At 42.1% G+C, this 144,179-nt stretch overlaps 1 protein-coding gene across 1 annotated transcript; it reads right to left on the bottom strand.

Moving 5' to 3' along the window:
- Nucleotides 1–43,376: 43,376 nt before the first annotated feature.
- Nucleotides 43,377–143,376, bottom strand: LOC112257997 (homeobox protein PKNOX2-like). The gene is made up of 18 exons (XM_042327855.1): nt 143,308–143,376; nt 115,208–115,296; nt 90,647–90,748; nt 85,387–85,523; nt 67,191–67,362; nt 65,282–65,467; nt 64,748–64,883; nt 62,320–62,417; nt 57,213–57,332; nt 56,649–56,725; nt 56,139–56,314; nt 55,476–55,728; nt 53,607–53,611; nt 51,278–51,469; nt 49,280–49,422; nt 46,750–46,964; nt 45,160–45,908; nt 43,377–44,607 (listed from the first exon to the last, which is right to left on the bottom strand). The coding sequence occupies exons 3-18, from the start codon at nt 90,725–90,727 to the stop codon at nt 44,549–44,551; spliced, it is 2,799 nt and encodes a 932-aa protein (XP_042183789.1). The 5' UTR covers nt 90,728–90,748; nt 115,208–115,296; nt 143,308–143,376; the 3' UTR covers nt 43,377–44,548.
- Nucleotides 143,377–144,179: the final 803 nt, after the last annotated feature.

Genomic DNA, 144,179 nt, shown 5'->3' with positions numbered 1-144,179 from the left:
TCGCTAGCATGCCTCAACTAAACCTATACCCTAATCCTAACAACTCGCTAGCAGGCCTCAACTACACCTATACCCCAATCCTAACAACTCGCTAGCAGGCCTCAACTAAACCTATACCCCAATCCTAACAACTCGCTAGCAGGCCTCAACTACACCTATACCCCAATCCTAACAACTCGCTAGCAGGCCTCAACTACACCTATACCCCAATCCTAACAACTCGCTAGCAGGCCTCAACTAAACCTATACCCCAATCCTAACAACTCGCTAGCATGCCTCAACTACACCTATACCCCAATCCTAACAACTCGCTAGCAGGCCTCAACTAAACCTATACCCCAATCCTAACAACTCGCTCGCATGCCTCAACTAAACCTATACCCCAATCGTAACAACTCGCTAGCAGGCCTCAACTAAACCTATACCCCAATCCTAACAACTCGCTAGCAGGCCTCAACTAAACCTATACCCCAATCCTAACAACTCGCTAGCAGGCCTCAACTAAACCTATACCCCAATCCTAACAACTCGCTAGCTTGCCTCAATTTAATCCGTAGCGTTGATGATCTGCTCTGTAGAGCAATTGAAATTTTCCAATTGATGTTTACTGTAAATGCAGTCTCTGCGAATGCAGGAACACTGACTTTACATTTCTGTCATGCTGTAGCACAGGTCCTCAGCGGTATGTATTGAATTCAGCCTTAATTAACCTCTCTCTGTTGATGAACCTGGCTATATGCATGTACTGACTTGAAACTATGGTTAATAGGCATTTCTTCAGGGTGTTATTTCTTGTTGATTACGCTCATCCAAAATTAATGTGGAGGACTTGTAGAAGTGCAGAGTGGGAGGGGATGTCTAGGAAAAAATAATGACCACTTTTCTTCTCATACTTCAAACTTTCCTTTTCGCCCTGGAAGAACTTCAACTACTTTGCCAATGAATAAATAATGGTCTAGAGAGTTCTGCTAAATATTACAGAGTCATTCATTCTGGCCAAGGGAAAGAAATGCAATCTATTTCTCAAATGATCAATTACCCCATGTAATAGGTTATTGTTTTATGGCTTACTCCCAAAAGCCGGGATATTAATCTAAAACAATAGTCTATCAGTTTGATTTAAATTAATTATTGGTGCCTTTTATTAGCAACCATGCTAATTTCCCCTTCTCTTGGCTGTGATAACTCACGTGGAACAATGGCCTCTGTTCTTAGAGCAAATACTGAGGAACTGCCGTTCGCTCATATTCCATTCATTAACAAACCACTTAGTGTTGACATTTCAACCCAGTTCTTCTAGTCAAATATGTTAATTTAATTTATTGTTATTTTCCATTTCCTGCTTTACAAGAAATGGAAGGCCCCACAAATATGGTGAGACTTTGTGCTGTGCCAAAGTTTCCAGAACTAATAGTACCAGGAGGAGATTATGTAAACAAAGCATAATAAGAAGGGATAATTAAACATATTAATTACTTCGGCAGATAGCTTTTGGAATCTTACCCATCGAGATAAAGCAGTATTTGGTTGCTAAAGTCTGCAGTAGAACAACTGAGTTGTGTCACCAAGAGCAGACTGATAGAGTGAACCAGGAAACAAGTCAAAATACTGGTTCCTCCAACTCAAAAACAATATGATGACAGACAGGCAATATGGTGGCAACTCCACCCAGCCTATATATCTAGCCTTCTGTCAAACTGATTTAACTTGACAAGGGATTTCAGATCAGGTAGTATATACAATATTGAGTTGCTGTGACCAATTAGTACAATTTTGATTCCCTAAAGCATATACTTCTCAGTCAAAACACTTTGCACATATATTATGACAAAATGTTGTTTGTTTTGGTCTTTGGCTCTTCATGCACACAAATCTTTTTGTTGAGGCAAGTCTACGTGCCTTCGTCGGTGATTGGTTCAACAGTACTACTCCTAGCAGGAATGGGTGGATTTGATTATGCTGAGCGGCCAGGCACCGGTCTATGGCCCGTGATGTCAATGGGCAAATGGAATAGCAATCTACGCCGCTCGGTCATGTTTTCAACATGGCATCATCGTCCAGAAACATACAACATCTATTTTCCATAAAATACATTTGAACTTTCAAACTGGTATTCATTGGGAAGGCAGATAAAGTGTTTTTATAAAAATCAAATCACTTTTGCATGTGAAAACACAGAATCCTACTCATTACCAAGTGCTTAATTACGTCAATTTTGTTTTGAGCTGACTTTGCCTTGGGCTTTGAACGGGGCGGGCGGTGCAAAACACACCTACCCAGGCACCCAGTCCAGATGAATCGGAATCCCCTCAGTCGGAACTATGGACGGGATTCTTCAATGTAGTGTTTGTTGTCGTTCAATGAGAGACAACTAGATTTCATGCAATTTTCTTCACTCGAGAAATACTCCAAACATCTTAGATGTAAATTTGCGTGACTAAGACCTCCTTGGCAAAAATGAATGACATGTTTCTTGATCTATTTTTAGGAAGTGTTATGTCTGTTGTTGCTACGGTGGCTCAAGAGGGACAAACCAACAGTAATATTGCCGCTTTTTTCTAGTTTTTCAAGGCAAGGTCTTTAGGACATATGCGAGCACAGACGTTCACTTTGCAAAGCCGAGGTCTGCTATGAACAAACTGAACCTATGTATGCGGACGCTTTTATGTTTCCATATAATCTCATTTTAAGCAGGAAGTACCTAAAGCAAACACAGAACTGTCATATTACCCGAGTGGTAATATGGCAGTGTGACTGTAGAGACTGTCAGATGTGGTACATTAGGCTCTGCAAGGCAGGACATTCCTACAGAACGCTGGCTGAAAAATCTATTAGCAATGCTGATTTATACAGAGGGAACTCCAGCATGTTCAAATAACAACTTTTGTCTCTCACTGTCTTCCCTGCCATTGTACACAGAATGCACGATTATCCAGGCCTCCAACAAATGTGCACAACTGCGAAACCCTTTTTTTGGTATGTTTAATTGGTAGGTACATAATAAAGTTGTATTGATTACGCCTGTCCAGTCACAGAGATTCCTCCTTTCTCTACCCCACTATATGGCCTTATAGGCCTTAGCCCAAATATATTTTTTATGCTTTTCATATCTTTACTATCCTTAAGGATCAAACTTCAGGTTATCCACACAGCCACAGATCTGTCCAAGCAGAGATTCACCAATACTGCTTCATATGTACATGGAAAAGAGTGTGTCAAGTCATCGACACCTACGCAACAATATAAGCTGGCAAGTCGCTTAAAGATACAGTCCCAGTACAGTCTTTATACTGATATTTCGCTTGTTTGATTGTCTTGCGGAGGGAATAACTACACTATTTGTATTCGGCCATATTCCCAGTTACCTTCCCATGGTTAAATGCGGTGGTTTGCACTTTCAGCTTTGCGTGAATGTCACCATCTATCCACGGTTTCTGGTTTCTGGTTCACAGTGCCATCCGTTTTGTCACCAAAGCCCCATATACTACCCACCACTGCGACCTGTATGCTCTTGTTGGCTGGCCCTCGCTTCATATTCGTCGCCAAACCCACTGGCTCCAGGTCATCTACATCTTTGCTAGGTAAATCCCTGCCTTATCTCAGCTCACTGGTCACCATAGCAACACCCACCCGTAGCACGCTCTCCAGCAGGTATATTTCACTGGTCACCCCCAAAGCCAATTCCTCTATTGGCCGCCTTTCCTTCCAGTTATCTGCTGCCAATGACTGGAACGAACTGCAAAAATCACTGAAGCTGGAGACTCATATCTCCCTCACTAGCTTTAAGCACCAGCTGTCAGAGCAGCTCTTAGATCACTGCACCTGTACATAGCCCATCTGTAAATAGCCCATCCAACTACCTCATCCCCATACTGTTACTTGTTTTATTTATTTTGCTCCTTTGCACCCCAGTATCTCTACTTGCACACTCATCTTCTGCACATATATCACTCGAGTGTTTAATTGCTATATTGTAATTATTTTGCCACTATGGACTATTTAATGCCTTACCTCCCTTATCCTTCCTCATTTGCACATACTGTATATAGACTTTTCCTATTGTGTTATTGACTGTATGTTTGTTTATTCCATGTGTAACTCTGTGTTGTTGTTTGTGTCGCACTGCTTTGCTTTATCTTGGCCAGGTCGCAGTTGTAAATGAGAACTTGTTCTCAATTAGCCTACCAGGTTAACTAAATAGTCACAGAAATACATGACAAGCAAACAGTAGATATTGGTTACAAACAATGATTGATACAAAATTCCCTAGTGGGCTAAGCTGATATGACGGCTTGGTAGACAAAAAGGAAAGGGGTGGGGACTGAGACCGGAAAGACAAAATGGATTCACGACACACGGTCTATAATTGTTGTCATTGAAATGCTAATCCTTTGCACATGAATGGCCACTCATTCGAGACTAATTGCAATTTATATAGTTATGCCGTATGCAGTTGTTTTCTTCCCTGTTGGAGTCCTCGATCATCCTGTATGGTTCATCAGAGTCTCTGGTTAACTTTCCCAGACCTTCGTGGTTGTAGGTGGTTGGAATGCATTCGGAATGTTCTCATAGAATAGATGCTTCCGCGGTTGTCTGTATTCTTGTTCTAGACTTACGTAATTTCTAGCTGCAGACTAATAATTATATGTCTAAGATTTGCTATTATTCTGTAGTGATCGATAGTCTCAGAGTTGAACCATTTCCAGCCGTGTAGCCACTGCGCCACGTGGTATGGTCTTGTCCGTTGGTAGAGTTGTAGTCTAACTATTTCAACATGTTAGTATGAAAATCCAGTGATCTCATTTAGAAGGTTAATTTAACACTACATCCTTTCACAAATAGTTTCATGTTTACTCACATATGTTTCACAATATTTAGATATAAACATAACAGCTGGGAAATATACACATTAAGAGATGGAGTTATGTGTGTTTCCTGTCCTTCATGAGCACCAAATGAAACACACTCGTCATAACTGTCCCTTAAGTGTCCAAGGACAAATCCCACATTCTCAAAAGTGGAAATATTGTATAATTATCCCATTTTGGGGATTTAGGGGTTTGGCCAAGTCTCTCTTTGTTCTGGTAGATTCTCTCAATACTGAATAGCAGCTTCTATCAGGTATTTATGACCTGTCATATATGAGAGAGGTCATAAAGCTGGTCCTGGGGCTGAGTTCACAAACCTGTTCTGCTAACACACTAAAGCCTCAGGACCAGAACATCCAATCAATCAGAATAAAACAAATTACAACACAATCAAAACAAAACTACATTACTTAGTGGGAAACACAAGCACAAAGAAAAATACAGTGCTATTTGACCATGGTTACTGATTTAAACCTTAGAAAAACCTTGACAAAGTACTGGCTCAGTGAGCACAGCCTTGCCATTGAGAAGGCTAGACACAGGAAAACCTGGCTCCCAGTAGAGGAAAGGCTGTGCAACCACTGCACAACAGCAGAACCTGAGACAGAGTTGCATTTCCTGACAAAATGTCAAAAATATAAAACAGTTAGCGTCATTTCCCCAAATTTGAATCCTTATTCAAGGTTTCAAAGACCTCTCTGAGGCTACTGTAGGCTACCGTAGAGAGCTGTGGGCTGGCAGAGCACTACATTGCAGCCTGCCATAAGATGAGGGACAGTGTCTGACAGACCAATCAACCTGCACATGTCCTCTACTGTATGCTTATTGTTATTGTTATTGAGTCATGACGCCACCCATACAGTAACACAGGCAACTATAGTACAGCGTTTCTCAACTTTTACTGTACCAGTGACCGGTGAAACATAGTCCAGTTCTTTAAACCAGCTCACGTAAAAGCACCACTAGAGATACAACTCAGTACTATAACTGTGCCTCTGCATCTTGTCTGTGTCTGTCTGTGATTCTCTTTGTGTTCCTCTGTTGTCACTCTGTCTGTCTGTCACTCCTAAGTGGTATTACATATAAAGCCAACAATTGGCAATACATCTGTGTCCCTCTGTTTTCTTCCTACCTCCATTGCACTCACATCTGATCTATCTCTCCTAGCATCCTTTCCCGCAGCACTGGTACCAAAAGATTAGGGGACCACATTGCCTGTGTTGTGAATGAATAAACACATTTATTAGATAAAGAATAAAGGTTACTGAATAAATGGCTAATAGATGACCATTGGATCATAATATCTTAACTATACTGAACAAAAACATAGATGCAACATGTAAGGTGTTGGTCCCATGTTTCATGAGTTTAAATAAAATATCACATTTTGGGCATACATTTGTTTACATCCCTGTTAGTGAGCATTTCTCCTTTGCCAAGATAATCTATCCACCTGACAGGTGTGGCATATCAAGAAGCTTTTTAAACAGCATGATCATGACACAGGTGCTCCTTGTGCTGTGGACAATAAAAGGCCACTGTAAAATGTGCAGTTCTGTCACACAACACAATACCACAGATGTCTTAAGTTTTGAGGGAGTGTGCAATTGGCATGCTGACTGCAGGAATGTCCACCAGAGCTGTTGCCATAGAGTTTAATGTTCATGTCTCTACCATAAGCCGCCTCTAACAAAATTTTCGAGCTCTGTGAAAACAGCTGTGTGAAAATCACTGAGTTAATGCCTTAGATGACCATTGGCTTATATAATACCTGACCACGACTCCATTTTGCTCCTCACTTCCTATAGGCGGAAATTCAAACAGGATGTACCCGAGATAAGGACTATTCAATGCTGGTCAGACAAAAAGCAATCCACGCTTCAAGATTGTTTTGATCACGTGGACTGGGACATGTTCCAGGTAGCCTCAGAGAATAATATAGATGTATACGTTGATTCGGTGAGTGAGTTTATAAGGAAGTGCATAGGAGATGTTGTACCCACTGTGACTATATCTGCTTTTGCAGATCACCAATAATGTTACGTCATTTGGAATGAGATTGAGGTAAGAGTTAATAATCATTAATGGAAGACTAATTGATAAGATATGAAAATATTATAAGAGTCGATTTGAGAAATAGAGACTCTATAAAAAAATCTGTGGTGCCTCACAACTTCCTAGTTAATTCAAGTTTACATAATAGATAATAACTTCATAATAACTATATCTATAGTTTTTGTTGTTGTTGTGTGATTTGGATTCATCCCCTCTACCACACGGAACCCCACTAATCCTACCGACAGAAACGCACGAGGTGGCTAATAACAGACCTCCATCCTATGCTAGATTGCTACCGATGGCCCGGCTAGCTGTCTAAATCGCCGTGACCCCAACCAACCTCTCTACTCACTGGACCCTTTTGATCACTCGACTAAGCATGCCTCTCCTTAATGTCAATATGCCTTGTCCATTGCTGTTCTGGTTAGTGTTTATTGGCTTATTTCACTGTAGAACCTCTAGTCCTGCTCACTATACCTTATCCAACCTATTAGTTCCACCACCCACACATGCGATGACATCTCCTGGTTCCAATGATGTTTCTAGAGACAATATCTCTCTCTTCATCACTCAATACCTAGGTTTACCTCCACTGTATTCACATCCTACCATACATTTGTCTGTACATTATACCTTGAAGCTATTTTATCGCCCCCAGAAACCTCCTTTTACTCTCTGTTCCAGACGTTCTAGACGACCAATTCTTATTGCTTTTAGCCGTACCCTTATCCTACTCCTCCTCTGTTCCTCTGGTGATGTAGAGGTGAATCCAGGCCCTGCAGTGCCTAGCTCCACTCCTATTCCCCAGGCGCTCTCTTTTGTTGACTTCTGTAACCGTAATAGCCTTGGTTTCATGCATGTTAACATTAGAAGCCTCCTCCCTAAATTTGTTCTATTCACTGCTTTAGCACACTCTGCCAACCTGGATGTTCTTGCTGTGTCTGAATCCTGGTTTAGGAAGACCACCAAATATTCTGACATTTTAATCCCAAACTACAACATTTTCAGACAAGATAGAACTGCCAAAGGGGGCGGTGTTGCAATCTACTGCAAAGATAGCCTGCAGAGTTCTGTCCTACTATCCAGGTCTGTACCCAAACAATTTGAACTTCTACTTTTAAAAGTCCACCTCTCTAAAAACAAGTCTCTCACTGTTGCCGCCTGCTATAGACCACCCTCTGGCCCCAGCTGTGCTCTGGACACCATATGTGAACTGTTTGCCCCCCATCTATCTTCAGAGCTCGTGCTGCTAGGCGACCTAAACTGGAACATGCTTAACACCCCAGCCATCCTACAATCTAAGCTTAATGCCCTCAATATCACACAAATTATCAATGAACCTACCAGGTACCTCCCCAAAGCCTTAAACACAGGCACCCTCATAGATATCATCCTAACCCACTTGCCCTCTAAATACACCTCTGCTGTCTTTAACCAAGATCACTGCCTCATTGCCTGCATCCGTAATGGGTCAGTGGTCAAACGACCTCCACTCATCACTGTCAAACGCTCCCTGAAACACTTCAGCGAGCAGGCCTTTCTAATCGACCTGGCCGGGGTATCCTGGAAGGATATTGATATCATCCCGTCAGTAGAGGATGCCTGGATATTTTTTTTAAATGCCTTCCTAACCATCTTAAATAAGCATGCCCCATTCAAGAAATTTAGAACCAGGAACAGATATAGCCCTTGGTTCTCCCCAGACCTGACTGCCCTTAACCAACACAAAAATATCCTATGGTGTTCTGCATTAGCATCGAACAGCCCCCGTGATATGCAGCTGTTCAGGGAAGCTAGAAACCATTATACACAGGCAGTTAGAAAAGAAAAGGCTAGCTTTTTCAAGCAGGAATTTGCTTCCTGCAACACTAACTCAAAAAAGTTCTGGGACACTGTAAAGTCCATGGAGAATAAGAACACCTCCTCCCAGCTGCCCACTGCACTGAAGACACCGTCACCACTGATAAATCCACCATAATTGAGAATTTCAATAAGCATTTTTCTACGGCTGGCCATGCTTTCCACCTGGCTACTCCTACCCCGGTCAACAGCACTGCACCCCCACAAGCAACTTGCCCAAGCCTTCCCCATTTCTCCTTCTCCCAAATCCATTCAGCTGATGTTCTGAAAGAGCTGCAAAATCTGGACCCCTACAAATCAGCCGGGCTAGACAATCTGGACCCTTTCTTTCTAAAATTATCTGCCGAAATTGTTGCCACCCCTATTGCTAGCCTGTTCAACCTCTCTTTCGTGTCGTCTGAGATTCCCAAAGATTGGAAAGCAGCTGCGGTCATCCCCCTCTTCAAGGGGGGGACACTCTTGACCCAACATGCTACAGACCTATATCATGCCTTTCTAAGGTCTTCGAAAGCCAAGTCAACAAACAGATTACCGACCATTTCGAATCTCACCATACCTTCTCTGCTATGCAATCTGGTTTCAGAGCTGGTCATGGGTGCACCTCAGCCACGCTCAAGGTCCTAAACGATATCTTAACCGCCATCGATAAGAAACATTACTGTGCAGCCATATTCATTGATCTGGCCAAGGCTTTCGACTCTGTCAATCACCACATCCTCATCGGCAGACTCGACAGCCTTGGTTTCTCAAATGATTGCCTCGCCTGGTTCACCAACTACTTCTCTGATAGAGTTCAGTGTGTCAAATCGGAGGGTCTGCTGTCCGGACCTCTGGCAGTCTCTTTGAGGGTGCCACAGGGTTCAATTATTGGACTGACTCTCTTCTCTGTATACATCAATGATGTCGCACTTGCTGCTGGTGAGCCTCTGATCCACCTCTATGCAGATGACACCATTCTGTATACTTCTGGCCCTTCTTTGGACACTGTGTTAACAACCCTCCAGGCAAGCTTCAATGCCATACAACTCTCCTTCCGTGGCCTCCAATTGCTCTTAAATACAAGTAAAACTAAATGCATGCTCTTCAACCGATCGCTACCTGCACCTGCCCGCCTGTCCAACATCACTACTCTGGACGGCTCTGACTTAGAATATGTGGACAACAACAAATACTTAGGTGTCTGGTTAGACTGTAAACTCTCCTTCCAGACCCATTTCAAACATCTCCAATCCAAAGTTAAATCTAGAATTGGCTTCCTATTTCGCAACAAAGCATCCTTCACTCATGCTGCCAAACATACCCTTGTAAAACTGACTATCCTACCAATCCTCGACTTCGGCGATGTCATTTACAAAATAGCCTCCAATACCCTACTCAACAAATTGGATGCAGTCTATCACAGTGCAATCCGTTTTGTCACCAAAGCCCCATGTACTACCCACCATTGCGACCTGTACGCACTCGTTGGCTGGCCCTCGCTTCATACTCGTCGCCAAACCCACTGGCTCCATGTCATCTACAAGACCCTGCTAGGTAAAGTCCCCTCTTATCTCAGCTCGCTGGTCACCATAGCATCTCCCACCTGTAGCACACGCTCCAGCAGGTATATCTCTCTAGTCACCCCCAAAACCAATTCTTTCTTTGGCCGCCTCTCCTTCCAGTTCTCTGCTGCCAATGACTGGAACGAACTACAAAAATCTCTGAAACTGGAAACACTTATCTCCCTCACTAGCTTTAAGCACCAACTGTCAGAGCAGCTCACAGATTACTACACCTGTACATAGCCGACCTATAATTTAGCCCAAACAACTACCTCTGTCCCTACTGTATTTAATTAATTCATTTATTTTGCTCCTTTGCACCCCATTATTTTTATTTCTACTTTGCACATTCCTCCACTGCAAATCTACCATTCCAGTGTTTTACTTGCTATATTGTATTTACTTTGCCACCATGGCCTTTTTTTGCCTTTACCTCCCTTATCTCACCTCATTTGCTCACATCGTATATAGACTTGTTTATACTGTATTATTGACTGTATGTTTGTTTTACTCCATGTGTAACTCTGTGTTGTTGTATGCGTCAAACTGCTTTGCTTTATCTTGGCCAGGTTGCAATTGTAAATGAGAACTTGTTCTCAACTTGCCTACCTGGTTAAATAAAGGTGAAATAAATAAATAAAAATATGAATGATTTCCTTCACAATTTGGAAACTTCTACCACTAGTACAGAAAATATAGAGGAAATTGATCAACCTTTGCAGTTAGAGGAGATTATTAATTAGATTACAGCAGTGCAAAGTGGGCATTCCCCTGGCCCAGATGGCTACCCAATCGAATTGTACAAGTTTTCTGCCAAATTGGCAGCCCTCCTGTTTGAAATGTTCGAAAACGACCAGGACCAGGGTGTTTTACCCAAACCCTGACAGAGGCGTTGATCACACTTTTGTTAGAACCCATCAAAGATGGCTCATACAGACCGAACTCACTTTTAAATGAAGATTTAAAAATAGTAGCGAAATTGCTTGCCTCTTGAATAGAATCCACTTTGACAGACATCATATCAACGGATCAGACAGGGTTTATTACGGGTTGCCACTCCTTTTCTAACATTTGACATCTGCTTAATGTCATACACTCTCCTGCATCTTCGGACATTCCTTAAATTCTTGTTAATCTAACTGCACTGTCCAATTTATAGTAGCTATTAAAGTGAAAGAATGGCATGATATTGTTTGAGGAGAGGAGAGTGCAATTTTCAACATGAAAAGTTATTAATAAACAAATTAGGCACATCTGGGCAGTCTTGATACAACATTTTGAACAGAAATGCAATAGTTCATTGGCTCTGTCTAAAACTTTGTACATACACTGATTCCATCCAGTGGCCAAAATCTAAATTGCACCTGGGCTGGAGTAATACATTATGGCCTTTCTCTTGCATTTCAAAAATGATGGTACAAAAAAATGTAAAAGACTGGTTGTTTTTCCTTTGTATTATATTTTACCAGATTTATTGTGTTATATGGTACCAATAATATGTATATCCTTGGTTCTGGGACTGAGCTACAGGCATTTAGATTTGGGTATTTTAGCCGAAAATTTGAATAAAGGGGATAATCCTTAAGAAGTAATTGTCTCTTTAGATGCGGAGAAGGAATTTGACAGGGTAGAATGGGAATATATATTCTCTGTACTGGGAAAATGTGACTTTGGTGCAAACTTCCTTTTCTGGGTCCGACTGTTGTACTCATCACCCAAGGCATCAGTACCTACAAACAAACTTTGTTCACAGTATTTCCCATTATCAAGGGCCACACGCCGAGGATATTTGCCCTGGCGATAGAATCCCTTTCTATTATGCTAAAGGACACACCCTCAATACGTGGTATCTACAGATGGGGACTAGAACACAAAGTTTCCTTGGATGCAGATGATATATCTCAGACCCTAAAGTGTGTGCCCCTAATATAGTGGACCTATTGGGTACGTTTGGTGTGTTTCAGGGTTATGAATTGAATTTCTAAAAAAGTTAATATTTTCCTATTAATTCATTAGCATTATAAATTCCACGGGATACTGTTCCATTTTCTATGTCCAAGACCAGCTTTAAATATTTAGGGATCAATATCACCCATACCTTGTCTTCCCTCCATGACGAGAACTTTATTCCCCTGATTAGCAAACTTAAACTGGACTTTCAGAGATGGAATATTCTCCATTTTACTTTAGCTGGAAAAGTGAATTGTATCAAGATGTGTGTGTGTATACTGTACACACACACATATTTTATTCTACTGTATTTTAGTCAATGCCACTCCGACATTGTTCGTCCTAACATTTATATATTTCTTAATTCCATTATTTTTCTTTTAGATTTGTGTGTATTGTTGTGAATTGTTAGATACTACTGCACTGTTGGAGCTAGGACCACAAGTATTTCACTACACTTGCAATAACATCTGTTAAATATGTGTATGTGACCAATGAAATGTGATTTGATTATGGACTCTCCTCTTGTGCCCCACTCAGTCTTATACAGTTTAAAAGGTACTTCATCGTATCCATTTCAGAAAGGCCAGATTGTCCAAATTCTACCCAAATATTGATGGTACATGTGACAGGTGTAAAAGCTTCTTGGCGGACTTGATTCACATTTTCTGGTCCTGTCCCCAAATCCAGGGCTTAAAAACAAAAGTGTCATCGTAAGCTCATGATTCAAGTTTTTCTTTAAAATCCACAACTTGCATCCCTCCACAGCCTCATAGAGGATCTAGATATTTGACCTACCTCTCTGGATTACAACCAAATTATGATGTGTACTATATTACATGTTGGATCACAAAAAAAGAGTAGTTTACCAATAAAATGATGGTGAAGTGGACATACTCCGTATTCATATCCCAAAATAAAGAAATTATCTCACTACAATACATTTTAATAGAAAGTTTTAAAAAATAGATAAGATCTTGCTACTTTGTTGAAGATTTTTAACACAGGGACACTTGAAGTCAATCTTAAATGAATCATTGTTTATTGTCAGTGCACTGGAGAGTTTCCAACCAACTCAATGCACCATAGTACACATGTCAATCAGGAGATATCCTGGACAGACCCAGCAGTTGTCCTATATACGGCTATACACAGGTAAGTTATATTTGCATGATTTATCATAATTAATTTATCATTACCAACAACTCACGAATCTTCTCCTCTCTAAGCTGAGACCTTGATACTGAGATATTGTTTGCTTGTTCTCAAAACATGGTCTGACTGGACCACTCCAGAAGGTCAGGACTGACTGGGCCACTCCAAAAGGTCGGGACTGACTGGGCCACTCCAAAAGGTCAGGACTGACTGGGCCACTCCAAAAGGTCGGGACTGACTGGGCCACTCCAAAAGGTCGGGACTGACTGGGCCACTCCAAAAGGTCAGGACTGACTGGGCCACTCCAAAAGGTCAGGACTGACTGGGCCACTCCAAAAGGCATATTTTCTTCTGTTCAAGCCATTCTGTTGTTGTTTTACTTCTGTTGGGTTGTTGTCCTGTTGCATCACCTAACTTCTGTTGAGCTTCAATTGGCGGACAGATAGCCTTACATTCTTGATAAACTTGGGAAGGAATTTTTATGTCGATGATAGCAAGCTGTCCAGGCCCTGAGGCAGCAAAGCAGCCCCAACCATGATGCTCCCTCCACCATAGTTAACAGTTGGGACGAGGTTTTGATGTTGGTGTGCTGTGCCTTATTTTCTCCACACATAGTGTTGTGTGTTCCTTCCAAACAACATAACTTTAGTTCAATCTGTCCACAGAATATTTTGCCAGTAATGTTGTGGAACATCCAGGTGCTCTTTTGTGAACTTCAGACGTGCAGCAATGTTTTTTCTTGGACAGCAGTGGCTTCTTCCATAGTGTCCTCCCATGAACATTATTCTTGTTTAGTTTTTTACATATCGTTGTAACGGTTTTCTAGGTGTGAAGGAGAGTCGGACCAAAATGCAGCGTGTAGATTGCGATCCATGTTTAATAAAACAAACGTAACACGAATACACACAAAACACTACAAAACAATAAACGTAACGAAAACCGAAACAGCCTATACTTGTGTCAACTAACACAGCGACAGGAACAAAGACACTAAGGACAATCACCCACGACAAACTCAAAGAATATGGCTGCCTAAATATGGTTCCCAATCAGAGACAACGATAAACACCTGCCTCTGATTGAGAACCACTCCAGACAGCCATAGACCTTGCTAGATAACCCCACTAGCTACAATCCCAATACACACACACCAAAACCCCAAGACAAAACACACCACAATACAAAAACCCCATGCCACACCCTGGCCTGACCCAATACATGAAGAAAAACACAAAATACTTAGACCAGGGCGTGACAATCGTAAACTTGTCAACAGAGATGTTAGTATCTTCCAGAGATTTCTGTAAGTCTTTAGCTGGCACTCTAGGGTTCTTCTTAACCTCTTTGAGCATTCTGCGCTGTGCTCTTCCAGTCGTCTTTGCAGGAAGGGAGAGTAGCAACAGTGCTGAAATCTCTACATTTATAGACAATTTGTCTTACCGTGGACTGTCTTTTAGAGATACTTTTGTAACACTTTCCAGCTTCATGCAAGGCAACAATTCTTAATATTAGGTCAAGGCATGGTTCACATCAGGCAATGCTTCTTGTGAATAACACATTTTGTGAGTGTTTTCTATGGGGCAGGGCAGCTCTAACCAAAATCTCCAATCTCGTCTCATTGATTCGACTCCAGGTTAGTTGACTCCTGACTCCAATCAGCTTTTGGAGAAGTCATTAGCCTAGGGGTTCACATACTTTTCCAAACCTATACTGTGAATGTTTAAATGATGTATTCAATATAGACAAGAAAAATACAATAATTTGTGTGTTATTAGTGTAGGCACACTGTGTTTGTCTATTGTTGTGACTTAGATGAAGATTGTATGTCAAATTTATGCAGAAATCTAAGTAATTCCAAAGGGTTCACATAATTCTTCTTGCCACTATAGTTATAAGAAAAGCACAAACATAAAAATTCCCATTACACTACCATGGAAAGGAAAATACCTGTCTATTTGTGGAAAAATCACCCTGATTAACTCTTTAGTCATATCCCAGTTGACCTATTTGCTTATGGCCCTGCCTACACCTAATGACTTATTTTTTAATGGAGATATCCCTCATTTTCTCCCACGTCTTGGAAACTCTGCGTATTACAACAATAGTTATAGGCTGACCACACCGCTCGCGTCGCATGCGTGAGAGTTGCAAAATAAATGTAGAAATCTATGTTATTCAATTATTGCATCCACACTGGTCGCGTGCGTCAACAAGCTTCTGCGTTGCCATGGGCTAAAATAGAAGTCCTTTCTATTTCTGACGCAGCTCCCGCTGCAAGTCCTGCCTCTCCCATCTCCTCATTGGTTTATAGAAGCAGGTACCCACGTGTTATCTCCTCATTGGTTATACCCACGTGGGTGATTGAAAGATGAACTGTGTTGCCGGTCGGTGTAGTAATACTATGAAAGTTTAGATGCCAATCACCATATAAGTTCAAAGATGAAAAAGACTTGAAGGAGGAAAGATGACTGGAAATGATTTGGTTGACCATTTTATGTGTGGAATAATTGTCGGAGTAGAGGACCTTGTGCATTTCAGGTAAAATAACAACTCAATGTTTATATCCCAGGACAAATTAGCTAGCAAGTGCAAGCTAACTAGCTAAATTGCCATAAATGTTTAATGCTTTTCAACCTGTTCCCAAGTTAATGTAATTGGTTCAGAGTTTGTTTTGATATTTTAACCTGCGTGTCGTGATTGCGTTTGGTATAGGGGGACAAAATAAATGTATGCACGATGGCACACGCACTCAGCCAGTTTGGGTTCTGTGTTATTTTCAAACAACTCTCCCCCTCTCCACCCCCGCCCCCTTTCTCAACAAGCCTACAGTCACTCCCCTTTGCATGCTCTCTCCCTTTCATTCTAAAAGGTGTGGATTTGTTTACATAGACATAGCTAGCCATTCATTCCATACAGCTACAGCAGCAGTCTACTAGCTAACCACTGGACACATATAATGTCGAGTGATGGGGTGAAATATAACGTTCAACTCACCAAAGTATTTGTATTGTAATACCATATGGCAACGTTGTGCAATTTGTCAAGTGTCCATGATGTGTTCTGTCGGTCCCCTTGCTAGCCTTGCTAAAGTTTCATAAACCAAAGCTAGTTTGACACAATCGCAGCTACAGCTAGCAACAGAAACATGGTCTAGTATTATCCAATTTGCAATAAAAAGTAGTGTTTGAATTGGCTTTGAATTAATCGTAGACCTTGACCATACATACTGCATGAGAAATATCACATTCTGCCTTACTGATAATAGGCTATGTGTGCATCTGTTCATTCACAAATTCGTCATCAGAGAGCTGGATGATGCAGACAACAGGGAGGTGGTGAGGCTGATGTTTCAGCCAGAGCCAGGGTTGTTTTTTGATGTCCTAGATATTTACCTGTGACGGAATGGTGAGCCACCACTCGCACATGCAACTTAGTGCACCTGTGGCAACTGCAGGGAGATACCTTCAGACAGAGAGAGGAAGTGTTACGGTCAGGGACCAGACCTCTGTGTAAGCCAGCTGCCACATTTCGCCCATTACTGCCTAGACAATGGATATTTACATTTGCACATGCGGTATAGAGTTGACGCGTTGGCAGTGGTGTGAGTTTGTGATGTAGCAGCATGGTGCCATTGGTGCAGGAAACAGGATTGTCACCCCCGCATGTTGCCCTTGGTGCAGGAAACAGAGCTATCCCCCCCGCATGGTGGCCTTGGTGCAGGAAATAGGATTGTCACCCCCGCATGTTGCCCTTGGTGCAGGAAACAGAGTTGTCATCCACAGGTCCTGTGGTTGGAGAATCAGGGACAAGAGAGAGCGCTTGGGCATGAGGGAGCGTGCATGAGAGAGCTAGACTGCAAACAGCAGAGTAGTCAGCTGCTAGCTATTTGTAGATAAACAGATGCAGTAGCAGGGACAACGTTTTTTTTACATATGTTCTACTGAACAAGCATCATCATCATTAGTATTGGATCTGGATCAACTCGACCCGAAAAGAGAAGTGAGAAAAAGAGGTAAGTGTTGGGGGTCGCAGACGACTTGCTGATTCCAGCCTGAGGAGCTAAGATGCAATGTGAACATGATCAAATTCAGGTTAAACCTTAGCAACCAAGAAAAATGGTCAACTGAGAAATGGCAAAAACAGAAACTCAGAATATAACCAGATCAAAAACATCTATGGTCGAGAACCTTGTCAGTTATCACCTAACAAGAAATAAAAGATGTGTGTGTCAGCCCAGACATAATGTACACCCCTAGAGGCAGGTAGAGCCCCATGAACACAGGGATGGGAGGATTAGAGGAGGGTAAAGAGGCCAACAATATATTTTAATAGAGCTATGGCTGACAGGTGGTCCAGGTAAGATGTAGCAGCATAGGTGGATCAATGGATCTATCTGTGTAAAGACCTCTATAGATTTAATCTGAACTGTTTAAAGGTCCACTGTCATCACATGATCAACCCATTCAAATAACCTCACATGTACACCACTGATCACAATCTAAATCAAAATAAGGTTCAGGTTTGAAGCAAGGGGTTTGAGGAGGGGGATGGTATGCTCTGTGTTGTTTCAATAGGCTAGAATCAGGTTGCCACTCTCTTATTTTGTCTTCTAACCCAATGATTTGTTGCCAAGTTGGGATGTGTGATGTCACTTTTTGTGAAGAGTCTTTTAGGAGGAGCTGCTTGGCAATTTGCACGGGGCAATCATGTGATGATGTTGGGGCTTTAATGAAGTAATGTGCTCTCAAAGTAAGGCCATGTTTACAGAGCAGCCAGGGAGGACTCCCTCTAGTTGGTTGATAGTGGAGTCTTTAGAGGTCCAGCAGCAGGGGTCTTGGTCCATTATGGGCTTTACTGTTAATCTAGAGATGTATTCCAACAGATAAGTCAGAAAAAAATGTCATTCTTACTTTGAGGGGCAAATAATTATGTTGTGCAAAAAGTAAATGAAACCACTTTCAAATTCTGTAATTGTAATGTACTTGGTGTATAACGGTATGTCTGTGGGTCGTTCCCTGGCTTTCTCATAGGGTTGCTGAGCTGGAGGAGGTTTCTGGAGCTCCTGCATAGTCTCAAAGTTCACCCAACGCTAGGGGGTTGGGAAAGAATGAGGAATGTGAATGTTTATTATATCGATACTGTGAAATGAGAAAAAGACAACTATTCATTGACTGCATAGATATCATCTCCTACAGGCTTTGTTTTAACTCACTCTGAGTTCTGATATCTACCTGATATTCCTGCCTTCAGTTTTTTACTTCTCACTTGTGATTGCGCAAGTCCCTCAGTGGTTGGCCGAAGAATAAGGGGTAGGTGTCCAAGTCTTTTAGGGTCTTTGGCCCTCGGGGTTCTTCTCCTTGGCATCTCGCCAACAGATTCCAGCCTCTTCCTCAAAATCTTGCATTGGTGGTCCGGAATGTATCCATATGTCTTCTTAGTCGTTAGTGAGTAGACACTCAAACGTTATGCTATTTTCTATAGCTATAAATCAACAAAATTTGAGAATATGCATTGTGTTCTAAAATAAAAAAATAAAAAATAACTTTCAAGGACATTTAGTAAGGTCACAGATCTTGCAATCTGAGTACAACAGAACTAATACGGTTGTGCATCACCTCCCTCAATGGTTTAGAGAAAGGAGATTGGATGGTTTACAATACACTGCAAATGCACTTAGAGGTTCCTGTTTTATATTCAGTGGCTAAATATTTGTTGCATCCCATGTCCATGCCTACTTGTCAACCGTATGGTAGAAGAAGGTCCAGGGTCACTCCCATCGGACCCTCTTCTCCAATAGGTTTTTCAAAGGAGGCCAGGAGAAGAGGTTGTAAGCAATTCAGGAAATATTCATTTAGAAAGAAAGTTTGGCCAATGTGTGAGTGCGAACGGGTGTGTGGGGCAGACTTGAAAAGTTATGTTGTTCTAAACTTCCTTCTCTAACCTATCGACTTCAAATAGAGTGGGAACTTACATCTTGGTTCCATCTGCGTTCTGCCTGGCTGGTCTGTCCTTGTGAAAGTTGTAGTCTAGTGCTGCCAGCAGTGTTCTGGCCTCAGACTGGTGGTGAAAAGGAAAAACGCTTGCTGGCGTACAGCAGAATATGGCTCTGGTAGGACTCAAGATCAGCTGTTGATCTGTAAAAAAGAAGAAGAAAAAAAAGAAAAAAGAACACAGACAAGTCATAATGAATGCATCATGAAATCAACTAAATTGTAATCTTCCTTTGGCTGTGTGCATGTCAAACATCACCGTAATGCAGGGTTCCCCAACCATCTCCTCTGTGACCAATAGACCAATATTTTTATACATGTCCGGGTGGTCCCTGAGGACAGTACTGCAGTAATGGATAATGGACCATTATCTGTAACCAATTCCTAAACAGGGGGAAGGAGTCTTGAGAAAGTATGTAACCCACCTGAAGTCCAGGTATTTATGAAGATCCTTCAGCCACCTTGTGTTGAGGACAATGTGTGTGAGAGCCTGATGTGCTGGCGAGCCATTTTTGATTCATTCCTTGGTGTAGTTGTCCCCCAGGCAGTCCCAGTGTCCATGTGTGTTCATTCACCACATGGTGAATACCTCTCCACAGATCCTGAAACATACAATCGCAATGGCAATTACAGGTGTAATAGTAAAAATAAATCGAACAGACACAAGTTTACGTCTGCAAAGCTCTGCTGCTTTCTTTATTCTGAAGAATGTATTTGTTTCTCTCTTGTTCAATTGTCTATTTTCTTGTTCACACTTTTAAGACATTCACATCAAACAAGTGCACACTTTAAATAACACAACATAAATCCACTTTACCTAAAGCGCAATTCAAACATGTTTCACAAATAACTGTGTCTTACTGGATGATTTCACATGAAAACCACAATGTATTTCACATTCATACAATAGAAACACATATATGAAGACAAAAATAACTGAATGTTTTTCTATATACGGATACCAATATAGAAAACTGACAACAATATATTCAGCTTCAAGATAGAAGCACCTCCATAAATTGTCTCTCTCTCATGCACCCGCACTGTCTGCACTAAAAGTCCACGCTCCAGACTGAGCATGCTCAGCCAGTTTACCAGCTCATGAGCACAATTTTACACAAAAGTAAGCTACTCAGTAAATATAGTCTCTGCGACTTGAAAAACAAACTCAGAAATCCCTAACAACCGGATTCTTTATAAAATCTCCAAGACAACATCCAGTACAAGTAAGCTACTCAGTAAACATAGTCCCTGTGACTGTGCGAGCATATACTCTCACTCATTGTAAATCACATTCTTCTCTCACTCAGTTCAACACGAAAACAACACAAAACCTTTCCTAATGTGATAAAACCTTGACAAAGTTGTTAAATGGAATGTTATTGGAAGTTCTGTTACAGTAATAGTAAAAAGAATGGACACAAGTTTACGTCTTATTCTGAAAAATGGTGGCCAGAACTTGCTGTTTCTCCTAATACCACAGTGCAACACCGCAATCTATTGGTCTGATGGACTACTAATGCTAAATCATGCAGATTATGCTATCTAGATTCATTAAGACAAAAACATAAACAAATTGGCTTAAAAAAAACTATAATAAAAGGGGTGTCTGTTTTTAGCGACTTTGTTTTCAAACCATTACACTCTCCCCTGCTCTTTTTGATGTCTCCTGGCATCTATTTGTTTGTCTGGCTATAGTCAAGTCAATTTATAGTCAGTGTCTAGCATGTCCAGACAATTGGTGTTCCTTCGTGCCAGTAACCTCCTTGTAACACTAGATAAGTCATCATGTTTCCAGGCATCATGTAAGAATTAAGCACAACTGCATTTGCTCCTTGTCTCCATGACTGGCATGACGGTTGTCCCAGACTCTCATTGCTAAACATTTCTCTGGGCCTTCCAGTGCACGTGGACCTTCTCACAGGTAAGTCTTCCTTTCCATTGACCTCTTGCTGCTGTACTAGAACAACATCTTGCAACTTTGTCGCCCACTTCTCTACGAATGTTTGTTGGGTTCTTGTCACTGTTTCTGGTTCGAGGTTGAACAGTAGGTCGATAGGAAGGCGTGGGGCTCTGCCATACAGGAGGAAGAATTGTGAGTATCCTGTTGCCTTGTGCCTTCTATAGCTCAGTGACATTTCTTCATGGGTCATCACTTTAATGGCAGAGACCATGGTTTCGACAGCTTTTTCTTTTACATTCATTTCATCACTCAGCAGCACACTGAGATTGACACCATCAGTCTGTTCACTGTTTTCTCTGATGAGTTCCTTTAGTGGACAGTCTACACAGCTCTGACTAACTAGCATAGGCACTTGTATGGCCATGTTTATCACGTTCTGACCTTTATTTCCTTTGTTTTGTCATTATTTAGTATGGTCAGGGCGTGAGTTGGGGTGGGCAGTCTATGTTTGTTTTTCTATGATTTGGGGATTTCTATGTTTCGGCCTAGTATGGTTCTCAATCAGAGGCAGGTGTCATTAGTTGTCTCTGATTAAGAATCATACTTAGGTAGCCTGGGTTTCACTGTTTGTTTGTGGGTGTTTGTTTCCGTGTCTGTGTTTTTCACCACACGGTACTGTTTCGGTTTTCGTTCCTGTCACGTTTATTGTTTTTGTATCAGTTGTGTTCATGTTGAGATGTTCTTATTAAAAGAACCATGGACACTTACCACGCCACATATTGGTCCTCCGATCCTTCTCGCCTCTCCTCTTCAGATGAAGAGGAGGAAAACCCTTACAATGTTCCCATCTTTACTACTCAGAAACTCCAGGGACACTTCGATCCATCTTTCAAAGGGGACAGTAGTGCAGTTTGCTGCAGTCACGTGGAGTCGGCCTTCAGCTAACAAAGTCTCAAGGGGTTGGATGTCAACATTTGGCAACGCGTTCTCTACCCAGGCCCTCACTACTGTGTTAACCTGTTGAGTGTGTGTTGATGTTCCTGTGTGTGGACGTGTAGCTGGTTTCTCTGTCTTCACACAGTTGATTTGGAGTAGGGATGTTTCGTTTGCAGCAGTCACTGTCTGTCCCTCGCCATCGACCTGGACCCGTTTCCCAACGTCTGTCTTGTTAGGCAGCCGACAGCTCTATGTCCTTCTTGTCCACAACGTAAGCAGTGAGGGCAGCTTTCAATTCCCTGCTGGACACATATTGATATGTCTTGACATTTACCCTTAGTGTGGGCCCTGTCTGTCGTTGTTGCTCTGGATGGTGGTAAAGAGGCATATCTCGGTGCCTCTCTTGTCGGTGCTCTGGAGGATAGGTGATGGGCATATCCCTGGGCTTCACCTCTTGTGTGACCTCCGGAGGGTGGGGGATGTGTGTACCCCTGGGCCTCACCTGCAGCAGGTTTAATATTTTTCTGCGGGTTTTAAGCCAGTGCATTCACTGTTGCAGTCAGCTCCTGGATGGCTGTGTGATTGGCCTTCACTTCACCATCAACCTGAGTGGGGGAAGACTGGTCACAATGTTCACTGTCCCCTTGTTGCTGAGTTGACATTTACTGGTCTGTGTCTAGCACTGCGACCTAGATGTTTCTGTCGATCTGCTTCCTCACTGCTCGAGGATTAAGTTCGCCGGTCACACTACAATCAGAGGTATATTTCTTGAGGTCATCTCTGATTTTAGTATATTTTTCACTGAGCCCCGGGTAAAGTGTGTGAAGGAACACCCTGTACCAGCTTCTTGTCATAGTCAAACTCATCACCACTCTGCTGTGATGTGAACTGTTCACTCTGTTTGGGCCCCATTAACCTATATGATACATTCTCTACGGGGAAATAGTGTTGCTACATCAGTAACCCTCATCAACCCAGATACCTGTTCTGTAACCAGGGGTGCTGCATGTGCTGACCCATTGCTCACAGTGTCTTTGGTTGTTGATGTTGTTGTCGGTCGGTGTACTGTCATTGTCAACCAACCCAGCATTGTAGTTCTTCACACACTCAAACCGGTGCACCTGGCACCTACTACCATACCCCATTTACAGGCACTTAAATATTTTGTCTTGCCCATTTACCCTCTGAATGGCGCAAATACCCAATCCATGTGTAAATAGTTTTAAAGCTTTTAAATCCTTCTTTGACCTTAACTGAAGTGGATTTAACAGGTGACATCAATAAGGGATCATAGCTTTCATCTGAATCCACCTGGTGATTTTTTAAAATTATATTTTACTTTTCAATGTGAAATTTTCAGTGCAATGTCAATGTATACAAAGTTCTGATGACTATGTTGAAATTCGATTCATGTAACAAACTCTTACCAAGGTTGTCATTGCTTGCTATTTGAGGTTTTAGGCTGGGTTTCTGTATAAGCACTTGGTGACATCTGCTGATGTAAAAAGGGCTTCATAAATAAATTAGATCAGATTTGATTTGAAGTTAAAGTTTGAATCTAATTTCGATATTTGCAACGCTGGTTAAAATGAGATGAAAACAGTACTGGTTGATGACAGTTTGTAAATCCAAATGTGTTTTCCACGTAGATTTCACCTCACAACAGGTTGACAAATGATGTTTAAACAACATGGATTTGTGTTAACAGTGGGATATAACTTCCCTTCCTCAAGGACATGCAGGTGTGTAAATCAAACACACTTCTGGAAGCACAGTGCAGAAAACCCACCACCTGCAATGTGTGAGGTACATTGACTTGTGAAAGTATTCACCTCCTTTGGCATTTTCCTATTTTGTTGCCTTACAAACCTGGAATTAAAATAGATTTGGGGGGGGGTTGTATCATTTGATTTACACAACATCCCAACCACTTTGAAGATGCAAAATATTTTTTCTTGTGAAACAAACAAGAAATGAGACAAATAAAACTGATAACTTCAGCGCGCACAACTATTCACCCTATGCTTAGGGTCATTGCCCTGCTGGAAGATGAACCTCGGTCCCAGTCTCAAATCTCTGGAAGACGGAAACATGTTTCCCTCAGTTATTTCCCTGTATTTAGCACCATCATCATTCCTTAAATTCTGACCAGTTTCCCAGTCCCTGCTGATGAAAAACATCCCCACAGCTAGAATAGGGGATAGAATGGGGATAGAATTCTAGGGGTGATGAGAGGTGTTGGGTTTGCTTCAGACATAGCGTTTTCCTTAATGTTCAAAAACCTCAATTTTAGTCTCATATGACCAGAGTACCTTCCATGTGTTTGGGGAGCCTCTCACATGCCTTTTGGCAAACACCAAACGTGTTTGCTTATTTTTTTTTCTTTTAAAGCAATGTTTTTTATCTGGACACTCTTCTGTAAATCCCAGCTCTGTGGAGTGTACGGCTTAAAGTGGTCCTATGGACAGATACTCCAATCTCCGCTGTGGAGCTTTGCAGCTCCTTCAGGGTTATCTTTGGTCTCTTTGCTGCCTCTCTGATGAATGCCCTCTTTGCCTGGTCCATGAGTTTTGGTTGGCGGCCCTCTCTTGGCAGGTTTGTTGTGGTGTCATATTCTTTCCATTTTCTAATAATGAATTTAATGGTGCTCTGTGGGATGTTCAAGTTTCTGATATTTTTTATAACTCAACCCTGATCTGTACTTCTCCACAACTTTGTCCCTGACCTGTTTGGCGAGCTCCTTGGTCTTTGTGGTACCGCTTGCTTGGTGGTGCTCCTTGCTTAGTGGTGTTGCAGACTTTGGGGCCTGACACTTAGATTGTACACAGGTGGACTTTATTTAACTAATTATGTGACTTCTGAAGGTAATTGGTTGCACCAGATCTTATCTAGGGGCTTCATAGCAAAGGGGATGAATACATATGCACGCACCACTTTTCAGTTTTTTTATTTTTTTAAATAAGTAATTTTTTAAATTTCACTTCACCAATTTGGACTATGTCCATTTTTAAAAAATCCAAATAAAAATCTATTTAAATTACAGGTTGTAATGCAACACAATAGGAAAAACACCAATGGGGATGAAAACTTTTGCAAGGCACTGTAAAGCCTTAGTCTCAGCACAACAAAGTCAGTGTATGGCCAAGGTCCCATTGGGGTGGCATGTCCTTAGTCAATGGTGGCGTAGTAGTATGGCAGTCTGTGCAGAAGTGACCTCTTTTTCCATGTGGAACACCCCTCTCTGGTGGTGAGGAGGAGAAATGCATTTATCATCAAGCGCTGGGTGATATGTCCCACAGTTGTTGTGGAGAGTGAGTCAATATTATAACAAAAAAGTCAAACTGTTTGTAAGACATGTCTGTATCCTAACTTGAGATTGGTGCCCAAATCTTCCATTGACACCAATACAGGATTTATGCAAATATCAAAATTCTGCATGCACATTTCAAGTTAGAATTTAGTCCCATAATGAGCTCATGAAATGCCTATTGCTCTAAATAAAAGAGGACGAGTTCATGATTAAATTGGATACTAAATTATTATGGCTTAACGCAATGACTTCAATAAAGCATTATTGTACATTGGAAACACTCAACATTGACGTTCACATGCATCAAAAAGACTTGCAGCAACAGTAACAGAGGCAAAGTGTTTGCCAACGTGTCTGTCTCCCTTTATCAGCTTGAAAATGCCACCTGTTTGACCCTCTTTAATGTGTGCTTTACTGAGAGCTTGCTTTACACAGGGATTAACTTAAGTCCTGTCCCAAAACTCATAGTAAAATGTATGAATGTCTGATAGATAGCAATGGGGAGTATTTGAAATGGTTGAAAATCCCAATAATGGCAACCTTTCAAATTAATCCTGTCAGGCTAGAATGACCGAATGTGAGCATGCCTCTCAGAGGACAATATCACAACCATTACAGGCATACTTTCCCAAGCCCCTATCAATGTAGAACATTTTTCAAGAAAGCATTACCGTTGGACAGAGGCGAAATCATTTTAGGACAAATATGCTTTTTGTTGAACTAATGTAATTTAGCTTGAAGAGGACAGTCCCTGGCGTCCCTGATCATAGCCTGGCACAACCAATTGATGCTTATGTTAATATATTGGATTCAATGGTAAAATATGAGTGTCACAGGGTTAATGCTTATGCCAATACATTGCAGTCAATGGGAACATTTAGCATATTTCTGACCGGGGGACCATCATGACCTGGGGGCCACATTCGGTCTTCAACATAGTCCGCGGTCAGCACTGATAATTGGTTATATTTCCTTGCCATCAAAATTGGCAATAAATAGTCCTCTATCCATTCTTTACGGATTATTATTATGCTCCCTGACCGTCTAGTGATTGTTAGCTAACTGGACAGTCAAGAAACTGCTTGAATATCCAAAAAGAAGTATTCACACCCCTTAATTTTTCCACATTTTGTTGTGTTAAAGCCTGAATTTAAAATGGATTACGTTTAGATTCATTTTTTTCACTGGCCAACACACAATAGCCCAGAATGTTAATGTGGAATAATATATATATATATTAACAAATTAATAAAAAATAAAAAGCTGAAACGTCTTGAGTCAATAAGTTTCCAACCCCTTTGTTATGGCAAGCTTAAAGTTCAGGAGTAAAAATTTGCATGACAAGTCCCATAAGTTGCATGAACTCTGTGTGCAATAATAGTGTTTAACATGATTTTTGAATGACTACCTCATCTCTGTACCCCACACATACAATTATCTTTAGGTCCCTCAGTTGAGCAGTGAATTTCAAACACAGTTCCAACTACAAAGACCAGGGAGGTGTTCCAATGCCTCACAAAGGGCACTTATTCATACATGTATATATATAAAAAAGCCCTTTGAACTTAGTGAAGTTATTAATTAATTTCACTTTAGATGGTATCAATACACCAAGTCACTACAAAGCGACAGGCGTTCTTCCTAAATCAGTTGCCGGAGAGGAAGGAAACCGCTCAGGGATTTTACCATAAGGACAATGGTGACTTTAAAACAGTTACAGAGTTTAATGGTTGTGACAGGAGAAAACTGAGGATGGATCAATAACATTGTAGTTACTTCACAATACTAACCTAATTGACCGAGTGAAAAGAAGGAAGCCTATACAGAATAAAACTATTCCAAAACATGCATCCTTTTTACAAAATGTCACTAAAGTACTGTAATACTGCAAAAACATATAGCAAAGCAATTAACTTTATGTCCTGAATACAATGTGTTATGTTTGGGGCCAATCCAATACAACACATTACTGAGTACCACTCTCCATGTTTTCAAGCATAGTGGTGGCTGCATCATGTTATGGGTAAGCTTGTCATCGACAAGGACTGGGCAGTTTTTTGGGATAAAAAATGTATGTAATGGAGCTAAGCACAGGCAAAATCCTAGAGGAAAACCTGGTTTAGTCTGCTTTCCACCAGACACTGGGTGTCACGGACCCCTCAAGAACTTTCATTATGCACACCTGGCCCCTATTGATGATTAGTAATTGTATAAGTGTGCCCTTGGTTTACCAGTGTCCTATTGTGACAATATCCATTGGTGTGTGTGAGTATCTGTGCTGTGTGTTTTGGCTTTCGTGCCATTGTGGATTGCACAGATGATTATGGGTCTCGTCCCGTGTGTTAATCATTGTGCGCTTGTGTTATTTATTCGAGGTAATCCTCGCTCTTTTGTTTGGGTTTCAACTGTTATGCCCTGATCTGTTTCACCTTTCCCTATGATTGCCTCCACCCCCTCCAGGTGTCGCTTATTTTCCCCAGTGTATTTATCCCTGTGTTTCCTGTCTGTCTGTGCCAGGTCGTCTTGTATGTTTAGTCAAGTCAACAGGCGTTTCCCCGTACTCCTTTTCTATTTTCTTTTGCCAGTCTTCCCGGTTTTGACCACTGCCTGACTCTGGACAACTTTTCTGCCTGCCTGATCATCCTGCCTGCCCTGACCTTGAATCTGCCTGCCCTTCGGTACCTGTTGGACTCTGAACTGGTTTTGTCCTTTTGCCTGTACACGACCATTCTCTTCCCTACCCATTTTTAGATGAATAAACGTTGTAAGACTCCAACCATCTGCCTCCTGTGTCTGCATCTGGGTCTCACCTTGTGCCTTGATATAAAGGCTGTGTTTTGTATAGTGTTTGTTTGGTCTTCGTTTACATGGTACGCTATAATTTGGGTCCATAAAAACCCCTATTACGCATTCCTGTGCCTGACTCCTGATCCCTTTATACCAATGTGACACGGGGATATAAATTCACCTTTCTGGAGGACAATAACCTAAAACACAAGGCTAAATCTTCATTGGAGTTGCTTACCAAGAAGAGAGTGAATGTTCCTGAGCGGCCTAGTTACAGTTTTGACTTAAACCGTCTTGAAAACCTATGGCAAGACTTGAAAATGGCTGTCTAGCAATGAAAGCAATCAATGTGACAGAGCTTGAAGAATTTAAAAAATAATATTGGGCAAATATTGTACAATCCAAGTGTGCAAAGCTCTTAAAGACTTACCCAAATAGACTCACAGCTGTAATCGCCACCAAAGGTGCTTCTACAAAGTATTGACTGAATACTTATGTAAATTAAGTATTGGCAGTGGTGGAAAAAGTATCCAACTGTCATACTTGAGTAAAAGTAAAGATACCTTAATAGAAAATGCCTCAAGTAAAAGTAACCCAGTACAATTCTACTTGAGTAAAAATCTAAAAATATTTGTTTTAAAATATACTTAAGTATCAAAATTAAAAGTATAAATAATTTCAAAGTCTTTATAATAAGCAAACCAGAAGAAACAATTTTCTTGTTTTTATTTATTCACGGAAGGCAGGGGCATACTCCAAGGCATCACTTACAAACAAAGAATTTGTGTTTAGTGAGTCCGCCAGATCATAGGCAGTAGGGATGACCAGGGATGTTTGGTTGATAAGTGCGTGAATTTGACTATTTTCCTGTCCTGCTAACCATTCAAAAATTACTTTGTGGTGTCAATGAAAATGTATGGAGTAAAAAGTACAATATTTTGTTAAGGAATGTAGTGAAGTAGTCCAAAATATGAATAAAGTACACATATCCCCAAAAACTATTTAAGTAATACTTTACACCACTGGATAGTGACAAGACAAAAGATTGAAGTGCCTTTGAATGGGGTATGGTAGCAGGTGCCAATTGAGTGTGTCAAGAACTGTAACGCTGCTGGGTTTTTCACGCTCAACAGTTTACCATGTGTATCAAGAATGGTCCACCACCCAAAGGACATCCAGCCAACATGACACAACAGTGGGAAGCATTGGAGTCAACATGGGCCAGAATCACTGTGGAATGCCTTCAACCACCTTGTAGAGTCCATGTCCTGACGATTTGAGGCTGTTCTGAGGGCAAAAGGGGGTGCAACTCAATATTAGGAAGGTTCCTAATGTTTTGTACACTCAGTGTATTTCTACTCTATAGGCCTACTGCATTGGAATACCCTGGAGCAGTCTTTTCAAACCTCTCCTTAGGGACCCCCAGAAAAAAAAACTGTGAAAAATAACAGTAGCGAGGCTATATACAGTAGCTAAGCTACACACAGTAGCGAGGCTACATACACACACATACATACAGGCACCGGTTAGTCGGGCTGATTGCGGAAGTATGTACATGTAGGTATGGTTAAAGTGACTATGCATATATGATAAACAGAGAGTAGCAGTAGCATAAAAGTGGGGTTGGCAGGTGGTGGGTGGTGGGACACAATGCAGATAGCCCGGGTAGAAAATGTGCGGGGGCACCGGTTGATCGGGCTAATTGAGGTAGTATGTACATGAATGTATAGTTAAAGTGACTGTGCATATATGATAAATAGAGAGTAGCAGCAGCGTAAAAGAGGCGTTGGGGTGGCACACAATGCAAATAGTCCGGGTAGTCATTTGATTACCTGTTCAGGGGTCTTATGGCTTGGGGGTAAAAACTGTTGAGAAGCCTTTTTGTCCTAGACTTGGCACTCCGGTACCACTTGCCATGCGGTAGTAGAGAGAACAGTCTATGACTGGGGTAGCTGGGGCCTTTTACAATTTTTTGGGCCTTCCTCTGACACGTCTGGTATAGAGGTCCTGGATGGCAGGCAGCTTAGCCCCAGTGATGTACTGGGCCATACACATTACCCTCATGACCCTTTTGAGGATCTGAGGACCAAGGCCAAATCTTTTTAGTTTCCTGATGGGGAATAGGCTTTGTCAAGCCCTCTTCATGACTGTCTTGGTGTGTTTGTACCATTCTAGTTTGTTGGTGATGTGGACACCAAGGAACTTGAAGCTCTCAAACTGCTCCACTACAGCCCTGTCGATGAGAATGGGGGTGTGCTCGGTCCTCCTTTCCTGTAGTCCACAATGATCTCCTTAGTCTAGGTTATGCCTCAGTGTTGCTTGCCTCGAAGCGAGCACAGAAGTGATTTAGCTCGTCTGGTAGGCTTGTGTCACTGGTCAGCTCGCAGCTGTGCTTCCCTTTGTAGTCTGCAATAGTTTGCAAGCCCTGCCACATAAGATGAGCATCGGAGCCGGTGTAGTACGATTTCATCTTAGGCCTGTATTGACGCTTTGCCTGTTTGATGGTTCGTCACAGGGCATAGCAGGATTTATATAACCTTCCGGGTTAGAGTCTCGCACCTTGAAAGTGGCTTTTAGCTCAGTGCGATTGTTGCCTGTAATCAATGGCTTCTGGTTGGGGTATGTGCGTACCATCACTGTGTGGACAACGTCCTCGATGCACTTATTGATAAATCCAGTGACTGATGTGGTGTTCTCCTCAATGCCATCGGAAGAATCCCAGAACATGTTCCAGTCTGTGATCTCAAAACAGTCCTGTAGTTTATCATCTGCTTCATCTGACCACTTTTTTTATAGACCGAGTCACTGGTGCTTCCTGCTTTAATTTTTGCTTGTAAGCGGGAATCAGGAGGACAGAATTGTGGTTGGTTGGATTTACCAAATGGAGGGTGAGAGAGCTTTGTACGCGTCTCTGTGTGTGGAGTACAGGTGATCTAGAATTTTTTTCCCTATGGTTGCACATTTAACATGTTGTTAAAAAATTAGGTAGAAATTAAGTTTCCCTGCATTAACGTCTCCGACCACTAGGAGCGCCACCTCTGGGTGAGCGGTTTCCTGTTTGATTATTTCCTTATACAGCTGACTGAGTGCGGTCTTAGTGCCAGCATCCGTCTGTGGTGGTAAATAAACAGCCACGAAAAGTATAGCTGAAAACTCTAGGAAAATAGTGTGGTCTGCATTTTATCACAAGATACTCTACTTCAGGCGAGCAAAATCCAGAGACTTCCTTAGATTTCTTGATCCAGCGTTTGTTTATAAATATGCACAGACCGCCCATCCTCGTCTTACCGGAGCTCACAGAAAACAAGTGTCCAAACCACATATAAAGTAGATTCCATTATGACTGATTGTTTTACATGTGTTATACTTTCATCAAGAAGAGACTGATGTCACAATTCCAATTTATCACACCTTTTTGCCTCTAAACACTGATAAAGGCATAATATGAAACGGGAGTCGGGCTCATGAATAGACCAGTGTTTCCTAATAAAGCAACTCTGATTGTTACGTGTCGAACTTGCCGAACCCAGGTTTTTTGACATGACCTTAACCGGGTCCTTGCCCTTACATGGCACCTACTTAATTTCCTTTAGAGCTCCTGTTCTGTTGTCAATCAATGGGGGTCAGGCGAATGCTGAAAGAGGGGAGAGGGAAACATTCTCACCTTTCAGGGTCGTGCTAAACAGCTTGTGGTATTTGAGTCACGGTTGTCAACTGTTGACTGACTGCAGGGTCAGATTATTTTCTTACACACTAACCAATAACTGACGTGCTTTGCTTTGACACTTGAAGGTACCTCAGCTGCCGCATGCTAATGCTTGAGTCACAAAGTGTCTGGTGTTCTGGCAGGTGAGGTGAGATCCGGGGTAGCATAGGCCTTAAGATTTGACATTTAGAGGGGAATTTTTACTTTGCCCATTAGGGCCACTGAGTTGTTGGCACATGTACAACAAACTCCTCTCTGATACATTGAAGGGTTAACAAACAACAGTTTTCTGTACTCACTAACTACTGTAGTGCTGAGTTATCATGAAATGTTGTGTGTCTTTGAGTTTGTTTTGTGAGTACCCCAATCACTTCTTTACCTTGGGGATCTGTCTCAATTTAGCAGTTTCCTGGGAACAAGTTGAGCTGTAATGATTTGGTCAGGAGCTGGAGCTGGAGCTGGAGGTCACTCCGGTTTCCCCATCCTCTTTCCCTTCCTCACCCCAACTGTTATAATAACGGATTAAGGAATCATTACAGCGATCTAGCTGTAGCAACAGAAAACAGTGACCGAGTGCATTCGCCATTGGAATCCTCATTCAACATGAAGGCAGCATCCATCATTCCCATATGCTCGTTATTATCCCGCTCTCACTGCCGACCTAAAACATCAATCTTAATTGGATATTAGCGTGACCGCTTGCGACGCTCGCCCCCATAAACCATAGATCATTGCCACACACAAAAGCAACAAACAGACGATGAGAGAAAATAATTGGCCAGCATTATCCCCTCTCAGCGTCGATGGATCGCTTGCTCTGTGTTGAGGGAGGAAGGGTAGGCCAGAGAGATTTGGCCTAACATTAATTGTCTAATGGCACTCATTCAATCAAATGTGTTTCAAGCAAGTGTTTGGTACAATGTGGTTGTGCTGGTATACTGCAAGCTGTAATAGAGTATGTGCCGCTACATCGTCAGAAAATAATCAACTGAACGATAATTTATGTTTGTGCTCAGTGGGATCTGGCTCTATAATATAATGCTTGTAAATGTATTACATTTACACACACACACACACACACACACACACACACACACACACACACACACACACACACACACACACACACACAATAACATGTTGTTCCTCACAAGTTATACTTATTTAGTTTGGATAAATATCAAAACAAGCTTATCCGTGAAGCAAGTTGCAATCCTGGAGCCTTAGAAACCAACTTGCATCATCCTCCCTGTTACACTCAACTCTGCCCCCCCAATGGAATGGTGTCAAACAGCTGATGCCGTAAGTAATACAAAACAGAAATACCCATAATGACAATATCTTTGTCCATTTGGATCAATGAAAAAAAATGCATTTTATAACCCCAGGAAACATCAAGCAGTCTTCTATCTCCTCCTCTGCTGTAGCACACTGAGACTCCCCACCTGGTGTTTCGGAGAAGAAACTCCTAATGATCCATCTTTTATAATTGGACTTTCACAGGTGCACTTGTCCACGGTTGATGTTGCATTAGTTATTCACCCACTTAACTCCAAAAGAGACCCATTCTGTCAAAAAGCCTCCAGGCAACCTGTTTCACTTTTTGTCTTCCATGAAACGAATGATGTTATTTGCTGTGCCGCCCTGACATGTGTTCCGTCATAGCTGTGTGACTGACATCCAATGCTGTGACTGGCATCTGGATGAGCACAGCTTGCTTTGCCGTCCTCGGCGCTGTGTATTGCGATCCATGGTCCGCAGACCCAGTTGGCATGGAAAACGAATTTCATGAATTTCTATATTTGCTCTCTCTCTCTCTTGCTCGATCTACCCCAGCAGTGCACCATGTCAGTCTTTCAGGGGTTGTAATTCTGCATGGTTTTGTTCCTTCCTGAACACTGCAACTGTTGGCCCAGAGAGTGCTCAGACCTGGTTTCCAAAGTCCACCTCAGTCGCTTATTTAAATGTCTAGAGCAAAAACCAGCAAACACCGGCGACTGTCAAGACTGTTTTAGAAATGACCTTTCTTTGTTGTTGTTTTTTATTGACTCTAACCTCCCCGTGATAAAGGGGAGGGACAGTGTGTGTTTGAGAAAGGAATTATAACTGTTACTTTCTTCTTATAGATCAGATTATATTCAGTCCTAGAAAGAAGGAGAATACACAATAAATACATATTTGCACATATGATCTGTGTAGATGTATCAGTAGAAGAAGGGGGGGTATTTTATTTTATTTAACCTTTATTTAACCAGACAAGTCATTTGAGAACCTATTCTCATTTTCAATAACAACCTGGCCACGAGGCATAACTTTGCAAAAGTGAACATGACAAAACAAAATTACACAAAAAAATGAAATAAAATACACTATATAGGCCTACAGAGGAAAGGTACAATTCATCAAATATACAACAATGATTTAATGATCAGCAGGTAGATTGATCAGATAACATGCTCAGTTAATATGTTGTGGTGGGGTGAATGTGTCCCCGGGGCAGAATTAGTTTGACTCCCTTGCCTTAACCTGTCACCATTTGTAAGGTTGTTACATGTGTTGCCCAGAAAAGGGATTGATTTCACTGTAGTTCCAAGTAGATGGTTTGTAGATGTTCAATAACTTTCAACTAACTACTGACCTTAACCCTTATCCTAACCCTAAACTCAGCCCCTATATATATATATATATATATATATATATATATATATATATATATATATATATATACACAGTGTATATACAGTATATACAGTGGGGCAAAAACGTATTTAGTCAGCCACCAATTGTGCAAGTTCTCCCACTTAAAAAGATGAGAGAGGCCTGTAATTTTCATCATAGGTACACTTCAACTATGACGGGCAAAATGAGAAAAAAAATATCCAGAATATCACATTGTAGGATTTTTAATAAATTTATTTGCAAATTATGGTGGAAAATAAGTATTTGGTCACCTACAAACAAGCAAAATTGCTGGCTCTCACAGACCTGTAACTTCTTCTTTAAGAGGCTCCTCTGTCCTCCACTCGTTACCTGTATTAATGGCACCTGTTTGAACTTGTTATCAGTATAAAATACACCTGTCCACAACCTCAAACAGTCACACTCCAAACTCCACTATGGCCAAGACCAAAGAGCTGTCAAAGGACACCAGAAACAAAATGGTAGACCTGCACCAGGCTGGGAAGACTGAATCTGCAATAGGTAAGCAGCTTGGTTTGAAGAAATCAACTGTGGGAGCAATTATTAGGAATTGGAAGACATACAAGACCACTGATAATCTCCCTCGATCTGGGGCTCCACGCAAGATCTCACCCCGTGGGGTCAAAATGATCACAAGAACGGTGAGCAAAAATCCCAGAACCACACGGGGGGACCTAGTGAATGACCTGCAGAGAGCTGGGACCAAGGTAACAAAGCCTACCATCAGTAACACACTACACCGCCAGGGACTCAAATCCTGCCGTTTAAAAGTTTGGGGTCACTTAGAAATGTCCTTGTTTTTTAAAGAAAATACATAGTTAATGTTGTAAATGACTATTGTAGCTGCAAACGGCAGATTTTTCATGGAATATCTACATAGGTGTACAGAGGCCCATTATCAGCAACCGGCCCATTATCAGCAACCATCCCCCCTGTGTTCCAATGCCACATTGTGTTAGCTAATTCAAGTTAATCATTTTAAAATGCAAATTGATCATTAGAAAACCCTTTTGCAATTATGTTAGCACAGCTGAAAACTGTAGTGCTCATTAAAGAAGCAATAAAACTGGCCTTCTTTAGACTAGTTGATTGTCTGCAGCATCTGTCAGGACTTCTAATGAAGTCGATGCCTCTCCTTCGGGCGGTGCTCGGCGGTCGATGTCACCAGTCTTCTAGCCATCATTGATCAATTTTTCATTTTCCATTGGTTTTGTCTTGTCTTCCTACACACCTGGTTTCAATCCATCCATTACCTGTTATGTATTTAACCCTCTGTTTCCCTCATGTCTTTGTCAGGGATTGTTTGTGGTTCAGATTTTGTGTTGTTCGTATTGGTGCGCGACGGGTCCTCGTACCCACTTTGCTTTATATTATTCATAGTTTTGGAGTTATGTTTTGTTTACAGTCATTAAATAACTCCATTTCATTAAGTTTGATTCTCCTGCGCCTGACTTTCCTGCCACCTATACACACTACTCTGACAGCATCAACATTTGTGGGTTTGATTACAGGCTCAAAATGTCCAGAAACAAACAACTTTCTTCTGAAACTCATCAGTCTATTCTTGTTCTGAAAAATGAAGGTTATTGCATGTGAGGAATTGCCAAGAAACTGAAGATCTCATACAAAGCTGTGTACTACTCCCTTCACAGAACAGCACAAATGGGCTCTAACCAGAATAGAAAGAGGAGTGGGAGGCCCCCGTGCACAACTGAACAAGAGGACATGTACATTAGAGTGTCTAGTTTGAGAAACAGACGCCTCACAAGTCCTCAACTGGCAGCTTCATTAATTAGTACCCACAAAACACACGTCTCAACGTCAACAGTGAAGAGGCGACTCCGGGATGCTGGCCTTCTAGGTAGAGTTGCAAAGAAAAAGCAATATCTCTGTCCAGTGTCTGTGTTCTTTTGCCCATCTTAATATTTTCTTTTTATTGGCCAGTCTGCAATATGGCTTTTTCTTTGCAACTCTGCCTAGAAGGTCGCCTCTTCACTGTTGGTGTTTTGCGGGTACTCTTTAAAACAAGGACATTTCTAAGTAGACCCCAAACTTTTGAACGGTAGTGTATGTATATATATTCATATATAAGCGCTATAGAAATGCTCTTATTATTTATACCATGGCATTGTTGAATACTTGTTTCTGATTGGCTTGAAGGGCATTCTACAGCATGCATTATTTTCCTTCAAACAACGGGTGGGTCTCATCCTGAATGCTGATTCATTAAAACCGCATTCCAGCCGGGGTCTATTTCACAAGTTAGCACCGTCTACATTTATGACGTTTACTCTGGTCCATCTCACTGTGCAATCCACTGTCTCAACAACCCTGCCAGGAAATGTATACACTTGATCTTCACTATAAAAAGCATACAGACATTATCTCCCATTTCTTTTAGACTAGCATTTGGTTTTCAACAGCAGAGATATGTATAAACCTTGCTGTCTGCCTCTCCGATCTTTTCAATATTGAATTGCGAACTCCACCGTCCCATATAAAGCGATTGTGTCTGATCGAGTCAGACAGCAAATTGAGCTGGTTGTCATAGCAACATACACATCTTTTTTTCAGTTGACTGGCTAAATTGATCCTTTGTTGCGAAAACTAAAATGAATGAGTGGAACATGACTATGGATGAATGGGGAAATAGATGGCCGTAATACCCAGGCATGCAGATTTGGGGTATATTGAATGACCTAGAGGAAACCCACAACAACAAAAAAGACAATTAAGAATGCAAACTGGGCTGTGTGGTGCTTCGAGGGCTGGCTAGAAGAGAATAAAAAAGTTGTTGACTTCAAAACTGTCTCTAAGGAGGGGTTTAACATCCTCCGACAGTTTTATGGAAATGAACGACATGGGAAGGGGGAGCAGTACTGCAGAAGTAGCTACCTGGCACCTGAGCTACCTGAGTAAGCTCAACCGGTTTATAAATGACCGACCCATTGGTCGCAGCTGGTGCCTTATGAAGGACACTGAATGTACCACCACCACAGCTAAGGCGGCAATGAAAAGATATCACAAACAGCCACCCTCCCATCACCGATTAAGGACATGGCCCAGCTCCAAAACTCCCAATCTCTGAATCCCGGTACACCAAGTGGTCTGGTCCAGAAAGTGTGGTTTGACCTCCAGTTACATCTGGGTCGAAGAAGAAAAGAGGGGAACAGACAACTAAAGCCCAACTCATTCCTCGTAAAAACAGACGAGAACCATCTAAGGTATGTTGTTCATAGCCAGTTTGTATTATTTCTAAGCTGCACTCGTAATTAGGCTACTGGAAAACAATATGAATACTATGCATTCTCCCTCTCAGATACACCACTCCCGCATATAACGAGGCCACAAAGAATCATCTAGACCCAAGGGAGAGGGGCAGGGAGACCAAGAGGGGATTCATGTTTTGAGCAGCTGTGCCCGGTAGAATCACGAGAGAAATATCTATTGAAATGTCCGGAGAACACCGTTGCATTTTTATCTCCACTCAAGGAGAGGAGAGTGTATTGGGGACTTGATCTGGTACACACCAGACTCGATGGGCGTGAACTATTTGGCAGCACTTCTACCCAAGATCTGCAGGGCAGCGGGAACAACTACATACACAAATCACAGCATCAGGACCACGACAGTCCAGGAACTGGAGGGAGATTTATGTGAGGGAGATTTATGTCAGTGAGTGGGCATCGGTGTGAAGGTTCGCTCCATAGCTACCTGCGTCCATCACTGACAGACAGAAAACGCTGGAGCAACATCCTGGCCAAAAACAAAGAGAACACTAGAGCACCATCAACACCCAAAAGGCTGAAGCAAGGCAGCAGAAGTAGTAACACAGACTCTGACAGATATTTCAACCAATACACCATCCAGGGGAATGTACATAAATAAATACATGTGATGTACAATAAGTAGCTATAGCTATGTCAGCTGTGGTGGACAACAGAGTGAATGTACGGTTTCATTTACACAAATCAGCTCATATGATTGTCATGGATTGTCTTTCTTTGTCTGAATAGTGTCCTGAAAAGAGAGCACATTTTCTCTGCCAGGCAAAGTTGTGCATCGTAAGCACATTGTTATGGATGTATCCAAATGCATCTAACCAGACAACTGCTTAAACAAATGGAAATGCAGCTACTTTGCTGTTATTCTGGCTGCACCTTTTGATGTGACTGTAAGTTAGCCGTAGTTGGCTAGCTAGCAAGCAAGGGATAAGAATGTTGCCAGCCAGTACGGCAATGGAACATTTAGAATGAACGACTGGGTCGCCTCTATAGATACAGAACAAAAAGACTGAAGAACTGGGCCGCATCTCTAGCCTAGGGTTGCCAACTGTCCCGTATTAGCTGCGAAGTCCCTTATATTGCGCTAAATTGGTTTGTCCCATATGGGACCTCCCTTGTCCCATATATTCACCCAATCACAGTATAGCATAAATGCGCCATTTCCTGCAAAGTCATTTCTGTTGTTGTTCAGTCGGTTTGGCATATCAAGGAAATATGGATAAACCCGTCAGTGGTGACTCGACGAAAGCTTTCTGTACTTTATGCCGTCGGGAATTCTCAATTGGCCATGGAGGGGAGAATGACCTAACTCACAATGCACAAGAAGGCCAGGCTAGCTAACGGTGCTAGCAATATCGGTGCATTCTTTATGACGTCTACTGTGGAAACCGACAAAATTGGAAAACACCAACCCAGTTTACCAGTTATTGAATAATGCCAACGATCGCATTTTGAAAGCTAATTTCCCAGCTCACATAGCCCATAATGCCTGCAAGCACGCCCGCGATCTGCTGTCAGTGGATATTGAGACACTTGTTTTAAAGATCCAAAGCCACTTATCAGTATCTGCTTCCCAAAGAAAGGAACTGCGTGCATTTTTTGCCTTTGTTGACATTGAGTGGCGTGAAATTCTGCAACATAATTGCACATGATGACTCTCTCTTCATCCAGCTGTCGATCGTCTCCTGCAAAGCTGGCCAACTCTTATTTCATACTTCAGGTCCCTTGGGGTGATCTGTCCTGTGGCACTGAAGAGTATTTTTGAGTATGAAGAAAAACGGAAGCTGCTGCGATTTATCTGTGCTTTTTCCACAACGTGGGGTGTGTTTTTGACCAACTCGTAAAACAGCTGGAGGAAACAATGCTCTACATCACATGTTTACGAGGAAGTCCAAAAGTTCAAAATGACGATGCTTCAGCGGAAACAGGACAGCTTTTTGGGATACCAGACCAAGCAGCTGATGGACAAACAATTGTCAGCACAACGGTCCAAGCAGCAACAGGACTTTGTGAAGTTCTATGACACTGTCATTACATACATTGACAAGTGGTTTGATTTTTCACCAGAAAAATGTAATTGACGAAAAATAAACTGATCAGCCTCTATGAGGAGCTCTCCTTCACTGACCTGGAGCAGGTGGGTGTTGCTCTCAAAATGACAGAGACAGTCAGTATGGACCAACTCTAATGAAGAGTTTTGTGCTAGCCTGGAGGAAATACAGAAAGCCAGACAGGATACCACAAAATCCACCAGTGAGAAGTGGGTGGCAGTGTTCCAAAACCTAAGGAAAGCCAACTTGATCAACATGTTCAGGATTGTCTCATTTGTCCTCAGTGTGTTCGGCTCAAATGCCTTTGTAGAGAGGATTTTCTCTCTGATGACCATTAAATGGTCAGACTCAAGAAACAGATGCAGCAAAGAGCTGATCAAAAATGAACTTCAAATATCTGTGAACTGTGACTTGTCATGTAATGACTTCTCTCTGGCTATTCAAAGGGACAAAGGACTGCTTGAATCAGTCAAGAGCAGCAAAAAATAAGTAGACTTGGTGAGTGACTCATGTCCCTCTTTTCCTCTTATGCATTTTTTTTTGTTGCTGTGAAGTTCCAAATTGTGATATCTTTGATAATTTATTTTGAGGTTTATTCACATAAGTTTATATAATGATACAGTTTTAGTAAAGCTATAGACTAAATTGAATATACAAATGTTTTGCCTTTCCAATTGAATAAGAATATGAACACTGTTAATTTATGATCTAATCAGGTCATTACAATAGCTACAGTAGTTGCCGTGGTAACCGAACAAACTGACTTGCTTACCAAACCATCAGTCCTACTGTAGCTTGCCATTATGAAAATATAATTCAACAAGGCCAATAATGTTTTCATTTCATTTATCTTTCAAAAGCAGCTCAAACATAGAACATGTAAGAATGAACTATTGCCATTGAATTCTACCGTGCAAATTTACAATGCATTAAATTTAAGTGATAATGGCCTCGAAGCCTATGTTTGGAGGATATATTGGCACGGTTGTGCACAAATCTAGGGTTGCTGCACAGCTATTTTCAAGTCTGTCCAGAGATGTTTGATCAGTTTCAAGTCTGGGCTCTGGGCTGGCCACTCAAGGACATTCAGAGAATTGTCCGGAAGCCACTCCTGCATTGTCTTGGCTGTATGCTTAGGGTCATTTTCTTATTGGAAGGTGAGCCTTCGCCCCAGTCTGAGGCAGGTTTTCATCAAGGATCTCTCTGTACTTTTTTCCGTTCATCTTTCCCTCGATCATGACAAGACTGCGAGTCCCTGCCGCTGAAAAACATCCCCACAGCATGATGCTTCCACCATCATGCTTCACCATAAGGATGGTGCCAGGTTTCCCCCAGACATGACGCTTGGCATTCAGGCCAAAAAGTTCAATCTTGGTTTCATCAGAACAGAGAATCTTGTTTCTCATGATCCCATTGCCACAGAGGAACTCTGGAGCTCTGTCAGAGTGACCATCGGGTTCTTGGTTACCTCCCTGACCATGGCCCTTCTCCCCCGATTGCTCAGTTTGGCCAGGCGGCCAGCTGTGGGAATAGTCTTGGTGGTTCCAAACTTCTTCCATTTAAGAATGATGGAGGCCACTGTGTTCCTGGGGACATTCAATGCTGCAGAAATGTTTTGGTACCCTTCCCCAGATCTGTGCCTTGTCACAATCCTGTCTTGGAGCTCTACGGTAAATTCCTTCGACCTCATGGCTTGGCTTTTGCTCTGACAAGCATTGTCAACTGTGGGACCTTATGTAATCAATTGAATTTACCACAGGTGGACTCCAATCAAGTTGTAAAAACATCTCAAGGATTATCAATGGAAACAGGATGCACCTGAGCTCATTAGCCTAACTCTTTCTCTATTGTTGCTTCATTCCTTCCTAGCTTAAATAAGTAAATAAAATATGTTTAGTTTAATAAAATAACATACGTTTAGTTGTCTGTCATTCTAATGACATCCTTGAATAGTATAGGACTATAATTATATGCAGAATGCTTTCACTTCTTTTCTTCACCAAGATTGAATGGTTATGGGTCTAAATATATAACTACTAGCCTACCGCCGTCACACGTTCGCTCTTCTTTCAAACTACACGTGAGTTCTAATGGCTGCTGTATTTAACATTCAGCAAAAAAAGAGCTTGCGTCGAATAGTCTAACGTCCAGCAAGCTATTCTAGTCGAGTGTATCACCATGTGTATAGTGCAAAGGGATTGTTAGCGTGCATAAATGATAAGAATGTTTATTATGCAAGGGTTTTTACTGTGCGTTCAATGGTGTGACAGTCACAAAGTGTCAGTACCAAAAGGCAATAGGGATCTTTAGGGATCATACTCCTGCGGCTATGGCTGCACAACTAACATATTGACATATTGGCTGAGTCCCAACTGAGCCTGTGGGGCCTGGTCAAAAGTAATGCGCTATATAGGGAATGGGGTGCCATTTGTGACACAACCTATGACAGAGTCTCTGCAGGATATCTGACATTGCAGCGCAAAATGCCATTGCAGCACTCCTCCCTCCAAACCACATTGGGCAGCAACAACATGATTCTTTATTCAACTCCTAAAATATCGATCCTGGTTTCCCAACCCTGGTATTAATCAATTCTTAACCCCACTGCCTATAAATGAGTGAATGTGGAATGTGCGAATTTTGTTTTTGAATCACAGTCATGATTGGGTGTAGGAAGATAACATTAATTTAATAGAATTGTATTACAATAAATATATGTGTGGTGTGTAAGAGGAGAACAATCTAGTATAGAGTTAAAAGGTTTAAGCATTCAAAACGTCAGGGAAGACGAGCTCGACAAATGTTTCTACTGTTAATTACAAAAAGTGCTCAGGTGCAGCAAATATTTCTGCACAGATTGCTTACATTTGCACCTTTGCTTTTGTGACTAAGTCAAGCATTTTTTGGAGAGTGAGCACATTTAATCACAGATGTAGGATCTTCATTTGATCACCCTGTTGCAGGTGAACTTTCCTGCAATGCAAAATCTAGTGTATTTGATGTTTAAGTTTCCCTATCAAACCCTACAAAAATGTCCATTCATTATAATCGTTCCTTATCCACATAATAATTCACATTTCCTGTTTCTTTTCCTGCTTGAGCAAACTGCCACAAATTAGAATCCTACTTCTGTAACTACTCACAGTTTTTCTATTTATGAGGCAATTAATTTGCAATATGATTCACTGGTGGTAAGGAAAGGTTTCCACCTCATTAGTGATCCACCGAACATCAGAATGTGCTACAGCAGTTGGACAAGAAATGTTTCACTCACACGTGCTGTTTAACACAACAGTCATAAAAATAACTTTATTCATTACATTTGTATCTGACATAGAGCCTATCAAATGTTACCTGTAGACGTTTCACAGATAGAACTTTACCTTTTGACAAATCACAAAATCTAACAAGTACAGTACATAGCATATCCATAAAGGACAAATAGGAAATCTGTGGTGGAAATTAAGTTTAGAGAGTTAAGAGTCCCAATGACCCAAAAGCTCAGTCATACATCAAAAAATGACATCGCTCAACTCAACCACCAAGCTTTTCATTCTAATGGAGGCTTTTTGGAACAATTCCTCAGAGTACAGAACACCGTCCCTCACTTCTCTCCAGGGTTAATAAGTCTTTTTTAACTAATCTTCTAAACCTAGCTATACTGAACAAAAATATAAATGCAACATACAAAGTGTAGTTTTATGTTTTATGAGCTAAAATAAAATATCCCAGAAATGTTTGAGTCACAAACAAGCTTATTTCTCTCAAATGATGTGCACATCCCTGTTAGTGAGCATTTCTACTTTGCCTAGATAATCCATTCACCTGACAGGTGTGGCATATCATGAAGCTGATTAAACAGCATGATTATTACACAAAAAAAAATCCACTCTAAAATGCAATTTCGTCACACAACACGTCACACATGTCTCAAGTTTTGAAGGAGCATGTAATTGACATGCTGACTGCAGGAATGTCCACCAGAGCTGTTGCCAGAGAATTAAATGCTATTTTCTCTACCATAAGCCGCCTCCAACATTGTTTTAGAGAATTTGGCAGTAATTCCAACCGGCCTTACAACTGCAGATCACATGTAACCACTCCAGCACAGGACCACCACATCCGGCTTCTTCACCTGCGGAATTGTCTGAGACCTGCCACCCAGACAGCTGATGAAACTGAGGGGTTTTATGTCAGTGATAAAGCCCTTTTTTGGGGGGAAAACGAATTCGGATTAGCTGGGCCTGGCTAACCCATGGCTGCACACCTGCCCAGTCATTTGAAATCCATAGATTAGGGCCTGAAACATATTTAAATTGACTGATTTCCTTATATGAACTGTAACTCAGTACAATCTTTGAAATTGTTGCATGTTGCGTTAATATTTTTGTTCAGTATATTTTTCCTTCATCCACATTGATTGGTGTCACATTGATGTCCATTGGTGATTTAGTCATTTTTACATGGTGCAGTCTCCTTCAACTCATGGTACCCCTGGTTGTTTGGCTCTGTAAGGAGACAGAGAGGGGAGTTAGGAGTGGAAAGAAAACACAAATTGTACCTGATCTCTTGCAGTATTTCCTAATAAAAGCCTATTTTAGAAGAATAGGCTGTCCGGTCATGGGAAAAACTCTCTAACACATAATAGTTATTTATATTAGGCCTACTGGCATAGTAGTTTGACAATTAAAATAAACCATTTGTGTACAATTAAAATTTGTGCAAAGCATTTCTGTATCAAAGCTACTGAGAACATATGGTATATTCCAATGTTCCCTAAGTGTGGATGGAAAAGTTTATATCAAACCTGCTATCTCAAGTCAAGTCCATTATTACTTTTGCCTCCTCATTTAATATTCAATAAGAGTATAGTGGCTATTCAATGAAAACTGCTTACACCACCATCCGGTACTCAGTCAAAGTACTGGAGCAGACTATTTAATTTCATCTGCAGTCTTGCAGTGATTCCTCATTTTATAATTTTCTCAACATCCCAAACGATATAGACGAAGAAGACCACAACAGAATATGTTTGAGAGTGTAGATAATAGTTATGGTACCCAGACTCATATTCTCCTCCACCAATGGCCTGGACTCTGTGCAGTTGACAGCGTTTCCCCGGGCCGCTCCTAAGATGGTCATGATGTCCACCAGGTTGAGCTTCCCTTCCTCCTGCAGCTCCTCCACGTCCTCCTCCAACTCCTGCGCCATCTCGGCCCTCTCCTCAATCTCCTCCTCCGTCAGCATCCTCACACCCTTCATGCCATTCCCCTTCCCGATCTGTGGGGGTGCCAGCGAGCATATAGCCCTCAGTCTGCCATAAGATTGCAGGTGCACCACGTTAGCGCGCAGAAACAGTAAAAGAACGTTGAGGTCGTTGAGCGGGCAGCCCAGTTTGTGACCGCTGTTGAGGCCCAATGCGGGGAGAACCTCATACACCGACAATAGAGCCGTATCCCAGCAGAAGAGGCGGACCAAGCTGAACAGCACGATAGGCACCAGCAGGACATAGATAGCGCCGTTAGCCACGCTAATCACCTGGAAGACCAGTTGGCCGGTCATCTTGCACTGGACCAGCTCGGGAACCCAGTTTTGGTCACGCAGCAGGCCCGTGCGGACGAAGCAGCTGAACTCGTCCCGGAGGAAGGCGGACAGGTGGAAATAGACGAGGTAGAGGCAGGCGGCCGACATGAAGGTGAGCAACAGGAAGCCGCGGAGAAAAAGCATGCTGACCAGGAAGTAGGAGCTCTGCTTGCTCTGCATGTACCTCTCCAACAGGGGGTACTCGAAGTAGCGCTTCCTCTTGGCCCTGAAAGAGACCATGAAGGAGATCGGGTTAGAGGACAGACGGCTCAAGCACGCTTTCATGTTATTGGCTCTGTTGTATGAAAATGGAGGTTGCATGAGCATCTAAGGCATTTATAGTATTCAAGATTTAAATAGTCAATAACATTACTGTAGTTGAAGCTAAACTAGTGTCTTGTTTTCAGTTTCCATGGGAATTACAAACACCCGGGAACGTGATTGCTACTCAAACGTCTTCAGAATCATTGTAGACATCAATCTAAAGGTGTGCTTCCCAGCAGGTAAAGTTTGTGAATATATTATGACCACATTTTGTGAAGTTTTTGTTCATTTTTTTTTTTTTTTGGCTGTTCGGGCTCACAAAATCTGTTCTGGAGGCAAGCCAGAGACAGTCTATGCCCCTTCATCAGTGATTGGTCAACAGTAGGGATTCTTCAATAAAGTCTTTATTGTCATTCAACGAGAACTCTTTTTTGATTCACAATTTTTTTCATTGATAAATACTGGACCAAACATCTTAGTTGGATGTAAAATTGTGCAACTAAGATCTCCTTGGCAAAAACAGCAACATTTATGACAAACTTCTTGAGTTATCGTACATTAAGTCTGACTATTTTAAGGAAGTGTGTACTGGCAACGGCTTCTCAAAATGCACAAACAGTACTATTACTGCTTTTTTCTCATTTTTCAAGAAAATATATTTTAACGGAGTATGCAAGCACACACGTTAGGTGCCAGCCAAACTGAAGCAGGCTAACACCTTAAGCCTGTTGACTTCCCCTCTTCCCCAGTCCAAAATCCTCCCTCTACCTGCCTCAACAAATCTCTGCCACACCCACTCTCACCTCTCAAGCTCGGCTTGGAATGTGAGGGGGTTCTGGGTGTTCTGTCGCATCTCCAGGATGCTCTGAGCCAATCGTATGGAGCGGTTGTAGGACTTGTCCAGCTCATCAATGATGAAGAGCAGGTCAGAGCCCAGCGATGGCATCACGAGGAAACGCCAGATGAGGGCAGGCAGGTACATCATCATGGTCATAGCCAACAGAGAGTAAGGGAAAATCTGGGAGGGGGGGGAGAGAAAGAAACAAAGAGAAATGAAGGGGATCGGAGAGGTGATGATGAGAGATGATGACAGAGAAAGGATAAAGAGTGAGAGAGAGTGAGATGAAGAGAAGAGAAGTAGAAAGGGAAAGAGTAGGAGGGAGAGAAGAAGAGTAATTTACAGACTACATTTTAAATGTTTAATGAGAAAGATTAATGACTTTTAATGGATGCCCTTTAATGTGACATTAAAGAAGCAAGAGGCACTTTCCATTCAAAAGTAATGATGGTTAGTGTACAAAGTAATGGTAAAAATCCAATGCTCCCTATCGCTCTCCATATCTACTCACAACCTCGCTTAATTTTGTAGTGGAAGAATGAGAGAAGGTGATACTCGCGACTGGTGACTTCCAGGCTCCATTGTCATGTTTGGATTGTTTCAAGAGTTCATAAAGAACGACACATGTTGATATGTTTCATTGTACTGTAAGCGCTGTGGATTTATTGGTACAGTGAAGCAAGCTGTGTTATTTTGTTTATCGGATGGCAGATAGTTTTAAGAGGAGCGCTCCTATCATTTAAATTGAGTTGGTTAAATTTCGAATCTGGGTTTGCTCCTGTCTTATGTTATTACTAGCAGGAGTGCAAATAAATGCTAATTCAGGTTGGGCATGAGTTTCTGCTTGAATTTGGTTAAAAGGGCAGTGAATTTTCTCATATTTTGAGAACTTGCTACCAAGCTCCTGTGCGTATCACTTAGTAAATGTATAATTTATTTCATGTACACTGTAATTATTTGAGAGTCAATTCTTTAGTAACTAAAAAATCATATTAGTTGAATTGAGGAAATGCATTCCTTGTTGGAAGGAGTAATTATTTGATTGACTATACACTTATAATTTAATACATCTTTTGGTAGTTGTTATTTACACTATACACTACACACGATTGGGTACCACCTTGACATCTCTGATCTGCTTGCCTCAATAAATTAATGCTAGAACATTGGTTGTCAGGATTAGCTATTTGTATCTAATCTCTTAAAAATGATATGACGGTGAAAGTTAGACACATGTTCATTGTAGTCATACTGAGAGGTGATGTAAAAACTTGCTACCTTGACTAGATTCCTCCAGAAACGTACACGGCCTGTTGCCTTTATCCACATAATATTGGAGTCAGATTGATTAATGTAGTTTCTTATTATATCCGGCATAATTTCTACATATTGGTTGGATCATTTCCACACCCTTACAAATGGTGACCCCATACAGTTGATGGGAATATCCATGACACTACAATTTCCCACAATGAACACCTAAAACGGTGTACTGTGCTACGTCAGAAACACACACACACCCCCTCTGTCACGACTTCCGCTGAAGTTGGTCCCTCTCCTTGTTCGGGCGGCGTTGGGCAGTCGAAGTCACCGACTTTCCAGCCATCGCTGATCCTCTTTTCATTTTCCTTTGGTTTTGTCTTGTCTTGTATCACACCTGGTTTCAATCCCACCAATTACATGTTGTGTATTTAACCCTCTGTTCCCCCTCATGTGTTTGTCGGTGATTGTTATTTGTGTTTGTGCACGTCTGTCCTGGCGTGTGTAGGGTATTGTGCCCATTTTGTTATATTTGTTATTTTTCCCGGTGAGTTTTTGTCCAATAAACTGTGCCGCTGGAAACACAGTTTTCTCTCCTGCGTCTGACTTCTCTGCCGCCAGGACGCACCCCCTTACACCCTCACAAGCTTGTGACACAGCTCCTCATCAGCCGCTTCTGAACAGACTGCCCACCAGAATACACATCAAAATATACCAATGGACACAGCACATGGCTAACTCCATCATTATACCCATGAGCATGAGGTCCATGTCTTACTTGGACAGCCCAGTACTGATAGAACCGCTTAATACATATTTTTAAAAACCCATCTAAAAGTGCATGTCTGAGCTTTCAAACGAGTTGTTAATGGCCTCAGTAACAGAAACCTCAGATTGTTAATGTCTTGTCAAAGTTTAACAGTGTTATGTCTGGAGAAATCTTTAGATGTCCCTTTCAAAAAGACATTTGGTTTCTCTCTTAAGAATGTATTGTCAGTGCATACTTTTGAATTGGGAATCTTCCAACAACATTGCCAAGTATAGGTATAGCCCACAAAATGCCTCCGGTATACCATTGACTTCACCCACTTATTTTACACGGATGTCATTTATCACCTGACAAAGAGCAACTATTTACAGTAGTTTTATGACATTTTTTTCTCCAATTCCTGTGCCACATTAAGGTGTTTGCAATTGTCTCTCGTTCAAGCATGACAGAACACAGCAGGCCTTACCTTGTGCACCCAGAGGGATCGCTCCTCAAACTTTCCATCTGTGTCAAACTCATGGTGCATCAGGGAGTCCCAGCAGTACGTGTCAACATAGGCTGCCTGCCTGGCTGTGAAGTTGTTAGGTGGGAAACAGCTGATCTGTGGACCTACAAGAAAAACAAATATAGATTTGAACTATTTTAAGCTCAAAAATTGCACTGGTCCAGTTTGTAAAGGTATTACAGTGACATAAAGATGCGTGCATTTGCACACACATAAACATACTTGCATGCATAGACATATACACACACCGCAGAAAGAGAAAGAGAGTTTCCATAACGTGCCTTAAAGCTTTTCAGAAGGTTCCCTTTTCCAGAAGAAGAAAGGTTAGCCCGAACAAATCGAAATCATATGCTTCTAAATGGAAACTTGCGTTTTTAAACAGGGTGGTATTACCCTCCTAATGTGTGGATCTTTTTCAGAACAAGCCCTGCCCGTTCCACCATACAGATGGCTTAACCACAGAGCGGGTCCACACCCTTCCTTTCAGCCCATCTCCTCTACAGCCGTGCTGGGAGAGCAGGGCATGGCGACAGGCAAAGGGCCACTTCAGAGAAAACTCTGAAATAAACACAGGACACCCTATTTTTATACACAGACTCCAAATCTCCACATCTGTGAGAGTCTCCTAAAATAAGTCAACCCAACCATCCAGTTGCTGACTGGGCATGCAGTGTTATGGTATTACAGATAACTGTACATGGATGGGTTACATGTCACACGATGTGCTTGCGTGCGTTTGTGCGTGTGTTTGTGCGTGTGTACGTGACACTGAGATAGCTGGGGACATGCTGTGTCCAAAATGGACTATGTACTACAAGACCGTCAGGTTACAAGGGAACACAGACAGCAACAAAGCATGTTCCTTCTACCACTGGGCGACAGTTTGACAAAGAACCCCTGTTTGCCATCCATATTTTGCTTGTTACCCATTGTACAACAAGGGATCCTTCTCACCCAGCTATTTGTAGCTGTGGGCAGAATTCTTGGCTGCTGCAGCAGGTGCACACAACAGAGACAACGGAGACACCGCCAACCAGACAAAAGAGGAAGCAGACAACAAACCAAGCGAGATAAGGAGAACCAAGAGCCATCAACCGTTCCTAGACTGTCCCTCGTTTTGCAACATCGCCCAGTTAATTAGCATATCATTTCATTTGACTTCGATAGAGAACTGCAAAAGGAGTAGGTTGCCAGTAATTATCAGGCAACACGGCACCTGCGAACGCTGCTCTCAGTCATCCTCCTGCCAATTAACATCTGTAACGGCTGATTATTGACCAGCTCGACGGGAAGACGATCGTTAGCTCAATGTCAATGAAAGGAAATAAACTTGCCTGTATGTACCCTGTTCTGTGTGTCACTATCACACACATCGTTGTGTTAGTATTATTGTGGCAGTTGACCATGGTTGGGGTCCAGTACATGTCAACTCAAGTCAGAAAACAAATGGAAATGATATGAATACATTGAAAGAGACCTTATAATTCATGAAAATCGTTACAATTAATCTTTTGAATAGTTGATAGAATTGTCTCCTTAACCCTTAAACTACAACCAGGTCCGTTTGAATATCCAGTGCCCCCATGTGCCCTCCATTCACAAAAGTGCTGTGCAAACAATGGTTTGTGACTGAATCTGAATCACTAACTCCCTTGCCTAAACACAGATTCTCACTCCCGTACAGTAAAGGGAAAAAGGCAAATGAGAAGAGACTAGAGAGAGAGACATGTGAGTCAGAAAAAGAAAATGGAGGAATATTGACCCAATGATACAGTGGACAAAAGAGGCATGGGAAAATTGCAAAAATAAACACAGAAAAGGGAAAGAGAGGCAAAAAAAGAGAGGAAAGGAAATAATATCAGAGAATGTAACAAAGGTGATTTGCAGCTAAACAAGAACTAGAAGAGAGCGAGAGAGACGGAGAGACAGACAGAGACAGACTGAGAGAGACAGACTGACCGATGGAGATTTCGCGAGCGAAGGCCATGGACACCAGCAGCAAGGGCAGCCCCACGGACACAAACTTGATGACTCTGTCGAGCGGCAGCTCCAGCTCCAGGTGACCGATATGACTGCCCCCGGCGCCGTCCCGGAGCAAGGCATCCGACAGCATGGCCTGCGCGGCTGCATTAGCGATGGACATCTTGACGCCTAGAGATGTACAGGGAAATGTTGGATTTACTCCCAACTGAGTCCACTGAGACCTGGGAGAACTGAGTTTTACACTAGTAGAGAAGGTTTTTCGTTGTTGCAGGGGCCGGATTAAATCCAGACTGGCAAGCAGAGTCCACTGAGACTTTATAGCACTGAGCCCTAGAGCATGAAGTATTTTAGCATGGGGTGGGGTCCCGTCCCAACTGGCAACCAGGAGTTCCACTACTATTATAGTCTTGATATCCAATCTAAGAAATAAACAGTTTAAATTTAACTAGGAAAGCCAGTTAAGAACAAATTCTTATTTACAATGTCGGCCTACACCGGCCAAACCCGGACGACGCTGGGCCAATTGTGCTCCACCCTATGGGACTCCTAATCACAGTCGGTTGTGAGACTGTCTGGATTCAAACCAGGTTGTCTGCAGTGACGCCTCTAGCACTGTGATGCAGTGCCTTAAACCACTGTGGCACTCGGGAGCCCCAAATAAAACTGGTATTCAATGTGTGAAGTAATCATCGAAACTGTATGCGAAACTATGGCAAAGGATGAGAAGAGAAAATAGTTTCTCAGATATTTTTCTTCAATTGACAATACTGTAAATACCAAACATGCATCAAAGTACCTTAAACCATTGGTATAAGTACCACTTATTCTACACATCTCCCTAAATGTCAACAGCCTTTCAATAATTTCCATGACACATATTCTACAATACAATGATAAACAGCTTCCATGTTACCTTCAATCCGCTTGCTCTTTCCAGTGACCAGTGACTGCAGGATGGAAATCCAGTAAGGGAATGCAGTGAGACAACTGAACCAAACGCCTCTCTGAAGACCAGAGCTGTGTTGGCGAGGCCCTTAAGTTGTCCGGGAGGGCCCTGCAATATGACAGGCTGGGACTGGGCTGGCCTGGGTCCTGGGTCTATGGATCTAATTACTGCTGCTGTATGCTAGTGCCCAGATGGCAGTGGTGTCTCCACAACTCCACAGACCTACAGGGCTGGCTGCTGTGTGGTGAGGTGTGTCTGGGGTGGGAGGAGGGAGTGGCGTGTGTGTGTGTGTGTGTGTGTGTGTGTGTGTGTGTGTGTGTGTGTGTGTGTGTGTGTGTGTGTGTGTCTGTACTTACGTGTGTGTTCACGCTCGTGTGTGTGCATATGACACACTGCCCAGACTCTTCACTGAGGTCCCAACCATGCTCGACTGCCATGGCAGCAGCCCACTTCAAACAAGACCCAAGCACCAGTGGCTTTTCCTGTCTCTGTCATTTCCCCTCTTATTTATACCTAATGTTGGCTCCAGGACTGCTGCTAGCATAAAGTCTTGAGAATTGTAGTTACAGTTAGGCCCTGTCTGCTACAGCTATTTCAGTGCTGCTGCTAGGATGGATAACTTTAGAGAAACTGAATGACTGGTAACTAGTGCAATGTACAACAACTTGCCATACCACAACTACCCTAATGGCAATCATGGAATGCTTGGTCATATGTAGTCCAAATACAGATACAACGATTTTAGGAATTTGGGGTATTTTATTATGTGTGTGTGTGTGTGTGTGTGTGTGTGTGTGTGTGGTGGCCATCTACGATGAAGTAGGTCAAGGATACAAGTGTATATATATATATATATATATGTGTGCGTGTGTGAATGTCTGAAATCAATGTATAGCGGCCATCTACAGAAGATCCTAGACTTGTATCATATTCAGCAAATGTTTTTTGATGCTCTCTACTTACAGTACTTGGGTCACCCAAATGTAAAGGTGGGAAGACATGTGGGTGGTACTCCAGCAAGACCAAATCACAGGTTTGATTAACAACCAGAGGGTGGGAAAATAGAGACATGACAAGGACATGTGGGAGGTTGCTCTACATTGAGGCCGTTTAGTCTGAGCTTCATCTGTAATTTGTGGATAACTGTGGTTATTGTATAATACAGAGGCCCAGTGTTGGGTTACTGTCAGCATGCAACAGGTACTGTGGCTTGGGTGAACTTTCCTGACAGGAGCAATGGTGTAAGATTAAACAATGCGCAACAGACACAGATTCAGGACAATTTATGTGGGGTATCTTTAGCCCTTTAACAGTGTGCAGTTGTTTTTGATGTAATTTGTACTATTTTGATTGTAATACCCAATCTGGCCACAGGGAGGAGAGGTAGGCCTGTCACAATACTCACAAAAGTGTCTATAGTAAGCTGATTGAGGCTGCCCTAATATACACACTGTGTGTGACCACTGTCATATGCACACACCTTCCTGCCTCAGAAAGGATACTCAAACTAGAAGCTTTATCTATTTTAATTATAAAAAAATGTCTATTGAAACAATAGATTATGACAACAATGTGCACAAACCAAAATAATGAAATCCCTATTGTCACTTGTTCTGGAAGAACCATTTAAAAAATAAGCAATCAAGAAAATGTATAATTAAGCAATAAGGCACGAGGGTGTGTGGTATATGGCAAATATACCACGGCTAAGTGCTGTTCTTAGGTGCCTGGACACAGCCATTAGCCGTATACCACAAACCCCTGAGGTGCCTTATTGCTATTATAAACGGGTTACCAATGTAATTAGAGCAGTAAAAATAAATGCTTTGTCATACCTGTGTGGTATACCACGGTTGTCAGCAAATCAGTATTCAGGGCTCGAACCACCCAGTTTATAATTAAGAACATACTTCACAAAGACCAATCTCAATGAACATTCAAGAACAGGTTTTTCTTTTCTTTTCTAGACATCACATCGGATAAAGGGTGGCTTAATTTTGTGGATTTCATTTAGCACAAAGAGAGGGTTGAAATTAGTTTTCACAGTTTCTTCAAATCCTTAATGTAAAACATTGAGAATCGTTTCAGGAATTTAACTCTTCCCTTTAAATATGCAGGCTTTCCCTTTAAATTGTCTTTTTCTTGCAAAGGTTTTCACTTAACGATGTTAGTTCTTTGAACTGAGGATTCAATTCCATTTCTCTCCATGTCGGTATGTTTTTCTTTAACTCATTGAGACACTGTTACTTTGTAATGTGAATCCTCAATGTGATATACAGTGTTTCTTTCCAGTCTTGAGATTGTGTCACCTTGATTGGCCATCAGTAACTTCGATAACTCGGATTCACTCAAGCGTTTTCTCAATTGCAAGACCTCCAGAACATCACAACAGTTACTTTGTGCCTTCTACAAAGGTGCCATTTGAGCCGTCTTCTGAAAGCTGTAAGAACATTGTTTATAAATATACAAGCCTTCAGCAATGTAACGCAAACGTCAAAACATCTAATATACACACTTTGTGCAGTTTTTGCTCTTGGCCTCAAAGAATTAAATGTTTTTTGTAATCATGCCCCGAAAACATCCATTTTGTTGCAGCGAAAAAATCGCTCGTCATCAACATTATGAAAATGTGTGTGGAAAACATAATGACAACATCGTGTTTATGGAGTCAATCTGAAACGGACTAAGGCTTGGATGATTCCAAAGCATGGAACCCAACATGAGGGCCAGGTATAGACCTACAGTACAAGTACAGCAACTCATAGTTGTCATTGTTTTGTCAGTAATAAAACATAAGAGGTTTGGGGTGACCCACTAGTCCACAGAGCATGGTGTCCATTCTAGGACACACAATTTATGGTGACCATTTTAGGACACCTGAGGACCCCTAATCCTCATATAGGATCTTCCTTCTTAAGAGTTCTGATGGGACGGATCTGTAGTTTCTAGACAGAGATCCATGGTAGAAAAAACAAAAGGCCCATTCAAGGTGTGACTGTTGCCTGAATCTAGGGTCTGGTCAGGGGTCAAGATTGAATGGAGGTGTGGTTTGTGGAGGAAAATATGGTCTGAATCGTGTTCATTAGGGCACCCGTAACAAAACAAATTTCTTAGTGGAGAAATCCAGGTAGTCCCTTTCTGTCTCAGTCTGTTTTCTTCTGTTTTGGTGACTACTGAACACAACCCAGGTGTCAAAAGGTCACGTTGTCCTTTAACACCTCTCATTACTCTAGCCCCTCTCTATGCTCCATGCCCAGATCTCTCCTTCCTCCGCCGCCAGATATACGTCTCCCTCCCTCGCTCTCTTCCTCCTCCTCATCTTCCTCTTCCTCCTCCATCACTTCCTCTTCCTCCTCCTCCTCCTCCTCTTCTTCCTCTGTGCCATCCATGGAGTCATCGGTTCCACCCAGCATTGCTTGCTGCATGGCCAGGGTGGCTGAGTCAGAGGACAGGGGCTGGAGGCTGTCCAAGCCTAAGGGGTCTGTATAAGGAGAAGGAGATGCAGGCAACGCAGGGTTTACACACTAAGAAACACACAAACTTGACATAATAGCCTCTGATAACTGCCTCCGATTCTATATCCTTCTCATCAAAGTGTGCACTCATTCCTCCCCCCTAATGCGATTAAAAGGAATGAACTGGTCTAATGTGGTGGAATCACTATAGCCCATGCCAATATTCAATGTATTGTATTGCTTTTAAATCCACGAGGATGAGTGCGCAAGTGCACACTATCTATGCAGATTGATGCAAAATGATTACCTTGATAAAGTAGGTTGAAATAACAAGGAAACTATGTTGAAATATCAAAGAGAATCATGATGACTCAACCATTCTTCAGCCAGAGTTTTGAAACAGGCAAATAGACATTGACATGGTTTAGTGACGTACTGTCAGCGTTGTTAGAGTGAGGTCCATGTGTCTGCAAGACGCCAGCAACAATGGAGTCTGGCCAGAAGCGCTGGGTTGGACGGTGTTGGGACTTCATCTTCTTAGCCTTGGGAGCTGGGTCTGGGTTACTGGCATCCAGCATGGGCTGGAGGATGCGCCTGCGAGCGTTGATAAACCTAGAGAGAGAGAGAAAGAGAGGGGGGGAGAGAGATGCAGGGGGAGAGTGGGAATTGGAGAGGTAAAGGGAAAGAGACAGTATGAGAGAAACATAGAGACAGACCTTTTTTTCTCTGTAAGAATGTTGTACTCTATGAAACTGAGAACATTTGTAGACCAGTAGATGGCGCCACTATGTTGTGAATCACCATCAAGTGATAAAGCATAGCACTGAAGTTTAAACTCATCAACATTCACTCTGAACATTCAACATTTCTATTGATTTCATCCATACTTTTAGCCAGCTGATTTTCATCTCCTAGTGCATTTGCAGTAGTAGTATTACAATCTTACCAGTTGTTGACCTGTAATAAGGTCAGATTTGTTTGTCCTGCAATCTGTCTTTTCTCGTCCTCTGTTGGGTAGGGATGCTACACAAGGGAATGATTTAAGATATTTAGGATGCCATCAGTAAAGTTTAAGCAATTTCAATTAGTAGTTTTGTGAATGAAGAGTTCAAATCCTCCTCTCACCCCTAAACTCTCAACTTCCCTAAACCTTTGACCCATGCCCCAACACCTTGTATTCTCAGGCCTTGGCCAGAAACAATCCTTAGCCCCTAAATCTAATTCTTCATAGCCTATCTGAGGGAGTGGAACTACCATATTGCTTATACCTATTCAATTAATTCATGGAGATATTCAATTCATTCATTCAAATCACTACAAGTGCCTACGGGGTAGAAGCTATGTAGGTTGTTTCTGGATGAGGCCTTCAGTCATACACAGCTACAACCCTGACATTATTAGCTCTAAACCCTTCACCCTGATTTTAACAATAACTTCCTCTATAGCTTAACCAAAGGAATAGGGATGAATATTAGCTCTGTTGCTACTGTAACTAATGTTGCTAGCTCACCATGAGATGCTGGAAGAGCCAGGAGCGCATGATGTTGGTGGCGTGCTTGGGCAGGACCCCTCTCTTGTTCTTGTGCTTCTTGTCATCACTGTCCAAGAGTGAAGCCAAGTCCAGGTTTACCTTGGATGGAAGAGAGGGATGGAGAGAGGGATGGGGTGTTATTGTTGCCACGGTAACAAAGAGACAGTGCCAATTATCCGTCTCTTTGGCAAGGGCAGAACCGCCCTCTTCACCATCGCCATAGCAACCGAATTTGAGTAATGATACTTAAAATAAAAGGCGAGAAAGGAACGTCGATTCACAACACCCTTGACTCAGAGAAATCTAGGAGGCCGGTTTGATCTAGCTGAAAGAACTACTATGGGAAATGTGCCTAAAAAACCTGGCAAATTGTGCAAAAACAAGAAATTACAAGTAGATAGCTTGTAACAAAAACTTTGGCTTTGATAAGAGTTTTGTTCCAACTCCGTGGGTGGTTGAGAAAATTATGAAAAAGCACTTATTCAAGAAATCTCCGATTTTTGTTTTACAGTATAGTTGGGTGGGGTGTACTCAGTGGCAATAAACTAGTTTAAACCATGTGCATGCACACACTGGCGTCAAGAAAACACAACATGCATGGGCGCGCATGCACACACATACACACACACACACACACACACACACACACACAAACACACACACACACACACACACACACAAAGACTAATGGTTCTCTATAGCTCAGTTAGTAGAGGATGGCACTTGCAATGCGTCTGCTAAATGGCATACAAAATAGAAAAAGGCAGATACAGTGGCATGAGATCACTATGCATAAATTCCAAAATGTCTTTAATCTAATATTGTTCACCTCTGGTCCACACACAAAATACATATTTCCTATTTCCATTGGCGCAAACAGTATCAAAGTGAGGATCCTTCATTCATATTTAACAACCCATTTGCAATGCCTAAAACAGTTTTGAGGCAAAAATATGAAGATTTAATCTGGACCACGAATAAATTGGCAGGACAAAATGCCTGAATAGATAAATAAATATACTCAGCTAAAAAATATTCTTAATAATTTCGTGCAGGCATTGGAAAGTCATGAAAAAGGAATGGCTTCCAACTGATTCTGATATACAGTGCCTTCAGAAAGTATAAAAAGGATCAAAAGATTTAATCGTAATTTTTTGTCAATGATCTACACAAAATATTATATTGTGATAGTGGAAGAAAACGTTTTTTTTTGTAAAAGAAAACATGAAAAATAAAACACAAATATTCAGTATCTTGATTAGATAAGTATTCAACCCCCTGAGTCAAAACATGTTAGAATCACATGCGAGTGTTTCTGGGTAAGTCTTTAAGAGCTTTGCACACCTGGATTGTACAATATTAGCACATTATTCTTTCAAAAATTCTTCAAGATCTGTCAAGTTAATTGTTGATCATTGTTAGACAGACATTAAGTATTGTGATAAAATTTAGAGCTGATTTTAGTCAAACTGTAACTAGCCCAATCAGGAACATTAAATGTCGTCTTCGTAAGCAATTCCAGTGTATATTTGGCTTGCGTTGTAGGTTATTGTCCTGTTGAAAGGTGAATTTTCTCCCAGTGTCTTTTGGAAAGGAGACTGAACCAGGTTTTCCTGTAGGATTGTGCTTAGCTCTAAACAGATTATTTTCTATCATAGAAAACTCCCTTGCCAATGACAAAGAAACCCATAACATGATGCAACCATTTCTTTCCTCATTTATTGCAGGTTAACTTAGTGGAATTAAAAATAATTTTGGGGGGTTTGTATAATTTGATTTACACAACATTTTGACCACTTTGAAGATGCAAAATATTTTTTCTTGTGAAAAAAACATTAACGTTCGTCGTTGGGAGAAAGAGAGGAGGACCAAGGTGCAGCGTGGTAAGTATTCATTATGCCTTTTATTAATGAAAACGAATACTCGAACAAAACAACAAAATGGTAAACGAGAATGACACGAAACGAAACAGTCCTGTCTGGTGACATACACAAAGACAGAAAATAATCATCCACGAAACATAATAGAAAACAGGCTACCTAAATATGGTTCTCAATCTGGGACAACGATTGACAGCTGCCTCTGATTGAGAACCATACCAGGCCAAACACAGAAATAGCAAATCATAGAAAAACTAACATAGACAACCCACCCAACTCACGCCCTGACCATACTAAAACAAAGACATAACAAAAGAACTAAGGTCAGAACGTGACACAAACAAGAAATAAGACAAAAGAACAGAAAACTTGAGTGTGCATAACTATCCCCCCCCCAAAGTCAATACTTTGTAGAGCCACCTTTTGCAGCAATTAAAGCTGCAAGTCGCTTAAGATATGTCTCTATAAGCCTGGCACATCTAGCCACTGGGATTTTTGCCCATTCTTCAAAGCAAAATTGCTCCAGCTCCTTCAAGTTGTATGGGTTCCGCTGGTGTACAGCAATCTTTAAGTCATACCACAGATTCTCAATTGGATTGAGGTCTGGGTTTTGACTAGCCCATTCCAAGACATTTAAATGTTTCCCTTTAAACCACTTGAGTGTTGCTTTAGCAGTATGCTTAGGGTCATTTTCCTGCTGGAAGGTGAACCTCGGTCCCAGTCTCAAGTCACTGCAAAACTGAAACACGTTTTCCTCAACAATTTCCCAGTATTTAGCGCCATCCATCATTCCTTCAATGCTGACCAGTTTCCCAGTCCCTGCCGATGAAAAACATCCCCACAGCATGATGCTGTCACCACCATGCTTCACTGTGGGGATGGTATTCTCGGGGTGATGAGAGGTGTTTGGTTTGCACCAGACAGAGCATTTTCCTTGATGACCAAAAAGCTCCATTTTAGTCTCATTTGACCAGAGTACCTTCTTCCATATGTTTGGGGTGTCTCCCACATGGCATTTTGGTGAACACCAAATGTGTTTGCTTATTTTTTTCTATAAGCAATGTTTTTTTTCTTCTGGCCACTCTTCCGTAAAGCCCAGCTCTGTGGAGGGTATAGCTTAAAATAGTCCTATGGACAGATACTTCAATCTCCGCTGTGGAGCTTAGAAGCTCCTTCGGGGTTATCTTTGGTCTCTTTGTTGCCTCTCTGATTAATGCCCTCCTTGCCTAGTCTGTGAGTTTTGGTGGGTGGCCCTCTTTTGGCAGGTTTGTTGTGGTGCTGTACTCTTTCCATTTTTTTATGGATTTAATGGTGCTCCATAGGATGTTCGAAGTTGCTGATATTTTTTTATAACCCAACCCTGATTTGTACTTCTCCACAACTTTGTCCCTGACCTGTTTGGAGAGCTCCTTGGTCTTCATGGTGCCGCTTGCTTGGTGGTGCCCCTTGATTAGTGGTGTTGCAGACTCTGGGGCCTTTCAGAACAGGTGTATATGTACTGATATCAAGTGACAGATCATGTGACACTTAGATTGCACACAGGTGGACTTTATTTAACTAATTATGTGAGTTTTTTTATATTTGTATTCTGTACAGGCTTCCTTCTTTTCACACTGTCATTTGGGTTATTATTGTGAACTAACTACAATATTGTTGATCCATCCAAAGTTTTTTCACATCACAGACATTAAACTCAGTAACTGTTTTAAAGTCACCATTGGCCTTATGGTGAAATCTCTGAGCGGTTTCCTTCCTCTCCGGCAACTGAGTTAGGAAGGACGCCTGCAGTGATTGGGTGTATTGTTACACCATTCAAAGCGTAATGAATACATTCACCATGCTCATAGGGATATTCAATGTGTGCTTCTTCTTCTTTTTTACCCATCTACCAATAGGTACCATTCTTTGTGAGGCATTGGAGAACGTCACTGGTCTTGATGATTGAATCTGTGTTTGAAATTCACTGCTCAACTGAGGGACATTACAGATAACTGTATATGTGGGGTACAGAGATGATGTAGTCATGTTAACCACTATTATTGCACACAGATAGTCCATGCATTTTATGTGACTTGTTAAGCACATTTTTACTCCTGAACTTATTTAGGCTTGCCATAATAAAGAGGTTGAATACTTATTGACTCATGACATTTCAGCTATTCATTTTTAATTCATTTGTAAAAATGTATAAAAACATAATTCCACTTTGACATTATGGGGTATTGTGTGTCATGTGACAATTAAAAGAAAATGTAATTCATTTTAAATTCTGGCTGTAACACAACAAAATGTTGAAAAAGTCAAGTGGTGTGAATACTTTCTGAAGGCACTGTAAATATATGAAACACACACACACACACACAGCATAAAATAAGCCTTATTACAGGTGCAGCTGGGGTGTCACGTAGAAATCCCTCCCCCTATCCCCCTCGGCCCTGGGAATTTGTGTTCCGGAAAAGCGGGGTTGAATTAATTGGCGGCACCAAGCCGGGGTATCATTACCGGGAGCTTGTCGGTGATGTAGCTACGGGGCTGCACTCTATTCCCAGACCACGTGTAGAGTGCCGCCTCGGCTGGATCCTGGGTATTCACTGAGGCCGCCGCTGTCTGTCAAACACAGAATTACCTGCCTGGCTGACACTGTGGCTTTCTAATACGCCTGCAGAGCAGAGCACCCCACAGTCTACTCCGTAGGCGAGCATACGGGTGGTCTGACAGTCTGACTCAAATATTGACCACCTATGTGAGGTTCTTCAGGGCATGGGGATTGCAGGAGTTTAAAGGGACATGCACTCGCAAACTCTGTCATTAAGAGCTTCCTTTGCAGGTGTGTTGGACTTCAAATTAAAATAATCAAGTCACTTGTTTATTGTACAAACATTTTGTCAAGGAGGAAATGTTAGCACATAGGCTAAAGGCTGAAACGTTAGCATAATAAACAAGTGATACCTTGCAAAAACAGTGTGCTGAAATGTCATAAGTTTACCAATGATACGTTAGCTATTACACTATTACTCTAATATTGATTTCACACTGTCGTAACATGTTCATAACAGAGAGGCCCACCACTTGATGACAGCTAATGGCAAGCACAAACAATGATATGCATGACAGTGAGAGTATTTGGAGTTGTTTGACATGATCCATCTCTACATCTTATGGCAGAAGAGGCAGGTAAATGCTAGACGAGCAGCTGACGGCCTCACCTGTGAATTCTGGATCTGGATGGTCCCCTGGGACAGTCCCTGGGTTAACACCTGCCCTTGCGACGTCACCATGGCAACCGGCTGATACAAGGTGCCACCTGAGGGGATAATTTGCGGTCATAAGAGTCGAGTGGCTTCTTCTTCTGTGAAAAGCAGTCGGCCTTGCACCATTTCGGCTCGAGAGCTCTATTATCTAACCCTACCAAAACAATAACAACAACAACAACATGTAAACAAGTAAGGCAAAAGCACATCGGTGCGAATGAAGCACGAAAAGAAAAGCTGTATTCTTTCATGAGTTGTTCTTTTGCTACTAATTAGCACTAATTTCGATTCTCTAATCACGGGTATTAATTTGAGCTTTGAATGTCTTACGATCAAAGAGAAAGATGGAATGAGATTATTATTCTGAGTTGAAAGGGATTTCTGGAGGGCAGGGGTAACATTTCGCTGTACATAATAACAAGAAACCCAGCCACACTTTTGAGTGATATACACTACATTACCAAATGTATGTGGACACCTGCTCGTTGAACATCTCGTTCCAAAATCATGGGCATTAATATGGAGTTGGTCCCCCTTTGCTGCTATAACAGCCTCCACTCTTCTGGGAAGGATTTCCACTAGATGTTGGAACATTTCTGCGGGGATTTGCTTCCATTCATCCACAAGAGCATCAGTGAGGTCGGGCACTGATGTAGGGTGATTAGGCCTGGCTCGCAGTCGGCGTTCCAAATCATCCCAAAGGTGTTTGATGGGGTTGAGGTCAGCGCTCTGTGCAGGCCAGTCAAGGTCTTCCACACCGATCTTGACAAACCATTTCTGTATGTACCTCGCTTTGTGCTCAGGGGCAGTGTCATGCTGAAACAGGAAAGATCCATCCCAAACTGTTTCCACAAAGTTGGAAGCACAGAATTGTCTAGAATGTCAATATATGCTGTAGCGTTAAGATTTCCCTTCACTGGAACTAAGGGGCCTAGTCCGAACCATGAAAAATAGCCCCAGACCATTATTCCTCCTCCACCAACCTTTACAGTTGGCACTTTACATTGGGGAATGTAGTGTTCTCCTGGCATCTGCCAAACCCAGATTAGTCCTTTGGACTGCCAGATGGTAAAGCGTGATTCATCTCTCCAGAGAACACGTTTTCACTGCTCCAACGCATTTCCGAGTCCAATGCGAGTCCAATGGGGGCGATCTTTACACCACACAAGCCGATGCTTGGCATTGTGCATAGTGATCTTAGGCTTGTTTGCAGCTGCTAGGCCTTGGAAATTCCTTTCATGAAGCTTCCGACGAACAGCTCTTGTGCTGACTTTGATTCCACAGGCAGTTTGGAACACAGTAGCGAGTGTTGCAACCTAGGACAGACAATTTGTATGTGCTTCAGCACTTGGCAGTCCTGTTCTGTGAGCTTGTGTTGCCTACCACTTCACGGCTGAGCCATTGTTTCTCCTAGAAGTTTTCACTTCACAATAACAGCACTTACTGGGGCAGCTCTAGCAGAGGAGAAATTTTACGAACTGACTTGTTGGAAAGTTGTCATCTAATGACGGTGCCAAGTTGAAAGTCACTGAGCTCTTCAGTACGTGTGTCACGCCCTGGCCATAGAGAGGCTTTTTATTCTCTATTATGGTTAGGCTAGGGTGTGACTAGGGTGGGCATTCTATGTCATTTTTTCTATGTTTTTTATTTCTATGTCTTGGCCTGGTATGGTTCTCAATCAGGGACAGCTGTCTATCATTGTCTCTGATTGAGAACCATACTTAGGTACCCTTTTCCCCCACCTGTTTTGTGGGAAGTTAACTTTGTCTTTGTTCAGGGCACATAGCCCAAAGCTTCACGGTTGTTTTTTTGTTCTTCGTTTTGTTGGCATCATTTTTAAATAAAGTTCAAATGTACGCTTACCATGCTGCACCTTGGTCCTCACCTCATTCCAACTATGATCGTGACAACGTGCCATTCTACTGTCAATGTTTGTCTATGGAGATTGCATGGCTATGTGCTCAATTTTAAAAACTTGTCAGCAACGGGTGTGGCAAATTTGAAGGGGTGTCCACATACTTTTGTATATATAATGTAGAACACCTTCATTAACACAAAATGTATTTCCATAATTATATGTCAACAGCCTCCATTTGACGTAGGATATGATGTGACCTACCAGCAAGCAGTTGCTGAAATAATAATAGATAAATACTTAATGCAAAACATTGTGGCTAAACCTTCTCTCACCCTAATGTTGTTTTAATTTTAAATGTTGTGCATGCAGGGTAGAACACTTTGTACAATTTGTACATACACTGCAATTGTTTCTGCCTATGTCACTACAATGTAGAGGTATAAAGGACACTTGTTGTATGATATAATATCAGGGAAGGTGAGGTACCCATAGAACTGGTTTGAGGAAGGTGGAAAGGCTTCTCACCTGACACCACCTGGGAGTTGATGGTAGTCATGGCAATGTTACCCTGTTGCAGGGTCCCGGTGGGCATCATGATGCCCGAGGAGTTGACGGAGCTGGAGACTGATGTCATGGACGGAGAGGATGTCTGGAGGAGGTCCTGGTGAGGTCAGAGGTCATAGGAAGAGAAGGAACCAGTAAGGGGGTTGAGAAGGGCCGTTCAGTATGTACATACGACTAATACAATTTGAAACTTGAAACATGAAAGTACTGAATGTTGAGGATAAAAATGCCATGAACAGAGCTGATAATTCCTTAGTGCTACATGTAGGAGACATCTGTTCTTCAAAATGTATTTCTATCCAAATGTTACACAATGTATTAGACTAATTAATACAGCTCAGATGTTTGGACACAAGTATAATGGTCTTTCAGAAAAACACTAAAACATAAAAAACGCAGTTGGCTCCTTCAAAGTGCATACCAGATACACTATGTTTAGAGTGTGTACGTATGCATGCATGCACCAGTGTGCATATGTGTAAGTGTCCGCCTTACCTGCTGCAGGCTGAGCGAGGTGTGCGAGGGCGAGTAGGGCCCGCCCAGGTCATTGCGAAGCAGGTTGTCGCTGTGCATCTTGGTCTTGAGGCAGGTGATGTAGCGGTTGCAGAAGTCTTTGCAGAGCTCGTTGACCTTCTCCAGCTCCAGAAGGTGGATCCTCAGCACCTGGATGGCCTTCACCATCTCGGGAGGGAGAGAGAGAGAGAAGAGGAATATATGCAAGCTCAATGATTGGGGAAGGAAGGACACTACATGATAGCCTGAATGCTAGTCTAGATTGGCTCAACTTGAGCTAGCTCTATTGTTGATTTCTCCAATTTTAGAAAGGTGTAACCTTAGCAGACCTATGTTCAAATGCATTTGTATTTGAGTATCTGATAAAAATTATATATTTTTGGTGTGTATTTGAGTATTTACAAATACACAGCCAAAAACATGTACTTTTATTTTAGTATTTGAATGGTTATTTGATCAATTGTATTTAAGATAATTTTCAAATACATACTTCAAATAGTATTTTCAAATATCTGGATAAATGCATGGGAGTGTATTTGAGGCAGTGTATTTGAATTGTTCAAATACTTTCCAAATGTATTTCCAAATACATTAACACTTTCAACTTCTTGTCTTTTCAAATAAAAATATATCTGAACACTTCTTTCAAATGTATGTGAAAGTATTTGAGATATTTGAAATAGTATTTGAACCCAGGACTGAACCTGGTCACCTGGACGGCCTTCACCATCTGAGAAGAGAGAGGCAAAGCCAGCAGGCTCAATGACTAGGGAAGTAGGCTACATGCTAGCCTGAATGCTATGCTCGCTCAACATTGGCTAGCTCCATGGTTGCCTTCTCCAGTTTGAACCAAAGGTAAATAATAATATTGTTTCTGGACAGCCCCCTCATGTGCCTTACAAATTATGTGCTAGCCCTAGTCAGTCTCTGAACGTTCTAAGATAGCCCTTGACATAACACCTGCTAATCCATGAGCCCTCTCAAAATCCTTCACTATGATCCAAACTTTGTCCTTTTTCCAACCAGGCTTCTCCTCCCAGTGCTCACTCCCTCAAAGTCAGCACCCAAGGGCACCAGAATGGGGCGGAAAAGTGCTTGGCCAAGGAGGAGATAAATCTGCCAATTACTGCCGCTTGTTTAATCGGGAGCCAAGTGCCATCTCGGCCAGTCAGCTTCAGCATTACTGTCCTGTGGAAGAGTTAGTGTGTGCCAGGGCCAGTCCGCGGCCGGCACCTCGTAAAGCACACAGATGCGGGGTTAATTGACTGCCGCACCACTTGTCGGCCGAGTACCCCCATAATGATGAGAGCCGACCTTCCATCTCTCTCTCTCCCCAGCCACCTTCCCTATTTCTCCTAATTTCTAATCACTGCTAGCTGTCACGGAAGGGTGGGAGGGAAAGATCATGAGGGGGAGAGTGGGAAAGGGGAAAAGAGAATGGGTGAATATAAATAAATATTTAGAGAGACAAAGGAGATGGAAGGGAAAGGGGTAGATGTGTCTGCATGAGAGAGAGAGAGAGAGAGTGAGAGAGAGAGCGAGAGAGATGAGAGAGAGAGAGAGAGAGAGAGTGAGAGAGAGAGAGAGAGAGAGAGAGAGAGAGAGAGAGAGAGAGAGAGAGAGAGAGATAATTGATAGTCTAGAAGAGAGAGCCATGTACATGTAGGAAATAAGACAACTTGATTTGAGTGGGAAATAAAGCGTATGTGAAAGGGATATGTAATGACTGCCTCCACCAGTAGAGAAAGCAAGTCATCCTCAACATTAGTAAGCTATGTTAGACTGTTGAGATACTTCTTCAACCTGAGGAAGCCGTTAAGACTATTGAGGTGCCTCCTCAATGAAGAAGTCATGCTAGACTATTGAGATGCCCCCCAGGCAGGGTACTAACCAGGTTGTCCAGGTCGGGGTCCTCGCTGAAGAATGGCTTGTGGTCCTGCTCCTGCTGATGCACAAAGTTCTCGATGTCCACATCAAAGCTGGCAGAGGTGATGCACTCAGAGCCCTGGGTGGCCTGCTCACACTTCTCAAACAGCAGGGCCAGCAGTGGGAATAGGGGATGTCTGGAAGGATAGGAGAATACAGGAAGTAGTTAGACTTTATAACTGCTCTAGCTGTATCTTGATTGCCATATAAGAAGTAGTTCCGGGTGCAAAGATTATTTTTTTAAACTCTGTTTGAGAAGAGGAAATGTTGTTTGTTATGGATACTGCTCTCGCTGTATCGGTATTTGTGGTATGTCTATCATGTTTACAGTCTGAGGTTGACAATGCTCCTTCTAAATGCAATGTTCCTGAGTTCTCTGAAACCACATTCACAGTAAAGGCTCAACTCCGAAATTACCATTAAATGGGAAGACTGAAGTTTGAAGTTTTGTTGTGCATTGTGTTCGTGATACAGTATTGTTGTACTGCAACAATTTTCTATGTCTTGCACCCAGGAAGCGCATAAGCAAGTTAACTTGATTGTTAACTCCACTGGCAAATGCAACAGACAAAGCAAACAGTACGACACTGAGAGGATCTACTGCACACCCAGTCGCCAAGCTCAGTAAAGGTTACAGGAGTAATCCGCTGGGCACACACTGGTTGAATAAACGTTGTCAATGAAATGACGTGGAACCAACGTGGAATAAATGTTGAATTGATTTCTGTGCCAAGTGGGAAATGCATATGATTGAGTGAAAACGGAGCCTCCACACACTTCAATCAGATGCAATTAAAACGCTGAAATTGCGTCTGATTGAAGTGCACGCAAACTCCTTTTTCACCTCCTGACAAGCAAAACAAAATAATGAACAAACTGTTTGACGCAACCTCGTATCACTGTGTTATCAATAGTTTGGATTAGTGTTGCAAAAGTCCAAAAAAATCTTGCTTATTCCCTTCTGATTCTGTAAATCTTCAAACCATGAATTCTGAAAACCTGGGTCTTTTGGGGGAGTTCTTGGAATTTCACAACCCTAGTTTGGGATAGTTTTCTCATATTCCCTAGGACATTTAGTTCTGGTATGAATCAATATGAAGATGACGTTAAGTAGTGATGATATGGTCCATTGCGATAACAGTGAATGTCACCTACATTGTTACCATCTGTCTTTTATGGCAAATGTCACAAAGGTCAGACCACTCAGTAATATGGTTCAATGATCCATCTGCAAATCCCCCTCTGTTTAATATAGTAGCTCCAACTTCTGCAACTCAGGCAATAATGCCTGTTCAATGTTAAGGAGAGAATATACAGTATATCAATGAGTATCAATGTTTTGTCAGAATTCAGAGTTGGACAAAGTTTATGGATACTTACGTAGAATTAACTGGACAAGACTAAAACAGAGAACAATAGCAAATCAAATAGAATAGAAGATAAAAACATCTTAATCACTCCTTAATAATCATACAAATGCCAGGAAAAAGCCTTTGAATGTGCAAAACTATTCAAACACTAAGAAGCACTTCATCAAGCACACTATAGTACCAATAACCTTTATAGCTTTGCGTATTTCATGTTGTAAAACCCAAAATAGCAGAGGCACCTCATAACATGAAACAACATGACAATTAATTAAAATCTCCCCAAAAAACATGACCTCCCTGCATCCGTCTCTGTACTAAAGTGGTGTGCGTGTGTTTGTGTGTGTGCGTTGGTCTGTGCCTACGTGTAAGCATGCATACATCCATCCATCTGCGAACGTGCACGCGCGTGTGTGTGTATATGTGGCGTGAGAGAGTAGGTAGGTAGGGGGGAAGTGGGCATGCAGCACACAGGGCTACTCTAGGATGCTGAGAGAGTGGGCCCCTGCTCTGGCTCTAACCCATGGCTCGCAGCCTTTAATAGCCCACTATATTAGACTCTAATCTGCCTGATCCCAATTTAATGCGGCTCCCTCGGCCAGACGTGAGACGAATACTAAACAGGCGGCCATGCGCAGAGCGCTGAGCTGCAGTCCCCCCGGCCTCATTCACGGGGCGTGCGCGAGAGAGAGAGAGAGAGAGAGAGAGAGAGAGAGAGGGGTTCGCTATAAGTGCCAACTACTTCCTCCCTCTGAAACCGCACACAGAGGAAGGGGATGAAGGAAAGAGAAGATAGAGGATAGGAGTGGGGGGGCAAGGGAGAGGGGCTGGCTGCAAAGGGGTAATATGTTCTTCGTGGCTTGTTTTTCAGGTCCTATGCTATGGCAGGTGTTCAATTATTTAACTTGCTGGTGATCTAACGCACAGTTCAGACGACGAACTTATGGTGAGTGGAACTGAATAGAAATGAAGAGCGGGCTGGCACGGTTGAGAGCTTTTCATGACATACTGATTGTTTTCATACAACCATCTCAACACTACAGTTGGTTTTGGGTCGAATTCAGACATAACGGCGACCTCTTCTGTGCTAAAGAAACGACAAAGTTTATTGCACTAAAAAGGTAAAGACCAATCGCATACCTGTGCAGTGCAGACGTTAATGTTTGAAACGGAATATGATCGGTTTACGGTGTCGCGGTTAACGGTATCTTCAGATTTCAAAACTCCCTTTAACTAAGGAATCACAAAGCGTCTTCTCATCCCTAAAATAAACCATGTGGTATGTTAGCGATGGCAATATTACTGTGCAGCGCAAACGTTCTATTTTCTCCCGAGATTGCAAAGTAATTCATATGTTGATGTAGTGCCCATCCGTTATGAATGCTTCAACCTCTGTGTTGAGAAGTCATGTTTTTACCGTCAATTGCTGGTTCAAAGAGCACCAAAAACTATACTAACCATGAATATAAGCCTTTTAGCATTTCTGCCACCACAGAAACAGACCCTGGGTCTGTTCTAACGCGTCTACATGTGAATCGAAGGGGGAATACTCCTTTCACACCATTCTGGTTGGTGGGCGTAGATTTCAGTGGAATCCACACAGTATCGAGAACAAGCCAATAATTCGCTCATGTTCGGATCGTGGAATCTTTTTAACACACTGCTAAGCCATAAAGTAGAGTTTGGCTAAACTTAACTACAGTAATGGATGTTACAGTTTGATCAGGGAGCCCCAAAGATTAAGTAAACAAATGTAAATTGCTGAATTCACATTTATGTTTGCTATTTCATGCAGTCACAGAATAGAAAGAAGCTAAACCCCCCAAAAAAATTGCATTGTTTGAAGTTGAGAGATATCACTCACGCAAAGTAACGAGACTGGTCGTGTAAGTATGCCTCCAGGATAATATGGTAAAGTTGGTCTCATGTATAGAACCCCAAGAAATGAATTAGATTTTTTTTAAATCCTTCCGATTAGCAGTTTTTAATGAAGCCTGCAATGCAAATAATTAATCTCAGCGATTGACAGGTATTATTGCATGTTGACTAACCAATCGCAGTGAAATTGGATTAAATCTCACCTACATTGTTACCTTCTGTCTTTTATGGCCACACACATCAGTTTTCTATATTTCATTCAGGTAAATTTAGTAGATTGACATTGTTTGTTGGCTAGCAAATAGGGACCGCTGTTTTGGCATCAAATGAAGATAGATAGAGAGGTGATTCCGAGTGGTGCAGCGGTCTAAGTCACTGCATCTCGATGCAAGAGGTGTCATTTCAGTCCTTGGTTTGAATCCAGGCTGTATCACATCCGATTGGGATTGGGAGTCCCATAGGGTGGTGCACAATTGGCCCAGCATAGTCCAGGTTTGGCCGGGGTAGGCTGTCATTGTAAATAATAATTTGTTCTGACTTGCCTAGTTAAATAAAAACATGAATTCGGAGAATGGGGTATAATTTATAGCGACCAAAGTAAGTTGTACTTCAAAAAACCAAGGCACTCTTGTGGAAAAGTTAAAAAGCCTTTATTTTAGTGGCTATTGAATAGTAAAAAAAAAAAATTAAATACACCAACACGTTGCGGCTCACAGGCCTTCTTCAGGGAGCACAGCAGTGACAGGTGAAATGAATGACCAGAAATTTAAAGGGGAGTGGAGAATATTAACCAATAGATGAAGAGGAAATTAAGCAAAAGTATGCACTAATATGAAAGTGCATTTGTAAACTATAAGTATTAACCCACCATAGTTTAAGTTATGAATGAGGTCGCAGGCGGAGGGTTTCCAGTTGAAAGTGCATGTGCATCGGACAGTCCTTGAGCTTTGAAAACCACGGCCACTGTAATGTATACCACCGCCCACGGAGTGAAAAGAGTTTGTCCCAATCCGAGGCCATGATTGTGCTTCCGTTGTGGGTGTTGTAGAGAAGCAACCTTTATTTGCATGCAATTAACATCTATCAATATGCATGACCATTTCTCCCGACTCTGGAAGAACTGCTCTGGCGCGCTGTATGAAACAGAGGTGTGCTTAACCCATTCCACGCCCAAAGAGCAAACTATTGTCAAAGGTCTGACGGGGTGAACTACCACTGCATGGTTTCAGAAAGCACTCTATCCACGCTATTCCAAAGAGAACGTGGCGTCATTTTTAGTTAGGTGAGACGATGGAGCGGTGAACTAGGGCTAAGATATCTAAGTGTTATAGACAGTCATTGTCTTATGAGAGTAAAAATAGGTCCAAGTATTGAACTAATCTAAAATGAAAACCCAGATAAATCTAGGAATTTATCATGTTATTGATTCCAATAGAAATGTTTGTTCCCCCTTCCTCAGTAGTGCTTTCTGTAAACACACAGACAGCGCGCACACGCACACGCACACACACACACACACACACACACACACACACACACACACACACAACTGATGTAATGGAGATATGATGCTGTGGGGCTTCTTCTCATAACCCCGGGGCATTATGGGTACACAATAGGTTTTATTGGCCGCCTGGCCCACACCCACAACACCACAGTAAGAGAAAAACGGTTCTTCTCCACAATGGGTCTGGATTTGCATCCCTTGCTGACAATCCATAGAATGCAAACATATTATGACCATTCTGATTGGTCCCAGAATCTGCTGGGTTGGGCCAGAGCTGGCCTACATGATCAACTTTGATACTCTGATTTGTTAGAGATGATCCAATCGCTGATTAATTTGTTTTGTACGACACCCCTCATTTTGTCACACAAACAACTTCTAGGATGGCAGTTTCAGACTGAATGTATGTAGCAATTGATAGAGCAGCGGAATTAAATTCAGGGTGAGTTGTCAGGCAAATAAACAATAGCAGTAATGACACAATTTAATCCTTATTTTAGATGGAGTTATTAAATGGTAAGGCTCCAGGCACATAACAGTCATGGACCTTTTGCCTGGTTTAGGATATTTTTCCTGGTTTTGGACTTTTTACATGGTTCAACGCTCAATCAGCTGCTCAGGTCGGTGCAAATAAATGTCGGCCTACCAAGTAATAAACATGAAAATATTTTCTCAGTTCTATTGAATAATGTGTCACATTTTGTTTCCCTTGATTTAATGGTCACTATTTTGGTACTTCTGTATGCCTTAACCCAAGCTGTGCAAATTGGGAGCATTTCATTTCTTATACTCATAGCTTGAATGGAGGCTACACAGTTTCATGCTTAGGGAACAGACAGTGGTAGATCAGTGAGTGGATCGGACTTCGGTGAATGCTGTATAAGTCTTTCTGATACTAAGGCTGTCCTAATATGGACACCATTTAGCCCCACATCGAGGACACCAAAAAAACAGCCAGTCTCTATCTGCAGTGCGACGGAATGGAGACGGCCGACGGGGGGATCGTTACCCGGGCCATAAAAGAGCCATTTAAAGGACGGAGGGAGTGAGCGTGGAGTCAGTCAGCACAAAATCTCTCCTCCTGCACCAACCGAGCCACGACAAAAACACCCCACCGAAACGGTCCTCCATGAATCACACTCGCACGATACGTGTTCACTTAAACATTAAGGTTGGGGAATGGTTATGAAAAACCTACCCTTTATCTGCAGTATCGTACGTGAATCAAAGGCATGGGGGTGCATCTGAAATGGCACTCAATTTACTATATTGGCACCCTATTCACTATATGGTGGTCCAAAGTGGTGCACATAGGACATAGTGTGCCGTATCGAACACAACCATGGTGTGATACTAACGTACGTGTTTGTGGCCTTGCTGTCATTAGCAAGGGTGTGTGAGTTTCTACACCTTCGCTTATCGATCTGTACTTATAATTGTGGGGACTTATTTATGCCTAAGGTCATTTTTCATTCCTCTCTCCATATAGAATGGAAGTAAATCTGTAAGCAGAAATACCTGTAGTACCTGTGGTAGAAACAAACACTTCAGAAAAACCATGTAAAATTAAAGTATTTCCGTAATTGGACAAAAGGTGCCGCCCCTCAAGAGCAACCATGTTTTACTATTCCAATTTTGTTCTCTGACACTGTTTTTGTTGGGGAGCTTTTGGCAACCCACCCAGGGGGTGAAGAAGGTTAGAGGAGGGGGTGGCTCTATCTGTGTGTTCACCGTGTTTGCCATTCTAATCAGTCCTGCCATATGCCCGGGCGCTTTATTAGGACCCAGTTTGTGGCAGGAACCACGCTGTGTCTGCTCTCGACAAGGCCCTCTCCCCCAGGCTACATGTCTGAAGCACACCCTGTGCAGGGGGCACACATACACATACACGTGCACACACACACACACACACACACACATGCACGTACATGTACGCAAAGAAGCATGCACACGCATGCAAGAAACACACGCGCACACACACGCAAGCATGCACACTCACACACAGTGAGTTTAATGGCAGCCCATCTCTCTGCCCCCTCCTTTTGCTCTTTTACTTCCTTCCTTCTGTCTTGTCCTCCCACCTCCCTTCTGTATTTCTTCCCCCTATTTATTTCTCGGTCTCTCCTATTCTCTATTTTGCTCTCTTTCTTCCCTTGTCCATCCCAGGGGAGAACGACTGAAAGTTCGCGGTACTGACCGCGGTACTGCAGGCATTGTTACCAGAAAACAGGATCTCCTAATTTTCCATAGTGAATGGAAAAATGTTGATCTTCGCGGTTAACCTTTGTGTAAATAAAAAAAATGTTTCAAAGACAATCATGTTAACAATAATTGCTTCTAATACACCGATGCATGTTCTATAACTGATTATTTTAAGATCACACAGAGGAAGTTATAAGGATAATTGAGTTGCTAATGGCAGCCTGCATATCCCGGTCGGCCTTCAACTTGAGATACTCAATGAGAGGGGCAGCACTGAGCTGGCCTGTAATGTCACTTCCTGGAGTAGCACCAACTACACATGTTATGTCTCCATGAGACGCCATCTTAACCAACTTCATTTGGCTTTAATGTCCTATTGAGTCTTCACATAAGAATGAATGGTGTCACATGATCGATGGCTTACTGATTGGTGCTGATAGAGATGGCAGCTTCGCTTCTAGTCCTTAGGAAACTGTGCAGTATTTAGTTTTTTATGTATTATTTCTTACATTGTTAGCCCAGAAAACCTTAAGTGTTATTACATACAACCGAGAAGACCTATTCGATTACAGAGAGACGTCAACTTACCAGCACAACCAGCACTACGCTTTGTTCCAAAGCGGATCATTTGTCTACGCCTCCCGGGGCATTTGAACTGATTCCAGAGGCCGACCCAAAACACAGCTGGAGGAGAAGGTGCCAGAGCGGTCTTCTAGTGAGGCTTCGGATGCGCACACACCACCCACCGCTTCCGAGTATATTACTCGCTAATGTCCAGTCCCTAGTTAACAAAGTCGATGAAATCAGGGCAAGAGTTGCATTCCAAAGAGATATCCAGGATTGTAACAAGCTCTGTTTCACGGAAACATGGCTAGCTGGGGACATGCTGTCGGAGTCCATACAACCAAAGGGATTTTCAGTGCATCGCGCCGACAGGAATAAACATCTCTCTGGTAAGAAGAAGGGTGGGGGTGTATGTTTCATGATTAACGACTCATGGTGTAATTGTAACAACATACAGGAACTCAAGTCCTTTTGTTCACCTGACCTAGAATTCCTCACAATCAAATGCCAACCATATTATCTCCCAAGAGAACTCTCCTCGGTCACAGCCGTGTATATCCCCCTGCAAGCGGACACCAAGACAGCCATCAAGGAACTCCACTGGACTTTATGCAAACTGGAAACCATATATCTTGAGGCTGCAGTTATTGTAGCTGGGTAATTTAACAAAGATAATTTGAGAACAAGGCTACCTAAATTCTATCAGAATATCGATTGCTGTACACAAGTGAGTAACACGCTTGACCATTGTGACTCTAACTTCCACAATCCTACAAGGCCCTCCCCTGCCCTCCTTTTAGAAAATCTGACCATGACTCCATCTTGTTGCTCCCCTCCTATAGGCAGAAACTAAAAAAGGAAGCGCCCGGGCGTAGGTCTATCCAACGCTGGTCTGACCAATCGGATATGTTCATGGTAGCCTCAGATAATAACATTGATGTATATGCTGACTCAGTGAGCATGTTGTACCCACTGTGACCATTAAAAACTTCCCTAACCAGAAACCATGGATTGATGGCAGCATTTGAGCAAAACTGAAAGCACGTACCACCGTATTTAATCATGGCAAGGTGACTGGAAATATGGCTGAATACAAACAGTGTAGTTATTCCCTCTGTAAGGCAATCAAGCAAGCAAAGTGTCATTATAGAGACATAGTGGAGTCGCAATTCAAAGGATCAAACACGAGACGTATGTGGCAGGGTCTACAAGACAATCACGAATTACAAAAACAAACCCAGCCCTGTCGAAGGACATCGACATCTTGCTTCCAGACAAATTAAACAACTTCTTTGCACGCTTTGAGGACAATACAGTGCCACTGACGCGGCCCGGTACCAAAGACTGTGGACTCTCCTTCTCCGTGGCCGATGTGAGTAAAACTTTTTACACATGTTAACCCTCGCAAGGCTGCCGGCCCAGACGGCATCCATAGCCGCGTCCTCAGAGCATGCGCAGACCAGCTGGCTGGTGTGTTTACGAACATATTCAATCAATCCCTATTCCAGTCTGCTCTCCCCACATGCTTCAAGATGGCCACTATTGTTCCTGTTCCCAAGAAAGGTAAGGTAACTGAACAAATTACTATCGCCCCGTAGCACTCATATCTGTCATCATGAAGTGCTTTGAGAGACTAGTCAAGGATCATATCACCTCCACCCTACCTGTCACCCTAGAACCACTTCAATTTGCTTACCACCCCAATAGGTCCACAGACGATACAATCGCTATCACACTGCCCTATCCCATGTGGACAAGAGGAATACCTATGTAAGAACGTTGTTCATTGACTACAGCTCTGCATTCAACACCATAGTACCCTCCAAATTCATCATTAAGCTTGAGACCCTGGGTCTCGACCCCGCCCTGTGCAACTGGGTCCTGGACTTCCTGACGTGCCGCCCCCAGGTGGTGAAGGTAGGAAACACTATCTCCACTCCGCTGATCCTCAACACTTGTGCCCCACAAGGGTGCGTTCTCAGCCCCCTCCAGTACTCGCTGTTCACCCACGACTGCGTGGCCATGCACGCCTCCAACTCAACCATCAAGTTTGCAGACGACACAACAGTGGTAGGCTTGATTACAAACAATGACAAGACAGCCTACAGGGAGGAGGTGAGGGCCCTGGGAGTTTGGTGTCAGCAAAACAAAAGAGATGATCGTGGACTTCAGGAAACAGCAAAGGGAGCACCCCCCTATCCACATCGACGGGACAGCAGTGGAGAAGGTAGAATGTTTTAAGTTCCTTGGTGTACATATCACCGACAAACTGAAATGGTCCACGCACACAGACAGTGTGGTGAAGGCTGAAAAACCTCAGAAGGCTGAAAAAATGTGGTTTGTCACCGAAAACCCTCACTAACTTTTACAGGTGCACAATTGAGAGCATCCTGTCGGGCTGTATCACCGCCTGGTACGGCAACTGCACCGCCTACAACCGCAAGGCTCTTCCCTCCAGGACACCTACAACACCCGATGTCACAGGAAGCCAAAAATGATCATCAAGGACAATAACCACCCGAGCCACTGCCTGTTCACCCCGCTTCCATCCAGAAGGCGAGGTCAGTACAGGTGCATCAGATCTCAAGGCCATCAGATTGTTAAATAGCCACCACTAGCACAGAGAGGTGGCTGCCTACCTACAGACTTGATATCTTTGGCCACTTTAATAAATGGAACACTAGTCACTTTAATAATGAATGTTTACATATCACGCATTACTCATCTCATATGTATGTACTGTAATGTATCCTGTATACTTCACTATCTATTCTTTAATAATTATTGCATCTTAGCCGCTCTGTCACTGCTCACCCATATATTTTATACTTATATATTCTCATCCCATTCCTTTACTAGATTGTGTGTATTAGGATTTTCTCTGGAATTTGTTAGATATTAGGTTTTTTTGTGGAATTCTTAGATATTACCTGTTAGATACTGCTGCACTGTCGAATCTAGAAGCATAAGCATTTCACAATAACATCTGCTAACCATCTGTATGTGACCAATACAATTTGATTTGATTTGATTTATCCATTCATATATACAGTCATTGTTGGTCCATCCTCCCTCCATCACCTGCAATGCGGGATAGATGGGCAAAGCCAGCACAGGGTGTAGTGTCTGCGGTATGTGAGATCTGAAGTGTGTGTGCGTGCGTGCGTGTGCGCATATCTGCCTGCGTGCTTGTATTCTCTGTCTCTGTCACAGTCCAGTTGTAGAGAGCAAGTGGGCTCATGGGAGACGGAGGCAGATGGGCTGGTGTGTCACCTTCATATCATCAGAGCGTGACACTTTCATTGATCCAGTTAAGCCAGTGTAATCTTTTCATGTTACTCATTTCAAGTTATAGTTTGTATTCACCATTCAAACTGTCCAGGACGTTTAAATCTATTCAGTCATATCAGCTGTGGTCGTTAATGTTCCTGTGATTAACATTATCGAAAGATGCTTACTTCCACAAGTAACCAGTTCTCTGTATCCGTAACAATATCAAAGTTAAAATCGCTTGAGAAACTCCCTCATAAATATCCTGCAGCCCTTCCTCTCTCAACCTTCTCAGTCAAGTCAAACGGTGAGGAACCAACCAGAGATCAGACTGACCATGCCAATAAACCCCTGGTCTCTGACACAAACACCTTTCAACCAGCCCGCTGAACTCTCGAAGGGAAGCCTTTTTTTTAAGGAACACGGGTGGCTAGCTTTGCGCCATCAAACAGCGCTGGTCGTTAAGGATGGTGGGAGCGGTCAGACGGGAGACAAAATAGCGGTGAGAGCTTCACAGCGGTGAAGGTAAACAGACTTTATGGTGCATTACGGAAGTCTGTGCGCAGACATCCTGCATGCCCCATCCCAGGGCACTGTCAAATTAAAAGCGTTCCCATAGTGTATGATACGGAATGTCTCTGCCTCGCCGCTGCGCCACTTTGCTCTATGGATGCACACACGTGTGTGCTCACTAACACACAAACACACACATACCCTCTCATTCCTCGCTTCCCTGTGAATCCGTCAACCCACTGGAGTTCAATAAGTGGCAGCAAACACACACTTCAAATTGCATTTGTCACATGGTGTAGTCTTTGCCATGAAATGCTTACTTACTAGCCCTGTCCCTACAATGTAGAGTTAAAAATTAAGAAAATGAACAAACAAAAATAGAAGAATAGTAACACAATAAATAACAATAACGAGGCTATGTCTCGGGCGGATCAGCATTAGCAGGTTTCAGCCAAGACCCACTACGGTGTAGAGTGACACACCACATACAGGGCTTTGGACTGCAATTTGGGCCCATTAGAAATTGGATGGCAATGATGTCAAAGGTTGAAAATAAAAGTGTTATAGCATGTAACGCTGTTTGCTTTCCATTTTGAGATTGAGGATGTATGACAAATATGGGACTTTTGTGTGAAACCGAATACATCTTAGAATCTTTGGGGTAAATCTCTAAGAGCTTTGCACACCTGGATTGTACAATATTTGCACATTATTATTGTAAAAATTCTTCAAGCTCTGTAAAGTTGATTGTTGATCATTGCTATACAACCATTTTCAAGTTTTGCCATCGATGTTCAAGCCGACTTAAGTCTGTCGTCTTGGTAAGCAATTCTGGTGTATATTTGGCCTTGTGTTTTATATTGCCTTCCTGCTGAAATATTAATTTGTCTCCCAATGTCTGTTGGAAAGCAGATTAGCTGATTAGCAGATTAGTGATTAGCTCTATTCTGTTTCTTTTTATCCTAAATAAAACTCCCAGCCACCACCATGTTTGAAAAATATTGATGAGTGGTGCTCATTGATGTGTTGTGTTGGATTTGCCCCAAACATAACACTTTGTATTCAGGACATTAAGTTAATTTCTTTGCCAGTTTGTTTGCAGTTTTACTTTATTGCCTTATTGTAAACAGGTATTTTGTACAGACTTGCTTCTTTTCACTCTGTTTTTATTCTGTACAGGCTTCCTTCTTTTCACTCTGTCATTTAGGTTAGTGTTGTGGAATAGCTACAATGTTGTTGATCCATCCTCAGTTTTTCCTATCACAGCCATTAAACTGTAACTGTTTTAAAGTCACCATTGGCCTTGTAATGGGAATTGTAATGTTTGTGCTTTTCTTATAACTCATTTCTGTGTTTCATTCATGTGCTGTTCTAATAAACCATTTCTGTGTTCATGCAAGTGACTGACTTAACGAATCCTCACTTATCAGTATCTACAATTTGGAAGCACGCCCAGACCTTGTTTTGAGAATGAATGAATTTCTCTGTTTTAAGGTCTCAGCATAGAGAGAAGAAGCCTCGTGAGGTATTGGTCTGTGACATGTTATGAACCAGTATTGGTCAGTCACATGAATGAAACAAAATGGTAATGATTAATTAATTATGCTAAATCATGCAAATATAACTTGTCTGTGTATAGCCATATATAAGACAACTGCTGGTACTTCCCAGGGGGAGCTCCTGATTGACATGTGTACTATGGTGCATTGAGTTGGTTGGAACCTCTCCAGCGCACTGACAAATAAAGGATGATTAATTTAAGATTGACTTTGAGTGTCCCTGTGTAAGAATTTCCATGACAGCCTCATGGTGAAATCCCTGAGCAGTTTCCTTCCTCTCCGACAACTGAGTTAGGTAGGACGCACGTATCTTTGTAGTGACTGGGTGTATTGATACACCATCCTTAAGGGTAATTAACAACTTCACCATGCTCAAAGGGATATTCATTGTCTGCTTTTTAAATTTTTTACCCATCTATCAATAGGTGGACTTCTTTGAGAGGCATTGGAAAACCTCCCTGGTCTTTGTGGTTGAATCTGTATTTGAAATTCACTGCTCAACTGAGGGACCTTAAAGATAATTGTATGTGTGGGGTACAGAGATGAGGTAGTCAGTCAAAAATCTTGTTAAACACTATTATTGCACAAAGAGTGAGTCCATGCAACTTATTATATGACCTGTGAAGCACATTTTTACTCCTGAACTTTCAGACTTGCCATAACACCATAATACTTATTGACTCAAGATATTTCAGCTTTTCATTTTTTATTCATTTGTAAGATTTTCTAAAAACATAATTCCACTTTGACATTATGGGGTCTTGTGTGTAGGCCAGCGACATAAATACATTTTAAATTCAGGCTCTAACACAACAAAATGTGGAAAAGCACTGTAGATTTCAAGTTCACTGCATGTATTTTAACTTCTTAATGTACAGAACATTTTCTCAATATACCCACCCATGAAGGCGGAAATAGTTGCCACATTGATTCTGTGAGATACTGTGTGTTCCTGTTGTCCTTGTGAAACAAGCAAACAAACAGTTCATCTAAGTTTTACTATTGTTTTACATATCAAAACAAAGTAGCTAAAATCTCCCCAACCAACATTTCACTTACAAAGACGTACACAACAAATAAAAATTATGCCTCTCGTTCAGCCTCCATCAGTTGGGCATAGTGGAGCGACCTCTGGAAAACAGACCGCCTGCTAGCTCGCTAATAAGACAAGCCCAATCTAGCGCATCTTCATCGGGAGCTTCGTAACTCGTTAGGCTAATTACAGCTATCACAAGTTGATTCCGCCTGTAATAATTAAGCGAGGACTCGTCAAAGAGAATAGAGGAGCTAGACAGGTTCTCCGCGCACAACAAACTCACTATCCAGGCCATTAGCGAAAAGAACTGACGTGTGCACAAACATTAATAAGGGAGAGATGCTGCAAACTTCCTGGATAAATTACAGGGATGCTAATTCAAACTCTGGTATCACTTTGAAAACTTTCCAACCCCCAAATGGCGGCGGAGAATTGGAACAGTGCGGAACAGGGGAGGAGCAGCTTTTTTTGGATTGAGAATGTACAGTATAAGTTTCCCTTGCATCATTGACAGTAGTGGGAGGGAGTCGAGACAATGGCTTTGGAGGCTACATTTGACTCATTGAACACATGCTTTAAAGTTGCGTATCAAGTTGCGTATCTTTTATGAATTATAGCACAGCATTTTGTCATCAAGGCCATCCAAATACAAAAACAAGCATTCTGTCTTTAATCCAAGGTTTCCAACATGTGTTCATCAATTGGCACAAACAGAATATGTTAATTTCTGATTTGATTTAACCCACAATATATCTGTCGAGTTAGCTTTTGTCATTGCAGCAGCATGTGTTGTGTGTTGTGCTGCCGCATGGTGTGAGCACACTACAGGAGATTATCAATAAAGTGGGAGACAGGAAGCTGTCTCCTCCGCCTGTGGATGTTTAGAATGTTGTAAGGACATTTGGAAGTGTCAAAGAGGAAGAAAAGGCAACGTTTTGAAGCCCCTTTTTGCTTTCAGTTTCATATCCTTCAAGTGGTAGGGTTATAGCGGTCTGTGTGTGTGTGTGTGTGTGTGTGTGTGTGTGTGAGTTCACGTGTGCGTGAGCATGGCTGCGAGCCCGCCTATGAGTGTGTTTTCAGGAGGGACTATAATGAGTGAACAGGCAGCGTGGACCTGGGGCTGAGTGTCTTTTCCAGTGCCCACAGCCCCTCTCAGGCTGGCTGCTCACATCAAAGAGAAGCCTTGTATCTCAGAGGAGCTTAGAAATTCTGCCCCAGGCTTGGCGAGGCCTTCACAGCACTCGCCTAAGGGGCCTGAGCCGGCCAACCATGGGGCCAAGAGCACACTCAGACAAGAGCAGTGGATAACTACACTAGGGGAGAGCCAAGGAGCCAGGGCAGTGAGCCGAACAAAGAGCATGCAGTGTCATCATAGAGTTTGCTGAAGACGGTATTGGGGAGAAGATGTATTTTTCTTGGTAGCACAAAAATAGCGGTTTGTTGCTGGAGCATGATTTCTCATTGGGAGATTGCTGAACATATTACACATTTCTGTGTTCTGTGAATAATTTTCTTCATTAACAGATAATACAGTTTTTTTCGATTGCTAAACGACAGTGGACACAACTGGAGTCACATGTGCAAAACTCTAACTACAGTCTGCACAGCAGCAGTTCATGTGGACCAAACTCTAGTTCGTTTTCATTGCTTGAACACAGTTTTCAAAACTCTACACACTTATCCCATGACTTTAACCACAACCTGCACAACACTGTGGATTTACAGCACTTTGTTCAAATGCTAACACACTGCTGTCAAAACTGTGAACCACACATTCAAAACGGAATAGATTTCAGCCTTGTGCCTTTCAAACACTGCTGATTGCAATTTCAGCTGAAAGGCTAAGCAGGTGTCTTGTTTTAGACTTGTTAGTGAACACACACACATATTACAGTATATATAGGTAGAGCTCAGAAAAGACTCATTTTGGAAATGGAACAAGGAAGATGGGTTCGTGGAGGGAGAAGGGTGGCAGGGAGAGGGCGGATGGAGGAAGACAAAGAAGACAAAGAGCTGTTATTTCAGATGAAATAAGGGCTACAATTATAGACCATGTCGTGAACCATGGTCTCTCATTGAGAGGCAGGGTTGAGGGTGCAACCAATCTGCAAAGATCCACAGTGGCATCTGTAATGCGAATTTTCCATCATGCAAACAGGTGAGAGTTACATCCTCACAGTAAATGAAAACATTACAGGAATCTATTTTGTATTGCAATTATAGAATATTTACACAGATATATATTACAGTAAGTTTAACTGTAAAATATATTTTTACAACAGGACCCAAAGGCTGCCCCCAACAGGGGGAAGAGGAAAAATATTTTCAGATGCGCAGGAAAATGCTATTGTTGACATGGTTGTTGTCAACAATGCAATAAAACTGCGGGAGATTCAAGATAGAGTGCTGGCTGATAATGATATATTTGAAAATGTTCATTCTGTCAGCACAACTACTATCCTAAAGAAACACCAAGTTACAATGAAACAGTTATACACTGTACCGTTCGAGAGAAACAGTGAACGGGTAAAAGAGCAAAGATACCAATATGTCCAGGTAAGACGTCTGAGGTTACGTACACAGCTATACAAAATATTTACAGTAAAAAAAACACTAGCATTTCTACAGTAAAACTGTGCACTTACTGTTTTTCAGAGAGTAATGGAGGTGGAAGCACTGGAAAGACCACATTCATTTGTATTTATTGATGAAGCTGGATTTAACCTTCCCAAAACACGGCGCAGAGGAAGGAATGTTATAGGTCAAAGGGCCACTGTGGAGGTTCCAGGCCAAAGGGGGAAATATCACCATGTGTGCTGCAATGGCCAATGATGGTTTGCTTCTCAACACACCACTCATTGGCCCATACAACACAGAAAGGCTTATAGCTTTCCTAGAACAGCTCTATGCTCAGCTAGTGCCAGCAGAACAGGGGAGCCAGTAAGAAACCCCAAGTTTTTGTCATAGTTTGCGATAACGTTGCTTTTCACCACTCTGCAGCTGTCACAGATTGGTTTGCAGCACATCACAGATTTATGGTTTTGTGAGGACACGGGTCCAGAGGACTGCCAGGGATGGATAAGGCACTCCAGAAGGTTCTTCCCCAGGTGCATGGCAAGAGAAAACATTAGATGTGATGTTGAAGAAAACCTGTGGCCTGATGCTAGAGAAAGGCAGGATTAGCCCCTCAATTATTTGTTCGAATTACAGTATGTACTTTTAGTTTCTACCTTTTTTCTCATTACTGTAATTCCGTAAATTACTACAGACTATTGAAGCAAACTGCTAATTTTCATTTATCTTAAAGAATTGTTATGTTCTAAAAATTTTAATAAATCATGTGAAAGAATGTCACTCTTTTCTTTGAAGAAAATATTACTTTGTATGAAGTCACTGAAATTGTTCAAACTGTAAAGATGAAAAGTTAGTATTTTCTGTATTGGTGTTTGATGCTAGTGTTTTTACTCTCAGTGTGTTCTGAGTGACAGTGTGTGTTATCTCAGTGAGGGTTGTGCATTGTGTTTGGTTGCACTGAGCGTGTTTTGAGCCATGTGTTAAGAGTTGTGTTGCTTGGAATGAGTTTTGCAGGTGATGTGAACTGTTTAGCTCAGGTGACTGTTGGTAGTGCAGACTGTAGTTAGAGTTTTGCACATGTGACTCCAGTTGTGCCCACTGTCGTTTAGCAATCGAAAAAAACTGTAAAAGCCCATTATGAAAGTACATTAATATTCAAGTGATGAGTTAGGAGAGGAGGATGTTTTTCAAAATGTATGTTTAGTTTTCAGTTGGCAGCAACTGTCTATTGACTTAATTACTCTTACAAGGATTTCCTAATTGTGATACTGCACTTGAAAAGATCATTCCTTACACATTATGTACCACACAATAGGTTACACAAAACCCAGTGCCCTGGAGAAAATACAGAAAACCAACCATCATCGTGCTCAATCTTACCTTACCAGCATTGGGTGTGTGTGTGTGTGTGTGTGTGTGTGTGTGTGTGTGTGTGTGTGTGTGTGTGTGTGTGTGTGTGTGTGTGTGTGTGTGTGTGTGTGTGTGTGCGTCCATGCAGGAGTGGGTGCGTGCGTCTGTTTACAAGTGTCCTTTTAAAAGCCTGATGATTCTCAAAATCTCCTCAAGGGAGTTTTGCCTTACCACTTTTTGGAGAGCTTAGTTTGAATTAACTAACAGAGAGAATTTACAGTATATAGCACAGAAAATGTACAGTATATTGCACAAATGTATGCTTTGAGACCACGTCTTACCTGTAAACGGCCCGCTTATCTGACTCCAGCTGGGCCTGGGGGTCAAGTGTCACATTGATGGGGGTATTCCCAGTTTCTGAGGATGCTGAGATGTGGACCTGTTGGGCCTTGGAGTTCTGTTGGGTGGTGCCCGTCATCTGAGGGCAGAGCAAACAGAACCACAGTGAACTTCAATACATAGAACGGTAGGCCTGGTCCCAGATCTGTCTGTGCATTAGCTAACTCAGAACCACAGTTAACTGCATAGACTGGTAGCCTGGTCCCAGATCTGTTCATGCAATCAGAACCACAGTCAACTGCATACACTGGTAGCCTAGTCCCAGATCTGTATGTGCATTAGCCCTCTTCTGGCTGGGCTTTCTACTTAGAAAACTGGTTTTGTGTTCCACTATCTCATCTCTAGCAGGCACACACACACACATTATCAGATACTGTGAACTACATGAGAGTGGATAGACCACCAGCTTGAACTTTCCGCATGGCCTATGAAAGTTGGCGTGTTATTTTGATGTGATGGTCTGGATGTGTACAATGCATCTCTTCAATCGTGTCGATCCCCTACCCCCACCTCTTTCTCCTTCTCCCACCCCATCCCCTCCTCTCGTCTCCTTTTCCCCCTCAGCCTTTGGAGAGAAGGAAATGGGTCCTCCATCCCCCCTGTGTTGGTTTGGGGAGGAAGCATCTTAATCTCGGCTCCAAATGGGAAATAAATTAGCTTCTTCACACTTAACTAGCTCTCATTTGCATTTTGTTGCCTGCACTGACTGTGGCTTGGAAGCTCTCCCCTGTCACTAATCCTCTGGGCGGAAGGAGACAGTGGTAGAGTGGAGACAGGGAGGGGGATGGTGAGGCTCTGATTGAACCTGCACTACTTCCTTCTCTAGGATACTGCTTAGCTAGGATAATGTTAAAGGGCAATTCTGGCTCTTTTCAACCTCATATGTGACTCGTGTCAGGTAACTAGGCGTATGTCGCGGGTCACTACATCACAGGAAAGCCATTTGAAAGTAAACTTTTTACTGGAACATGTGAACTTTCATGTGCCTTAATAACAAACTTGTATGCCATTTGTTAAGCAACAGAAAAAGTGAGCAACCTTCCCGCTAGCTATGATTGCCTGAGATAATGAGTGGGTTGGACATGCCGAGAGATCAGTTCGGATTGGTCAGCAATATAGCACGCTTCTGTCTATTTGAGCTGGTCAGTATGTTTAGGTAATCCTGTCTAATGCATCGATTTTGAAGAAATATCACGTAGTAGAACTGCATAAGTGTTGCTCTCCACTTTCTGGAGGATCGAGTTTTGAAATAGACTGACGAGTTTCAGAAGAATGTTATTTGTTTCTGGCCATTTTGAGCCTGTAATCGAACCCACAAATGCTGATGATCCAGATACTCAACTAGTCTAAAGGCCAGTTTGATTGCTTCTTTAATCAGAACAGTTGTCAGCTGTGCTAACTTAATTGCAAAAGGGTTTTCTAATGATCAATTAGCCTTTTAAAATTATAAACTTGGATTAGCTAACACAACGTGCCATTGGAACACAGGAGTAATGGTTGCTGATAATGGGCCTCTGTACGCCACTGTAGATACTCCATTAAAAAATCTGCCGTTTGCAGCTACAATAGTAACAATGTTTACTCTACACTATATTTCTGATCAATTTGATGTTATTTTAATGGACAAAAAATGTGCTTTTCTTTTAAAAACAAGGACATTTCTAAGTGACCCCAAACCTTTGAATGTTAGTGTAGATTTTAAACAGCAATGTTATTATATGATTTTGCAGGTTTTCCTACTTACAAAGGATGTACAGGTCTGTCAGTATTTATCGTAGGCACACTTCAACTGTGAGAGACGGAATCTAAAACAAAAATCTAGAAAATCACATTGTATGATTTTTAAGTAATTAATTTGCATTTTATTGCATGACATAAGTATTTGATACATCAGAAAAGCAGAACTTAATATTTGGTACAGAAACCTTTGTTTGCAATTACAGAGATCATACGTTTCCTGTAGTTCTTGATCAGGTTTGCACACACTGCAGCAGGGATTTTGGCCCACTCCTCCATACAGACCTTCTCCTGATTCTTCAGGTTTCGGGGCTGTCACTGGGCAATACGGACTTTCAGCTCCCTCCAAAGATTTTCTATTGGGTTCAGGTCTGGAGACTGGCTAGGCCACTCCAGGACCTTGAGATGCTTCTTACGGAGCCACTCCTTAATTGCCCTGGCTGTGTGTTTCAGGTCATTGTCATGCTGGAAGGCCCAGCCACAACCTATCTTCAATGCTCTGAGGGAAGGAGGTTGTTGGCCAAGATCTCGCGATACATGGCCCCATCCATCCTCCCCTCAATACGGTGCAGTCATCCTGTCCCCTTTGCAGAAAAGCATCCCAAAAGAATGATGTTTCCACCTCCATGCTTCACGGTTGGGATGGTGTTCCTTCTTCTTCCTCTAAACATGGCGAGTGGAGTTTAGACCAAAAAGCTCTATTGTTATGTCATCAGACCACATGACCTTTTCCCATTCCTCCTCTGGATCATCCAGATGGTCATCATTGGCAAACTTCAGACGGGCCTGGACATGCGCTGGCTTGAGCAGGGGGACCTTGTGTGTGCTGCAGAATTTTAATCCATGACGGCGTAGTGTGTTATTAATGGTTTTCTTTGAGACTGTGGTCCCAGCTGTCTTCAGGTCATTGACCAGGTCCGGCCGTGTAGTTCTGGGCTGATCTCTCACCTTCCTCATGATCATTGATGCCCCACTAGGTGAGATCTTGCATGGAGCCCCAGACCGAGGGTGATTGACCGTCATCTTGAACTTCTTCCATTTTTGAATAATTGCGCCAACAGTTGTTGCCTTCTCACCAAGCTGCTTGCCTATTGTCCTGTAGCCCATCCCAGCCGTGTGCAGGTCTACAATTTATCCCTGATGTCCTTACACAGCTCTCTGGTCTTGGCCATTGTGGAGAGGTTGGAGTCTGTTTGATTGAGTGTGTGGACAGGTGTCTTTTATACAGGTAACGAGTTCAAACAGGTGCAGTTAATACAGGTAATGAGTGGAGAACAGGAGGGCTTCTTAAAGAAAAACTAACAGGTCTGTGAGAGCCGGAATTCTTACTGGTTGGTAGGTGATCAAATACTTATGTCATGCAATAAAATGCAAATTAATTACTTAAGTGACTCTCAAACCCGGATCCGGGAGCGTAATCATAGCCTCAAACGAATTAGCATAACACAGCGGACATAAATACCCCTAGAAAATGTTCCTATTAGTGAAAATCACAAATTAAATATATTGAGACACAGCTTAGCCTTTTGTTAATCACACTGTCATCTCAGATTTTCAAAATATGCTTTACAGCCAATGCTAGACAAGCATTTGTGTAAGTTTATCATGGCATAATGCTATGCTAGGGTTCGTTGGCAGCAGGCAACATTTTCACGAAAATAAGAAAAGCAATCAAAAATTAAATCATTTACCTTTGAAGAACTTTGGATGTTTTCACTCAGGAGACTCCCAGTTAGATAGCAAATGTTCCTTTTTTTCAAAAATATTATTTTTGTAGGCGAAATAGCTCCCGTTTGTTCTTCACGTTTGGCTGAGAAATCGACCGGTCACTACAACGCCAAACTTTTTTCCAAATTAGCTCCATAATATCGACAGAAACATGGCAAACGTTGTTTAGAATCAATCCTCAAGGTGTTTTTAACATATCTATTCGATAATATATCCGTCGAGACAATTGGTTTCTAATAAGAAGCGATTGGAAAAATGGCTACCTCAGTATTTTACGCAAGATTTTCTGCGGGAGACATCATGTGACCACTTGCTAAATGTGGTCCCTTACGGCTATTCTTCAACATAAATGCGTAAAAAGACGTCACAATGCTGTAGACACCTTGGGGAATAAGTAGAAAACGTAAGCTCATTCGTAGCTCATTCACAGCCATATAAGGAGTCATTGGCATGAGGCGGTTTTAAAAATGCGGCACTTCCTGATTGGATTTTTATCTGGGTTTCGCCTGTAACCTCAGTTCTGTTGCACTCACAGACCATATCTTTGCAGTTTTGGAAACGTCAGAGTGATTTCTATCCAAAGATGTCAATTATATGCATAGTCGAGCATCTTTTCGTGACAAAATATCTTGTTTAAAACGGGAACGTTTTTTATCCAAAAATTAAAATACTGCCCCCTAGTCGTAAAAGGTTAAAAATCATACAATGTGATTTTCTGGATTTTTGTTTTAGAGTCCGTCTCTCACAGTTGAAGTGTACCTATGATAAGAATTACAGGCCTCTACCTGCTTTGTAAGTGGGAAACCTGCAAAATCGGCAGTGTATCAAATACTTGTTCTCCCCACTGTATATATATATATATAGGGGTTAAGTTTAGGGTTAGGATAAGGGTTAAGGTCAGTAGTTAGTTGAAATGTAGTTGACAGCTTTGAACATCTACAAACCATCTACTTGGGACTACAGTGAAATCATTCCCTTTTCTGGGCAACACATGTAACAACCTTACAAATGGTGACAGGTTAAGGTTAGGTAGATATTCCATAACAATTGTGCCGTTTTCTGCTACAATAGTCATTTACAACATTAACAATGTCTACACTGTATTTCTGATCAATGTGATGTTATTTTAATGGGTAAAAAAAGTGCTTTTCTTTCAAAAACAAGGACATTTCTAAGTGACCCCAAACTTTTGAACGGTAGTGTATGTGAAAATGGGGCGTTTCTATGAACTGTGATTAAAAAGATAAGAGGAAAAGTCCAAAAAAAATGCCTTGGCAGCAGCTAAAAGGGATCCCTAATAAATACAAAAATCTTATAGCATTTGAAAATCAATGTTTTTGAAATGTTTTAACTTAGGGTGATGTCATCGGGTATAATTATTTACTTTATATATTTTTTTCTACAAAACTTTAAAAAGCAGCGTTTTCACACTGTTATTGTGTTGGAGATAATGACAATGAAGTTGAAAAGTGGTGGATTTGCCCTGTTGGTCTAAGGTTGACATTGAGGTAGGGTAAACTGCTCCTAGATCTGCAGTTAGGTCTAGCCTATACTTTAAACTCTTACAACAATGTTTGTTAGGAAGTGCATTTGACTTAAGACAAATAAAAAACTCTAGAATGTTTTCTGCAAGGAATTTTCAATTGATTATTTACATTCTAATCCCATTTCCTTAATTGACTGAAATAAAAACAGCTTTGACCCCAACCCTGAGCTGACTACTAGTGGTGTACTGACCTGTTGGCTCTCCTGGTACGATGGTGGAGGAACGCTCTGAGTGGCCATCATTGTTAGTGCTGGGGACACATGTTGCATCATGGGACAGATTCACATGGAGACCTGCAGGGGGACACAAACACACATAGTGTTAAGAGTACATTTTCGCCTCACGAGTGGCGCAGTGGTCTAAGGCTGTGCCACTAAAGATTCAGGGTTCGATTCCAAACTCTGTCGCAGTCAGCCGCGACCGGGAAACCCATGGGGCGGCATACAATTGGCCCAGCGTTGTCCGGGTTAGGGGAGGGTTTGGCCGGCAGGGATGTCCTTGTCCCATCGCACACTAGTGACTCCTGTGGCGGGCCAGGCGCAGTGCCGCTGACACGGTCGCCAGGTGTACGGTGTTTCCTCCGACACATTGGTTGCGGCTGGCATCTGGGTTCAGTGGGCATTGTGTTAAGAAGCAGTGCGGCTTGGTTGGGTTGTGTTTCGGAGGACAAGACGGCTCTTGACCTCATCGATGAGACAAGACTGTAACTACCAATTGGATACCATGAAATTGGGGTGAAAAAGGGGTAAAAAAAAAAAGTCAATTAAATGAATGAGTACATTATCATTTAAACATCAGGTGTTGGTCTCCTGAGTGGCGCAGCGGTCTAAGGCACTCTGAGTGCAAGAGGTGTCACTACAGTCCCTGGTTTGAATCCAGGCTGTATCACATCCGGCTGTGATTGGGAGTCCCAAAGGGTGGCGCACAATTGGCCCAGTGTCGTCCGGGTTTGGCTGGGGTAGGCTGACATTGTAAATAAGAATTTGCTCTTAACTGACTTGCCTAGTTAAAAAAAAAAAAAATATATATATATATATATATATATATATAAGAAGTGTCTACTTGCTGGTCCAGGGTCAGGCCCTGTATTCATAAAGCATCTCAGAGTAGGAGAGCTACAGTTATGCTTTGTAGACCATGATGAATAAGACTACATTGACAGGGGGGGACATGATCCTAGATCAACACTCCAACTCTGGGGAGTGTTATGAACACCCAGGTATTTACCTAATCAGCTTAGGTGGGTGGTTTATCCGTGCCACTTTCACTTTTACCATGCTTGGTGCGTTTCTATGTACACTGATCAAAAGTATAAATACAACATGCAACAATTTCTAAGATTTTACTGAGGTACAGTTCATGTAAGGAAATCAGTCAATTGAAATAAATATATTAGGCCCTAATCTATGGATTTCACATGACTGGGAATACAGATATGCATCTGTTGATCACATATACTTTAAAAATCAATCAAATCAAATGGTATTAGTCACATGTGCCAAATACAACAATACCTTACAGTGAAATACTTAATTACAAGCCTCTAACCAACAATGTAGTTAAAAAAATATGAAAATAATAAGACATAAAAGGAACAAGTAATTAAAGAGCAGAAGTAAAGTCAATGTGCGGGAGCACCGGGTTGGTCAAGGTAATATGTACATGTAGGTAAAGTTATTAAAGTGACTATGCATAGATAATAATAGAGAGAAGCAGCAGTGTAAAAGAGGGGGTGGGGGCAATGCAAATAGTCTGGGTAGCCATTTGATTAGATGTTCTGGAGTCTTATGGCTTGGGGGTAGAAGCTGTTTAGAAGCCTCTTGGGCCTAGACTGGCAATCCGGTACTACTTGCCGTGCGGTAGCAGAGAGAACGGTCTATGACTTGGGTGGCTGGAGTCCTTGACAATTTTTAGGGCCTTCCTCTGACACCACCTGGTATAGAGGTCCTGGATGGCAGGAAGCTTGGCCCCAGTGATGTACTGGGCCGTTCACGCTACCCTCTGTAGTGCTTTGTGGTCAGAGGCCGAGCAGTTGCCATACCAGGCAGTGATGCAACCAGTGCATCATGCAACCATGCTCTCAATGGTGCAGCTGTAGAACCCTTTGAGGATCTGAGGACCTACGGCAAATCTATTCAGTCTCCTGAGGGGGAATAGGTTTTGTCGTGCCCTCTTCACGACTGTCTTGGTGTGGTTGGACCATGTTAGTTTGTTTGTGATGTGGACAACAAGGAACTTGAAACTCTCAAACTGCTCCACTACAGCCCCGTAGATGAGAATGGGGGTGTGCTCGATCATCCTTTTCCTGTAGTCCACATCATCTCCTTTGTCTTGATCAGGTTGAGGGAGAGTGTGTGGATCAGAAAACCAGTATCTGGTGTGACAACCATTTGCCTTGTGCAGCGTGACACATCTCTTTCGCATACAGTTGATCCAGAAAATGATTAACTTGCTGTACAGTATGTAATATGCATCTTGTGTTGAGAATGAGTGCGCAACAGTTGTCTGGTTTATGACTGCACCAGACAACCGCCAGGTGCTGCTATGATTTCTCTCTCTCTCTCTCTCTCTCTCTCTCTCGTAAAATGTTAAACTACATAGCACCTCACAAAGTGAAAAAGCAATGCAAAAATGGACCTGCGATATTACAGAACAGGTGACATTATAATAACACTTAACAAGATAACACACAATAAGGGATCAGTGCCCTTGTTTTCCAAAGGGAGTGGATGGTAGGTTGTAGTTATGAAACTAAGCCAACCAGTGTCCAATTAAAGCGCCAGTCGGTGGACTAATTGCTATTGTCCAGAACTGGAGAAGTCCCGCAGGGTTGTGTACTGTACCTGATGGAGTTATAGGGTCTCTGGAGTTAACACACACACATGCGAGAAAACACATACACGTGTGCACACACACACACACACACCACACACACAGACATGATTCCCATGTAAGGCACAACATCAGTGAAACAGCATGTATAGTCATGAGCATGAAGGGCCCTTTGGATGGTAGGGTATGAATCACATTAATTGCTGGTGTGGTTACAGGAAGATTGGGAGCGGTACTGTGGAATAGATGATACAGTATTTGTCATGCTTACTAAGAAGTCTGAACTTGGCAGGTATAATTGTTAACAGCCAGAGAGGTCTAGGAGTTAAATCAGATTGAGATTGTGAGTCATACCAAAACACGGCTCGACACAGGGAGTCGCATTGGACTGAACCATTTCAACTCTATTATACAGGCAGAAAGGGCACGAACAGGGCACAAATACCCATGCTTCCATGCAAATAACTGAGACATTGTAAAATGTACTTTAAAAAACAGCCATACAGATGTAGGATCTCAATTTGAGCCAGTTTGCCACAGTAGGAACATAATCTTGCAGCAGCAGGAAATGTGAATTATTATGTGGATTATAATTACGCCTAATGGACATTTTTGTAGGGGTTGATACATGTGTCCTAAGGGGAAATCAAATAAATTACAAACTTCAGAAGCATTTATAAACCTCAAATACACTACAAGTTGAAAATGTCCTGCATTACAGGAAAGATCTTCTGCAACAGGGTGGACAAATTAAGATCTTACATCTGTATATTATATGCAGTCACCATTTCCATAAAGAATTCCCCTGCTCTACTCTGAATAGAAACAGTGTCTTTGAGTTTGAGGGGACACAAGTGCACAAGACAGCACAAGGACCCAGGAAGTCAGACAAGAGAGGAAGTGGTGCGGACGGCTTCTCATCTCTCCCCCAGACACAGACAAGGAGACACAGATGACGGGCGCGCTCCACCAGTGAGCTCATCCCATCCTATCCTAGGACCCGGCCTGGCACCAACATGTGTGGAAAAGTGCCCCGGGAGGCTCTAAAACACAACCACCCGTGAACTCAGCCAGCCCCCCAAATAACTCAACACAACATCTTGCTAATGATATTATTAACCCTCTATCGACACCTATGTCCTCCAAATGGTTCACAGCTCACCTCACATCTTCTAAGGTATTTTTGTACAACCACCCCCAGAATGGATCCTGGCTCTGAAATTGCACATTTTAGTTAATCTGATGAGCTCTGGTCCAAATCATACAAATTGAGGATGATGGGTGTGTGTGAGTGTGATTTGTATACTGATTTCTCTTCCTGGCTTGTGTTCTCGTTCCAAGTGGTGTCGCCTAAAAGATATGTCCCCATTTATTGGTCCTCATTTTAATTGCAAATGTAGGGTTGGTAATTAAATGGAAAATTACACAGTAGGAACATAATCTTGCAGCAGCAGGAAATGTGAATTATTATGTGGATTATAATGAGGGTAGCCTAGTGGTTAGAGCGTTGGGCCAGTAACCGAAAGATTGCTGGATCGAATCCCTAAGCTGACAAGGTAAAATATCTGTCGTTCTGCCCCTGAACAAGGCAGTTAACCCACTGTTTCCCGGTAGGCTGTCATTGTAAAATAAGAATTTGTTCTTAACTGACTTGCCTAGTTAAATAAAGGTTGAAATAAAAATGTAAAAAAATATATATATTAAAAGATAAAAGCAATTCCAATTATTGCACAGTATTTTAAGTGATCTATCAAGTCTCCCATTCCTCAAGGAATTCAGTAGGCTACCTAACACAACCACATTACATGCACCCGTAAATACACACACACACACACTCTGGGGGACAACCAAGTGGTCAATTAACAGGACCTGTATTTTTATCAGGTCAAATATAACACCCAAATGGACAACAAACCATTCCTTGTAGAATGGTAGGGACACATTTTCCCCTTTCCCAAAGCACCACTAGTCAGTACCAGTAAGTAATTCCACTTTAAGACCCTCACTGGACCAACTATGAGGAATATGGCTATACCATAAACCACTAAGTACGTGCCAGTTGTTTGAGGACCCAATGTAGGAAAGGTTATGTGTTTAACAAAGAGCACACCACAAATATTTCCATTCTAAAGCATACAATTGGCCTACATCATATTGACACAAAGCCTGTCAGTGGCCTAACCACAGTTTGACACCATTACCCTTGGTATTGATAGAAAATCCATATCCGGTCACATCTGATGTGATTAAGTCCAAAACCATCCATACTTGACTTAATCACATCACATCTTACTGTATACCATCCACACCTTCTCCAATCCAACCCTTTCAGATCTGTGATTACTTAAAGGAAGGTAGGAAGGAATGAAAGAAGGATGCATTTCTGAGGTATTCGAACAGGGCCCATGTCTAACTATGTGGCAGGAACGTTAAGTTCGATCGATGAGCCTTAACTGGAGGCCTCCTGCTCCTTGAGAGCCCTGGCTGAGGAAAGGTGAAAGATGTCATCGATAATTCTTGACATGACCTCGGACAACAATCGTTAGCTCCTGGATCCAGGCTATTGATGAGGCTGGCTGGGGAGGGGGAAAGCACTACAGTGTCAAAGCTGCTCATGTAGCTGGCTGGCTCTGAATTCCTCGGTTTCTGCAAACAGAAAATATTGTCACTCTCTCTCTTTCTCGTTTTCTCTAACACTTGCGCTCAAACACGTACACACACCACCACACACACATTCTTGTTCCTCTTTTGATAAGACTGAGTCAGATTTCTACCAAATATCAGCCACGGTATTTAAACAATTAACTCCCCCACCAAAAACAAACAGCTAAATAAGAAGTGTTGGTAAGAAATTAGCCAGAATCTTTGAAGTGCAAAGACATCTCCAGTGACATGTCTGACACACAGCGATTGGGCACTCGTGAACACAGCTCTGCTAGGTTTCCCAGCAAACAGAAAACAGGTGATGCCTGCAGTCAAGGGAATGTGGTCAGATGAGTGTTTACAGCACACACACTTCATCCGAATACTCTCACGAGTGGCTTTACACAAAAGTCGGGTAAGGAAACCATGTGTTTGAGGATGTTGCACGATCCTTTCTAAGCACACACATACTGACAAACTATCAACAGCATAACACAGCTTGACTTCAAGATCGATGCCACACATGCTGCACAATGCCTGACTTAGAGACTGATCCCCGTTGGTTTTCTCAGTGTCCGATGTTAATCAAGAACATGTCTGAATGTGTCAGTTTACTATTGATTTTGTAGTTTTGATTTCAATTGCGCATTGAGGATCATGAAGGAGAAAACCACTGAGAGACTACAACCACAACATTTGCCTGAGCCAAAGGGCTGCCCTCCCCTTTCCATTTTCTCCATCCCGTTACCGAGTTTCCTGGTTACGGACATGACCATGAAATGCAATGAATAACATTTGCTTCGGAGGTGACACGTAGTCCAAATATCATGCATCTTAATGTCCTAAGTCATAGCAATAACACAGATGAATATGGGTATCCAATTACTGCTCATTCTTAGAGGTAGATTTGCAATGCAAAAGGTAAGAGGAGAGGAGGCCTTGGTAGGTATTCAACATGTGAGAGAGTCAGGCTTGGCAGGAGGTAATGAGGTTGGGGAAGGGGGCACCACACACACTTTTGCACACACACACACACATGCTCACACACTTACAAAATCATACACATACACATGCACAGAAACACACATCCCTTCGGTATAACCAACGTCATGACATATAAGTGGGCACCACACACACATACCCCACACCGTACAGCCCGAGGCGGGTGGGCCTAACAGCGGTCCTCTGGCCTCATAGCCCCCGGGCTAGGAAGAGGCTCACATCACGGAGCCTAGCCTTCTTCAACCTCTCCTCCTTAGCATTCATCCTATTACCATTCGAAAGACACACACACACACATCGACATTCACACACACGCACACACTCATACACACACACACAAAATGTCGGGGTAATACCTAAGAAGCCCAATGTGGATGGTTTTGATGCTGTCGCCCGGTGAAGAACGATCATAGACATTGTTATAGACATAAGTTCAGCAGAGGTCACTGCACAGATACTGCTGAGGGAGAGACTTTGTTGCAGATTGATTTGTTTTGTCTTCACCCCCGATGGTGAAATTGTATTGATGAATCCAGCAAAGAACTGTAGAAGTTAATTAACTCATGTCTGACAAGTTTGCATAGTGCAATAATGTCCGTTGAATTTTGGGTAACACTATCTATGAACCACCTGTTTATAATGCCACATAGTGCAATATAAGGCTTCTTATAAGCATTCAGAATAGCTCACAGCTCATTTTAACACTTTTTATGAATGCATTAAAGCTATAGATTCATTCATGCATCAAACAAAAAGCATAATTCATTATAAAGACGAATAGGTCCTTATAAGACCCTATATGAATGTATGAGTGCATATAATGCAGTTATAAGTCAAAATGACCTTGAATGATAAATGCTACTTCCTAGTGACATAGTTCTTTAGTAGATTTTGTGATAATGTCCTTCATACATTTAAATGTGCCACATAAACATAAAAAACACCCTACCATTTCCCAGGAGTATTTTCCGTCCATATACAACAGCATCAGTCGCCCAATCTGACTCCAATTCTTGTTTTCTTTGTATTTATGCAAATGATTGTTTGGATATTACAGATTCAGATGTGATTGCATTCTGTCCTGCTTTTTAAAATTAGATTAAAGATTCGACTATGGATGTTGATGAGACTACTACAGTGTGGTGAAATTTGTGTAATTCCCTAAAGGCAAATGGTTCGCATGCAAATAACCTTATTAGCATATCTAAAAGCTCTTATTATAATTAGGTTGTTTTTTTTATAAATAGGGTACACGTTACCCTGGGATGAAAAGGAGAGGAATATACATGTTTCACACAAAATTGCAAAACCTAAAAACTGGATAAAATCTGGATAAAGTGCAGACGCGTTCAACAGGGTAAATAATTCACGAAGGTTAGCTAACATTAATAATAATAATTTATTAGATTTATATAGCACCTTTCCACCTACAGTAGGTGCTCAAAGTGCTTTACATAGTCTGAGGTGAAACACTCACCTCTTCCAACACCAATATGTAGCACTCACTTGGGTGATGCACGACAGCCATTTTTTGTGCCAAAAAGCTCACCACACACCAGCTATCATGGTGGAGAGGTCAGGAGTTATATATGCTTGTTAAGAATGAGAGGGTGATTAGGTGGCCATGATGGAATGGGGCCAGGTGTGAAATTTAGCAATGACACCGGGGTTAACACCCATACTCTTACGATAAGTGCCATGGGATTTTGTATGACCACAGAGAGTCAGGACACCCATTTAGCATCCCATCTGAAAGAAGGCACCCTATGCAGGGCAATTTCCCCTTCACTGCCCTGGGGCATTGGGATCTCCTTAGACCAGAGGAATGAGTTCCCCCTACTGGCAAGAACACGTCTGCCATGATGACCCTCAACACTGGGGCCCCTCAGGTGTGTCACCTCCTGTACTCCCTGTTCACCCACGACTACGTGGCCAAACATGACTCCAACACCATCATTAAGTTTGCTGACAACACAACAGTGGTAGGCCTGATCACCAACAACGTTGAGACAGTGTGGTGCCAGGACAACAACCTCTCCCTCAATGTGAGCAAGACAAAGGAGGTGATCGTGGACTACAGGAAAAGGCTGGTCGAACAAGCCCCCATTAACATCGACGGGACTGTAGTGGAGCGGGTCAAGACTTTCAAGTTCCTTGGTGTCCACATCACCAATGACCTATCATGGTCTGAACACACCAAGACAGTCGTGAAGAGGGAATGACAAAACCTATTCCCCCTCAGGAGACTGAATAGATTTGCCATAGGTCCCCAGATCCTCAAAAAAGTTCAACAGCTGCATCATCGAGAGAATCCTGACCGGTTGCATGACCGCCTGGTATGGCAACTGCTCAGCATCTGACCGAAAAACGCTACAGAGGGTAGTGGGACGGCCCAGTACATCACTGGGGCCAAGCTTCCTGTCATCTAGGATCTATATACTAGGCAGTGTCAGAGGAGAGCCCAAAAAATACGGTTTTCTCTGCTAGCGCACGGCCAGCATTACAGGAGCTCCAAGTCTAGGACCAAAAGGCTCCTTAACAGCTTCTACCCCCAAGCCATAAGAATGCTGAACAATTAATCAAATGGCCACCGGACTATTTACATTGACCCCTCCCCCCCTCCATTTATTTGTTTTGTACACTGCTGCTACTCGCTGTTTATTATCTATGCATTGCCACTTCACCCCTACCTACATGTACAGATAACATTCGACTAACCTGTACCACCGCACATTGACTCGGTACCGGTACCCCCCTGGAATTTTATTATTTTTTACTTTAGTTTATTTTGGTAAATATTTTCTGAACTCTTTCTTGAACTGCACTGTTGGTTAACCTCTTGAGTGTAGGGGGCAGTATTTTGATGTTTGGATGAAAAACGTACCCAAATGAAACTGCCTTTCTCAGGCCCAGAATCTAGAATATGCATATAATTGTCAGATTAGGATATAAAACACTCTAAAGTTTCCAAAACTGTCAAAATATTGTCTGTGAGTATAACAGAACTGATATTGCAGGCGAAAACCTGAGGAAAATCCAACCAGGAAGTGCTGTTTTTCCTGAAACCTCTCTGTTCCATTGCATGCCTTCCCTCCATTTAAAGGGATATCAACCATTTTCCTTTCTCTATGGCTTCCACATGGTGTGAACAGTCTTTAGACATAGTTTCAGGCTTTTATTCTGAAAAATGAGCGGGAAGGATCACATCGCGTCAGTGGATGGCTGGGTGCCAGCAGAGTTTTGTATGCGCAACAGCTTGGAGCAGACATTTTCTCTCTCTCTCCTATTGAAAAAGCTACGGTCCGGTTGAAATATTATTGATTATTTATTGTAAAAACAACCTGAGGATTGATTATAAAAAACGTTTGACATGTTTCTACAAACATTACGGATACTATTTGGAATTTTCATCTGCCCCGTCGTGACCGCTCAAGCATGTGGATTTCTGAACAAAACGCTCCAACCAAATGGAGGTATTTTGGATATAAAACTAATCTTTATGGAACAAAAGGAACATTTATTGTGTAACTGGGAGTCTCGTGAGTGCAAACATCCGAAGATCATCAAAGGTAAGCGATTCATTTGATTGCTTTTCTGACTTTCGTTACCAACCTACTTTGCTGCTAGCTGTTTGTGATGTTTTGTCTGCTGAGAGAGCTTTTTTGAAATATGACATGCCAGGTGGATTAACAACAAGCTTAGCTGTGTTTTGTTATATTGCACTTGTGATTTAATGAAAATGTAATATTTTTAGTAGTTTAATTTTAATTTGGCGCTCTGCAATTCAGCGGATGTTGACGAAAATGATCCCGCTAGACGGGATGGGTGCGCCAAGAAGGGCTTGTAAGTAAGCATTTCATGGTAAGGTCTACACGTGTTGTATTCGGAGCATGTGAAGCATGTTTTATTTGAACACCACTTCCAGCAGCATCTGGTCTCCCATCCAGGATCGATTCTGCTTAACTACAGAGGCAAGTCAGCAGTAGGTTGCAGGGTTAACCTAAAAAGGTTTGCCACTGTTATTTTACAGATACAGTAGATCAAAGGTCTATTTGTTTCTTCAGTGGCAAAGCTTATAGGGAAAATATAATATAATATTGGAATATCTAGCAGGTGAACTATGGTATAAGAATAATTTAATTCCAGAGCTCTGTTGATGACACCAATCAAAATAGGCAGATTATTTCAGAGTAGATTGCCATTTTCAATCAAACTTCCTGTGCACCGAAAGACATTCATGCATTAGTCAGCCTAATAAAGACCACCTAAATTGTGTTCTTTGTGTATTGACATTATTTTCCAGGTGAATCCTTTCTGTTTTGAAACATTTAGGCATTTTTTTCCTCTCTCCCTTCCTCCCTTATAGACTTTCATTTCCAGTCAAACAGCACTTTGAGGGACTTCCATTTGGAGATCTTCAGTGCATCCTCCTACACACCACATAGCTTTCATTCTGTGAGTTGTGCTAAGCCGGCTCTGAATGTACCAGCATCTTGATGTTATTAGCCCGATGCAGGGCCGAGCAGGCAGCGTGTCCCGCAGTTGACACACAGCAGTCGCATTTCCTCCCTAAGCTGATAAATATCGGAATATTTAAGGCTGAAAATTCTGCCTGAAATTGGAACTCCTGAGCTCGGCGAGAGGAGCGTAATCTTCAAAAGTTTGCTGTCTTCAAATAATTTCCGTGGCCCTCTCTCTCTTCTTCTTCTACTCTCATGTTCACAGGCGATACGCCAGTTGTAACATTGTGTGGCTTATCTGCTATTGCATCTGTAAGGCCATTTTAAAATGGATACCTCCTTATCGGTGGACGTGTGAGTGAGCGAGGCCACAACTTTAGGTGGTGGTGGTGGTGGTTGTGGTACATGACAAATACTGTAACTGAGTGACATGGATGGTGTAATACACGTGGGCCCTACCTCACAAGCCTGTCCTGCTGTTCAAGCTTCATAATTGAATAAAAAAAATATCCATCATATACATTTTTAAAATTGAATGTGATTCAACCAGTGGCGGTCGGTGTCATTTTTTTATTTTTTTAATAATATGGACCTTATTTCTATTACATCATATTGGATGACTGTCATTCATATTCCATTCACCCAGCTCAATTTAACATCCATAGGTTCAGCCTACTAGATGATACTCAAATTTTCCCTTTACCCATCATGAGGTTGCTACAATCTAGCCTACATATAAAAGTTTACAATGTAGGTGCACAGGTCAAGAGAAATTAAAGTAATCAAGGTGACAGACAGTGAAACATTCAATACCGCCTTGTACACTCTTGCCTGAATCTAGATGATCTAGGGTGTAATCATTAGTCCAACAGTTGCAAACAAGTTTCCATTGGACAAATTCAGGTATGTGTATCCCTGTTTCGTTTCGTTTGCTTCTGTTAAGAAAAGTTTTTCAACAGAATCAAAACACTCCTGATCACACGCAAACACAGAACTAGCAGCCACATAAACCGCATGATCACTTTGCTCATTGTATATATAATTCCTTCTTGCATTTACACTCTCTCCTCCTCTCACCTTTTCCCTTCACTTGTGGACTTCAGTGCACAATACAACAGCTGTCTGTGACCAGGCAAAAAAAACTTTCCAAGCCAAACTTTCATACCATAACCACTAACCACAGCCTACATCATTGTCACCATATTAAGGTCAAAGTCAACATATAGTAGCTACTAGAACTAATGCGCTAGTAAACCCAATACAATCATGCAGTACAGTATACAGCAAGCAGTTTAGCAGTTACACCGGCGGGCCTCGGTGGCAATAAATTAATAAAGCCAAAAGCTTACCTTGACATAGCATCCCTCTCTGTTTTAACTGGGTATATGAGTAGGCTAAACTATTTAGCTAAGTAAGTGAAAGTGAAAGTAAAAGATACATATGCTACATTTTTTGTCAACTACTCTCCACATGTTATGCACTGCAGTGCTAGCTGTAGCTTATGCTTTCAGTACAAAATTAATTCTCTGACCTTTCGATTGGGTGGACAACGTGTCAGTTCAAGCTGCAAGAGCTCTGATAGTTTGGAGGAAGTCCTCTGGAAGTTGTCATAAAAACTGTGTAAGTTTATGGAAGGCGTCTCCTAGGTTTTTTAATGTTTCACTTTTTTATTCACGATACAAATGGCTATTTTCCCAACACCTAAGCTTATCCACTGGCTTTAAAAAATCAGTCTGGATCTTAAGCACTTACAAATTCATAACATATTGTACAGTATGAATTGGAATTTGTAACATATCATAAAATATATATTTTTTGCAATAACATATTGTACAAAATGGATGATGTAGTACACAATTGTGCACAATTTTCTGGGACCTGTTTTGCCTTGAGCAGTACTTTCAAAACTCCTGTCGGAAATCATACAAAATCTCTGGAGCATTACTTTAAGGGGAGTGTCATTGAAAGAAGAGGACCAAGGCGCAGCGTGGTGAGCGTACATTATCTTTTTATTAGAAAAAGACGACGAACAAAACAATAAACTCTACCAACCAAACCGTGACGCTAAAGGCTATGTGCCATAAACAAAGTCAACTTCCCACCCAGAAAGGAGGGAAAATGGCTACCTAAGTATGGTTCCCAATCAGAGACAACGATAGACAGCAGTCCCTGATTGAGAACCATACCCAGCCAAAACATAGAAACACAAAATCATAGAAAACAAAACATAGAATGCCCACCCCAAATCACACCCTGACCAAACCAAATAGAGACATTAAAATGCTCTCTGACAGGGAGCATGACTCTGTGTCCCGTGCCCTTAGTTCAACTTCAAACACCTTTAGACAACAGCTTTTAGAGTAAATATTAGGTATATAACACCTAACATTGACACCGAGGGTAAATCAAGAGTTTGCAAGCTTGACATGAGTTAAATGAACGGCCAGTGCCATGCCATGCCATGCCATGCTTGGTGCCACCGGAGGGTGAGGGCACATTGTGTAGAGGTATTGGCAGGCATGTGGCAGTGGAGGGGAAGATTAAGAGCACCTAGTCATCTGCATGCAGAGGATTCCATCTCTCTATCCTCCTTCCATCCATCCCCCTACAAAGGACAAGCGAAGGGGAATATTTGAGTAGAGCGGCGGGGGGCTAATGAGTGGGGGGATTATCAGGTGTGTGGGGGGATGTAGAGGAGGTAGAATGGTTGGGATGCGCAGCTTTGATCGTCAGCAGATTCCAGGTGGAGAGGGTTTGAGGCCCCCTCGTCAGGGTCTGGATGAGCCGCCGAGGGGGGTCAGACTATTATAGCAGGTGGAGGAACCAGGGCAAGGTGGATGACATGTGTGGAGGCGGTAGGGAGAAAGACCTTCGCCCCATAAGGGTGTTCGTAGGCAATGTGTGGTTGGACCCATGAGGAAACCGAAGGGTAACCAATGCTTGGTTGAGCTTAATGAGAGGTTGGTCCACAAAGTCTTAAAACTAACTGTCTGAAAGATAGCTAGGCTACTGAATATGCTAGCTAATTGAGATCCAGTTCATGCATGCTCCCTTCAAAATGATTGAAAAGTGAATAACTATTAACCCTATATACAGTTTCATTCCCTGCAACAATGAACCACTCCCCTCATTTTCTCTCTTAATCCAGATGTATTTCTCCTGTAAAATGGAAATCTGATAACTGTCCCCAAGTATTCCCAAGGGCCTGGTAATTACGATATTGCTTGCTGATACAAACAAAAAAAAACACACAATTCAAATGATCACAGTGGGTATGCCATAAAGTTGAAGAAAGAAAAACAGTTGGAGAGCATGGAGAGCCGTCTAGAACACAAACCAGGCTATGGGGAAGAAAGAGACAATAAAAAGTAGGCCAGAGCTCTGAAATGAGAGGGGCGAATAATGAGGGAGACGCTGGTGTTTGCTGCTCTTGGCACCGACAGCTGATGTTTGTCTTTGTGTCGGGGAAGGAGCCCAGCCGAATGGAATCCTTGGAAACACCAAACAATCCAATATTACATTTCCTCTCTCAAATGCCACAGGGAGCGGAGGGGAGCATGTGTGGGGTGATGAGGGAGAGAGGGGGAGTGAGAAAGCCAGAACTAGAGAAAAAGAGAGAAAGGGAGTGTGAGAAAGGAAGAGACACAAGTAGATTAAGAACGAGAGAGAAGGTAAGAGATGAAAGGAGCCAGATGGAGATATATAGAGAGAGAGGAGAGAGCAGCCAACACCAGAGAGAACAGAGACATTGGGGACTATTACCAATGCTGTTTTAAAATGGGGGGAAAAAATGCACATTAGAACTGAACAGGCAAGTTGCTGCAGGTGCATCAACAAGTTCCTTTGGTATTTTAAGTAGAACTTGTGCACAAATGTAGCATTTTAAAAGCCTGATATATTAAATAAAGTTCCCTTTAATATAGACCACATGGAAAAATCAGCCCCAGCCAAAAGGACATCTGGAGTGCATTAGAGCTCTGAGGACATTGGATCTCCCCCGAGCGGCAAGGCTGGATGGGTGGCCCACTGCAGACCCATTTTAGCAACAGGCCCGACCCTTTGTGATTGATAGGGGGCCTGCCTGGAGGAGTCCCCGCACACTTACCACTCACACACACCGCACATGCCACACACTGCACACACTAAACACTCAAGTACAACATACCTCATACGCCACATTATATGTCGTAGGGTTCATACATGTAGTGTAAATGTAGTATTATATTTATCACCCACATAAGTGAACACTGCAAATGTCAGAAAGTGTGAAGTTAAAATACTCATGGGCACTTTGCACACAGTTAACACTTTTAGAGTGTTGCACATATCACTCATTGCTAGATTCCCGAACTCTCAAAACTCATGCACGCACTACAACACACATAACTTGAAAGAATTTGACAGTATTATTATAAAAATGATTCGACAGATTCTTCACAAAGTTGCTACACTTCATTTTGTAGTCTTAATCTAAATTATACTGCACATAGAGACATTTTCTGTTTACAAGCAAACATCCCGTTTAAGTGATGAACGCGTATCCTCACATCAAAAGCCCTGTAGCAGTATAGCTATACACTGATGTTGGGAACTTGACAAACTTAACAATGAGTGAATGATGACCATGAAAACACACAAGACTGATGGGTATAGCTATGCTCAATAAGCATATTATTCTAGCTCTATTGGTGATATTTTACCTTGCCTCACTATCTTGCTAGCTAACCAATCCTCCGATGACAGCTGCCATGTTGTAGGCGCTAACCATCTGACTACGTATTTGTTAACTTGCAGCCCTTGCAGAAAAACATGCATTTCACGTGAACACATGGGAAGTGTTCCAAAAAACATGTTTCCATGATCTTATGTGAAAATGGGATCACATGATCTTATGTGAAAATGGGATCACATGATCTTATGTGAAAATGGGATCACATGATCTTATGTGAAAATGGGATCACATGATCTTATGTGAAAATGGGATCACATGATCTTATGTGAAAATGGGATCACATGATCTTATGTGAAAATGGGATCACATGATCTTATGTGAAAATGGGATCACATGAGAAGTGTTCCAAAAACAGATGTATTCACCTGATTTCAGATTGATTGATTTAACGTGAGGGGGGGATCAACATTCTCTCCATATGGAAGCAATGTGAAATGATGTTGAGAAACAACATAGAACTGCTTCACTTCCAGATCATCAAAGCATTGCTTACAGCATCATTTATGTTAGTTATTCTTAAGCTATTTTTAATATACTGTGTATGTGTCTTTCCTATACGTTTTCAGTATTCTTGACAGTGAGAAAATAATAATTTTTTCAAAAAGTTCAAAAGAATCCCCTCATTTCAAAGAAATTGCCACCACTTGATTTGCCATTTCAAATCAATTGCAGCATCGGCCCAATTCACAGGAACTTCTCAGTGGCGTGCCACACACCACACAGACGAGGTTGATCCATATTTCACGTTTGAATATAAGATGGAAACGAAAGATCAGCCTCCATGCCAGAAGATGGGGGGAGAGTCAGACCGAGACAGCCCGAAAAGAAAGGGAAGAAACAGGCGACATTTAGAGTAAATGGCATCCAAAACCCTCTCCAATTATCTTTGCCAGCCACGCCAGCGAGACTGACTTAATTAAAATGACTTGAGAGGGAGGGGAGCGAAAGGAGCCGCCAGTGATTGAGGGGGCAAGGCGGGTATGTATCAGCGGCGAGCACAAAGCTTGGGCGTCGGGCGACTGCCGACCACACTCCCTTTTCAATTCTGACATCAAAAGAAAATAAAGAAATCATAATAAAAAAGAGAGTCCTTGCCGTTTGGAGCCATGTAATTGCACTATTCAAATCCAATGTTTTTATCATCGTTCAGATATTCTATAGAATAAATGTATTTATACACAAAAAAAGAGAGAATAAAACTGATTTTATTCCCCCTCCAAATCCCCCATAATCCTGTTGTCTTTCTGCCTCTGACGGTGACCTTTTTGCAGGGAGCCCGTTACCATAGAAACCCCTCCATTCTTTGTGAATTTCTGTCACCATTTAGGCAAAAGTGGTGACCTTAAGGTAAATAACAAGCATTCCGTTCCCCTCGTCTAAATCAAGTGTTGTTTGTGTGTCTTACTTTCCATATCAAGCTGTAGGTGACGCGTGAGGGCCCCTTCATTTAGAACAGAACAATAATGTACCATAACAATAGACGATTGGATTCGCAATTTCCTTTTGTCTTAAACTGATTTATGATTATCAGAATGTCCATGCCAAGTGTTTCTCTTTCCAGGTAAAGTGAAGCCCTGATCAGCAGATACAGTGGCTCAAGTGGCACCGCATCTTGGTTAACACCTGTTACTGTTTCTATTGTCTCCTCTGCTGATTTGAATCTTAACTCTATTTACCAAAACCCTACTTAGAGATGTTTTACAGAAGGATGGTGTGTGGAGGTTTTATTCAAAAGTGTTTGTATGACCACAAACATAGACTCAAATTCACAGGTTGATGGCCATTGCCTACCACAGTGTAACTAGCTTTGATGTGGTCTGCAGTTTGAGACTACAGTGTAACTGTTAGAGCAACAAACGTATCTGCCCCAGCTGAATTCAAACAAAATAAACATACTTTACATAAAAAGCTATGTTTATTGAACTACAACCTATTATGAAAGAGCATGACTTTTCTTGGAATAGAGCTTGCTCAGTGCAGTGTTTAATATAACAAAAATACGTTTTGGCAAAGGGATCAGGTTTTTGTTCTAATCACCGATGGTCAGAGTGTTGTATACAGGCCGGCACCCAATAAGTACCATTTTTTACGTTCTGCATATAGTGTTTCAGTCATTCAAACACTGCCTTACTGCTTGTGGGGAATGCCTGAGCTCGGTGAGGGGTTGAAGAGAGAGAGAAAGAGAGAAGGAAGGGTGGGAAGGAGGAGGAGGGGGTTGGGTTAACATGACAACCACTGTTTTGGCCAGGATAAAAACCAAGCTTCTCTCTCACCCCTCCCTCCTCTCCTCATCCTCTTTTCCTCCTTCCTCTCTCTATCTCTCACTCCCACCTTCCTATTCAGCTCTCACTCTTTCTCCCTCTCTCCGTCTCCCCACTTGGGGAGAGTCGCATTCCCCTGTGTTGAGTTCAGAGGCGAGCCGGAGCGCAACTCTCCTCTCAGTGGCAGGATTGTTCTCAGGGCTCTAGATCCTCCTCCGGTTGCCGTGGAGACCTCCATACCACAGCACTGACCCTGGAGGTTTGGGTCTGTTTTTCTCCAAGCAGGAGATTCTGGCAGCTGGAGGACAGCTGTTACTACCAGGGCCAGGCGTCAATCAGCTCCAGGCCTACAACCACCCACAACACACACTGGGTACACACACTGAGTACACTGTCTTGTGTTGATGTAGTAAATCTTTTCTTAATCCTATTTTCTTAAAACTGCATTGTTGGTTAAGGGCTTGTAAGTAAGCATTTCACAGTAAGGTCTACACCTGTTCTATTCGGTGCATGTGACAAATACAATTTGATTTGATTTGAAACATTGAAATGTTCAATTGTCTTTTGAGGATGAAACGTGTCGTTTTTCACCACAAACAGATGCATCTTGTAATTGGGTTGTCTTTTGTGCAAATCACAATTTCTCACTTCCTGTGAATGGACTTAGTAGCCTTAATACTCAGTGGGGACAGAATGGAGCAAAGTCAGATTAGAAGCTAATGTTCAGTTCACAGTATACATTACACACTGGGTCTAAATGCTCCTGTAGGTGAACACTATTCACTGTGTAATAGATTTTGGCAGGACCCTCTTACAGAGGAGTCAAAAGGCACATTGGGCTGAATCCCACAGCAGGACAACCGTAGCGGCATTAAGATGGTGCAGAGGATTAAAGTATGGGCAACTGATCCTCAACTGCAAGCTGCAATATAGCTATTCCTATAGGGGTTCTCTAAAATGGTAGACCAGCTTCACATGCATACCAAGGGCAGACTGATGGCAGACGAGGGCATGTTCATATCTATTGCATGGGCATCACTACCAAACACATACATACTGTATACTGTTCATGTCTGAGTTGGAAAACATCTCAACACATGATGCATCACATTGCTGTATATCGGCAGTGATTGGCTCTCACTCATCTCCACTCCATTCATTGCTGCTGAAAAAGCTATTTTTGTGGCACTTTGCATGCCCTCTTCTTGAGTTGAGTACTTTCCTTGTTTCTGAGTGCATCAAGCACTGCCATATCCCACACTGCACAGAAGCATGAATACTACCCCAGTCTCAGTGAAGCACTTTGAATGCTTTAACTGGGTATAACATCTATCTGTTAGTTTCACCAGTACTCTTTTTGAAATGAGTTCATATATTAGTTAGTATCTATTTTTTCTTACCAGGGTAAAAAAAAAGGTACAATGCAGCCTACGCAGGGAGCTACGTTGCAGAGTCTTTCGGCTCTTCCTCTCCATCTGTTTTGTTTTCTTTCCATCGTCCTTTTTTGATGAGCTGGGTCTTCAGTCCCCCCAATAAAATCCCATTAGCTCTTAATGAAGTCGGGCTCGCAGCCTCTCGGCCTCACCTCATTTAGCACGATTGTCTGGTGGCCATTGGCATGGAGGCAATTACAGCCGCGCGGCGAGAGTAATTGGATATGCCGACAGGGGCCCCAAGAAATGGGGAATAAATAAAAAAAATATTCAAACTAATAAGCTTCCATTCAGATGGTGGTATGGCGGAAGGAAGGGGTTGTGGCTAAGTTAAATCAACATAATTAGGGTTGCTGGGTTGGTGGGGAAACGAGAGCAGGGTTGGGTAGCTAGCAGGGTGAGGAGATGAAGGGGTTTCACTGGGGGATGATGGTTGAGATGGCAAGAACGATGGGATGGGAGATGGAGGGGTAGCTAGCGTGCTGCTAACGCTAATGATGAAGGGCATACGGGTGAACTCAAAAAGGTTGCAGGAGTATATATTATAGACGCACGTCAATTTGTTTTCTTTTTCCGTTTTGTCTAAATATTATATTTTTTCGTTCCATTATCGAAATGACAGCTAAATCGTTTCATTTCTGAGGAAAATGCCCTTATCCCAGGCGGCACCCTAGGCTCACAGATTCACAGATTCTCCACTAATATGGCATGATATTTACAGAGGTGCCGGTTCAATTGGTTTCTCTAGGGTATACTGTGCATTCGGAGAGTATTCAGACCCCTTGACCTTTTCCACATTTTGTTATGTTACAGCATTAGTCTAAAATTGATGAAATAAAAAGTTTTCCCTCATCAATGGGTGTTTCTACAACTTCATTGGAGTCCACATGTGGTAAATTCAATTGATTGTACATTATTTGGAAAGGCACACACCAGTCTATATAAGGTTCCCCAATTCACAGCATGTCAGAGCAAAAACCAAGCCATGAGGTCGAAGGAATTGTCCGTAGAGATCCGAGATAGGATTGTGTCAAGGTACAGATCTGGGGAAGGGCGAAAAAAACATATCTACAGCATTGAAGGTCCTGAAGAGCACAGTGGCCTCCATTATTCTTAAATGGAAGAAGTTTGGAACCACCAACACTCTTCCTAGAGCTGGCCGCCTGGCCAAACTGAGCAATTGGGGGAGAAGGGCCTTGGTCAGGGAGGTGACCAAGAACCCGATGGTCACTCTGACAGAGCTCCAGAGTTCCTCTGTGGAGATGGTAGAACCTTCCAGAAGCACAACCATCTCTGCAGCACTCCACCAATAAGGCCTTTATGGTAGAGTGGCCAGGTGGAAGCCACTCATCAGTAAAAGGCACATGACAGCCTGCTTGGAGTTTGAAAAGGCACCTAAAGGACTCTCAGACCATGAGAAACAAGATTATCTGGTTTGATGAAACCAAGATTGAACTCTTTGGCCTAAATGCCAGGCGTCACGTCTGGAGGAAACCTGGCACCATCCCTACGGTAAAGCATGCTGGTGGCAGCATCATGCTGTTTTTTAGCAGCAGGGACTGGGAGACTAGTCAGGATCGAGGGAAAGATGAACGGAGGAAAGTACAGAGATTATTGATGAAAACCTGTTCCAGAGCACTCAGGACCTCAGACTGGGGCGAACAGGACAGTGACCCTAAGCACACAGCCAATACAATGCAGGTGTACCTTCGGAACAAGTCTTGGAATGTCCTTGAGTGGCCCAACCAGAGCCCGGACTTGAACTCGATCAAACATCTCTGGAGAGACCTGAAAATAGCTGTGCAGCGACGCTCCCCAACCAGCCTGACAGCTTGACAGGATATGTAGAGAAAAATTGGAGAAACTCCCCAAATACAGGTGTGCCAAGCTTGTAGCGTCATACCCAAGAAGCCTCGAGGCTTTAATCGCTGCCAAAGGCGCTTCAACAAAGTACTGAGTAAAGGGTCTGAATACTTACGTAAATGTGATATTTCAGTTGAGTTTTTTTATACATTTGCTAAAATTTCTACAAACCTGTTTTTGCTTTGTCATTATGGGGTATTGTGTGTAGATTGATGAGGAAAAAACTATTTGATACATTTTAGAATAAGGCTGTAACGTAACAAAAAGTGGAAAAAGTCGAGGGGTCTGAATACTTTCCGAATGCACTGTATATTGGATTTCCTTGTGGGATTGGAAATGCCAGCCTTCACTATTTAATTGTCTGTAAAGACAGTGGGAGGTGTCAAGTGCTTCAATCTAAAATAACCTTAGTTGCCTCATCTGAGAGCGAGCATTTCAGATGTAGTCTGTTTAATGAGGTTGGCTTCCATCTCTGAATTTCTATGCTAACCTTGCTATGCATGTGTTAGATACTTCATATGTTAGATACCATTTGGTCAACAGGATACTGTACACAAGGAACTCATGGGAGTCCTAATGGCATTTCTTAAACAGTTGTAAGGACACATCTAAACATAAAACACAAAGCTTTGATTCCAACAATGCTAAATTATCTGTAACTAACATCTACCTTTGAGATGCTTGTCATTGGCCACATGCTAATGCTAAATCTAACAATACAATTCCCTACCACAATTTATGTTGTCCTCCTCGGTAAAAAAGGTGAGAAATGAGACAGCGGACTTCACACTGGAGAAATTAAATGAATTGAATGAAATGAAAAATCGAGAACATTGGAATCCAGTACTCTTGGCACATGGCGAGCCCCTCTTGGTGCCAAATGCCTGGGCATCTCCCCTGGCTCCCTCCCTCCCCCTCCCTCGCTAAGCTGAGCGACAGGTGGCAGAAACATGATCACCATGCAAAGGCCTTCACCAGGGGCACCTCCGCCAGAACCGAGCAGCCTACCCACACCCTCCACAATGGGGGTAGAGGAGGCAGAGGACTGGATAGAACCAAACCCAAGAGGGAGTTAGAGGGATGCAGCCAGGGAGTGGGAGAATGGAGGAAGGAGGTGGTTACAATGGAGCCTTTGGCAAGCAACAATGCAGAGAGACTACAAGTCTATTGTGGGCGGTGTGCTCCTACAATAGTCGGGGAGTGTCTCCTGAGGGGGCATCCACCATAGCAGGGCCCCTCCCAGGCAGGGCCCCTCCCAGGCATCGCCTATGTTTATACCTGGCCCCACCTGGTGACACTTCCCCTAAAACCCCAAAACACACAGAGATACAATGCAGGTAGTCTTCTTGAGATTAAACACTGGGACTTACAGGGACATTTTGGTTATTGAAACCCATTTGTATTGCATGTAGTTTAACAGGCTCTATCTTTGTTAGAAATTATGACAAAGGGACCTAGTGAGCAAGACAATGTTTGTATTTTTATGTGTCTATCCATCATAGATGTCACGTTCTGACCTTAGTTCCTTTATTACGTCTTTGTGTTAGTTTGGTCAGGGCGTGAGTTGGGGTGGGTAGTCTATGTTCTTTTTTCTATGTAGTATTTATGTGTTTGGCCTGGTATGGTTCTCAAACAGAGGCAGGTGTCGTTTGTTGTCTCTGATTGAGAATCATACTTAGGTAGCCTGTTTTCCCCATTTTGGTTGTGGGTGTTTAATTTTCTGTTTAGTGTTTTCTGCACCTTACAGGACTGTTTCGTTTTTTTTGTTTATTCACTTGTTTTTTGTACGTTTTGTATTTCAGTGTTCAGTTAATAAAATCATGAACACGTACCACGCTGCGCTTTGGTCCACACCTTCTTCCACCAACGGTCGTTACAATAGAATTGTTCTATCATTGGTCATGATACTGGGAAAGCATATAGCAATGTCTAAAGGTTTCATATTAATCCATCCAGACCGGTGTGGATTGGGTGGACAGCACAGGAGGTTGGTGTTACCGTAATTGGGGAGGACTGGTTCATAGTGATGGCTGGACCACAATAAATGGAATGGTTATCAAACTTAAACACACGATTTCCATGCGTTTGATACCATTCCATTCACTCCATTCCAGCCATTATTATGAGCCATCCTCCCCTCAGCAGCCTTCTGTGGGGGACAGCTGTGTTTATCAGTATCATATACTGTAGCTGCATGATCGCTGCCCATTCATTGGTACAATAACAAGGTGATGTCCAGGAAGGGAAAGAGCTAGGTAGCCATGGACAGTGTTCATAAGAGACTATCATCTCATGGATACCATTCCATTGAGGAGAGACAGTGGTACCTGGTGCGGATGGCTGCCACTTCCCTAACACAGAAGGCTAGGTTAAAACCTATAAGGATTATCAGAAGTGCCGGAGCAACACAACCCTTCTCTCTTCTCCCCACGACTTTGGAATGAAAATGTTTATTAGTCTAAAAAGTTCTATACAAACAAACACTCCGCGCGACAGGGTGAGATGGCAGCTCCAGCCAGGAGGAGATTTAATTAGCGAAATCTCGTTAGGTCTAACAAAATTAAGTGTAAAACAATCCTCGGCAGGGCTCCGAAGAATCCATACAGGAGAGGAGAGGAGGGAGGGAGGATGCAGCGGCTGGAAGCGATTAGGGCCAGGAGGATATGGAGACAGGCAGTGCCAGTGCACTGTTGTTGTGGCGAGAAATGGCTTGGAATATCCAGCTGCTTTTGCACTCAATTAAAGAGACTTCCCTCTCTTTCTGCCCTCCAACCCCCCCTTCTCATCCTATTCCTACTACAAAATGAGTTCACCTCCCTGTTGCCTGTCATTATAGTGTCACAGTAAAGCCCTCATCTCGAACTCTCGCCACAGCTTCACTTAGAACTCATCAACTCCAGTCAATTCCATCCTGGCCAGCTCAACCATTAAAGACACAAATAGTGTTTTTAGAGTGAATCTAACTGCTATTAAAAACATGAAGGGGGGAAAAGCAGCATCCAAACTTTGGGCAATAAACTCCATGCGAGAAGTAAAGTCAACTTAAAAAGTCAAATTGGGAAATACAACTTAGTCTGCGGAATTAGGAAGAGGCCTTAAATGATTGCTGTCGATCTAGGTTAACCGAACCGCAACGGAGTTGAGTCAATCAAAGAGACTTACAGTAACTACTCTTGCATGGTAGTTTTTTAAGGTAGGAGGTACACTTAATTGTGTGCTCTTAGTCTTAGCCTTCATCATGGAACGATAAAAACACTTGGGAGTTGGATCCGAAGAAGCAGCTTGACAGTATTAGATGTACCAGATGTGCTGCTAAGATGTGTTGTTATTAACACCCCATTAGTTAGTCAGGCGTATGTGTATAAAACACATGCCTAAAGGATACACTTAGGCTCTCGCTAAATACACGTCTTGTTTAATGGTGCTGTAAACAAACGGACAGTATGTAAACAGTAACTCGAGTGAAGAAGCCATAAAGTCTTGCTTCCCTATTTCAGATCTGTGAAAAGGTGATGGGAGAACTTACAGTTAAGTTTGCCCTCGGCAACACAGCAGCAGTCAATGTTGTTGTCGTCTGCTCTTCCACGCCTTAGTGTCCGGTCCTCCACACAGAGTCTGCAAAAAACAGGGAAATGTTGCTGTGTGAGTAAACATGCATGTTTAGAGTCCATTTTTAACATATCCCACATACTGTACACAAAACAAGGCAAAATCAGAAAAGTAGTTGTAATTTCACAATGATAGTGGTCTGGGTTGTTTTCTTATGTTTACAGTATTATTGGCATTAAAATACCGCCATATAATGAGTGTGAATAGAGTGGTGAGGATAATCAATCTACCGTGTCTAGAAGGGACATCACCATTCATTTTCTGCATTCAGGTTCACTCAAACATCGTTTTAAGCTTTGTTTTACTACTGACAGTTACAGCTGATTTCAGAATTGTATATCGATTCTCTCTCTTTAAATATTTGTCATCTGATTTCTTCGTTTCAGTCTCTGAATTGTTTAATTAAACATTTCGCTGCCAGCTCCAGATATCAGGGCATAAAAACTATGTCGTGAATTAGCCAAGTGGGCATGTGCGCCCAGCTATATCATGAGTAAGTGCTATCTGGAATACGTGGGACGTCTCTAACCTAATCCTAACCTTAACCTTAACCCCTACCCTTACCCTAACCATAACCCTTACCTAACCCTAAACGTAACCATTTAAAATGTCAACTTCAATGGGGTAGGGACGTCCCAAGGAGCCCGGATAGCACAGACCCTATATCCTGTCCCGAGCTTGTTTTCCCTTGCTAAAATAGATGGCTAGCTGAACTATAGCTGTGTTCGAAAACAAAATCATTTCAAATTCCAAATTTCTTAAGCCAACCAGATGGAATCATTTTCTTGTTTTTTAAATGTATAGATAGTCAGGAGCACACTCCAACACTCAGACATAATTTACAAATTAAATATGTGTGTTTAGTGAGTCCGCCAGAACATAGGCAGTATGGATGACCAGGGATGTTCTCTTGATAAGTGCGTAAATTGGACCATTTTTCTGTCCTGCTAAGCATTCAAAATGTAATTTTGGGTGTCAGGGAAAATGTATGGAGTAAAAAGTACATTATTTTCTTAGGAATGTGTTAAAGTAAAAGTAAAAGTTGTCAGAAATATAAATAGTAAATGAATGTACAGATACCCCAAAATCTACTTAAGTAGTACTTTAGTTTTACTTAAGTACTTTACACCACTGGCTAATGTTGGCTAGATACTTCTAGACACAAATGAGAGAACACTTCACTGACAATTTCACTCGCCCTAGCCGAGCTAGTTAGGCTGTTTTCATGTTATCCAGAGCATTAGTGACTATAACTGTGCTGCTGGAAACAATTTAATTACGCTTTTTTTGCTGACGTGTACTGACACCGGCCTTTTGTAAATTCATCAATTATTCTGCACGAGAATGCTCTGAAATCAGAGTAGATAGCCAGAATTAACAATGTCCATTGAAATGTACAATGATCACTTAGCTAAGAATGATGTGAATAATCAAGTCAATAAGCGTTGGGTAGTTAGTTAGATAGCATAAAGTTAGTATACTGCCTGGCAAGTTCGATGTACTGTAGTAGTAGTCAACTAACGTTAGGTAACAAGCTAACATACCGGTACATACTGCTGTACTGCTATGCGGTTCGTAAGGACAGTGTACCTAACAAATTATCAGCCAACATAACGTGTAACGTAACTTATTTGAAAAGTCATTTATTTATTACATTGCTCAACATTTTGTTAACATTTGTCATAATCACTTAAACCATAAGTGAATTTGTATCAGCTCTCGTTGGACTTCGGCTGCATATTTTCCAACATTTTCTTCAAATTTAAAAAACGTTGTGAAGCCATGTCCATTTCTGAAGAATTACATTATGGGCCTTAAAAGTACGGAAAAAGTGTCCACTGCATGTATACTTCATATTTTGGCGAATTCTAGAACAACATCCGGGAACTTTTGGCATACTAACTATATCCATACTATGACCAATAAGCATACTATATACTCAATTCATTTCAAATAGTATGGTTAGTGTCACAAATAGTATGGATAGTGTCACAAATAGTATGGTTAGTGTCACAAATAGTATGGTTAGTGTCACAAATAGTATGGTTAGTGTCACAAATAGTATGGTTAGTGTCACAAATAGTATGGTTAGTACGGTTAGTATGAGTGCTTGAGTTAGTTTTCGCCATCATTGTCAAACTTCATAAATACTGCACCCTCAACTTCAAAACTCCTTTGCTAGTTATACGATCACGTAACTAAGAAAATTGCTGGAATGAAACTTGACTTATTGTTTTGTTGAATAGTCATGACTGGTTCGACCTATCTATCGTGTCGAAAGACAATTGTGGCAAACGATACCATTGCTACTTAACGAGTATCCAAGTTCAGTTTTGAGATCCACCGGTTTCAGCGCGACATTTCTGACTGATCTTGGATCTATGACAACAAGCAGCCTCTCCTCGCTTGGCTCGATGGAAGATGTCGTGATTTTGCCAACACAGACAGATATGTACACAGTCTTGTACCCTTAATCGTTCTTAAACTAACTATCATATTTGTGGATTTAGGCCGTCATTGTGAATAAGATGTTGTTCTTAACTGACTGGCCTAGTTAAATAAAGGTTCAATAGAAAAAATGTATCTGACTTTATTAGTATAATGAGTAATCCAGGAATGTCACGAGTAAATTGACAAGAGAAAACCTGAGAAAATATCAACTCTACAGAGCACCAATGGCTACAATGAATGGCTAATTTACTTCTGGCCACGAAGGGTCCACGTTAGGGTCTCACAACTCTATATGTCGAATATAGAATATCTTGGCTGCAAGTAGCCTTCGTCTCTTTTTAGACATATTCCTTTGTGCCTAGTACCTCCATAGGCTCCTGGACTCATTTCAAGGAGTTCAGGTGCAGTGCAGGAAGTCAGTATGCACATGTAACCGATTTAAGTTCAATCTTCCATTTAGGATTGGACACCTGATCTTTCGCTTGACCGGCTAGTCATGTATCCTGTCAGTGGGAGTGTGCTGGGCTTCCCAGCAGGCTAGCAACTCCAGCTGCTACCTGCTAACACTGGAGCTCTGAACAGCGAATGTTTACCAAGACCTGCACTGCTCAATTGGGACTGTGTGTGAGGTATAGGCTAGGGAGCTTGGAGACTGGATATTTAACAGACAGGGGGAGGGGGGATGTACATACTGCAGCAGTTACATGGCTTTTTCGTTTCCTTCACTGCAAGACCACTAACAAGTTAATTAAATGACTGGATAGGATTCCACCATACAACCTTTTGCATCAATGTATAAACTCATTTCAGACCAGTGCTCATGAAAGTAAACAAGGAGAGTAGGCTTTTTTTGTGGGAGGGGGGGGCTATCCTCTAGCCTGGGTTGTTCACTTCACCAACACAACAGTCACCGAAGGAAGATCAGGGGAGGTGGAAGGGGAGGCATTTCTAAGGTTTCCTCCAGCTACAAAGAAAACATTTTAGCCTGGTCTGTAATCCCTCTGGAAGCTTCCCCCTAAGCTCCGGGACCAGCAGTGGCCTTCCTCTCCAGCCGCTCAACCCGGGCTGGCCTTCCTGTTGACGTCAAAGTGAATTAAAGCGGGCCGAAGCAGCAGCGGCTCCCCCCGGGGGGCTGGAGGGCTAATCACTGTGTTCCTCACAAACCACAGAGGAAGCATTAGCATTCCTGGAGCAGCAGACCACCACACCAGCCCCACTAAGGCCTGTCAGCCTGGTTGGCTGGCTGGGCCCCCAAACAGACACAGAGAGGAGAGAGTGGGCCTCTCTGACTTGGGAGAGGGGGAGGGGGAGAGCGTTAGATTTTCCCACATTCAGTCACTGTCTTGGTCTCAGAGTCTCAAGTAGTCTGGCATGTAGCCTTGTGCAAACAGTCCAGGCCTAGCACACACACACTCACACACATGCACACACAGTCCCCCAGTCTAGGAATTCTTCATTAAATTGAACAGTGGGAGGATGGGGCGCTGCTCTCGGGTTACATTTTGACTTGATTAAAACTGAAGGAATTGGACATGGCAGCAGTACTACCCCATGACAAGTTATTGTGCTTCCTGTGAGTTTTTATCGCAGCCCTGTACAATATTTGTTCTCGAATAATGGGATGCGCTCGGCTGCTTCGAACTTGTTTTTGGCCACGCGTTACGAAACAATTCAGCTCATTTGCTCAATTTTTTTTTTTTTTTTACAATTCACGTGGAGTACAGGCAGTTTATTTTAGTTTCAGGCAAATATGTTCAGAGAAGATATAGCGTTAATGTAGGTCATGAATATTCACTAAATATCCTATAATCGTACACAGACTCAGTACACATTGGTATGTTCCAGATGGACCTCTTTAAGATCCACAAACTCTACTCTTTGGAAGAGGAAGGTCAAGGTGAGCAGGGTGGACCAAAGGACTCATTTCCCACAATCCCTTGCCAGCAATAGCCCCCAGCTGTTCAAAGCCTGCAATAACAGCTGCTCAGAGGTTTAGTGCTTCATGTTACTATGACAACAGTGGACTGATTCATATGCACAGTCTCTCTGTTCTAATAACGAAAGTGACATTATGCCATAATTTAATTTCCATAAAACACAAGAAAGGCGAGCAAGGTTTTTCTACACAAAGATGCAGGGCATGAAGAAGCAAATTCATTTTGGATTCATTTTGGAGTTCTATAGCACATGCACCCAAACTCAAAAACCTGTTCCCCACAAACATCACACCCCACACTTGCACTAAACACCGAACAGAATGTAACTGTATCTATAGAACTAACAAAATATAAAATCCTTACAGTGGTTTCCACACACACACAATGGGACCTAAATATTATGTCATGCCCTACAGCTGTACAGAATATCACACAGATCACTGTCAAACAGGATGTACAACAATGATACAATTGTCTTTCCACTGGCCAAACAGGAAGTGAGGTCATTTGGCCATCTTCACTGGGGATTTCTATAGGGTGCTGATGCTCTAAGAAATGCAGAATAGTACTTCCACATTTACAGTATAAAGCCTATAGATGACATAAACAATTCAACTCTTTCAACTGTCTTTTATAAAAAGCTATTATACCAATATGTCTCTACCACTTTTCAGAAGGTAATATAGCACAACTATTTATTTGGTCATTATTTCAGGGATGGAACTTATTTAGGCCACAATCAATAGAAATAATCAAGAATTTTGACATAAGACCATCCCTTACCGTGCAAAATATATACTCTTTCACCATCACAGACACAGGTGATTTTGAAACACGCACTATGTTTTTTATTTATTTATTTCACCTTTATTTAACCAGGTAGGCTAGTTGAGAACAAGTTCTCATTTACAACTGCGACCTGGCCAAGATAAAGCATAGCAGTGTGAACAGACAACACCACAGAGTTACACATGGAGTAAACAATAAACAAGTCAATAACACAGTAGAAAATTTTTAAAAAAGAGTCTATATACATTGTGTGCAAAAAGCATGAGGAGGTAGGCGAATAATTACAATTTAGCAGATTAACACTGGAGTGATAAATGATCAGATGGTCATGTGCAGGTAGAGATACTGGTGTGTAAAAGAGCAGAAAAGTAAATAAATAAAAACAGTATGGTGATGAGGTAGGTAAAATGGGTGGGCTATTTACCGATGGACTATGTACAGCTGCAGCGATCGGTTAGCTGCTCAGATAGCAGATGTTTAAAGTTGGTGAGGGAGATAAAAGTCTCCAACTTCAGCGATTTTTGCAATTCGTTCCAGTCACAGGCAGCAGAGAACTGGAAGGAAAGGCGGCCAAATGAGGTGTTGGCTTTAGGGATGATCAGTGAGATACACCTGCTGGAGCGCGTGCTACGGGTGGGTGTTGCCATCGTGAACAGTGAACTGAGATAAGGTGGAGCTTTACCTAGCATGGACTTGTAGATGACCTGGAGCCAGTGGGTCTGGCGACGAATATGTAGCGAGGACCAGCCGACTAGAGCATACAGGTCTCAGTGGTGGGTGGTATAAGGTGCTTTAGTAACAAATGGATGGCACTGTGATAAACTGCATCCAGTTTGCTGAGTAGAGTATTGGAAGCTATTTTGTAGATGACATCGCTGAAGGAGGATCGGTAGGATAGTCAGTTTTACTAGGGTAAGTTTGGCGGCGTGAATGAAGGAGGCTTTATTGCGGAATAGAAAGCCGACTCTAGATTTGATTTTAGATTGGAGATGTTTGATATGAGTCTGGAAGGAGAGTTTACAGTCTAGCCAGACACCTAGGTACTTATAGATGTCCACATATTCTAGGTCGGAACCATCCAGGGTGGTGATGCTAGTCGGGCGTGCGGGTGCAGGCAGTGAACGGTTGAAAAGCATGCATTTGGTTTTACTAGTGTTTAAAAGCAGTTGGAGGCCACAGAAGGAGTGTTGTATGGCTTTGAAGCTCGTTTGGAGGTTAGATAGCACAGTGTCCAAGGAAGGGCCAGAAGTATACAGAATGGTGTCGTCTGCATAGAGGTGGATCAGGGAATCGCCCGCAGCAAGAGCAACATCATTGATATATACAGAGAAAAGAATCGGCCCGAGAATTGAACCCTGTGGCACCCCCATAGAGACTGCCAGAGGACCGGACAACATGCCCTCCGATTTGACACACTGAACTCTGTCTGCAAAGTAGTTGGTGAACCAGGCAAGGCAGTTATTAGAAAAACCGAGGCTACTGAGTCTGCACTTAACATTGGGAACAGCACAGAATACATTTGCATGTGTTTAGGAGTCATTCTAAGCTCAATATTGGGGACTATTACTAGGTCAGTACGGCTAAGGCTTTGTTGTTTAAGGATAAGAACTATAGAATTCCAGGGAGCTTTGGATGACAATGGTAGGTATTCCCATAGGGGTAACAGTACACTCCTTGGCATCACGAGGGGTTTACCCCAACGTTTAACGAGCAAGCAGCTAATAATAGGCAGATGTGGCAGACAAAGCACAGGACACACACATAATATACACACACCGCACGACACCATATCCACCCTTAAATGCACACACAAAACAATAAACACATGTTTATACAAACACACACAGACACTGATCCATATACAGTTGCTAGGGAAAGTCTACACAACCCTTGCAGTCTTCACATTTTGCTGCCTTAAAATTACATCTAAAAAGGGATCACATTAGATTTTTTTTCCCCTACCGATCTTCACAACCTATTTCAAATTTTCAAAGTGAAAGAAAACTAATATAAAATGTTTCAAATGAATAAAAAATATACATTTGTATGTCTTTACACCCCAGAGTTAAAACTTGGTGGAAGCTCCTTTGGCAGCCATTACAGCTATGAATCATTTTGAAAAAGATTCTACCAACTTTTCACAACTCTTAAGGGCCCCTACAATTGATGGACAGCAATATTCAAACCGTGTCTCTGATTTTCAAGCAAATTTAAGTCAGGACTGAGACTGGACCACACATGACTACTCTTGGAAAGCCATTCTGGTGTGCCTTTGGCATTAAAATGTGTGTAATTGTCCCACTGAAAAGGTCAAACTTTACCCCAGGGTTAGGTTTTCAGAAGACTGAGGCAGCTTTTCCTCTAACGTTTTACCTGGGCTTTGTTCCTTTCATATATATTTTGATCCTGGCAAATTCCACAACAAAACTTGAAAATACAGAGGATCAATAACATTGCATTCACTCCACATAACTAGACAATGTTTGAATATTGCTGTCCATCATTGATTCCCAATAAAATGTACTGCGCTTGAGCAATTTTGACAAAAACAATGGATATATGTTGCCCTAAGAGTTTTGCAAAGTTTGTTGAATCGTATTCAAAATGATTCACAGCTGTAATGGCTGCCAAAGGTGCTTCCACCAAGTATTAACTCTGGGGTGTGAAGACATACGCAATCAATACATCTTTGTTTAAAAAAAAATATTAATATGGAACATTTTCTATAATATTTTTTTTTTTTACGTTGAAAGCAAGCTGTGCAAGTGGTGTGTAGACTTTCACCCAGCACTATCCACTATCTGTACTTTATATCTACAAACAAATGCGAGTGAACACCAAACAACACATACAGCACCAGTCAAAAGTTTGGACACACCTATTCATTCAAGGGTTTTTCTTTATTTTTACTATTTTCTACATTGTAGAATAATAGTGAAGACATCAAAACTATTAAATAAGACATATGGAATCATGTAGTAACCCAACAAGTTTTAAACAAAGTCTTCAAAGTTACCACCCTTTTCCTTGATGACAGCTTTGAACACTCTTGACATTCTCTCAACCAGCTTCATGAGGAATGCTTTTCCAACAGTCTTGCCAGAGTTCCTACATATGCCGAGCACTTGTTGGCTGGTTTTCCTTCACTCTGTGGTCCAACTCAGCCCAAACCCTCTCAATTGAGTTGAGGTCAGGTGATTGTGGCAGCCAGGTCATCTGATACAGCACTCCATCACTCTCCTTGATCAAATAGTCCTTACACAGCCTGGAGGTGTGTTTTGAGTCATTGTCCTGTTGAAAAACAAATTACCCCAAAGCACAAACCAGATGGGATGGCGTATCGCTGCAGAATGCTGTGGTAGCCATGCTGGTTAAGTGTGCCTTGAATTCTAAATAAATCACAGACAGTGTCACCAGCAAAGCACCCCCACACCATCACACCTCCTACTACATGCTTCACGGTGGGAACCACACACACAGAGATCATCCGTTCAACTACTCTGCGTCTCACAAAGACCAAAAATCTCTCATTTGTACTCATCAGACAAAAGGACAGATTTCCATCGGTCTGTTTCTTGACCCAAGCAAGTCTCCTATTCGTTTTGGTGTACTTTAGCAGTGGTTTCTTTGCAGCAATTTGACTATACTAAAGTGTTAGCAAATTGATATCCTTATTTTCAATGGTGCATGTGCAGATGTAGAGGGTAAAGCAAAAGATGTCGGGATGAACCATTTGAAAGTCAAGTTGAAGAGATGTGAGCTTTGGGGTGTGGTCACTGGTCAGTCAGTATGGCCTAATGCAGCGCAACTGTAAATGACTTCCATTCTATAATTTCTAAATGATTTGCCTCTAAATAATTTACTGTTATATTACATATGAGGAGAACTAAATCATTCCTCAATCTAGTGTTTAGAAATACTGTTTACACTAGCCATAACTAAGGCCTTTTGGCTAATAAAACAAAACAACTTGACCCTTTGGTCCCAGATGATACATGTCCATTTTACAATCTGTGTCAATCCTATTTCATGATATGAAAATGCTATTAAAATGCCACATGATATAACATGTCCTAAGGCATCTATGCAGTTTATTCTATTCCATCACTCCCTCCCCAATGTAATAAAACTGAAGGAGCTCACTTGCTACCGCACATAACTCGTATGATCTGAACCATGCTCCTCGGCCCCCATGGGCCTTGTTGGGTCGGCCTCTTATGCATCATATGCTCTTTCGCTCACACTGGAGCTGAGCACCAGAACAACCTGGCTCCCGGCCAGCCAGCCCAGGCCCTAGCCCCAGTCCCTCAGCCTCGGCTCTATAGATGTAGCACCAGCCCTAGCACTAGAACGTAGCTCCCAGACCCATCCCCATCCCAATAGCCCCCAGACCCATCCCAATCCCAATAGCCCCAGTCCAATGAGCCCTATCCTCAGCCCCATAGTCCCAGCCCAATAGCCCCAGCCCAATCCCTAGTCCTAGTCCCAGCTCCAACCTGTCAGCCCAGCCCAGGGCAATCAACACTTCCCCCTGCTCAGACATCTAAAGACAAGCTTCCTGTCTAAGGACTATGGGAATGAGATCTGGTGAGTGCGGGGGGGGGGGGCTGAGGGAGAGGAAAGGATGGATAGGGGTAACAGAGGGGAAAAGACTGAGGCACTGAGCTTTCAGCAGATTCCTCAGGCTTGTGGATGGATTGGGTGGATGGTGGACGGACCCTCCTGTACAGTAGGCTGGCTGATCTAATGCACGTAGGGGGACACTAAAACTATCTTCCCCTGGTGGAGTCTTCCCTCTTTTCGGAGGGTCAGAGACAGACATGCCTGTTTCATATTCCTTCATTGGGCCTCTGATGAGCCCACAATTTCTCCCAGAAGTTCATTTGTTGTCGCTCTGTCTAGCAGAAGGGAGCGCGAGCGGAGGGAAGAGGGAACATAATGAACTTGGCAGAAGAAGGGCAAGATCCTGAAAAGTCAAGACAGTGCGGAATTCCCCGTCAGTGTCTGAAATCAGGCTTGCTGGCTGACCTTTAGCCTGTTTTTTCCTCTCTCTCGCTCTCTCGATCTCTCTCTCTCTCTCTCTCTCTCTCTCTCTCTCTCTCTCTCTTCTAGTGGAAAAGAAAAGGTTAACCCTTTCTGAGGCACATTGCAATCGGGGGCTTCGCCAGGCAGAATATGTACAGAATAGATGTGTGTGCATAATCTAGTTCATCCATTTTCTATGCAAAACGTGCATGCATGATCTAGCCAACTTCACCAGTTTTCTCCATCTGAATATTCTGTTTAGATGCCGTTCTTGAAGTGGGTTGATAAGGTGTTGATACTCTTTCATTTTTCTGTACAGGGGTCAATATTTTAGGATGAATATTTTATAAGAGATGCGAGATTTGAGGTGCCGACTCAATAATTCAAACTCTGGGTAGATGTATCATGAATGTGCTTGTCTGTTTGTTTCTGAGGACATGATGTATTTAAGAGAGCAGGGAAAGCTGAGAGGTGCGCTGCAATCTGTATTAAATGTCTATAACAGTTTATAAATACTACCACAGCAGGGCGTCAGTGGAACCAGGGACAGCAGCCAGCCTGTTAAATGGCTGTTACACACACACACACACACACACGCACACGCACACACACGCACACGCACACACACACACACACACACACACACACACACACACCAGGGGACTCAAGAGGAAGGTACAAGTGATCCTCCACCATTCTGCACTTTACTGGGGACATTTCACCTCCAGTAAAGCTACACTGACAGACAGTTCCACAGCTCCATCTAAGCACTGGTCTCGAATCAGTTTCATTTTCCCAGTTACCTAAACATACCCATTACTATTAAACACATACACCTGACCCCAGATCAGCACTCAGAGGCTACAATGTCCATTTACACCATACTGACCCTGGACGGCCGAACCCATGGAGAGGGCCAGGTACTCACCACAGAGAAGGGACCTTGACCAGACAGACCCCGAGTACCAGATATAACTGCTGTCTGTGTGGAAAGGATTCTCTCCTCACCCTGCTAGACAGGGCCAGACTAAAGCATTTGGGGCCTCTCATTGGCTAGAATGTTCCCATCTGATCTCGCCTCCTGCCGCCGGCCTTTCACCATTGAGGGCATGGGGCAGTAATTTTTTTTTTGCTGTTTTATAGCTCATATTTTGTTCAGATTTCCCCATTTGTGCAGTTTGAAAGCAAATGTTCTGCTATTCTACACATTTTGCTATGAGGCTGAGAGAAAATGTTGCAGTTTTAAAGGTAACTTCCTGCAATTCTACCTATTTTACTATCATATGCTATCTGGCGGCCCCCTGGAGGTCGGGGGTCCGGGGCACGTGCCCTGCGTGCCCGTCCAGTAATCTGGCCCTGCTGCTAGGCCTTGTCATTCTAGCACAGACATGGAAGCGGGCCACAGACACTCTAGCTGCTGTGTTCAGCCCCACACCAGTCGCTCTACACTACACAGCAGCTGTTTATATCTATCTTTTAGAACAGAGCTGTCATCAACCTTTTCAGGGACACCATTATAAAGTTATAGAAACGGGAGGGACTGAGGTCAAGTGGAAGATGGAAGTCGGGGGTTCACCACTAGGTGACATAACTGGTGTTCTCTAGTGCCACACAATGGCACCTTTTTTTAACCCGCCGTGGCTCCTTATAGGTGTCGTGTTTCAACTCTGACCTTACGATGGTTGGGGAAGCAGGTTGATTGGTTGGTCACTGTCTTTAGAATGATATGGTGGCAGAGACTGGCGGTTATGTGGTTATGACTCTGGTAAACTCACTGGATCAGCCAATGGCATTATGTTAACGTTCTGACGTGACTAGTCTCTTGTGACAAATTGTAAGGACCAACGCCGGAGATGAGAATCAGGTACGGGAAGTCAACATTTAATCAGGCAACAGACAAAGACCAAGACAAGAACAGCGTCAGCACACGGGTACAAAACGACAAGCAACAATAAAGTTGTGGGGAACCAGACAGATATAGGCGAGGAAATGACAGAGGTGATTGAGTCCAGGTGATGTGCGTGATGGGTGGAAGGCAGGTGTGCGTAATGATGGTGGCAGGAGCGCGTAATGCAGGGGCGCCTGGTGCCTTCTAGCGCCAAGGATGGGGAGCGGGAGCAGGCATGACAGAAATTAAATATTTTGACAGAATAGATTTGGTTCTGGGTGTTTAGATGATGACATGACAGACCCGTACAGGGCCATGTTGGTCCAAACTGTCCAATCAAAGGTGATAAAAGTATTTTGTTACAGTGAGTTGGTGGTGGAGCAGGTTGCAGATAGGTTATAAACAGGTTGCAGATAGGTTATAAACAGGTTGCAGTGGGGTTATAAACACACTGTATGTATACATGGTCTCTTATGGCCATTGAAAAGGCACATAGTTGCTCAATAAAGCAGCCAGCAAAAACCTCCACAGTCATCTGGTTATCAGTGTTTTTTGTACTATTCATTGGGGAAAAGCAGGGTTGGGGTCAATTTGATTTAAAGTTCATGAAGTGATTTGAATACAATATTCTGAATTGGAAAAATATTGAAATACATACCTTCTACTTTTCAGTTTGTTGTGAAGTAATTTGAAATCAATGCATTTTTTTCAATTTATTGAATTGTAATTTCAGTTTACTTTCTGAATTGACTGCCTGTAATTGTAATTGCCCCAAACCCTAGGGAAAATGGACAATTTACCACAATAGAGGGTGAAAAACATGTCTGTTTATTCCTGTACAGGATTAATCCAGTCATTCATGACAAGATGAGGACAGTGCAGAGAGATCAAACAGTAGCTTCAATTCTGTTGACGAAAGCTGCTATCAGCAGCTCCAAAATCCCAAAATGTCTTGGTCTGATAGACCTCTACAGAGAACTGTACACTTCCTTCCTAAAAACACGAACATGTCTGCTTTAAAAAGTCAGTTTAGCGTTAAGCCACTGGGCCTTAAGTTGGAAAGAAGTTCCAAACCTGTATCAAAACCATACAGTTCTTTGCATCGCAACTTCCACAGGCCAGAGCTGAGCTATCAATACATAAAAGATCAAAAGACTCTTTCCTTGTGAATGGAGTGTAGCACATCTGTGATTTAAATCGACTAAGATCTATCTACCAGAAACAAGAATTAAATCATGTCTATCGCTACTTATGCTCTCTGCAGTATTTCTTTAGCATCTTTTTGTATTTGCTGGATCTTCCAAAAAGAAGAAAGTGTAGAGAGAGAAAAAGGTATGATGAAAGACATTGCTATTTAACTGTGTTAAATTTGGATCAGTAACTCTCACATTTCAGGGACAGCGGGAACAATAGGATCATTAGAAAAGCAAAGCTCATATCGCAGCACATATCCTAACATATTAATTACCCGGCACACAGTTTGAGTCTGTTTATTATGCATGAAATAATCTAATGTGATGACTGCAATAATTATGTGCACACATAATAAGACAAAAGAGTGGTAACAAATTATAGACAAACGATACCAAATGGGATTAGTAGTTGTAGTGAATAAATGCTCAATGAAAGACTAGGTTGAAAATGAGTACTCCCACCAAACACAGAACATTAGCTACGATTCCCAATAAGTTGTAGTTAGGGGTTTTGCTAGCTAACATTAGGATGACCACATCACAAAAATGTTTAAAATGAAATATCCTTGGAATGTTCTAACATTCAATAAAATGTTCTACACAGAATCTGTAACAATCACCACAGAACATTCCTCAAATGTTCTCATTAAGTTTCTAGGTAATGTAATAACACAATGTACCAGCAATGTTTTCCCATCATAACAAACTTGGCTCTGTGAACATTATAGGAATGTCCTGTGCAACCAAACTTAAACATTGTATGAATGTCATCACAACTAAGCATATTACGTGTTTTGGGAACCTATCTCTTGTAATGTACCCACACTGTTCCCACAACCGAATTAAATGTTTGAATTCTTGTCGAATTCCCAAAATGTTCCCACAACACAAAGAAACATTCTGGGAACCTTTAACGAGCAGATGAAATGTGTTCTGGGAACATTCTTGTAACATTGGGTGAATGTTCTTTGCACCCTAAAGAAACTTTGTAGAATCATCTGCACAACTGGACAGTTTTAATGTTTTGGGAACACACAGTATATTTTGTGATATCCCCACAATGTTCTCACCAGACTGTTCCGACAACCTAATGAACAATTCTGGGAACCTTTAAAGATAGGATTAAATGTGTTCTAGAAAGGTTCTTGCAACATCAGGGGAATGTTTTTTGCACCCTAAAAGAAACATAGTAAAATCCTCTGCACAACTAGACAGTTTTGGAGTACTGGGAACATATCTTTTGTGATGTCCCCACAATACTCCCACCAGACTGTTTCCACAAACTGGAAACATTCTGGGAATCTTTAAAAAACAAATTAAATGCGTTCTAGGAACATTCTTGCAACATCAGGCAATTTTTTTATACAAACATTCTGTAATCATCAGCACAACTGGAAAGTTTTTGTGTTATGAGAACATTTGCCACAACCTAATAAATGTTATGGGAACTTTCACAAAACCAATTTTGTTTTTCTGGGCAGTCTCTACATAATACTATAGATAATGGACTACCAAGCCTGAATTAACGTCTAGAAAATGTACCACGATACTCCACAGGGATGCTGGCCCATGTTGTCTCCAATGCTTCCCACAGTTGTGTCAATTTGTCTGGATGTCCTTTGGGTGGTGGACTATTCTTGATACACACGAGAAACTATTGAGCATGAAAAAAAGCCAGCAGCATCGCAGTTCTTGACACACTCAAACCGGTGTGCCTGCCTACAACCATACCCCGTTCAAAGGCTCTTAAATCACCCACTGAATGGCACACATACACAATCCATGTCTCAATTGTTTCAAAGTTCTTAAAAGATCCTTCTTTAACCTGTCTCCTCCCCTTCATCTACAATTATTGTGGTCCTGTATGGCTCAGTTAGTAGCGCATGGTGCTTGAGCATGGCGCTTGCACCACTAGGGTTGTGGGTTTGTTTCCTGGGGCCACCCATATGTAAAATTACTGTAAGTTGCTTTGGATAAAAGCGTTTACTAAATGGCATTTATTATTATTATATTACTGATTGAAGTGGATTTAACAAAAGACGTCAATAAGGGATCATAGATTTCACCTGGGCAGTCTATTTTATGGAGCAGGCGTTCTTAATGCTTTGTACAGTCAGTGTATATGTAACATTGGGCTTTAAAGGGTTCATTTATTACTATAAAGCAACCCTGATAAGACGTTTTGGTTTTGGTATTTAAAGACAATAGTAAATCTCTATTCATTTTAACATGAAATAGTTCATTTTATTGTATGTTGATAATTACAGAATAACTGGAAAATAGGAACTGGGCCATTGTTTTCAGACACATAAAGACTGAGTGGAATCAAAAGTGTTCTCTTTATCTCTTGGTACAATGGGTAACATGTACAATGAAACTACTAGCATCCTTTTGTCGCTAATTGCTCTGTGTGCAGATTCCTTTAGAGTCTGATATGATAATCCCAAGAACACACACTACTTCCCAGAGCCTCTGCATCCACTTGATAAATCTGCCATGTTCTTGTTTACAATGTGACTTGAAAGGCAACAACTTGATGCCCTGGGCCCCTCAAACGTAACAAATGTGAAAGGACGTAAAATAAGAAGTGGCATGTGTTGTTTGGAAAAGCCAGTGGGAAAATAGATGTGAGTTGAGTCATAAAAACGCAACTATTTCAGAACTGAAATGTGGTTAGCCTAAAACGTCTTACAAACACACATCTTTCATTCACAAAAGGTGTGCGTGTGTGTGTGTGCCACTGCGAATTCAAGGCATAAAAATCCCCAGATCCGTACACAGTCATTTAATTTACCTTTGACTGCATTTAAGGTTTGGATTTCATATTAAATCCCTGACTTTACTACATTTCAAGCCCGAATGAAATTCCTGGACACAAAGTTCAATGGGATCTTCATAAACATGTCACTAAAGCATTTCCTGTTGAGGAGTGAAAACCTGCACTGTGTAAAAGTTGCCCTTACACACAGATCTTAGATCAGCTTACCGTCCCAAAAGCCTAGCCTTATTCATTAGAGGTTATGGATGCAAAACTGACCTTAAATCAGCATTTAGGACCTACAGTACTTCATACTATTTCAAAGAAACCTTCTCCTTAATTACAAATCAACCCGGCCCCCTTGGGCTTCAGCCTTCCGGTGATAAAGGAGCAGGGTCTGACACATGGCTAGGGCTAAACATGATCTTCTTGCAGAAGCATTGAAAGAGCAGCAAGATTCAGATATTCCCAACCTATACTGCAGAGCAACTGGCCAAAACATTACATTTCCACATTAGTCATGTCACAACAAACCTACTTCGATTCTCTACAAGAAATGGTATTTAAAGAGGAATCTTGCAAGAATACTCTGTGTCTTAACGAGGGAAGCAGCTGAGGAAAATTCCAGACAAAATTAAAAAAAACTGTAATGAAGAACAGAATCGAGCCTAACTGACTAAAAGTAAAGTGCTAAGGGGTTGACTCTCAATGCAATCCTGTAGCTTTAAAGTTACGGTATAACATCAATGTTTTGCGGTGAGAACAGGAGAGGGAAAAGCAATGACTGGGAATACAGCAGATATGGCCGTCTGGATGAACTGTGCACTTTCCAAGTTGACAGCTTATCAATTTTGGTTTTAAAAATCCTCAAAGACCGTTAAAGTAATTTGAGGAACTCGGGCTCCCCCGAGTGGTGCAGAGGTCTAAGGCACTGCATCTTGGTGCTAGAGGTGTCACTACAGACCCTGGTTCGATCCCGGGCTGTAATCACAACTGGCCATGATGGCGAGTCACATAGGGTGCAGAATTGGCCCAGCGTCATCCAGGTTAGGGGATGATTTGGCTGGGGTAGGCCATCATTGTAAAATAAGAAGTATTTCTTAACTGACTTACTTAGTTAAATAAAGGTTAATAAAATAAAGGAAAACTGTAGCCAGCAGTTATCTGATGATGCATTTCTCCAACCTATACAGTAAACCAATGTTAGTTATTGCAGAAAGAGACACACCTTCAAAGGGTATTAACTTGTCTGTTTTAAGATTACGTAACATCATGGGAAAAGGTACACAAACTTCACGTTATACAACAGTATATTTCAGATACTTAAAGGTTGAACAATATGTCAAATAAGGATAGTATCAACTATCAAGTGTAGTGAAAGTCTACACACTCATTGTACTCGTCACATTTTTCTGCCTTAAAAATGGATTCAAATATGTTTTTTTCCTCCACCTTTTCAAAGTGAAAGAAAAAATGTCTTCATACCTCACAGTTAATACTTTTGGCTGAAATTACTGCTGTAAATCATTTTGAATAAGATTCTACCATATTTTGCCTGTGCTTATCTCCATTCTGTTTCTTTTATCCTGAAGTCTTTAAACGATTACAAGCAGATCCAAAACATGATGCAGCCACAACTATGCTTGAAAATCTGGAGGGTGGTACTCAGTAATGTGTTGTTCTCACAGGTCAGGGTTTCTTCCTGGAGTGTACTACCTGGAGTAGCACCCGTGGGTTTCCTCTAGTATCCAGGTGACCCTGATTGGGCTAATTGGGATCAACTGCTGGATGACTATTTAGGTTCCTCTGCAGACTGGGCCAGTTGCTCAGGTCTCATGTTTTGTTCAGTGTTCTCATGTGCCCTTGCTTTGTTGTTTTGCTATGAAGACCTTAAGTAAATATTCTGGATTTACCCTTAACTCTGCCTGCTGTGGTTCTCTGTGCCTGGGTCCAAGTTTGCACTAGCACTATTGTCACAGTAGACCTGAGCTGCAAAATGGACCCAGCAGAGATTCTTCAATCGTCCGAGGGACACTCCAAGCTCCACCACTTACGGTCGCCTCTCACTAACCATGGAACAGTGATTGGTCGCCAGGAGGCGCGGCTGAAGACTTTGTCGGAGGATTTAGGAATTCTTGTGTTCACTCTGTAGACGCGATAGACGGGAGCAACTGCTGCTGCACCTGTGGCGGTTTCTAACCCTCCACTTCTTACCAACCCATCATCCTCCTCCCCTCGGGAGCCTCATCTCTCATCACCGGAGCGCTATGAGGGGCATCCTGGGAGGTGTCGTGGGTTCCTGCTCCAATGTTCGCTAGTCTTCGAGCTACAGGCATCAACGTTTCCCACCAAGCGTTCCAGAGTGGCATACGTCATCTGCTTGCTCTCAGGACGGGCTCTGGCCTGGGCCATGGCCATCTGGGAGCAGCAATCAGACATTTGTTTCAATTGGCAAAGCTTCACCCAGGAGATGAGGAGGGTTTTTGATCACCCCATCAGTGGCAGAAATGCTACTCAAAGACAGGGCAGCTGGAGCGTAGCTGATTACGCCATTGACTTTCGGACACTCGCCGCTGAGAGCGGTTGGAATATACAGGCACTTCACTCAGTCTTTCTGAACGGACTCAGCGAGGTTCTCAAGAATGAACTGGCTTCCCGGGACAACCCTGACACTCTGGAAGAGCTTATCGTTCTGGCCATCCGGATTGACAACCGGCTTCGGGAACATCGTCATGAGAGGACAGAGGGGTCCTGAGTTGGTTCCAGTGTTTCGGGCCATGCTGAGGGAGTCGACTCTTCACTGCCGTATGCTGGGCCTGCTTGTCCTGTACCCCTTCAGGGTTCTCAATTCGGCTATGGTCCTCCTTCATATCCTTCAGAGGAGCTGATGCAATTGGGAGGCACCAGACTTTCCGCTCTGGAGAGTCAGATACAGTCTCCTGCGGCCAATAAGGTACGCACCTTGCTTCTGGACAACCTGTGGTGGGACAAGGAACAGTTGGATATTCCAGCTTTCAAAGATTAGGGCTACTGACTGTTTTCTGAATTGCACATTAGCTCGCCAACAAAGGCTGCCACTCACTAAGCTGCACACTCCGTTGTCGGTCACTGCACTGTATGGTCGAGCAACTCACCGTGCCTATCGAACTACGAGTTCTGGTTGACCATGTGGAGCTTATCCAGTTACATCTGGTGGACTCTCCTGAGCTTCCCCTGGGTCTTGGACATCTGTGGCTTTCCACCCATAATCCTCAAATTGACTGGCCTTTGGGAAGAGTTCTGGGATGGAATCCTTCATGCCAGTTCACCTGCCAGCAACTCTCTCCTAACCTTTCCGGTCCTGCTTGTCTGGAGACATCCGATCCTCCTGTTCTGCTGGCTGGGAATGACAAGCCCGATCTTTCCCGCGTACCTCGGGATTATTGGGATTTGGATCAGGTCTTCAGCAAACAAATGGCCAGAAAACTACCTCCTCACAGGCCCTACGATTGTGCCATTGACCTGTCCGGCACCACTCCACAGAGAGGAGGGCTGTATTCTCTCTCAGGTCCAGAGACTACAGCCATGAACAGTTGTTTTGAAGAGGTGCTGGCGGCAGATTATATTTGGCCATCCACTTCACCTGCAGTTGCAGATTTTTTCTTTGTTGGGAAGAAGGATGGGGGATATCGCCGCTGTATCGATTACTGGGGTTTAAATAACATTACAACCAAGAACCGTATCCAGGTGACCCTGATTGGGCTTATTGGGATCAACTGCTGGATGGTTATTTAGGTTCCTCTGTGGACTGGGACAGTTGCTCAGGTCTCATGTTTTGTTCAGTGTTCTCGTGTGCCCTTGCTGTGTTGTTTTGCTATGAAGACCTTAAGTAAATATTCGGGATTTACTCTTACCTCTGCCTGCTGTGTTTCTCTGCACCTGGGTCCAAGTTTGTACTAGCACTATTGTCCCAGTTGTATTGGATTTGCAAATGTTTTGGAATATTTGTATTCTGTACTCTGTCAATTAGAATAGTATTGTGGAGTAACTACAATGTTGTTGATCCATTTTTTTGATCCATCCTCAGTTTTCTCCTATCACAGCCATTACACTATGTAACTGTTTTAAAGTCAACATTGGCCTCATGGTGAAATCTCTGAAATGTTTCCTTTCTCTCTGGTTAGGAAGGACACCTGTATCTTTGTAGTGACTGGGTGAATTGATACACCCTCCAAAGTGTAATTAATAACTTCACCATGCTCAAAGGGATATTCAATATCTGCTTATTTTACCCATCTACCAATAGGTGCCCTTCTTTGCGAGGCATTGGAAAGCCTACAGTGCCTAGTCTTTGTGGTTGAATCTGCGTTTGAAATTCACTGTTCGGTTCAGGGGCATTACAGATAATTGTATGTGTGGGGTACAGGGATGAGCTAGTCATTCAAAAATCATGTTAAACCCTATTATTGAACACAGTGAGTCCATGCAACTGATTGTGTCTTGTTAAGCAATATTTTACTCCTGAAATATTTAGGCTTTCCATGACAAAGGGGTTGACTACTTATTGACTCAAGACATTTCAGCTGTTCATTTTAAATGAATTTTTTTTTTTTTTTTTGAAAGAAACATAATTCCACTTTGACATTATGGACTATTGGGTTTAGGCCAGCGACCCAAATCTCAATTTATTCCATTTTAAATTCAGGCTGCAACACAACAAAATGTGGAAAAAGTCAAGGGGGGTGAAGACTTTCAGAAGGCACTGTATATCCATTGTTTTTGTCAAAAGTGCTGAAGATCATTAAATTTGGTTGGCAATCATTGATGGACAGCAATATTAAAACCAGGACTGAGTTAGATGTCAGATGAAAACCTGCCTCAGTCTTCTGAATACCTAACCCTGGGATATAGTTATATTTCTCAGTACAGCAATAACACATTGTAATGCCAAAGACACACCAGAATGGCTTTCCAAGAGGTGTTGAGTGTACCCATGGGTATAGTCTCAATACTAACTTTAAATCTGCTTGAGTTGAACATTGCTGTCCATAACAACATTTTATGAGCTGGTAATACAGTATGTCTCCCTAAGAGTTGTGCAGAGTTGGTAGAATCTTACTCAAAAAAATGTACAGCTGTAATTGCTGCCAATGGGGCTTCCACCAAGTATTAACTTTGGGGTGTACAAGACATACACAAGAAATCGTTGTATTTTATCGTTATTCATTTAGAAAATGTTCTATACCTTTTCTTTCTCTTTGAAAATGTGAAGCAGGCTGTGTTGATCTGTTGGGAAAAAATCTAAATGAATCCTTTTTAGATCAAATTTTAAGGCTGCAAAATGTGATAGCTGTGCAAGGGGTGTACATTCACTAGGCACTGTATATGTTTACAAGATGGATTTCGAGAATAGCTTACTTCCCTCCCTAAAATAGACTGAGTCAACGAGTTCAGCTTGCAGAATGCACAGAACCATGGAATCATTGGCTCAAATTCTAGAAGAGGTAGCTATAGAGGGGCCTAATGTTTTTGCCTAGAACCCCTCAATCACCTATGTCAAAGCTGAGAGAAGCTGGAAGCTTTACAGTCTCCCTGCGGCCAAAATGCCTTAATGCATTATATTACAGTGATAAAATGGTACTCCTTAAAGTATTTTGGAGAGTCAAAGTCTAGTAAAACATAAGACATAACATTACCAGGGAGAAATGCACTTCCAGTAGTCAACGTTCATATAAAATCATTGCGCTTTTACAGTAAGGGGTTGGACACATTGAGGAAATCATTTGTGGTATTACCACTAAAACTCATTACAATAAATGATTCTGATGTCACAGTTTAAGCAATGCTTTCAGTCCATTGATGCAGTGCTTCTGCTATAACAAAGCCCATGAGAAAAATGTCCTCGATTTCCTATGTCAGACGTTGCATCTGACTTTTGATAATAAACCTCGATGGACCCCGTAGGGAGAACAAAAACAAGGTGCACAAATAGATTTGCAGGAAGGGAAACTTAAATATCGACTAATGTTAAAAAGCTAGGAGGTGGGGGTACAGAGGGAAAATGTTGTCCTCCAAACCAATGATATCCTGTAGAACAATGCTTTGAGAAATACACAGGAAATAGAAATGTCAGAAAGGAATGAGTGATGTCATTCCAGTAAACTGTGAAAGATGCCACTGTTTAGGACAAAATAGCACTAAAGCGATTGCATCCATTCCAAGGAGATTTATACTGTTTTTCCAAGTACAGTCTACTACTGTATGGTGCCAATCATCAAGATGAGGCAATGGACAAACCGGATTCCATCAAGACAATTTCAGAAGAAACTCCCTATTTTGGCACGTGGCTACAACCACTATGGAAAAACTCTCTCCATGTTGTCTGCGTCTCAGCCAACGTTTTGTAACACAACTGGTCGAAATTTCCAGCCAACTCGACAATGACACTTCACACCCCAAAACTAATTGAGGGAATATGAATGGTTGCTCTAGCTGCAGCTTGAACCTAAAGGGTATAAGATTTTTAAGCAACTTTAGGTTTACCATTTTTGCCCATACATTTATGTATTTTTGAAGAACGGAGAACACAAATATGCAGCAGCCATAGCGGTTTTACCTCACCCTGCTCAGCTGCTACTAGAATAAAATACATTCTGGATTTAGTGGCAGACTTCATATTTCTCTCTGTAAGGCTGTGTTAATTTATTCGAATTATCTGCATTCCACCAGAGATAAGAATCAAATAAGTTCCAGGTTTGCAGTCCTGTCTTTAAACACAGGATAAATAATAAGCTGCTGTTCATTTATTTTACTTTTGATCCTTGAATAACAATAATCATTGCAGTCTAAATACAATGTTGATTTTGGTTTGAATAATAACAATAATAGCAACAATAATAACAATAATATTGTAAAGATGTTTACATTTACTTGAAATTAACTTTGTTTTGAATTGTATAATATAACATTGACTGTAATCTACCAAACTATAATTACCTCCGCTTCAGCTAAACACAATTAAAACATCAGCATTCTGTTTTGTGAGTTTTGTTTAGTTTCCAGAATGTCTTCCTGTTGCTACTTCATCATTCTAAAAAAGGGCAATAAAATCAAAGTGCTGATGCTGAAATCATTAGCAAATGACTAAAACCTTTGTTCAATGTTATTTTATGCTGTGCTGTTTTATAGTTATACAGATCTCCAACCATGAGGGTTGTCTGGACAACCTCTATAGAACCATATAGAGCTGGCCTAGTATTTGGTGATCTGTTGATTTTGGAAAACATGTAATTAAAGTCATAGGAACAAAATCTGCTTGTTACTATTCAGCAGTAGTGGCTTTGGAAACATCCTCAAAAACATCTTGGAGTGTTCTAATGCATTTTCATGACCATGTCTATTTTCTGTCCTTCTGCAGACTGGGCAAGTTGCAGCAAAAGATCAGCCAATAGCACATGACACAAACAATATTGAGGATCGTTAAATACGCCCATCGCTCCTCTCGGAGCATAAATCAAGAAAATCCGTTTCCTCTCCGTGTCAGTCCCCGGTGACGGACTTAGAATAAGAGCGATGCCCATGCTGCATTAGAGGGAGAATGGGGCGAGGGGTAAAGTATAAAAGCATGCAGGGTCCTCCTTACACTGAGCCATCGGAAAGCTAAAGCAGGCCTCGTCATTCCTCAGGAAAGCAATAGGGATCAAGTAGGCTTAGTGCCTGGCCGGTGAGGACCTCTGATGTAGGTGCCACAACATGCATCCCAACTGCTCGAGGTGTGCTGGTGTGCTTCACTTTTGAGGCCTGTGCTGCAGAGAAAAAGGCCCAACTTGTTGTGAGCTCCAAAGAGATATACTGTACCTACCCAGCAGACTAAGTCCTCATGAATTATACCAAACAACATGCATACTTTAGGGTCTTTCTCTTTCTATCGCTTCATCTGACTGCTAACAAAAAGATGAAATGAAATGGGCCTTTTCAGGGCCGGTTCCAGGCATAAGCGACATACGCGGTGTGATCAAAATAGGGGGGGGGCACACACACGACTCAGTCGGGGTTTCAACTTACTATTGAGAGTAAGAATAGTAGAATACACCAGGTGCAATTGTTCGGAATTTGGTTGTGCATCAGCGGTTTTTCTCTTGTTATGTCAGTCACAGACAGTCACTCAATTATCGATGTTAGCTAACAATTTTTTTGATTGGTAGTTAGTCTTGCCAGCTATCTAAACTTGTAGTTATCATGGCCGAATGGGGGCCCAGATCTCCAGGGGGATTTTGTTAGTCATTCTCACTCAGATATTATATTAACATGGCATAAGTCATTACAAAATGTGTAGAATTGCAGGAAATGTTATTTAAATCTGCAAAACATTCTCTCTACCCCATGGCAAATAGTGTAGAATTGCAGGTTATTTTCTGTAAAACTGCAAATGTATTTTCTCTGACCAATGGGAAAATGAGTAGAATTGCATGAAATGTGTTATAAAATTGCAATGTTTCCTCTCCACCCTATGGCAAAATGTGTAGAACTGCAGAAAACTTGCTTTAAAACACTAAAGTATTTTGCCGCGGGATGGGGGTGCCCCAACCAAATCTCGCTTAGGGCCCCCAAAAGAGTAGAGCCGGCCCTGGGACTATTAGAACGAGACCTGAAATACATTGATAATATTCACAGAGAAAATGATGTATTTGTTACTTTGGCAATATGAAGGAGGTGGTATTAGGTGCTACGGCAAAGAAAGAGCAGCCATTTACATATCGCTTCAATTTTCTCAAACGCTTTATGGCCATACATAAATGCACAAATTGGTTAATAACAGATGCTGTTCTTGCTCTGTTTATTTCATTCATTTAGTGCAACTGAATCACTTTATTAGTGATTATCCTCTAAAAGCTGCAGGAGAGCACAGCATCGCACCTAATAATGTAATTTACCCATAAACTGGGGAATGGGAATATGCAAATAATGTATGGGTGTTGGGTATCTGCAGTTTTGCCCCTGGGCTGCTTGTCCCATGACACAAATCATCAATTAGGATCCCAGCAGGGCTTTGGAGCATCTAAATCGTGTGTGTGTGTGTGTGTGTGTGTGAACAGCTTCAATGTGTCTGTAAATCTATTGGAGGGATGCAACACCTTTCTTCCACGTAAAATTCCATAATTTGGTGTTTTGTTGATGGTGGTGGTAAACGCTGTCTCAGGCTCCGCTCCAGAATCTCCCATAAGTGTTAAATTGGGTTGAGATCTGGTCACTGATCTCCATGGCATATGGTTTACATCATGCTCATCAAACCATTCAGTTACCAGTCGTGCCCTGTGGATGGGGGCATTGTCCTCCTATGGAGGCATACCCATGGTAGCCAAAATAATGGCCTGCCCAGCATTTTTATACATGACCCTAAGCATGATGGGATGATAATTGCTTCATTAACTCAGGAATCACACCTGTGTGGAAGCACCTGCTTTCAATATACTTTGTATCCCTTATTTACTCAAGTGTTTCCATTATTTTGGCAGTTATCTTTACAGCGCATATATTATATGAACCGCCCTCTGAAAAAAAAGACAAAACAAAACAAATTGTTTATATCAGATGCAGGGTTTTACGAAAAGAATGCCTCAACTACTTTGACTAAATGAAATAATAACAGATGTCCAAACATTGCAAATGGATACATATTGAACTCATTAGTATGGCATGACATGATAGTGAATCAGAACTCCCTATGCCTTTTTATACATTGAAATTTCGTGAGGGAAAGACAAAAAAGCTTAACTCTTTATAATTTACATGGCAATAAATTGAGGATACACGACTGAAGTGAATTCCAAATTATGTGGAAAAACTTTGAGTGTGTTCTTGTCAAATGCCTAGCCCACTAAAAGCCCAATTCTGGAACAAACAAGTCATCTAAAATAGAAAGTAGCGACTGGGCAATGAATCGTGCCACACAAAGAGAGCCAATGTTCAGTCTGGAGAGGTCTTGCATGGTATGCCTCAGGATTGAAAAGCAAACATTGGAGTCACTGTGATGCTGACAGCCACAAGCCATTCACTTTAGACAAATCACCCTCTGTATCCCTATTAAAAATATAGAAATAATAAAGTGCCAAACTGAATCTATTATTGATAGACATGGATTACATGCTGACAAGGGCAATGACATGTATATTACAGTACATTATATTACGCAATTTCAGATTAATGCAAACCAAATCACTTATGGGAAAATTCATTTTAAAAAAGTATAATCAAATCCAATAAGATAAAAATCTAAAAAGGTCCAATGCAGTTGTTTTATCTCAATATCAAAAAAAATCTTGGTAACAATGAAGTACCTTGTGATTGTGATTGTTTTCAATTAAAATAGTAAAAAAATAAACAAAAATAGCTTCTTATCAAAGAGCAATTTCTCAAGCAAGAATTTTGCTAAGACTGGGAGTTGTCTGAGTGGGGAGGGGAAAACTGAAAACTGAAAACTTGCTGTTATTGGCAGAGAGGTTTGCACCGCTCTTTCTTATTGGTCTATTAACTTTACAGCATGCCGATGTCACCAGGCAGGCAAAAAATCCGTCCCACCAAAACAGGCTGAAATTTCAGGCCATCTTTTCAAACAGCTCTTACATTAAAAGGGCACAGTACTATTACAACCTCGTAGTGTGGAAACATCTATAGAAAACACGGGTATAGAAAATATAGAAAAACACGTTTTTTTATTGCACTGGACCTTTAAAAACGTTTTGCCATGCTCAGGCTATTACAAGATTTGACTGACAAATCATTACCAGTCTACCTGCTTAACTATGGCATTTGTATTTTAGACCAATTACGAATGATTAGGCTACAAAGACTGACTAGCATCCCACTGGGCACACGCTGGTTTAATCAACATTACTTCCACTTCATTTCAATGGAATTACGTTGAAACAACTTGGAATAGACATTGAAGTGATGTCTGTACCCAGTGGGATAAAGCTTAACCACCATATGTGCCATAAATGCAAAATAATGCACCCCAATGGTCTTCACTGAAATATACTTTTAATGTAGCCCATTTGACACACATAAACCATTTTGTTGACATCCTTTCATACACTTATATTTCTTTCACATACATTAGCAACTGTGGATTTTGTATAGCCTGTAAGTGGTGCAAAACAGCACAGTATAACCTAAAGTTAGTCGTAGACTAACTACTTTACCTAACATAGTCTGACAGCAAAGCGTTTGTTTGCCTTAAACAAGAGGACACATTAGTTCCACCTATAGCCTATCAATAACAAAACGCTTATGAGAAGGATAAGACCGGATACAATGCCATTTCAAGACAATCATCCAGGTGCAAAATCAATGAAGAATATACTGCAAAATCAATGAAGAATATACAAATCCATATACATGAAAAATGCCTAACATATAGGCTATGTCAGTCAAAACATATTTGCCAATACAATTAATTAATCACACAAATAGAAAAATGCATAATAACTTATTAATAAATCATTATTCAATAAGCATGATACATTGTCACGCGTGGAAAGCGCGTTCACGTGCGCAGTGTCTAAAATTGTCTTGTGCAGTCCTTCGATTATTCTCTCAAACCAAAACATTGTTCTATTCTCCATATCCCTTACAAACACCTCGCAAACACCTCGCAAAACGTGCCCTAAATGCCATTAACAGAAACATAACCAACATATTTTATTAATCCATACGCTGCATCAAGAAAAAAACATCCAGTCTTCCCATCCAGTACAAAAATGTATCTCCCTTCTCTGTTTCTTTCTTTTCCTCTCCTCCCTCCCTTTCACACACGTTCTCCCTCCTCCCCTCTCTCCCTGTCTATCTTGCTCTATCTCTCTCCCGCTCTCTCTCCCTAGCATGGCCCTGTCTGTATGAATAATGTGCTGCCTTTTGTAATGAGGGCGAGGGGGGAAAAAAGACGCTGGAGTGTTAGCCTGCTCCATGCTCTGACATTGAAAATGAATGACAGCTTACCTGAATGCCAATCTTCATCAGACTGACACTAGGCTGACAACACAGCCTATACTCCCTTGCACAAACTGTGACGTCTGCCATGTAAGACCCCTCCCACCCCCCACACACCACCCCACCCCTCCCCTCCCCTCTGGCTCCTCGTATCCCCCCTCCCATCACCTCCACTACTCTCCCTTCAGTATTACCACACAAACCCCAGCACTGCGCATCTATTCAAATCGTGGAGTCTGCCGCCCCCCTGTCGGCTCATATTAAAAATTACCGTCAGACAAGCAACTGATATGCTACATTCATTGGAAACATTAGCAAACATTCCAGTTATCCAGTATGAGGATGGATAGATTCTGTCACTTCCCAATGACGCAGTGATGTAAAGTACTTAAGTAAAAATACTTACTTAAGTCGTTTTTGGGGGGTATCTGTACTTTACTTTATGATTTTTATGAAGTTAACGTTTACTTTTACTACACTACATTCCTAAAGAAAATAATGTACTTTTTACTCCATACATTTTACCTGACACCCAAATGTACCCGTTACATTTGTAATGCTTAGCAGGATACCTATCAAGAGAACATCCCTGGTCATCATCTCTACTGCCTATGATCTGGCGGGCTCACTAAACACAAATTATTCGTTAGTATAAATAATGTCTGGTTGTTGAAGTGTGCCGCTGGCTAAAATCATTTTTAAAAAAGTACTGTCTGGTTTACTTAATATAAGGAATTTTAAATGATCTATACATTTACTTTTGATAGTTATGTATGTTTAAAACTTTTACTGGAGTAGTCTTTTACTGGGTGTCTTTCACGTTTACTTTTTACTTCATTTTCTATTAAGGTTTATCAAATTGGTCTATTAAGGTTTATCAA

The sequence above is a fragment of the Oncorhynchus tshawytscha genome, linkage group LG09, assembly GCF_018296145.1.
Source record: "Oncorhynchus tshawytscha isolate Ot180627B linkage group LG09, Otsh_v2.0, whole genome shotgun sequence".
NCBI lineage: Eukaryota > Metazoa > Chordata > Actinopteri > Salmoniformes > Salmonidae > Oncorhynchus > Oncorhynchus tshawytscha.
The sequence above is the reverse complement of the archived record's forward strand: the minus strand, read 5'-3'. Positions and strand labels throughout refer to the sequence as shown.

Bases quoted from the DNA above. Each gene is read 5' to 3' on its own strand.
- LOC112257997 (XM_042327855.1), bottom strand. From the start codon at position 90,727: ATGATGCAACATGTGTCCCCAGCACTAACAATGATGGCCACTCAGAGC. The intron at 85,524-90,646 runs GTCAGTACACCA...CTCTGCCCTCAG, and splicing joins CGTACCAGGAGAGCCAACAG to ATGACGGGCACCACCCAACA. The intron at 45,909-46,749 runs GTGAGAGTGGGT...GGTCTCTTTCAG, and splicing joins TTCCAAGCCGAGCTTGAGAG to GGCCAAGAGGAAGCGCTACT.